Source organism: Choloepus didactylus, chromosome 2 (assembly GCF_015220235.1).
Source record: "Choloepus didactylus isolate mChoDid1 chromosome 2, mChoDid1.pri, whole genome shotgun sequence".
NCBI lineage: Eukaryota > Metazoa > Chordata > Mammalia > Pilosa > Megalonychidae > Choloepus > Choloepus didactylus.
In genome coordinates, this window is record NC_051308.1 from 204,874,989 (window position 1) to 205,018,538 (window position 143,550).

At 50.7% G+C, this 143,550-nt stretch overlaps 1 protein-coding gene and 1 long non-coding RNA gene across 8 annotated transcripts; one reads left to right on the forward strand and one right to left on the reverse strand.

The window, feature by feature from the left end:
- Positions 1–950: 950 nt before the first annotated feature.
- PTPRF (protein tyrosine phosphatase receptor type F) lies at positions 951–87,498 on the reverse strand. 7 transcript variants are annotated; one of them, XM_037827468.1, is made up of 35 exons: positions 87,320–87,498; positions 80,472–80,547; positions 73,363–73,497; positions 64,849–64,994; positions 64,529–64,670; positions 51,915–52,103; positions 42,954–43,064; positions 32,614–32,883; positions 30,471–31,052; positions 30,122–30,258; positions 29,522–29,666; positions 25,556–25,861; positions 24,713–24,906; positions 21,892–21,918; positions 20,480–20,597; positions 19,822–20,400; positions 19,028–19,125; positions 18,613–18,866; positions 18,436–18,529; positions 17,556–17,768; positions 17,030–17,184; positions 14,312–14,427; positions 10,798–10,830; positions 9,894–9,991; positions 6,781–6,904; positions 6,438–6,613; positions 5,566–5,685; positions 5,169–5,323; positions 4,802–5,087; positions 4,541–4,719; positions 4,200–4,326; positions 3,837–3,962; positions 3,421–3,575; positions 3,174–3,309; positions 951–2,680 (listed from the first exon to the last, which is right to left on the reverse strand). In XM_037827468.1, exons 3-35 carry the CDS (start codon positions 73,451–73,453, stop codon positions 2,612–2,614), a joined length of 5,751 nt encoding a protein of 1,916 aa, XP_037683396.1. In that variant the 5' UTR covers positions 73,454–73,497; positions 80,472–80,547; positions 87,320–87,498; the 3' UTR covers positions 951–2,611. The 7 variants fall into 7 exon arrangements, with proteins under 7 accessions (XP_037683396.1, XP_037683397.1, XP_037683400.1 ...); XM_037827469.1 differs by lacking the exon at positions 21,892–21,918; XM_037827472.1 differs by lacking the exon at positions 25,556–25,861 and having other exon boundaries at positions 87,320–87,497.
- Positions 86,971–97,445, forward strand: LOC119527440. The gene is made up of 3 exons (XR_005215397.1): positions 86,971–87,029; positions 94,856–94,913; positions 97,299–97,445. It is a non-coding gene; the product is annotated as an uncharacterized LOC119527440 (long non-coding RNA).
- Positions 97,446–143,550: the final 46,105 nt, after the last annotated feature.

Consider the following 143,550-nt stretch of genomic DNA (forward strand, 5'->3'; position numbering starts at 1 on the left):
TTGGTGTTTCATGCCTTTGTATGAGCTGTTCCATCCCAAATGCCTTTTCCCATCTTTAACTACTACTCACCCTATGAAACACTCAAAACCCAGCTGTGTCACCTCCTCCAGGAAGCCTTCCCTGATGTCCACATGGGGTCAGGTGCTACTTCAGTGCAACCACAACACCCCTGAGCTGGGCTCTGTCATGACACAGTTTGGTCACTGCTGATTTATTTCTCTTCACTACTTGTTCTGGGTCCCTGGGTGCAAGGACATGGTCTCATTCATCTCTGTATTTCCAGGAGTTCCATGTTTTGACAACCTGGTAGGACTTGTCTAATTACTACTGGAGAAGCCAAATGGTTCCATGAGTTGCTGCTGCTGTGTGTCCAGGGGCCAGAGGGCCACAGCATGTCTTTTGTGTCCAGTATCCACAGTGATTGCAAGAATGACAAGAGTCCTCACTGACCAATGTCCGAACCATCATAGCTTCCACTGTCACACTGGTGGGGTGGAGGGTGGGATAAAGAACCTGCCCTTTCCTAACAGCAGGGTTGGAAGGGGTGATGGGAAAGAGGGAGTGTGGCTCCTGAAGTGAGGGGTTGTGTCCCAGAATTCCCAATGTGAAGACCAAGAGCATTCTAAGAGGGAGGTGAGGCAAAGGGTATGCTCCCCAACCACGGTGCTGGGTCCCATATGGGGTTATGGGGTCCCCCAGGGGGTGCTCTTCACACATACTGGTGGCTCGGACTCAGCCCTTGGGGGCTCAGTCTTCTGAGTTTGCAAATGCTGCTTTCTGAAAGCAGGTAGCCATGCTGGGAGCCTGCCCTGTCACAAGTACTCAGGACCCCAGGCAAGGAGGGGAGAGCCTTACTCTCTTCTAAAGCGGCAGGAAATCCCCTGAACCCCAAGAACCGATTTCTAAAGCCCAGATTCTGGTTCTAGAAAGAGCTGAGACAGAGGCCCAGTTTGTAAGAAATCTGATTATTCAAATTTATTACCATCAAGAATTATGCAATGATGCTGTAGTTTTTCTTAACAAATAGAAAACAGACTGTGTACAACAGTGAACTCTACAGCACTAGCATCCACAAGGTAAAAATGAATGTTTCATCCAACATTACCAACCCTGGATTGTTGATCTTGACTGAGCCTAGCTAGTCTTGGGGATGTCTGTATCACATCCCTCGGCTACACAGCTATGCACCCTTCCCGCCCCCACTTACCTATCTAGATAGTGCTGCCCAGAGGAAGAGGCCCTCTCCCTGCCCCTCAGCAAGCCGAGATAATAAGGATCGATTATAGTACCATTAAGAGAAGTCCAGTAGTCTCGCCACATTGGTTTACGAGGGCATCTTGAAGGAGTGGAAGGAGCGATGCTCAGCAGCTTGGAAAACTGCTGCAAACCAGGGAGGGACGTCATCTGGTCCCTGCTCTGAGGACAGACATGTGCTCCCAGGCCCACTGGCCTGGACCGAAAGGCCGCCACACCCCTGACTGGCCCCGAAGTCCACGGGGCAGGGACCAACCCTGATCTGTGCCAACTGCCTTAGCCCTGGAGCCAGACCCCACAGCCTGCAAACACCATGCAGGACAGCGATGCTGGGGCCAAAAGCAAGGCACAGCAGGCCCAGAGGTCAGCCCCGCGGCTCCCTCGGGAGCCCCAGTGCACGGAGCCTCCTCCCCAAGCAGGGGGTTAAAGCACAGGCCAGGGGATTACTCTCTTTCTTCTCTCTCTCTTTTTGTTGGTTTCGTTTTTTTGTTTTTATTTTTTTAACCTTTGCGAACACGATGGTGATGAGGCACGCCCTGCCAGGCTCCCCCAGACACGGGTCTGGTTCTGGGCTGTGAATGTTAAACACACACTGGAATAGACAACTGAGGATGTGTGTTTCCTATCTCCTCCCTGCCCACCACCGTCTGTGGGGTCTAAAAAAAGGCTCCAAGGAAAAACAAAACAAAGTAAAATAAAATAAAATAAATTTTGTTTCCCTGCATTTGGGTGAAACAGCATCTTCTCTGAAGAACTGGAAAAGCAGCTGGAGCAGCGACATGTCCTGGGCCCCCGTGTGAGCCTCCGCTCGGGCCAGTGGCGCCCGCTCCACAGGAACGCAGGCAGGTGTTGGCCTTCAGCGGCAGAAGTCATACAAAAGGGACCCAACACGAACTCGAGAAAGAAAAAGAATACCCCAGCCCCACAGTGGCCCGTTCTGCAGTTAAGGATTTGCAAAAGGAAAAATCAGGGAAGAAGCTAGAATCCCTTGGTCTCCCCACTTGATGTATATAAAAAAGGGGTCTTTGCCCCCATCCCCCACCCCACGAGAAGAAGCATGAGAAACGCGGCAGCGAAACAGAGCTCGCAGCAGGCTCCGGGTGGGCCTGGTGGACAGAGACAGACCCCGATGCCAGCCTGCCCGCCGGCCCACCAGCCTGCCTGCCCACTCGCCTAGGGCTGCTTGGGCTGGCGTTTGGTGTGGCAATGTTCCTGAAACGCTGTGATCCCAGTGGGCTGTGCTCTGCCAGCAATGGCATCCATGGAGGAGGGCTGGACGATGGTGGGTATGGCTCAGAGGAGCTGGGTCCCCTCCGGAACCCCCGGCGGGGGCGGCGGAGGAGAGGGGAGCGGTAGTTACGTTGCATAGTGGTCAAAGCTACCGAGGTACTCCAGGGCCGCACGGTAGCACAGCTGGTACTGGTCCTGCAGGGACAGAGCTGGTTAGTGCAGGCAGCACCAGTGGACAACCCCAACACTGCAACGGCATCCACATCGCAGCCAGTGGCGTTAGCTTCCAGGGCAGGTGCTGACCCAGGCGGCTGCCCTAAGGCAGTGTCTGCAGGAGCCTGAAAGAGCTTCTGAAAGCTCCTCCTCTCTCTCTCCCTTCCCTCTCCCAGACCTGCCTTCCCCCTGTACCCCAATCTCAGTTATCTGATCCCAGACTGTGCACGCATGAAGATTGCTATGCCCAACCCCAGCCCAGTGCCAGGTACACCACTGGCGCCCATTACAGAGCTGCCGAACGAATGAGTACACCTCGCTCATCTCCACTCCGACACCCCAGGCAGAGCAGGAATAGTAACCGTCTGCAGTGTGAATGGATGCACGTCGTCAGGGGTCTAACTGCAGGCAGTGGCCTAGGGTGGCAGGAGGGCTACCGTGAGCGGCCCTGGCCCTGTGCAGCTGGCCCACATACCTCTGTCTGCACCATGGCGGGACGCTGTGTGCGCAGGGTCTTCACGGTCTGGAACATGTCAACCACGCCCTCATAGCGCATCCGCTCCAGGACGATGCTCAGAGTGATGAATACCCCAGTGCGGCCCACGCCAGCGCTGCTCAGGGACAGGGTAAGGTCAGGAGGCCTGCACACCACGGGCAGCACGTCCGCTGGCCCCTCCGGCCCCCACCCGGCCAGGCCCAGCCCTCCATGGGCACAGCCCCACCTGCAATGCACCGTGATGGGCCCGTCCTGCCCGAACTGCTCCTTGGTCTTGTGCACCTGCCCAATGAAGTCGATGAAGCCCTCACCCGTCTTGGGCACTCCTTGCTCTGGCCAGTCCGTGAACTGGAACTGCCGGATGGTCCTTGACTGCCCATCCTGAGACAGGCAGGCAGAGAGACGGGGTTACGGATTGCACCTGCAGCCCCACTGGGTCAGGCCAGAGTGGTGCAATGACACAGGCCTGCCACCTCAAGACCACCCTGGGAGATGTGCTCACACTCCACACACCTGCACCCACAATGCAGGGCTCCTGCAGCTCGAGCTGATGTACCAGGCAGGCAGTCCCCGCCCCATGTGAGCCCAGGCATATCACAAATATCTTGCATATAAACACACACGCTTTCTGCCAACACTTACCCGGGCATCTGTGACCTTGAACTCACGCAGGATATACTGAGGCATGTTGTACTCAGCCATCGGGTCAACAACAAAGTATTGGTAGCGGGCGGAGCGCTCCGCTGGCCAGTATTGGTGGCACTTCTCCTGTGGACAGAGGGTCCAGCCACCAGATTCAGGTTGGGGGGAAGGGTTCTCCAGGTTTCAGAAGAGCTGGGGCAGGAGGTGGTGACACTGGAGGTCTGACGCTATGCTGATAGAGGCTGGGGTGTGAAGGGACAGAGCAAAGGAAGGGGCATCTCTCCAAAGGGTAGCTGGTGTTCTCCCCAGGATGGGTGGGCCTTCCCAGGTAGCAAGGCCCTGCTGGGGAAAGAGTGGGCTCACCCTGCCCATCTCCCGAAGCTTGGTCAGCATGACGATGATGGTGGAATTGTGCTCCCACAGCATGCGCCAGAAGTCCTCGGTGCTCTCGGCCAGAGGCCCCTGTGTGGCTATGTACGCCTTCTGCTGTCTGGGGGTGGGAAAAAGACTGGACATGCCAGAGCTGCTGCCACCCCCAGGCTCTCCCCTAAGACTGCCCCATCCCTCCAGGAAATCCTCACTGCTCTCCCCAGCCCACTCTGGTCTTCTGGACTGACCCTACTCTGCTATCCCCCGGCAAGCCAGATGCAGGCCTGGGAACCTGTGGGGCACGGTGGGGCAGGGGCAGTCACAAGCATGCTGACCTATAGCCATCCAGGAAGCTAGCATTGATGTAGTCAGAGCCCTCCACCCCACGGATGGGCTGCAGACCCACACGCGTCAACTCATAAGGCATGATGTTCACCAGGCGGTTCTTGAACTTGTTGCAGGGCAGGTTGGCACTGATGAAGCGGGACGTGTGGGCCTTGGAGCTGGCCAGCAACTGGTGAGAGGGAGGGGCTGGTCAGGCCCGGCTTCCTGCGGGGACCACCCCTGTGACCCCAACCGGGCCCCTGGAGCCCCACCTTGAACTCGAGCTCCATGGCGGTAACACTCTCTCCAGGAGGCACTTGGCCCAGCTTCTGGATGTGGGCATAGAGGTTGCGCGCGGGCACCTCCGTGTGCCCACACGTGGCGGCCTCCAGCAGCGCCTCGTGGATGAACACGTACTGGTCCTCTGTCTGCACCATGTAGTTCCGCTGCGACCGCATGCACGTCACGTGGCCGTAGATGTCGACGGTCTTCTCATGCTTCATACGCTCCAGCATGGCATCGATAACTATGAAGCAGCCCGTGCGGCCCACGCCCGCGCTGCAGGACACCAGCTCGGTGTGAAGCAGGGCCTTCCCGCCTCCTGCCCCCACCCCCTTTGGTGGCACCAGGCCCTCTCACCTGCAGTGCACCACCATGGGCCCTGCATCTAGCGGGTTGCAGGCCTTGACCCGCCGTAGGAAGGCCAGGATAGGGGTCGGGTACTCAGGAACTCCATGGTCTGGCCAGGCCATGAACTGGAACTGACGCAGCTCCCGCTTCTCACTGGAGCCGCTCTGGGGAGAGAGGTGGGGAGAGACGGTATGACCAGGAGCCTGCCTGCCACAGAACCCAGGCCTGAACGATCTGCACCCTCAGGATGGCTTGGGGGAGCCTATGCCGCCTTCCCAACATTCTGCCTGAGCCACACGCTGCCCACACACCACCCTCATGCCCCCTCCACGCCGGGCTCCCACTTTCCACCCCAGCATACCACACTCACGCCTGGGCTGGGAACGCATGCAAGGCAAGACTGTACCTTGTGGAGTGCGAAGGTGCGTACGGTGTACGTGGCCAGCTCCACTGTGTCCAGCAGGGTCACCTGAATGAGGCCATAGGTCTCAGTGCCACGGGCTGGCCAGTACTGATCACACTTTACCTGTGGAGGGACAAGCAGCGCAGGGTATGAAGGTGGGGGGCGCTGATGGGGAGGGTGGAGGGTGCCCAAAGGCTCAGACCAGCATGGATTGCAGGGGCTGTAGCAGGTTGGAAGTTCTTGCTCACTGGGCTGCAAGCCCCCAACCCCAAACTCTCAGATCCACTGTTCCCCTCCCCCAGCACACCAGATGGGGTCCTCAAGTTGCGCCCCCACCCCAGCCTTGCTGGTGGAATGAGGACCGTAATTGAAAATTATTTATTCACAGCCAGATCGTACCAGACAAGTTTTCTGCCAAATTTACCCATAATGTTTATGTGCCATTTTCAAGCTCTGTAAATTTTACGTTCCAGTCAATGCTTTGCAGTGCAAAAGCGGATAGCAGCAGCTCTTTCCACCAATTAGCTTAGGAGCCGTGTTGATGCCCCAGGAACACACCAGCATCTGGGGAACATGGAACATCCCAGGAACATACCAGCAACCAGGGAACATATTAACATTCCCAGAAAATGACAGCATCTGGCAAAACACATTGACATCCTAGGAACTCATTAGCATCTGGGGAACACGCTAATATCCTTAGGTACACCTCAAGAATATCCTCATATTTGGGGAACATGCAAATACCCCAGGAAAAAACAGCATTTGGAGAACCCAAGGAACCTCTTTCCACAGGGACAGAAGGAGGTACACCAGGCCCCTGAGAGGCTGCGTACTTGCTGCCCCCACTTCCTGCAGGGCCTGCTCAGGCTCACCCGGGACTTCTCCTCCAGCCGTGTCATCATGACCACAGTGGCTGTTCGCTGCTCCCACACCATCCGCCAAAAATCGCCCATGGTCTCGGGCAGCGGTCCCTGTGTGGCGATGTAGGCGTTCTGCTTGCGGTAGCCGTCGATGTAGTTGGCATTGATGTAGTCACTCCCGGGGACACCTGTGGGCAGGGACGTGGCAGGGGAGTAGGGGGAGGGGGGCATGATTCCCTGGTCCCTAGCCCAGTCGTCTCCCTCAGGCCCCCCTGGGACTCATGGGCCTCTTCCATGGGATGTTATGTCCCCCCAGCCAGCAAGGGGATGGGAGGGGGTCCCGCCCTCAGCTTACCATCGATGGAGGTGAGGATGACCCGAGAGTGGTCGTAGGCAATGACATTTGCATAGCGATTCTTGGGCTTGTTCACCTCCAGGTTTGAATTCTCCCATGTGAACTGCTGTCCAGGGTCAATGGACTGAAGGAAAGCAAGGGGGGACGAGGTCGGAGATGAGGTCTTCTTACTTCCCCCCTAGGGGACCCAGCCTTCCAGGCAGTGCTCACCTCCTGCCTTAGCTCCTTAGAGCACAGTCGGTCCCTCTGTCCCAAGGTGCCAGTAAAGGGGGACGCCACCTCCCTTGGCCGAACAGCCCCAAGGCTGCCCCACCTAGGACACTGCCTGTGTACACTGTACCTGGACCACAGTACCAAATCCCCCTGCCCAGTGGAGTGGTCGGGGACTAGGATGGGGCAGGGCAAACATCTCTCAAGCCCTGCCCCCAGCCAATGAAACAAGAACTAAGAACAGGAAGGAAGCAATGGCAGCCACTTCTGCAGAACCGGACACTGCCAAGGGCTCTGCACACCCACGGCACTGCCTTGCCCAATGCTCCTTCCACCTCTCTGGCTGTTCCTTCTCTGTCTCCTCTCCTTCTACCTGCTGCCCTTCCAGTAGAAAGGACATAGAGCTCCTCTAGGGTTCATTTGGGGCCCTCTTCTCACTCCACAGCCTTTCCAGGGTGACCTCAGTTGCTCCCAGGATTCTCATATCCATAGGCTGGAGCTACCCAGAACCCCAGGAGCAGCCCAGAGTGCTCCCTTAAGCTCCAGATCTGAATGTCCAACAGCCACCTAGATGTCCCATAGGTGGTTTCATCTCAACCCTTTCAGAGCAGAGTTCAGCAGCTTTGCCTCCAAACCTGGCTCTCCTGCTTGGACTGCATCTTAGTGAATGGCACCAGCATCTACTTACCCAGAAGCCCAGGCCAGAACCTGCAAGTCGTGCTCAGTAACCCCCTCTGCACCCCTATCCAATCAGTCCTGATTCCACCTTCCCCTCGGCTCTCTCCAACCTACTGATGCTGCCCTGGTACAAACCAGCCAACGCAGATTCAGTACCTCCCTGCCTCTTCCCTCTTGCCCCACTCTGACCCACTCTTCATCCTGCAGCCTGAACAATCCTTCTAATGTGCAGCTCCGAATATCAATTTCCTGCTTAAATGCCTTCCATGGCTCTTTATCACCTGGGATAATAACAATAGCTGAGTCTCAGTGGGAGCTGACTGTGTACCTGGCACTGTTCTAAGCACTTTGCATTTCCCTTATCTAATCCTCCCACCAGGTAGGCTCCATTACTATCCTCATAAGACAGACGGATACAACCTGCAGTACTCAGCACAGCACCAGGGTCACTACTTCCTTGAGACCCACAGCACAACACACCCCTCAGCCTGCTTCGGCACTGTTGGCTACCTTCCCACACACCTGTCAGACTACATTATCATTGCCATATTAACATATCCAATGCTAATTATCTGCCTACATATAGATCTGTCCACTGTCTGGGCTCCCTGATGGCAGTGATGGTGGTTACACTTGTCTCCATAGCCCCAGCATAAGGACTGGCACACATTGAGTGCCTAACAAATGGGTGATGAATGAGTGCTGGAACATAAATGATAACAGAGCTATGGGAACTTGGCTGACGGCCCAGGTTGCTGGAGAAGGCTTTTGGAGGAGGAAGGTCTTGCACGGAGAGTTCAAATAGGAGGGAGAAGAGGGTAGAAGACAGAAGGGGGATTCCAAGAGTCAAAGTGAAGAGGCTGCAACAAGCCTGGGCAGCAAGGCAGTGCGGAGGCCTGCAGAGCTGGAGCAGCGCAGCTGAAGGAACGGCAGGTGTGGGAGATGGGATTGGATACATACAGGCAGAACATCATGGAAGGTTTTCCTTGTCAGAGAAAGAACTGAAAGCTGGGAGCCCATATCACAGGTTCCCTTACCCCTACAGCATGGCCTTTTGCAAAGCAAGGCCCAGTGGGTGCCCTACAGGTGGTGGCAGCATGGTTTCCTTGCAACAGATATGTTCATCAATTTGCCTGCCAAGCTCAATTTTCTCTTTGGAAGCTTCGCCCACAGCCCTAGAAACCTACCTGGCCCTCAGCTCTTGGAAAGGGAATCCTGGTACCCCATGATGGGCCCCCCAAACACAGCTAAGGGTGGACACTTGACTAGAAGGGGAGCAAATGCACAGGTTGGGCTGAGCCAACCCGTCAATCATCTGTCCATCAGTCATTTATCGAGGATGAATCCTGTGCCAGGCTTGTGATAGATGCAGGGGAAATGGCTGTGGACAAGGCAGAAAGACTTCATCTGGGCGTCTTAGAGGAGGTAGGTGTCCTTTATCATCTCCTCTCACAAAGTCCAGTCCCCGTGGGATGGTGGGGGACATTCTAAATTATCCTCTGCCCCAGCTGTGAGGTGATACGAAAGCCCACAGAGCCCAGGCCAAGGGGGCCTAGTTCTGAAGTCTCAACCCCCAGCAGACAGGAGTCAAGGTCTGAGAGAGGTGAGCATGTGGAGGGCCCTGAGCTGGCTGTTTGTGCAGCCTGAGCAGCAAGCCCCGAGCCCCCTCGTTCCCTGGACGCCTACATCTGTGCCATTCTAAGTACATATGTGAGCAATGAATGTGCAGGACCCAGTGTTAGGCAGGCCTGGGTTTGAATCCTGGTTCACTACTCAGCAGCTGTTTGACCTTGGTTGAGTTGATGCCCCTCTCTGAGCCGCGGCTTCCTCAACTATGAGAGGGAGACGATGACAGCACCCATTTCACAGGGCTGTGGAGAGCACACCAGAAGACGATGTACACAATGTCTCGCCTGGTGTGGCCTGCAGTAAGCTCCTGATGAATGCCAGCTGTTATGTGTCTGTGTGCCCGCCATCCCATGTCTGGGTCTCTGTTAGCCTATCGCATGTCTAGGTGTCCAGGCTCAGGGGCCCTCAAAGCATCTCCCACGATGACCACCAGAGGGTGCCTGCAAGGGCCTCAGCTAGGCCCAGCACTCAAGGAGCACAGACCCCTCCCCTCTGGGCTCTGGGGAAACCTGGAGCTCCCAACCAACAGCTTGGACCTGGGGTGAGGCCCAACGTAGGACAGGAACTGGCATGGGGCAGGGGTGGGGGCATCTCACCTCATACTCCTGGGAGAACTTGAGGCCATCGTTGGCTTTGAGACGCTCGATGTTGTCTGCCAGGTCAGTGATGGGGATAGGCGGGTGGTCTCGCATACCTGGGGGAGGCACACACGGGCAGTCAGCAGGAGGCCTGAGCGGGGTGGTGGAGACAGCCCCAATGCATGTATGTGCAATGTGAACATGTGTGACACAGAGCACTCGGCACTGGTGGCATGGAGACAGCAGCACATGCGACAACAGGATGACGGAGCACACGGTGACTGAAGGAGGGGAGGGGCCCCAGAGGGGCATGTGTGTGCTGTCAGCACGTGGCAAGGACTAGCGCTGGTGACATGGTGCCCAGTGGGGGCACCAGGGCCCCGCACAGCAGCTCCGCTCAGGAGGGATGAGAGCCCTCCTTCCCCCCGGCTGATGGAACCAGGGGTGCGGGCCTCTGCAGCCTGCACGCCGCCCCGTTTGAACTGCCTGTGGGGGCCCTCCTGCCCCTCACTGGCACCGTCACCATGAGAGACTCGGTGAAACCATGGTCCCAGGCACTGAGCGTGTGATGGAGTCTGCCCGACAGTGCAGAGACAAGGACGAGTGATGTAGAGGACAAGGAGAGAGAGGCAGAGCCAGAGAGACGAGGGGAGGCAAACAGAGAGGAGTCAGATTGGGACAGGAGGCAGGAAACGCAAAGAGGCAGAGACGGGCCAGCAGGAGAGAAAAAAGAACTGGAGGAAGCAGGCTGGGGAAGAGAGGAGGATGGAGAAAGAAGAAGATGAGAAGACAGTGAGAGGGGAGAGAGGAGGGGAGGAAGAATTCAAGGAAGGAGGGAGGCTATGGGTGAAAAGAAGTAGAAAAATGGGAACAGACACAGAAGCCAAAGTATCCCCCAAACACGGGAACTTTGAAAACTAACTTGAGATATTCGGGCAACTGGGGGCACTGGAACCTGCAGAGAAAAAAAAAAAAAACAGAAAACAACGGGGCAAGAGAGCCCGTCATCCCTCTCTGGTTCCAAGGCCATCAGACATGATGGTGGGTGCACAGCAGGTGGACAGGGCTCAGGATGGGCTGCAGGAAGTGGCAGAGGCAGCAGGCAGTGGGGTGAGTCCTCCCACAGGCCCCTTCTGCATCCTGAGTTTCAGATGGGTCCTCCACGTCCAGAGCTGAGTGCTCCCACCCAGGGGGCCTGGGCAGTGTTGGGCCTTTCCATGACTGAACGCTAGGTCCAAACTGACCCCTGTCCCCTCAAAACTTAGCCTTGTTCTTGACCAAAACGGGGAAAAGAAATGAAACAAAACAGTTTCAGTGGCTGAGAGATTTCAAATGGAGTCGAGAGGTCACTCTGGAGGGCATTTTTATGCATTATACAGATACCTTTTTTTAGTTTTTAGTGTATTGGAATAGCTGGAAGGAAATACCTGAAACTGTTGAACTGCAACCCCGTAGCCTTGATTCTTGAAAGCGATTGCGTAATTACATAGCTTACAAGGGGTGACACTGTGATTGTGAAAACCTTGTAGCTCACACTCCCTTTATCCAGTGTATGGACAGAAGAGTAGAAAAACAGGGACAAAAACTAAACGAATAATGGGGAGGGATGGAACGACGAGAGGGATGGACTGTTTTAGGTTTTCTTTTTTACTTATATTTTTATTCTTTTTTTTTTTTGGAGTAAGGAAAATGTTCAAAAATTGATTGTAGTGATGAATGCACAACTATATGATGGTACTGTGAACAACTGATAGTACACTGTGGATGACTGTAAGGTATGCAAATACATCTCAAAAAACTGAATTTTAAAAAAAACAAAACTTGGCCTTGACTATTTTTGGATGACTAAGCAAAAAGAAGTGTCCTTTATACAGAGATGAATCACACACAACAAGAAATTAAATGATGGCTCGAAACAAGGGATATATAGATGCTGACTGCACTACTCTTTCAAGATTTTCGTGGGTTTGAAACACTTTCAGAATAAAAATTAAATTATCAAAGAAAAAAACAGATGTTGAATTGAAAATAGGAAGGAAACCCTGGACTTGGAGAGTCCTGCCATCCCTACCTCCCCTCCTCTGTCCCTCTGGTCCCCGGTTCACTGAACATTCCTCACCCTGGGGGCCGCCTCTCCTGGCCACTGGCCTCCCAGTCCCTTGACCTCTGCACCTGCAGTGGCCCTCACTGTGCCCTTCCCGTGGCCATCACCACCAATGCAGACGTCCCATCTCTCGTCCCGCCTTCCTTTCCCTCCTTTCCGCCATCCTTTCCCACGGTGACGTCACTTCTTTCCCATCCTTCCTGAGCACCGATTTACCCACTGATCCTTCTGACTCCTTCTCCCTCCACTGTGTGCCCTCGGCGCCTCCCAAACCTGTGCTATCAGCCCAGTGTCCCTGTGGAGCTCCAGACCCACAGGCACCCCTGGCACCTCGGGGTGCACCTCAGAGCCCTGACATTACTCAGCCAGGAGCCATGGAGCCATCCTCACCTTGCCCACCTCCTCACCTCCCACGTGGAGCAGCCCCAGGCTCTTTGCCTCCCAAGTCTGCCCTTCCCTGCATCCCCACCTTGACCATCAGTGGCCGGTCTCAGCACCTTTCGCTCATTCAGTCGCCTTCTAGAGTCTCCTGGCCCCAATTTCTTCTCCTCCAACCCATTCTCCACACAGCTGCCAGAGTGACGGTTCTAAGAGACGATTCTGACAGTGCCAGTCCCCTGTGGAAAACCCTTTAAAGTCTCTGTTACCCTCAAGATAAGGCCAAACCCCTTGGCCCTCTGTGACAGCAGCTTTGCTTACCACCAGTCTTGTCTCTTGGTTCTCAAAAGCCCCCGGGCCCCCAACTCTGATGCCGCAGAAAAATGGAGTGCTTATAATCAGATGCATAACACATGCTTCCTCTGCATACGTTATTTCCACCGAGGGCACTTCCCTTCTGCCCCCCTCTGCCCAGCCAGTGACCGTGTGGCTCAGTATCAACTCACAGGGGCTTCTTGGGCCTCCAGGTCCCCACGTCCCAGGGCTGTGGCATCTCACAGATCTGGTCATGCCAGGCTGTGACTCCCTGCTAGGCCTGCCTGGCTTACTCGCTCTCAGTACCTCCGCCCTGGGAACTCAGTCCCCACACCAGGAGGAAGCTGAGGCCTTGTGTGTGTGTTCCAGCCTACACCCCAGCCAAGCTCCCGCCAACTCCAACAGCCACCACTGGGCACATGAGTGAACAAGCTTCAGAATCAAGGGGTCGGCAAATGTTCCCTGGAAAGAGCCAGATACTAAATATCTTAGGCTTTGCAGACATACTGTGTCTGTTGCATCTTCTTAATTCTGTCTTCACAGCACAAAAGTGGCCCCAGACAATCCATAAGGCAATGGGTGCGGCTGTTCCAATAAAACTTTACTTACAAAAACATGTGCTGGGCCACATGTGACCCTTGGACCGTAGTTTGCTGACCCGTTTTAAATTATTCTAGCCTCCAGCCTTCAAGTCCTCTGACTGCAGGCCCAGGCTTTCTAGAACAGAGACAAGCTATTCTGCCTGTGCTATCTGAATTCCTGAGACACAAAAACTGTGGAAGGTCACAAATTATTGTTGTTTTAAGCCACTAATTTTGCGGTAATTTAGTATGAAGCTATAACTAACTCCTGCATCTGTAGTCCTGCATGGGTGCGCTAGTTCACTCATTCCTGTAGGTGTCTGTGTTCACCTCATGGGCGTCCAATAGGAACCCACCACGTGCTGAACACAAGGGACGGGGAGATGAAACAAGACCCAGTTCCGGAGCCACATGCTCAGAGACTGCAACTGAGACAATTCCAGCTCAGCGTGAGAGGCACCACAATGGGCAGCAGAAAGGTTCCGGGAGCTGAGGAGACACCCGGCCCTGCTGGGGGGTGGGGGTAGAGCGGGAGAGGAATGACATTTCGGGAGAAAGAAAAGCCACAGCGCCCTGTGAGAGAGGCTGGGTGGGGGAAGGGCAGGCAGCAGCACCAAGCTGGGGTCCCTGTCCTGGCGCAGTGAACCTGGGGTCAGCCTCCAGGAAGGGTCAGATGCAGGCCCCCCACCCCCCTACCAGGAGCTGGGGGGACATTTCCCACTCCTAACACCCTGGCTACCTGGGGGGGTGGGGGTGGGCTCTGTGGGGGAGTGTTTAGCCCATATTCAGAGACCTCAACGGAAGACAAGGCAGGGGCCAAGAGCTGTGCCTACCCTAAAGAGTCTCATGGGCCCTGGACACCTGTCCAACAGCCAACTACAGGGGGATTCCTCAGACACCTCAGTCCGAAGGGGATGTGTACAGGGAAAAGGGCAACAAGGAGGGAACGGGACAGCAAATAGGGGCATGAGGCCCAGGTCCCTCTGTAGAGACCCAGTGGCCTGCAGAGCAGGGCCTACAGATTTCCCTGGGCTCGGGGCAAGCAGGGGCCGCCCTACCTGGGGTCTGGTAGTTGAGCCTGCGCATCTCCACGGGGTCGGAGGAGTGGGCCAGCAAGGAGTCCTTCAGCCCAATGGACTGCTCGTCCTTCGATGACGGGGAGTGGGTCCTTTTCCTAAAGAGGCAGAGGGGAGTGGGTGAGAGCCCGTGGACAGAGATGCATGGTGTGCTGGCTCACGGAACCCTGTCTGTGGTTCTGTGTGCCCCCACTGCCCATATGATCCTGGGGTCTCTGAGCACAGGGAGCTGAGGGGAGAGCAGCCTCAACATAAGAACACAGGGGAGGGATGGGAGGGACACAGGAGTGTGGATGGACAGAGGGGCAGTGCAGCCAGGGAGGGAGGAAGGGGTTGCAGAGGCCGGTGGCTCCTTCGGAGAGAAGGCAGGTCACTGCTGGGCAGTGGCTGCCACCCCCGAGGCCACCACAGCTAGGGCAGCAGGAGCTACCAGAAAGAACATGCAAATGACACATAAAATACGCAAACACCACAGGGGACTGGGCCGCTGTCTGGCTATCAGGGTGCCAAGGTAAATGCTCAGAGTAGCAGGGGAGGGACTGGGAAAGCGTCACCCCAGCCGGGCAGTCAACTCCTGCACTGGCATCAGCTCCCCTGTCTACAAGGACAGGGTCAGAGACAGACTAGAGGGTCTGGCTGCTGCTGCATATCTGGTGCCACTTCTCTGTAGACGTATGTGTGTTTGGGGAGGGAGAACTTGTATGAGTGTGTGTGAATGTATCAGGACACACTTTCCACTGTTCTGCAGAAAAAGTGCTCTTTGCACACACGCAGGACTGACTCTGTATCTTTCAGCACTTAGGTAACTTATCAGAGAACAGGGAGCCTGGTGGAAGGTTCTGGTGAGCTCAGAGTCAAGCCTGTGTTCTTGGGAAGCATGACTTCTGCATGAGGTCTATGCCTGGGAGAAGGAGCATCCGCCATGGAAGGTACTGATCAATCTGGTGAGAGAGTGACAAAGCCTGCCCCTCACTCCAGCGAGGACTCGGTCCCAACCCAGGGATCCACCAAGCTGACCAGACAGTTTGCTGCTGAAAGCCATAAGCCAGGAGGCTTCCGGTAAAAGCACCGTCCCTCCCTGCTGGGCGCGAAATGTGCACAGGAATAAGAAGTGAAGGGGAGATGTGTGAAAGGAGAAGGAATGACTCCTACCTTTCTTGTTTACTAGGTCCCGAGAGACAGGCAAGGACAGAAGAAAGGAACGGTCACTGTTACCGCCAAGCACCCAGGCCCTCTCATGACGGGGACAATGCGGGACCCACAAATGGACCCACATGACATTCATGGGGAGGGGGTTCTCCTCTCCTGACAGACACCAGGATCCAGCCGGGAGTGGAAAGGGGGCTGGGCAGGTGTGGGGGACACGCCTCAGGACCCGCCCCAGGGAAAGCCCCTCCCTGCGCCCCCCAGGAAGAGGCTAACCATTCAGGAAGGAGCCACTGGGTCCAGGTCAGGACTGGGAAGAGATGGGGCACAGAATGCAGAAACTAATATGCAAAGACGCTCAGACACACGGACCCACACGCGTTCTCCTGACAAGCAGCCTTGTGTGCTCAGCAGACTCAGGCAGGCCCAGAGATGTTTCCAACGAAGCATCACAGGGATGTGGACTATGGAGAAGGGGCAGAGGCCAGGGAAGGACTCACGGGGCATCAGCGCCTTGAACCGCGTCTTGAAGGATGAGATGGCAGTTGCCAATTGGGCAGGGGGAGGGAGGGCTGCAGCGCAAAGGAGGGCCCAGCCTGAGCCAGCCTGGGGGCTGCTGGTGGTTCAGAGGATGATGTAGGTGGGGTGGCAGGGGCTCAGCAGCCAGGGGCTTGGTGGTCAGGACTTATCTTAGAACCACCAAAAGGTTTTAAATGGAGAGTGTCAAAGCCTTTGAAATACCTTCCTGGCTGGAAGGTGGGTGGATAGGAAGGAGAGACTCTGAAAGCAGGTCTCTGCAACTACGCGAGAAAGAGGAGGCGGCTACTGTGTGCCGGGTCCCCAGCCGTGCAGTGCAAATGCGTCACCTTGGGGAGTCGAGGAGGGGCAAATCCCAGCGATCCTGAGGACACACTCCGAGAAGACTGTGTGTGAAGGGAGAGGGAGGAGGGGGAAGGTAGTCCCGGGACCTCCAGTTGGTGACTTGGTTGGATATGCCCTGTCACTGAGATAGCACAAGCGGGAGAGCAGGTGTGGAGAGAAGGGAAGGGGTTCGGTGCTAAGGATGCACAGTCTGAGGAGCCGTAGACGTTGGTCATGACAGGCACAAAATAAACATCTACTAAGTGAAACTCCATGGGCAGGTGGACCTGGAGGTGGTCTGGACCTTTCTAGGCCTAAGCAAGAGAGGTCTGGGAGGCAGTCATCTGGCAATGGTGGGAGAAGGAAGGTGCTTAAGACAGAAGAACAGGAAAAGGTGGGTCTTGAAGCTGGAGACAGACATACTCACATCCACTGAGACAGACAGACACACCCAGGGATACAGGTGGACCAGCCCTTTGTGAAGTTCACCACGCCCAGGCTAAACCACACAGAGGGTCCCCCACCTAGACGGAGGTGGTGTGCATGGGCAGGTACACAAATTCACGTGAGCGTGCACACGCACCCTGCTTCTGCTCTTCCTTGCCGCCCCCTCACTGCACGCACCACGCCCAGGCCGGGCCCGAGTGCAGAGGGCAGGTGGCTGTGCCCTGGAGCCCTGAGCATGGCGCTCACCTCTTGAACAGGAGGATGGCAATGACGATGAGGATGATGAGGATAACTGCCAGGACAGGGCCCGTCACCCACAGCATCTCAGGCTCCTCCTGCTGCTGGGCTGGTGTCACCTGGACCACGATCTCATCCGAGTATGGGCTGGAGGCGTAGCGCTTCTGCAGCCCGCGGGAGGAAGGGAGTGGGCTGTGAGCTCCAGGTGAGATCCCCCACCCTCTACCCATCAAACGGGGAGAGAGGGCCTGGGCCTGGGTTACACTGGGCTGGCCAGGCCTGCTCTCCTGGACCCTAAGAAGCTGACCTTCTCCTCGTTGGCTGGGAGCTAACATAGGTTGGGCCTCCTGGGTCCTGTGTCTTAGGATCCCAAATGCAGGTCTGGGGCTGACATAAGCCTGGGAGCTCATGGTGTTTGAGACTGGCTGAAGCTTGGGATCAGACTTGGGACCTCAAGGTCACTGGACTTGGGGTGTTGGTGTCCCTGGGGCCTGGGGATGCTGGGATGCTGAGAGCCCAGGTGGCCCAGACAGACCTGGTCCACGGGTTCTTTCAGGGAGGCAAGCACAAAGCATTGGTAGCTCAGGTCCGGAGTCAGGGGCCGGTTGTAGAAGCCCCGGTAGCTCTTCTTGTCCCCTAGGGTGAAGGTCTCGGGGAGCACGTCCACCTGAGCAGCCACATATGGCTTCAGCTGCTCTGCCTGCCGCCGCCGCCGCTCCCCGCCACCCTGCTCGATGGCCTCCAGAAGCTGACAGAGTGGAGTGCAGGGGTCAATGCAGAGCCACAGACCTCTCCACCTTGCAGGGCCCTGGTCTGGGGACACTGGCTTCCTGGGCTGAGACTAAGGCCACCTTCTGTGTCAAGGGCCCATACCTGGCTCTGCTCACCACCCTTGCAGAATAAAGCTCAATATCCAACTCTGCCACGTCACCCCTTCCAGCCAGCCAGTAAGAGAAAACCCTAGGGGTAACTTGCCCCTCATCTTAAGTAGAGAGAGTCTCTACACTGGCTGTGCAAAAAAGACAGAACTTCCGATGATCTAGGGGTCTATAGGCTGTGAGGCTCCCCTTTGTGTAGCCTCTAGATCTGAGGATCTCTCTCATGACTACCGGGCTGGGGAATCTCTACACCCGCAGAGACGTCACTGCTACTTCCCACCCCAAGGGACTCTCGGTAAACGCCTCCAGGGATTCTCTGTATGCCTTCCAGGATCTCCGAGAACTCCCAGGGGGTTCTCTGCCAATCCTTCTCCCCAGAGTGGGGCCTACAGCCCACCGGAGCAGCCAAGAGAGTGCTTTTGAGTATAGGAGTACAGGTGGGGGGAATCACAGGGGCCACGCTCAGTGCTGTGACACCACAGCCAACCACTGCAGTGAGGCTGGGTTGTCAGCACTGCCGCGTCCCCTCCTGGGCACCTCGTCCAGCTCCAGCTCCTCGGGTGTGCTCCATCGCGGTGCCAGCAGGCTCCCACCCACACGGTCGATGGGCACCACCACCACGTAGAACCACCTGGGTGGGCAGAGGGGAGTCAGGACCACCTCTGCTGGGCATGCTCCGGCCCTGCCCCTCCTCCCGGAGCCTCCCCGGCACACCTGACGAGAGAGGCGTCCTGCACGCGGGGCATTGAGAGGGTGAAGCGGCCATTCTCAATGTAGGCTGAAGCGGGCAGTGGCTTGTGCGGCAGGAGGTCGGGGGCCGTGCGGATGGACACGAGGTGCTGCAGACCCCCTGCGCTGCTGCCACGGTTCATCAGCACAAACGAGTACTCTGTGTTCGGCTGCAGGTCTGCGATCAGCTTCCGCATCGAGTGCCCGTCCACCTCCACGCTCTGCCCATTGTAGAGAATCTGCGGGGGCCAGGCCAGGTGGGGCAGTGAGATTGGGGGAGGCTCCCCACCATGGGCCACACAATCCTACCTAGGACCCTGCTTCCCAAATGCGCACACACACAGGTAGGGACTGGGATGTCAGCACACAGGAAGCCCGTGTGGAAGACAACAGGTCCCACCTTGAAAGGTACAGCAGACTTGTAGGAGTCGGGGACCTCCCAACTGAGCAACACAGATGTCTTCATTGCAGCCGCCACGCGGAAGTTCTTGGCAAACACTGTGGAGGCACAAGGAGGGAGTTGGCTCTGGCTGGGTAGCTGGGGTGGGGTGAATGGGGCCGGAAGCTTCTCTACCAGGATGAGACACTGGCCTGGGAGGGCGGGGGTGGTGGTGGTTCTGGAATGGCTACAGAATACCAGGCACCCCCATTCCCAGCCAGGTTCACACTGCATAGTTTAACTCAACAAAGTGGAGCACCAGACAGAGATGCCACTGGATCACATGGGCAGACTCTGCTGACACGCTTGGGCACAAGCTAGAGCTCAGACACCGCTCAGAGCTCTCAGAAGTTAGCGGATTACGATCAGAAGTGTGTGGGCCACATCCGAGCACAGAGGAAGTTCACTAGAGGTCAGTGGGTCAAGGCCCCCAGAAATTAGTGTCACACACCAAAGGTTAGTACGTTGCACACCCAAAATGGTGGTGCAGTAAATAGAGATCAGTGGGTCACAGTCACAAGAGATTGGAAGATCACACAGCAGAGGTCAGTAGGTCAAGAACAGCAGTCAGGGGTCACACACCCGAGACCATGGTGTCTGTCCACTAGAGGTTAGTGGGTCATGGTGAGGAGAGACTGGAGGGTCACACACCAGAGGCTGGCGGATCGGCTGCCAGAGGTCAGTGGGTCAAGGAGAGCAGAGGTCCCCAGACGCAGCCACGCGAGGGCAGGCGCTGACGAGCCCGCAGCACACACCTTGCTCCACAGGCACGGTCCGGGACTGGATGCTGGGGCTGAGCGGGCCAGCGCCTTTGCTGGTGTATGCGCGGACCTTGACGTCGTACGTGGTGTCTGGCTTCAGGCCGGAGAGCGTAAGGTGGGTGTCTGCGGTGATGCTGTACAGCTCCTGCTGGCTGTTGATGTCACGGTACACCACGGTGTAGTTGGTGATGCGCCCGTTCCTTTCTGCCAGCACCGGTGGCTCCCAGGCCAGTTCAGTGGTGGATGTGGTCAGCCCCACCACGCGCAGGCTTTGGGGGAAGCCGCTGGGCACGTCCTCGGGGGTGGTGATCTCCTTCTCGAACTCCTCGCCGAGGCCGGCCCGGTTCCTGGCAGCCAGCCGAAAGATGTAGGTGGCCCCCTTGTGCAGGCCAGTGACCGTAAAGTGTTGGTCATCCTTGCCAAAGTCTATGGTGTTGGGCCGGGCCTCGTCAGCCCGGCGGTACTGCAGCCGGTAGCCCAGCAGCTCGCCCGGCAGCTCCTTGGGTGGGTGCCATTGCAGCAGGGCGGTGTTCATGGCCGTGGTGCTGACCATCATGGCGGGCCGGCCTGGGACTGAACAACCACGCACGGGGCTCTGGCACCGCCCTCCCGACCGCCCCACCCTCTGCTCTGTCCCCAGGCCCCCACTCACCTGCCCCTGTCGTGGTGACGATTTTGGATTTGCTTCGGGCACCGTCCCCCTTGGTGGTGTAGGCGGCGACGGTAATGGAGTAGGTGGTCTCGGGGGTCAGGCCGCTGATGGTGGTTTCCTAAGGGAGAAGGGGCTGATCCCATCACAGGAGAGCAAGGCGAGACCCTGTCAGCCACCTCAAGCCCTTCATGGGTGGGGACACCCCCCAGGGCACAGACGGCTGGAGGTCCTGGGAGCCTGCAATGCCGGCCTCAGCTGGAGGCAGGGCAAGTGGGTGGGAGGTGTGTCTGGGAGGACCCAACCGTCCCAGTAGCTGCAAGCCAAGGGCAGACAGCTTGATTCTCCTTGCAAGTGAGAACAAATGGCCACTCTGCTTCCTTCACTCTGTTGTATGGGGAAGGACACCTCCAGAGGTCTGTGCACACAAGCACACAGAGGGCACAGGACCTTGCACGCACGTGCGCAGCCTGCAGCTCCTCCTGTGTGAGCTGGAGCCAGGCCACCTGCAGGTTCTCACGCACACCCAAAAAGAGGCGGGGCAGGGCGGGGCACTAACCTGGAGGACCAGGCCTGCCCCCACCCCACCCTCACTCAGGCCACTGACTCACTGACACCTCATCCCCTGCAGTGTATTTTCTCATTTGAAAAATGAGCTAGTTCACCTTCTGAGACAGGGAGAGAGAAAGGGGAGAACAAGGAAGCCTCCACACCTGGGGCACGGACTTCCCTTCCTGTTCGCAGAGATGCCAGAGAGGACAGCTAGGACGGCACGTTCTGCCTCGGCAGACCCAGCCCACATTCCTGTCTACAGCAAAGGCATCACTTTGGACATGCGGAGGACCACCACGGGGGGTCAGGCCACGCCACGCCACGCAGAGCGGAAGAGTGGGAAGAAAGGAGGGGGCTGCCGTGCAGTGGGAACAGAGCCACCAGCCCGACTGTCCCTCCAGCTCTAAGCCTCAGGTGGTGCCCCTGCAGCCACCGCCTCCTGCCCCCGCTGGAGGGTCTCCCAGGGCTGAGGCTCCAGAACACACCAACTCCAGCACCCGGCTCCCCAGACTCCCCTCTCAGCCTGGGCCTGGGAGCAGGTGATTTTTCACTCCAGGGATCAATAAGACCTAATGACCAGGATCGGATTTAACTCCATCCCCGTCTGGCCGGAGCAGGGGCCAGGTCCTGGTTGATCACGCACATTGGCCTCAAATTGCTGCTCAACAGGCAAGAAGTAAGGATTAGAGGAAATGCCAATTGCTGCTCAGCTCGGTGCTTGCATCTACACGCCAATTTTCTCTGGATGTGGCTGGTGCCCTGCGGATCTTGGCAGCTCAGGCTGGAAGGAAGGGTGGGAGAGGGGAAGTGTCCCACGAGCCCAGCCTGACCCAGGTCTTGCCGCGCTCGCACACCTTACTTACATAGTCCTCGGACTCCTCTGGCTGCCACTGACCGCGGGAGCGGGAGAGAAAGGGAGACAGGATGGTGAAGGACTTGGCTGGGACTGGGGCGGGCGGACAGAGGGCTTGGGCCTCCAAAGGGCCCATGCACACATGAACCACTCCCCATCCTAAGATCCAAACCCCTATTTCATGAGCACCATGCATGCCAGGGCAGGGCTGGAAGTACTTTGAGGGAGAGGCTGCCAGACATGGGGGGTTGGGCAGCTCAGTTGCTCCAAGGGACAAAGTAGTAGGGTGAACACGTGTCCTGGTCTGTGCTTGTCGTGGTATGACTATTCGTAGTGCCTCCTTCCACTCTGACCAGTATCCCAGTTGGGACGACAGGAGTGTCCCAGGGATAGTAAGAGCTGTATGGAGTCTGAGGTGGGCCAAGGGGCAGGCTGGCCAGCAAGATTATGGAATCCTTGAATGCCAAGATCAGAACATGGGGCTTGTCCCATAGGCCCAGGGGGCTGCTCAGACCCCCGCTCCTTCCCGGGGACTCCTGAGAATCAAGGTAGGAAAGCAGGGCTCAACGCTGGCATGCCTGCTATTTCTTTTCTCCTTTGGGCTGCTGGTGCACATGGTGTATGAGATGGGGAGGTACAGGGAGCAATATATGCCCATACTGTGGTTTCCACACTGTGGTCCCAGGGCACCATGTGGCTGACCAGTGCCGAGAGATGGCCCATGCCATCTCCAGGCCAGAGGGACCGTGGGGCCCCTCCTGTTCCCTCCTGGTCTGCTCTGTTGGGAATTTGTTGCAAGGAGCATGGAACAGAATGTGGGAGGAAGCCAAGAATAGGTCCCATTAGGGACCTACCTCTGCTCTAGCGTCCCTGCCTGGAGGGAGATACAGGATGTCTAAGCCAGGCCGAGGCATGGAGGCTCCCCTAGGTCACAGGCAGAGCCAGAGAGGAGACAAAGACAAGGACAGTGCGATAAAATGGAGGCAGAGAGAAAAGGAAGGGGTCAGAGAAGTGGTAGGGGAGGAGGGAAGATGGGAAAAGAGAAAGAGATGGATGAAAACAGAGTCAGGGAGAGAGAGAGACAGAAATAGAGGAAGGAGAAACAGACCATGAGAAAGGGACATAATAGGAGTCAGAGAAATGGAGTCAGAGACCACCAGACACAGATACACCTGAAGTGGAGACAGGACTGGTTCCACGCGTGGTTCTTCCAGAACTGATGGGGCCTGGGCTGAGCAAATGGAACAGTTAGGTGGAGAAGGACCAGATGTGGGTGTCCTTGACAGGGCAGCTCAGGATACAGCTGGGCCCTGTGCCAGGCTGGGGACTAGGCCCCACCTCTCCTACTGGCTTGGAGCAGAGTGACCCTCTCACAAAGGCCCCAAGGGCAGGCCCTCCATCTCCAGTTGGCACCCCTGGAGTGGGGCACAAGTCTACCCATCACGGGAGGACTGGGAGACCACCTGGGACCAGAAGGGGGCGCCTGCAGTAGCTTCTCTGCAACCTCCCTGACCACAGCTGCGGCTGCTCTCCCCCCTAGGACGGGAGGGGCTGGAGGGCACCCATTCCGGGAATGTTTCTGGGTGGGTGTGTCTGCTGGGACTCCACAAGGAGCCCTCAACCTGCCCCTGGAATGCAGGCGGTGCACTCGCCACCTCCTCCACCCCCTTGTTCTCAGCGTGGGGCAGCCTTGAGAGGAAGGCACCCTCTGGGCAGAAAGGCCTTTTGCTTCAGAGAGCTGAGCCCGGCAGGGATGTGAAGGCCCCTGTCTGTCTACCCCTAAGCACAGCTCCTACACACTGGGGACCTTTGCACCTTTGCTCGCAGCCCAGGTGGAGGCAAAAAGCTTGATGGGGAGGGCATATGGGTTCTGGAGGGAATCTGGCTCCTGCCCCAGGACAGGCTCAGTGCAGGCTGCTGTGGGGATCCCCAAGGCCTTGGCTCTGGATGGGGAGACCCTGAGAGGAGACCGTACCAGGGGTTAGGACTCTTCAGCAGGGTACTTTGGGAGGGGACTTTTCCAGGGTTCCAGAGATTGGCTCAGCCACTCACTTGCTGGGTGATTCTGTATCACTCCTCCAACCTCAGTACCCCAGGTTCTCCATCTGAACAGCAAACCATGGCTCAGAAAACCCCAGGTGGCCTCACCCCCAGCTCTCAGGCAGAACCGCCAACCCGAAGATGGAAGTGCACAGAGGGCTGCATGAAGCTGGTTGGCAGGTCTAGCCCTTGTAAGCAAACCCAGGAGCTGAGCCAGCCTCTCGGGGCAGGAACAGAGCAGCAGTGGTCTTGTGGGGAGCAGGCAGTCTAGAGGTGCTCTCCTTCCCTCTGCTTGGGGGAGAAGGGGGTGCCCAGCCCAGTACTGTATCAGAGGTAGACACATCTCAAAAACCCAGCCTGACCATCCCAGTCAATGTGTTACCTGCAGACCACAGAGAGAGGAAGGATGGGGTAGGGGCCTGAAGCCTGGGCAGGGGGTGGCAATGGAGGCCTGGGGTCTGTGGTGATAAATCGCACTGTTAGTACTGGTGGCTGAGCCAGCAATGACTGCCAGATTGGGACCATTATCAGGGCAGATGGGGCTGGCAGGGCCTGGGAAGGCACACTTTGGGTGGAGCCAAGGCAGAAGGAGGATTTTTCTGGAGCCCAGCCCTAACCTCCTGATCCCAGGGCCCCCCACTTTGATGCAGCAAGACCTCTCTGGCATTGCAACTAAGGAAAGACCATCCAGGAGGGCAGGCAGGGGGGGGCGGGAGAGTAAGTGGTGTGTGCTGATCTCTGCCCACCCTTCCGCCCAGCCTCCCCTCTGCCGCCACCACGCAATGGCACACCTGGGCCTCGGCCAGCATGACGTCCTGGATGACGGGTGGGCCACGGGGCTCACCATTCTCTAGGCGCACGTAGGTGACCTGGTACCCGCGGATCTGGCCATGCTGCTTGCTGGGGACGGGCAGCTTCCAGGAGACGTGCACAGCAGTGGAGTTCAGCGGCTCCACCTCCACCTTCCTTGGGGGCCCACTGGGCACTGGGGGCCGGGCAGAGAGAGAAGTCAGGCCAGGTGGCATCAATGCTGGCTCAGGCGGGCACAGCAAACCCTAGGGCCTTGCCATTGTTCCCAGTCTCCCAGGAAAGCCTGTGGATGCAGTTTCCTTACACTGCCCTGGTAAGGAAGGTGGAGGGCTCCCTCTGCCTGCCAGGGGGAGGAAGCAACACCAGCCCCCCAATACCTGCGGCCCAGACAACTTCACTCAGTATGGAGGTGGGGAACAGGTGGAGATGGGGGCCAGGCTTCAACCACCCCCAAGTCAGCATAACCTGTCTCATCTCCTCCTGGGCCCTCAGATCATGCCAACATCTCATCAAGATGGAGTCTTAATCCTTTTTGAATGTCTCCTGCACCAATCTGCCCAGTTTGGATCCCTCGAATTTTAGATGGGGCTGCTTCTTTTCTCCCCAGGATCTAGCTGCCTTGGAGACAGCTCCAAAGGCTGGGGTCTGGGCACAGGTTGTCCCACAGGCTACATTTTCCCAATGTGGGCAACTGAGCCTGCACCACAAAGATAAGCCTGCCCAAGCTCGGGCTCGGGGGAGGCGAAAGCCCTGGGTGTGAGGCGGGTGATGTCCTAGGCCCAGCGCCGCCCCTCCCCTCCCCTCCTGGCAATGCCACCGCCTACCGTCCTCGTCGGTGCGCACCAGCACCGGGGCGCTCTCTGGGCCAGGGCCCACATCTGTGTGTGCCCGCACCCACACCCGGTACTCCGTCCACTTCTCCAGGCCCACCAGGTCCCAGCTGGAGTGCTCGTGACTGATGCCATCCACCACATGCCGCCCGCGGTCCTCGCCGTCCACCGCCTCGTAGGCCACCGAGTACTGGGTGATGATGCCGTTACGGCTGTCGGCTGGCGGTGGAACCCAACTTACCCGGACTGTGGTGGAGCCCACGCTCACACACGTCACCTCCTGCGGAGGGGCGGAGGGGGCTGGGGGAAGACAAATGGGGGGGGAAGCAGGCAGATGGAGGGTGGGGATCACAGGCATGGAGACTGAGTCACGGGGGGCTGGACACTCACCCGGATGGGCTACTCCCTGAGGGCTGCGAGGGCCACCCAGGGTTCCCCTAGAGGCTGCCTCCATGGTGCCGAGATAGCCCGACTCCCCGAGAAGCAGGCTCTTCACGCACACACGGTGTGTCTCCCACGCACATATGGCGCCTCCCACTCACATACGGTGCCGCTCACACATATGGTGCTCTACACACACGAGGTCTCTCCCACACATATGCTGGCTTGCACCACACACACACATTATCACATACACACAGGCCTGGGGCTGCTCCACCCTCAGTCACACCTGTGGCTGCATTCTGAGACCTGCTTGTGCCCGCTGTGCCCACAGCAACTCCCTTCCAAGGATGGGCGGTTTTGACAGCTCTTTCAGTGTCCGGCTGCCTCGGCCTCGGCCTGCCTGAGCCACAGGTACCCTCAGGGCCCAGAGGCTGGACAAGAGGTGGCCAACAGCCCCTGGCATGGTTTGGAGAAGGCACACCAGGGATGCTCTCACTCTACAGGTCCCTTGGCGGTTAGGAGGCAGGTTTGTGCCCTCCTCATGCCCAGTGACATTTCCAGACCCTATTCCCGCTAAGGACTCTGCTGCCAATGCATGGGCTTCTTCTCCATCTCAAATTCTGCCACCACTCCCTGCCAGGTGACTCACTGACTCACTGGCCCCAGCATCCCTCACCTCCAAGGCTTTCTCTCCACTGTACCTGCTGTGGACTCTATGGGAATGGCCCTAACTTCAAGACAGACCCTCGCCTCTCGTCCCAGCTCAGTTACTCAGGGCCAGCATGGCACTCACTCTTCACCCCTTTGGGACCCTCCACCATCAACTCCCACCATCCTCACCACCCTCGACATTCAGTGCAGACTCTTTCACCAATACCCCAAACTCTCTTGCCTCTTTATTCTTCCACGCTCCGCCTGGCAAGCACCCATCCCTGAAGGAATCAGAGTCACCGTCCTCTCCAAGGACACAGTGGGGCAGTCAGAAAAAAAGGCACCTTGTGGAGCAGGCTGGCATCCTGTGGACACATCACCAGCCCTTCGTGGGGCTCCAAGCTGCCTGCCCGTCTCCGTTCTCTGCCCCATTCACTCTCCCACTTTACCTGGGATGCTTTAAACCTCCTCCACTCTCTTCAGGCCTCTAGTGTCCTTTGCCGTCCTTCCTCTCAGCTCGTCTGTCTCCCATGCTGCAGAGGAAACTGAAGGCTTCCAACAGCAGCTCCCTCCATTTCTTGCTGTCAAACCCACCAACCTACCTGCGTTTGCACCGATTCTCCCCTTTCCTCCCACGGGAAAGGAGAGGTGAGACCCCCGCTCCTGTCCAAGGCCCATCTCTCCCTCCACCAATGCTCCCCACTTGAGGAGGCTCCACCAATTATCCACCAATTTCCCCTTGTCTTTCCTACACTTGTTACTTTTCCCTTTCTACTGGCTCTTTCCCCACAGCATTTAACTAAGCTCAAGGTTTCCTATTTTAAAAGAATGTTCCCATCCTCAGCTCCTTGGCCCCTTCCACCTACAACTGGAAATGTCTGATCTCTCTCTCTTCCTCACCTCCCCTATAGACTTCGTGAAATTCCAACCTGGCTTCAGTCCCTGTCCCACTACAGCTCTTCTCCCCTGCTGACCCTGGTGGGTGTCCTGTGCTCCTCTGCTCTTTGGCCACCCATCCAAGCTCTCTTTCTTGAAACTTTCCTCTTCTTTTTCAAATTCCGAGATACTCCCTCCTCCTGCATCTCTCCCATCCCTGGTGATCTTCTCAGAGTCCTCTATCGTCTCTGCCCCCAGCCCAGGCACCCAGCCATCTCCAAGCATCACGTGGCATCTTGAACTCGTGTGTCCAAAACCAGTTGTGCCCTTCACACCTGCCTCTCCCTGTTTCCTTTTCTAGAGCACACACCACTCTCTTCCAGGTTTACACATCAGTCATCCTGATACCTCCTCTCCCTCAGCACAGCATACCCAAGCCATCATCACCAAGTCCTGTCAGGTCAGTGTCCCAGAGAGCGCTCAAGTGTCCTCACCTGAGCCACCGTCTTTTGCATAGACTGCTGCAGAGCTTCCTAACAGGTCTTCCAGGTTCCTCCCAGGCTGTCCCATCCATTCTCCACTGAGCAGCCAGTCACCCCTCCTGCCCGTCCCCTGCCCCGAAGGCCCTGACGGATGTGGTTCTGCTGGCCACTGCAGCCACTGGCCTGCTGCTTGCTCCCTGACCATGACTTAGCCCCTTCTGGCTTCTGGGCCTGGGAACCTGCTGATGCCTGTCCAAGGTCTCTACGCTCCTTGCTTCTGTTCATTTGTCCAGTTAGCTTCCCTCTCCCTTCAGGCCTCAGTTGAAGTATCACCTTCCCCAAGGAAGTCCTCTGTGACCACTCAGACCAGGTGGGGCCAGCTCTGCTCTGTGTGGGGGACCCAGCACCTGACAGGAGCACAGCAGCTGCCTGCGGAATGAGTGAACGAGCACAGGTAGCAGGAGGCCTCCTGACATCACTGGCACATTCACATACAGCCTTGTGTCACGCAGGCTGCTTCAGACACCCGTGTTCACGGTCATCACGTGTGGTCACTATCTCAGCCACACGACCATACACGGTATCTCCTGGTCACACCCGTGACCACGTTATCATACAGCACCTCACAGATGGTGCCCTGCTGTGGTTGTGAAATCACCAACAGGCCATCCAGCTTCAGCCTGTGGTCTTAAGGCCTCATCCACTCTCTCCCAGTCAATCAGAAGGCTGCAGACACACACAGACATGGCCAGATGGCCAGCCCAGAGCCCCTTGCAGACACGCAGAAACACGCTCACTGTGTCATGGGTCTGAGGACAATCTCACAATCACACATGATCACGCCAGAGACTCACTGACACATGCAGGAGCTGCAGTCAGGCGGTCAGGCACAGTCACAGAGTCTCCCAGACACGGGAACACAGTAACACAGGACACCACATGACGGCTGCACTAACAGTCCTGCAGGCAGTCCCACATGGGCATGTGGGCGCTCTTGGTCACCCAGTTCATTCTTCCAGCCCTGGCCCTGTGAGCAGTCTGCTCAGTGTGATCACACGGCTTACACATCATTCTCAGGGTGGGGGGCTCTGATGTAGGGAATATGGGAAATGGTGGGGCAGAGGATGTGCTGTGGGGATGGGGGAGGGAAGACAGCTGCCCAGGCCAGTCTGGAACACGGCGAGGAAGGGGGCCCCACCGCTGAGGGTGGCTGAGCTGAGTTGTTGTGACCAGTGCAGAAGGGGAATGGAGGAAGGGGAGTGAGTCACAGACATCAGACTTACCTGAGGAGGGTGCGGGGCGATGGGCAGGAGGGGGAGGTGGGAGGCTGGGTGGGAGCCGGGAGGGGAGCTGCCTCCTGGACACAGACTGGAGGGCACTTACCTGTCCCTCTTGGGGTCCAGACCCAAAGCCCAGACCAGCCTCTAGCCCAGGGCCCAGCAGCCTTGACCACCCGCCTGGTTGAGGGGGGAGGGAGCATGCATGCACGGGTGTGTGTGCACGTGTGTGTCCATGCACATGTGTCCCAGCCCAGCTATTACAGGCACTGGCCTCGAGGGACACTTACTGGACTGTGCTGTGCGGGCCTCAATGGCGGGAGTGAAGACGCCCACCCCCATGCTCGAGCGGGCAGCCAGCTGGAAGCGATACAGTGTGTCAGGCTTCAGGTCCTCTAGAGCGTAGGAGGAGGTGGGGTCGAAGGTCACCTTGTGCTGGAAGAGCAGGGAGCACTCACTGACTGCTCTGACCTCAAAGATCACTGGGAGGTCATTCCCCGGCAAGGGTTATGCCCTCCGGACCTACCACAGCCCCAGGACCAGCTCCAGGGCTCTGATCGCACCACATGATCATAGGAAGCACACAAGGAACTCAGGGCCCTGCTCACACCACAGGAGCCTCAGACCACAGGGGTCTCAGCAACCCCTTGGGCGCCCAGGGGACCCAAGGTTAGACACTAGGGAGTTTGCCCCTGTACAAAGATGACAAAGACTATAGCCACAGGGGCTACACAGCACTCACAGGCCGTAAGGCCCCAAAGGAAAACCCTAGGGGCTTTGCCCACCCAAGCCACAGCAATCCAAAAAGCCTTCCTAGGGGAGCCCACCAGAGGCCCTTAGGGACCTGGGGCACCCCTTCCCCATTCTCCTCTTCCTGCCCCATCCCTCACCTGCTGGCCTTCGTCCTCTGCTGCCCAGTACACCAGCTCATACTGGATGATCCGCTCCTGCGGGGGCAGTAGCCACGAGAGCTGGATCCTTGTGTCTGACTCCGCCTCAGCCTGGAAGTCCGCGGGCTGGGCAGGCACTGCAACACGCCCAGCACAGGGGCAGTCAGCTTCACCAAACCTCCTCAAGGGCAGGGAGCACCCAGGAGAGGAGGCAAAGGAAGGCAGTGCCCCATCCCACACCCTCATTCTGCATCCCAAGTGACTACGGGGCCCCCCTCCTCCTCCCAGAGCCCCCAGCTTCATGGCACAAGGGAGGGGAGAGGCGCTGCCCTGGCTCTGCCACACCCACCTCCCTGCTGTGTCTTGACCTGGATGGTGGGGCTGGGCGGGCCGTCGCCCACGGCGGTGAAGGCGAGCACACGCAGACTGTAGGTGATGCCAGGCAGCAGGCTGCCGATGGTGGTGAGGAGCCCAGCGTCTGTGTTGTGCTTGTGCCAGGCACTCAGGGGGCGGCGCGAGTCTGGGGTGTAGTAGACACGGTAGCCCCGCACCAGGCCGTTGGGCTCCTCGGGCGGCTCCCACTGCACCAGCATGGTGCTGGCGCTGAGCATGCGCGCTTGTACACGGCGTGGCGGGCTGGAGGGTGCCTGCTCGCCCGTGCGCGCCCGCACCGCCTCGCTGGGTGGCCCTCGCCCAATGCTGTTCACCGCCAGCACGCGGAAGGCGTACTCTGAGAAGGGGCTGAGGCCGCCGATGCTGTAGCGGGTGGTGGCCACTCCGTCCACCTCCTGGAAGGGGCCCTCCGTGCCCGCTGCACGGTACTGGATGCCGTAGTAGGACACAGGCTCTGAGTTCCCAGAGTCCCAGGTCAGGGTGACGCTGGTGGCTGTCGTCTCTGTCACCGCAAGGTCGATTGGAGGCTTAGGCAGAGCTGAGGGCAAAGAGGAAGGCTCAAGGCTGCCCAGGGTTGTGACCCCAGGAACCAATCCTGCCCATGGAGGTTGTTCAAGGCCAGCTGGTGTGGCCACAGAGTGTGGTGGACACCTACGGCCCACTTTGAAAAGCCTGTGTGACTTCTGAGGGTACCTGGAGGGGGGTGGTGACCAGGCCTGCTGGTGGCCATGGGTATCTCTCCAGGTCTCTTGTGGGAATGACCGGACCTTCATGTCAACCCAGGTGACCAGCAGGGACTCATCCCACAAACAGATCCGGAGTGGACGTGACCTGTCCTGGGTCCCATGCCAACAGAAAGCACACAGGGCTGGGCAGCAGACACCTGCCTCTGGAGCGCACCTGGGCTCACTGTGGCAAGTTTGGGTAATAAGGGCTCGGGATGGCGAGGACAAAGGTATTTCTGCAGGGACCAGCCCTGGCTTTTAAAAAAGGGATGGCAATGCTGGCCTACAGACCCTGTGGCTTGGCTCAAATTGAAGGTGAAGTGCCAGGGCCACAGACAGTCAACCATTCCACAAATCATTACTGAGTGCCTACTGAGGGCCAGGGATCAGGGACACAACGTCACACAGATGGTCTGGCCCCTACTCTCACGGAGTTCATATCCCAGGAGCAGAGAGAATCGATAAACGAGGCACTAACAGTCACGATTCTGATGTGTGCAAGGCCAGGAGGGAGCAGGGTGCTGTGATCGAGAAATACCCAGGGAATCTCTGTAACGGGGTGATGAGGGAAGGCCTCAGCTCTCGAGGCCTGGAGGGTGGGAAGGGCTAAGCGAGGAGCACAGTCAAACAGCCCAGAGTCGGCGGGGCTTGTGCGTGCTCAGCAAGGAGTGGCCAGCAGGGCCTAGGAGGCCCCGGTGACGCTCCCCATCTTTATCCTAAAAGCAATGGGAAGCCAGTGAGAGGGGCTAAGAGATGGAGAGACAGAACCCCGATTCACATTTTAAAAAGATCACTTAAGCTGTAGAATGGAGGGTGGATCAGAGGGAGCCAAGAGTAGAAAGAGTTGAGAGAGGGGTCTGTCGTACACGCATGTGTGTCCTCAAGGCTCCGGGCTCGAGGTGAGGGTGAGGCAGAGAGCCCACCTGCCTTCTTGGCTATTTTATCACATCCTTCTTGCTGGGGGACCATTAAACCCAAAGGATCTGGTTCTGTATAGGAGGTGGGGGGTGGGCTGTGGAATCAGACCACCCAGCGTTCAAATCCTTGCTCAAATCACTTACTTCTGTGTGACTTTAGACAAGTGGCATGGCCTCAGTGGCCCAATTGCCTCATCTGTAAAATGAGGACTGTAAGAGCACCTATCTCCCAGGGTTACGAAACAAAATCATCTCGTTAGCACATCTGCTCCCCAGGAACTAACTACGTGTTAGCTGTTACCGCTAAGGCTGTGGATAATGCAAACCCCTCCCTCCTCCACTGGGAGGCAGGAGAGCCCCAGCGCTAGGAGCCCCAAGAAAGGGGTTCCAACCCCTTAGCCTGACCCTCTGCAACAGGCAGGGCCCAGGCCATGGCAGGCACTTCCATCACACTGACCTTTCACTGTGACCTGGGCCGTCGCTTCAATCATGCCCAGCGAGGAGATGGCCACGCAGGTGTAGTTGGCGGAGCGCACGACGTTGCTGAGCTCCAGCACATTGCGGCCGACTGGCATCTCGTCCTCCTTGGTGAGTTCCTCGGCACCCAGCATCCACTTCACATAGGGCATGGGTGCGCCCACGGCGACGCACGTCAGGTTCACGCTGCCACCCGGCATCACCTCCTGGCTGCTGGGAGGGATGGAGAACCGAGGAGCCACGCGGCGCACTGCAGGAGGAGGGAGAGAGCACTCACAGGCCGGGCAGGACACACGGAGGGACGGAAGGGCAGGGGCCCCTCATCCAGAAGGCCCCTCTAATCAGAGCCAAACCCATGCTCATAGACAAGAGGGGCAGACTCTTCAGGCCCCGGTTCACCACCTCCCACCCCACTTTTGGGTTAGAAGGAGCCCCCACTCTCAGGGACTGCCTGGAACACATCTTAGTTAACCTGAGATTTCACAACCAAGCTCCTAGTCTACAGTCCAGGAAACGGAAACCCAGAAAGATCCTGTCTGCCCAGGGTCCAGTTACACAGGGACTCAGTTCATGGTCCAGGGCAGGGCAGGGTCACAACCCAGGCTCCCCTCCAGCACCCACCTCTGCCTGCCCCCGACCCCACGCCATGGGTCTCCATAGCTACTAGCTGTGCACCAGGGCGAGAAACCCAGGCACCCTATGGTGGAGGGTCCTCAGAGCATGGCTGTGGCAGAGCAGTGGGTCAGTCTGGGCACGACATGGCCACCTCCTCTGGGGTTACTGCCTCCACCTCTGGGCCAGGGCCCGAGGGGGAGAGGAGAGAAGAGAGGCGTTTCCATGCTCAAGGCACAGCCTGGGGACCCAAGAGAATGGGGTTAACCCTGAGGAGAGGGGCTGGGCAAGGGCCACGGGACAGGGCAGACTAGGGACGTGGTCCGCGGGCAGGATGGGCATGACGATGGCAGTAACATGATGAGGACGCTGAGCAGGCGGCTTCCCACGCCAATGACCAGGGGTCTCAAGGCGGAGGGTGGCTGTGCCTGGACACGACCTCCAGCCTTGGGCTTCCTGGGTCAGAAGTTGCTCTGAGCTTCTCATTCCAGGGGCACAGAATGGACCACCCCACCTCCCCAAGTTGCAAGCTTGGTACAGACATTCAGAGCATGCAGAGGGAGGGAAGGTAGGCAAAACCTGATCATGGGCAGACATGCTTGGCATACAGACGGGTCATGCAGCTGGTGGGCAGAGGCTAGGGTGTGTCCCCAGGGGCCCCCTTACAGACAGGGCCAGGGGAGGCAGGCAGTGAGGCTAAGGCACCAGATGCACTACTGAGAGTGCTGGTTTCTGGGGACCCTTGCTGGGGAGCCCGAGCATGCAAAGGACCCCCAGTGCGACATTAGGAGCACTTCCACTATATACTCTGTGACTCACACACCCGAAAATCACAGAATCGGAGCCAGAAGCAACTGCAGAGACTGCCCAGTCCAAACTCTGACTCAATGAACAGGTGACAAAACTTGAGGCCTGGAGTGGGGACACCCAACAAGTCACAAGGCCCTGTACCCTTAATTTCTCTCCAAGCCCATGGGCAACTGCCACTACCAAAATCCAAGCCACCACCATCTTTCCCTGGATTGCTGCTCTGGGTTCTTCATTTATGTTCCTGCCTTGTCATCCTCCATGCCCCTGGTTCCCTTTAACTGACCTCCCACAAACAGCTGGTACAAACCTGATCACATTGCCTTCCTGTTTAAAACTTGCATGGTTCTCCAACGCTTCAGGGAGAAGTCCAAGCTCCACAGCCCAGCCTACAAGCCCTGCCTCAACTCCTTTCACACCCTGCCTCATTTCCAGGCCTTAGAACAGAGCCAAAACCCTGACAAAGCCAGATCACCAGCGTCATGGGCTAAGTCTACTTCCCTCTGTGTCCCCAGGTGCACCCGCGGGATCAGCAAGTCTCATGGACATCTAGTGGTCTGCCATCTCCCAGAATCGGCATTCTCCTTTCCTTTAGGGGAACCACCTCTCCCCTCACTGTTCTTAGTACGTGGGGCATGTGACCCAGATTGGGATAACAAGAAACAGTCTTTGGATAAGGAAACAGGAATTATGGTAAAATATTCCTGATATGCTCACAGAAATGGTAACTGGAAGCCTCATTGGATTTTTGCTTTCTGCTTTTATTCTTGTGCATAAGGTTCCCTTTCCATAATCCTTCCATAATCTTGCTGAGTTGGATAAATTATAGGACATACACATGGTAGAACTCTTAGGCTCATCAAAGAAGTAGTTTTGGAAGATTGTTAAATAATATCAAGTGTTCAAATTATAATAAAAAGCAAATTTGAAGAAAAAAATAGCTATTGGACATTCTCAAAATCTACTGGAAAAGTGACTTTCTCCCCTCAGGCGGCTAAGCTGGGAGATAAAAGCTTTAAGTGACTGGGAACCACTCTATTGACATGCAGGAGAACCTGCTCGAGAACAAAGAAGTCCACAAAGAGGAGAGGAGAGCTACAAGACAAAGACAGAGGCCTGACCAAACTGTTTAACTATCTGGATCCAGCCTTGCCCGACACCAACCTAGCTTCTACATTTTTTAGTTTTGTAAGACAAGAGTTTCCTTGTTTTGCTTAAGCTGTAAGTGTAAGTTGGGTTTCTGTCATTTGCCCTAACGCTGGGTGATGCCGCCGAATGATGACAGCCCATCAGGGGCAGGGCAGCTCTGGGTGGCAGGTGGATCCCGGGGGCATGGCTGGCAATAGAAACCACAACAAAGATCCCCTTTGAGCACTCCCCCAAATTGGCAGAAGCGGGAAGCCAGGCGGCACAGCCAGAAATGTCGCCCAGCCGAGGCCGTGGGCGCTCCCTGGGCTCAGAAGCTGGGCCAGAGGGGTGGGTGAGGGAAGGAGAGGCCCAGGCAGGCAGGTCTGTTTGCAGATCAGGCTCAGGCCTGCAGTAAAGGGAGGGGTCCAGCACAGTGCTGGCTGAAGGAAAAAGGCTGAGCAGAGAAACCTCAGCTGACCAAGTCTCTCCTGCACCCTGGAGCCAGTGGCTGCCCTGAATCCTCTTTGTTCATGGGCATCAGAACAGATTCAGGGAAGGGAAACTACTCCTGAGCGCCTACTGTGTGCCAAAGATTTTCATGCTCTAAGTACTATCATCTCCTAATTGCAGACAAGAGAACTGATTGATGACTGACACTTTAAGTGACGTGTTCAAGTTTACACATCATGGGAGTAGGTCTGTGTGATGAAAAACTCATGCCCTTTTGAGAGACCTGACTGGCAGCTGACAAAAGAGACCCAGGAGGCTCTGGATTAACCAAGGCTGGCAGGAGAGGAGGCTCCTCCAGGGGGCATAAAGATGGGACTTGAAGAGCTGAGGTCAGGGCTGCAAGTGTGACCCTGGCCAGTGGTGGAATCTTTGAGCTTATTCAGATCCCTGCACACCAGAACAAAGAGCCCCAGAAGAAGGAAGTAGGTCTTTGGCCAATAAACCCTGAGCCTCAACCTTAACAGCCTAGAAACTTGACTGGACTTTACCCCCAAAGAGTCCCTGGAGCATAGGGTCATCAGGCCAAGAAGCACGGATCAGCCCTGGAGGTCATGCCAGTCCCCCAAAGCCTCAAACTTCAGTCACTCTCGGGAAGCTGATGCCCTTCAGGAGCTGACATGGAGAACAGTTTCCTCCCCACTCCCAGACTCAAGCGAAGGGAAGAACTCCAAAGTCTCGGGATGAATTTGGGAGGTCAGATGGACCCTTCATGTCATCCCTAGCACCAGGCGAGGGCCTCCACCCCAGAGGCTCCTGAGCACCCTTCGCTCTCGCCATTCACAAGGACAGCAGGTTTCAGTCACATCCAAGGAGGCCCGGACAGAGCACGGTTTCCTGCAGCTAAGGCCACAGAGACCCTGAGCGGGAGGTCAGGGAGTGTTTGTCTGTCTCCCCTGGGCGGGGGGGGGGGAGGGGAGGGCGGTGAGAGAGGATGGCCCCTGCATCTCTGACCTGCCTGGACAGCCACCCCCATCTCCACGCCCGGGAGTGGCTGGAGCCCCGCTGCAGCAGCCTCGCCTCAGTCTTCCCATGCCTCAGTCTTCCCACTGGCAGACACACCGCCTCCAAGAGGAGCAGGACTCGCCCTGGACTCGGTCTACTGACAGAAGCCACAGCAGGGAAGGAAAAACTGGAACTGGAAAAAATGCTTTTAGGGTCTAATCTTGGGCTCCAACAATGCCGGTCTATTACCGTTCCCCGTGCATCCTCAGTGCTGACATTTTATAGACAATTTCCAAAACAGGGCCCTGCCATTTCTGGATTATATTTCAGCTGTAACTTTTAAGTCTAATTATTTGGGCTGACAACCCCCTATAATGGGGCGGAGTGGCGCCTGGAAGCATCAGCATTCAGCGGGGTGACAGCCTAATCACAGGGGAGGCAGCCCCGCAATCTGCATTCACTTGCGGAAATTTCTGATGAAAATAACACAACATTAAGGAGGGGAAAAGGGGCAGGATCCACTGTATCAAGATAAAATAACTCTTTAATAAATAACCTTGTGGCTGCCGCAGAGCAGTAATTAAATGCCGGCGCACTCGGCACACAGTTTTAAGTAAAGCTGGAAAAATGTAAGATGTAATTATCAGCGCCAAACAAATTACCAGCCTGGCAAATCCCCCTGGAATATTTAGAAACTCATTTCTGCCTTACCGTTAAATATTTGTGTACATGCTTATTTTTGGTGGGACCACAGGGATGAAGGAGAAGGGACAAGGGGCCAGGATGGTGGGGGAAGGGGAGGCGGCTGCGGGCTGGGCTCAGTCTCTGCTGATGGCTGTTTTCTGAACACGCAGGCAAGATCCGCCCGGTCAGCAAGTGGTGTAACCGAAATACCCCAGAGCTCAAGAGTGCCTATGGCTGGATGCTTGGGGCTGACATCATCCGAGTCAAGGCTGCAGCCCTCTTCCTGACTGACTGACTGCCTCGCCCTCACAGTCACCAAGGACACTGCAGAGGGGTCCAGGGGGCCTGGCCTGCTCCCTGGACTCAGCCTGGCCCAAGTGTCTGCTCTGAACCCCTAAAACCCAGCAGACACCCAGGTGAGCCTCCTCTGACCACGCAAACCACTTGGCACAAGACTGAAGGCTAGATCCTGCTGCTGGACCCGGCGTCAGGGGTGGGGGCTGGCCCCAAGGGTGGGGCTGAGGACCAAGCCTGTACAGGACTACTTCGGAATGGGTTTGAGGGGAGTCCCCGGGAAGACATTCCCAACCTGCAGTTGGGCGGGGGCCTCTTTCTGGCTTCCTTCTTAGAGCGTGAGCCTGAGTTGCAATTGGCTGTCTATTGCCCCAGATGTGACTTTTTGGGTCTGAACACCCTGCACTCAGCTAGTTGGTGGGCCAAATAAATTCCATCCTTGGACAGATATGGGCGCTCAGGCAGAAGGGCCTGGGGCAGGTGGAAAGATGCTTTACTTGGGTCTGGCTGGAGAGGGAAGAGACAATACTCTAGGAGACTTCGTCAGCGAGCCAAGATGGCACCACCCAAACTGTGCCCCAAGCACCGTACTTCCTTCCCTGAAGCAGCCCAGGGACAGCTGCCCCGTGTAGCACTGGTGAGGGCAGAGAGGAGCTCTGGGGGCCTCTAGGACAGGGAGGACGCTGCAGGACATTTGTCCTGTGCTGTAGGACCTTGAGGGGATAGACCTCCCTAGATTTTTCCTCCATCTTTCCAGTGGTTCCAGCTGAGCTTGGCAGGGAGGCGTGTGGACGGCTCCACAGGTACACATAAAACATTACTACAGCTCTTACGTCTCCCTCTTACCACAGTTCCCCCGAACTGCACCTGAGCTCCACCTGGAACAGACAGCTGGCCTGGCCTGGGCACAAAGGTGGGGTGCAATTTCGTGCCATGCACCATGCCTGCCAGCTGCCCCAGCAGGGGAGCCCGGCTAAGGGGACATGCAGACATGTGGTGTATCAGGAATCCAAGCAGCAGACATGCGGGGCTGGGGGGAGCCTGCCCGCCCACCCTGGTCCTGCCCGCCCGCCAGCCCCACCGAGGGGGAAGGGAGCCCAATGGGTGGCAGGCGTGGCTGGGGCGAGCGGAGGGAGCTGACCAAGCCCTCTGGTCCCTATGGCAGGAGTATCCCCTCGACGGGTGGACTGCAGATGGATAAGAAGTGAAAAGGACCAACCTTCTCGCTGATCTGAGAGATGAGAGTTTGGGTTGATGGCAGAGTGCGATGAGGATGAGGAGGGAATAAAAAAAAGACAAGGAGAAACACAGAGAGAGTAAAAACAGGCCAACCTTCATCTGCCCACACAGCACGGAAACAAGACAAGACTCCTGCACCCCCACGCACACGCACGTGCACGCAGGTGCGCGCGGACCACGCCGTTCACAAAAGACTCAGGACGCATGGAGGACACGGCAGACAGGGCAGGGCCGCCGGCAGGACGGGGCTGGGAGGGGCAGAAGCGGGACGCTGGCAGGCCGCCGTGCCACTCACGCGCCCCTCGGCTCAGACAGACCCAGGGAACTGGGCCCAGGGGTGGGGGCCCACCCAGCCGACCCAGCCCACAAACCCACCACAGCACCTGAGCTGCTAGGACCCTGCCACCTTGAGGGAGGCCCACGCTGCACAGCACCAGAGTGAGAGCCTGTGAGGAGAAAGCCTGTGGAGACATCACCCCTGTCCAGCAGCAGCCGTGCCCCAGCAGCCAGGTCCCTGAAGAGAACAGGGGAGGGTGGGGGTCTTGGTGCAGGCTGGGCAGGCTCTGTAGAGGGTGTGGCCTCAGCCTGGCCCCTGGCAGCCGTGCACCCCGAGAGCTGGAGGAGAGAGATGCTGTGGATGGAAGGAGAGAGTGAGTCACTCCGGGAGGGAGTCAGATGGTGCCGGAGGAAGAGGCTGGTCTGTGCAGCATATCTGGGCCTGCTAGACTGTGGGTGGAGCTGCCAGCAACAGTGAGTGAAGTCAGGTGTAACAATGCCCCAGCTCCCCACACACGCCATCGCCACCAAGTCAGTGCTCCCTGAGTGCCCAGAAACGAGCTGGGTGCTCTATGCTGACTATTCTGTTAATGTAGCAGCCACAGGGCCTCAGAGAGGCAGGGAAGTGCTGAGAGCTCGGGGGCCGTGGAGGGATGGGAGGTAGACCCTGAAGCCAAGTCTGAGGAGTGGGACAAGGCCCAGGGGCCAATGAACGGAGGAAGAGAGTCAGAGATGGAGGTATTTGAAGCCCAGTGGGAGGCCTTCAATCCACAGCAAGGGTTCTCAACTGGGGGCCATTTACCCCCAGGGAACATTTGGCAGGGTCTAGGGTGCTACTTGCATCTATGGGCCAGGGATGCTGCTAAACATCCTATAATGCACAGGATACTCCCCATCCCTATCTGCCCCTCCCCACCCCCACCACTAAGAATTATCTTGTCTAATACATCAATGATGCTGAGGTTGCGAAACCCTGGGCTAGAGTCCACACCAACCCAGATGCTAAGGCCCAGGCTGTGGCTGAGATGGAGCCAGTGGCATCAGAGGATGACAACGCAGAGCCCCATGGGGGCCTCCGACCAGCCTGGAGGACAAGAGGAGAATGTTATGGAAGGAAGCCTTGAAGCTGCTGGGTGACGGCTGGGAGGACAGGCCAGCAGGCGGGCCGGGCATCTGGGGGTTTTTCCGTGGGCCGTCTATCCACAAGCAGGGTTCAGGTCACAGAGCTGGCAGCCAGCACCGGCCAGCAGAGGAGCCGTGGCTGTGATGGTCTGGCCAGAAATGGGGCTGCTGGGGCCTCGGCATAGCAGGGAGCAGAAGGCAGGGGTTTTGCCAGGTATGAGATGAGGAGGGGTCGAGGCACCAAAGGCAAAGGTTCCAGTTTTCAGGTGACCAGAAGTCCCATCAATAGGATCTGTCCTGGGGCTATAGGGCAGTTTGCTCTTGGCAAAGTAAGGCAGACGCAGGTTCAGATGGGGTCTGGATATGAGACAGGTCTTGGGGACAGAGGTTTAGGACCAGTCCACAGACATCAGGGCCCACAAGAATGTGTGTGTGTGTGTGTGTGTGTGTCTCTCTCTCTCTCTTTGTGTGTGTGTGTCTCTCTCTGTGTGTATATGTATGTGTGTGTGTGTGTGTGTGTGTGTGTGTGTGTGTGTGTGTGTGAATGAGAGGGACTGAGGGTTCAGGTTGGGACAGGCTGTTTAGAGTACCTGGCAAGTGGGGCTGGAACTAAAGGAATCCCCACACTCCCTGCCAAAAAGGCTTGCGGGAACAGAGCCAAGAAGGTGAATTCCGGAAGACCTGGTGGAGTAAGGGAGAGGCCATGGCAGGAGCCAGCCAAGGTCCTGCCTGAGCACATCCAGATGTGGATAACGGGGTCCCCAAAACAGGAATCCTCTAAGGGGCTAGAGGGAAACACTCCTTGGTCTGTGCCTGAGCTGCTGGCTACAGCAGCCCTGCTCAGCTCAGCTCCATAGAGTCCCACAGCCCCACCTCCAGGGTTACGGCCAGCATGACACTGACTTTGAAGAACAATGGCCGGTCAAGATGACAGTGCAGGGTCTGTGCACGTTGGGTCTGGGCTGCCCTCTGCCTCGGCATTGCCTCCTGTGGTTCTTCCCCAGGAAATGAGCCCATCCAACCACGCCACATAACCTGGCTCTGTGGGGCCTCCCTTCTCCCTGGTGCAGCCACAGGGAGCAAAGGGCCTCTTGGAGGCTCCCCCCATCCCACACTTGACCCTGCAGTCTTTTGGAAGACATGCTCAGTTGAGAGCGCACAGCATTTGGAAGGGTCTGGGTGGGAGGAGGGTCTTTGTGAGAAAGGACCCTCCTGCTGCTCCTCTCTATGCCCCTGACAGAAGCTCTGCCTGGAGCAGTGTAGGGAGAAGGCTTTGCTGCTACAACTCTACTTATTCCAGTCATTTGGGTGGATCTCAGGCCCCTGGTTCCCCTGCCCTGATGCTGTTCCGTAGGACAGGCCCTGGGTCAGCTCAGCAGAGCCTTGATGAGCAGGAGGCCAGCCAACAAGGAGGCAGTGGGGATTTCCCATCCTACGCCCCCAACTCTGATGAGGCATCATCAATTGTCTCTGAAGCACAATGTTACATTACAAACAGCTCAACTGGTCACCAAACAGGTTGGAAGCCTCCCATGGCCTCTCTGAAACACCCTGTGTATTTGACACATAGCAGCGACTCAATATATACGTTGACTGAATGCCAAGGTCCCTCTGCCCTGAAGGAACAAGTCTGCCCCAACTACCATCATGCCCACCCTGTGCTTGGCCCTGGGCAGGCAGGTGGACAGGAAGACAACACCCTCTCAGAGGCTGTACCAAGCACTTAGTGTGATGAAATCATCACTGCAAGGAAGCCGCATCCTCTTTCCTTTACAAATCCCGAGTGGAGACGGTTTAACTTTTAATGACACCCATCTGTGCAGAAGGGCTACCTGAGGGAACAGTAGGCGGCAGGACGGGCTGAGCTCTCTGTCTCCCAGGGCCCCTCCTGAGCATCAAGTATACCAGATACAGCACATCCTCCGGAAAGGGAAGGTGGCCAGCTTTGGTTGCAAGAATGGCATAAACTGGACACCCCCAAATAGTCCCAGGCCCTCTTGGCTGGGTACCTGGATTTGGAAAATGCACACAATTCACTCAGTACAGCCAGCAACATCTAGAACTCAGGAGGTGCTCACCCAAGGCCACGGGCAGTGTAGATGCTCACAGCTGCCTCAGCCTGACCCCTTACACAAGTGTCCTTGCTGGTGACAGAGCACAGCTGCCTTCTCCAAGAAGGCCCCAGGCAGGCCTGGCCACTGAGGCAGGCCTGCCTGGCTTGGTCCATTCCTCAGGCCTGACTGCCCGAAAGCTCAGGGCCAGTGTGATTTGGGAGCCTGCCTTGCTGGGAAAAGCAGGACAGACTCAAGGAAGGCCAGACCAGGCGTGCACACATTTACACACAAGCATGCATGCCTGCATGTGCACACATACACACACACACATTCACTGATAAGTCTGCTCAGAAGCCTCCAGACACCCATGGGGCTCTGAGTCCACGTGAAGGACCTACAAGAGACACAAATGCTCCCAAGAGTGGCTGCTTCCCGAGGGGCCTGTGGGGAAGGAAGCAAAGTAGTGGCAGACACGGCAGTCTGCCAATGGGAGCTGCTGCTGCTGCTGCCACTGCTACAGAAGAGGCGGGAATGAGGAGAGGCTAGGCCCGGGACAGGCCCTCGTGTCTGCGTCCAGGACTCCAGGCGCCATGCCCAGTGGGTGCGGCTGGGATCCGTGGAGACAGGGGCCAGGCCCTGCCTGAGTCCTTACCTCGTACATACAGGTTTGCAGGAGCTGAGTAGCGTGTGCCTGCCGAGTTGGTCGCCACACACTCGTACTTGCCTTGGTCCGACTCCTCGCTGCTCTCAATCTGCAAGGCACCTGAGGGGACACAAAGGCAGGGGTCAGATGTGAACCTCTGCTGAGTGAGGCCTGGAACATGTGAAGAGGTCTCAACAGCAGTTGTGACTGTGTTGACCAGGGGATGCAGCACATCCAGGCCACACACCAGCTCCAGTGCTGCTTCAGGGATGCTCTCCCTGACTAGTCCAAGGTCCCCTGGCTGGAACCAAGGGTCGGGCTCTAGAGCGCAACGCACCCTGCTCCTCAAGACAGGCTGCCAGGGGCTGGACCCCACCTCCATGGGGTGTCCACCACGTTCCAGCCAGACCTGTAGCCTGGTTGCCAATGAACCCCATTAGCGCTCCAGGCCCTGCCCACCCTGCCCTGGGATTCACCAACATGAGATGCCCTCATCGGGCAAGAGTCTAAGGATCTGCAGCCCACCAGATCCCACAGAAGGGGTTGCCCTGATGCCCAGCAACCTCTGCTCACAGCACACCCCTTCCTTCTTCCCCACCCCCACCACACCAGCCCCACCCATTCTGGCTCCTCTTTTCAGCCTGGCCCAGCTAAAGTGCTTCGACCCACCACGGCTCCTGCATAATTCAGGAGACTAATGGAAGCTGTAGCTCCCACTCGGGCCAGCGCCCTGAGGGGCTGCTCTGGCCACAGACGGACAGAAAGGAGCCAGGATTGGGTGGGGGCAGCTGAAAAGGACCCCCACAAAAGATGGAGGAAACTTGGGCCTGGGGCCAGTCCTGGCAGGTCCAGGTCGGGGAGGGGGGTCTGGAACGGCTGGACTTGGCTTCTCCTCCATCCCCAGCAATCAACACTTGAAAAAACTGCTTAAGAGAACACATTGGGCAAAGCTGTCTGTGACAGTAATACCCCCAAGGCACAGGCAACGCTCTCCTCCCCAGAACCATACGACAGACAATTACACCCACACAGGACAGTCGAACTGACAGTTAATAATTCCCACAGGACACAGTCTGACAGAAAACCGCCTCCTATAAAGCACAGCCAGAGTGACCCTAACATCTCCCACTCCTCCCAGGGCCCAGGCTGACTGACAGTCACACCCACACAGGACAGACAGAACCTGCCAGACCCCATCTGGCTGGACTGGACAGGAGCCACGGGAAGAGCTCCAAGCCACACCTTCATGGCCAGGCCCAAGGGGAGGGCCACTCTGGGTCCAAGCCCCAGGCCCTCCACTGCCTGACACCCCTCTCCCACCATCCAGACCCAGGGGGCTGGGAGCTGGACAGGGAGAAGCAGGGATGTCCGGGCTCAGCTCTGATGCAGGAGGACAAAGAGCTGACCCACCCCTGTGGTCCCGGGCCCCTGGGGACCCTCTCTGCAGGGGCTCAGACACCCAGGGCCTGGCCTCAGCCCTCCCCACTGAGGCTGTCAGGAGCATCAGAGCCCACTGAACAAGCCAAATACCCATTTTCTGCAAAAATAGCCCTGATGGGCACGCAACACATTGTGTTTATGGGATGGATGGACGCTGTTACAGAAAATGCCCATTCAAGCAGGTTGAGCCAGGCCCCTGGCCAGGGGGTGGGGGCAGGTTGGGGACCGGCACTGAAGTCAGTGCAGCTGGGAGGCGAGGGGAGACCTGGTGTCCTGTGCCACAAGCCAGGAGCCAGAAGTGGTGTCTGGGTGCAACCCCCATCCATGGGAAACAGGCCTGAGGTGAGAGCCTAGGACTGAACAGGGGACCTAACACAGACCCCTCTGGTCCATTTCCACATGGAAACCCAAAACTCTGGAACCAAAACCAGACCCAGCAGGAGGGGCAGCCGAGTAGGCTGAGCAGATGGGCCGAGGCATCCCAATGGAGGAGAGGAGAAGTAAGTCCTGTCCTTAGAGGGGGTGATGGACAAGATGTGCCACAGGGAGGTGGCTGGACCTCCCAGCCCCAATTTCTGCCCTAAGACTGCTCTGGCTCTGAACTCCGAGGGTCTTGACCTCTGACCTGCCCAAACATCCTTAAAGAGGTGGAGAGAAAATGACAGGAATAAAAGCAACCACTTTTGCTCTGCACCAGACACTGCACCAATCCTCATTCTCTCCTCTAATTCTCTCAATTCTGTGGAGTGTGTGCTCCTGGAAACAGACTTTCGAGAGATGAACTGATTTTTTGAAGGTCACACAGGTAGTAAGTCAGGCTTGAGCCCAGATCTCTGTAAGTCCAGCCTATGCTCTTAGCCTCTAGGCTGCAGGGCCCCCACCACACCGAAGCAGCCACGGGCCCTGCACAGCCTGGTGGGGACTCTAAGCTGACAGGTCAGGTGTTCTAGTCATTATGACCCTATTTCCATGTTGTCATCCCAGCACTTAAAACACTCAAGTCTGAACCGAATGTTCCTCCTGTTCTCTGCTGGGCTGAAAGGAGTTAAGGGATGATCCTCATTCTACTATTAAAGGCTATTAAAAGGGGAAGTCAAGTAATAATTGAGATCCAGCAGAAAAAGAAGGCTCTTAAGAGCTTGGCAAGGCTTGGTTGTGTTCCCCCACCTTACAGGAAGACTTGCCATCTTTGGCTAGCCGTGGGGTCCAGGGCTCAGTTTCACTGTGGGAGCCAACAGGTTCCCTTCTGTGGGGTTGGCCTAGAAGGCCTGGGCAGTGGGACTGCCATCCCCAAGGTGGGGCTCAGGGGAGCAATTCCACAATTCAGACTGGCAATGGATGAATCCACAGGAGGGAATGACTGAGAGTGGATGTGTGTGGTGGCTGGTGGTGTTGGGGGGCCAGAGCTGGAGATGAGGAGGCTGGAGAGGTCAGGATGGGCATGGGGGAGGTGACGGACGGGACGGGATGGAGTGGTGGTGACGGCAGTGGCGAGGTGTGGCGTGGCGAGATGCACGGACAGCATTCTTACCTCTGATTGGTGAACCACCTGGCGAGGTAATTTGAATGCAAATAAGATCAGAGAGAAGCATTAGTACAAAAGGAAGGAATGCCACACAAAGCCAAATCAGATCAAATAAAACACGAGAAAGGGCCTTAAATACACGGAGGAACTGAGGCCTGAGTTAGGCCAATGCAGGTGATGTGTGAGCAAGCACCAGGCTGAGCCAGGCCGAGTGCTGGTGAAGCTGTGTCCCCCAGGTCACGGGCACTGCTCTGAGGAGGGGGAAAAGGAGGTGGGGCAGGGCTGGTGGTGAAGGGAACCAGGAAAATGAGTCAGGGCTCCCACAGACCCCTAAGGCAGGGGCCAATGGAGAGGGGAAGGTGAAAAAGAGAGCTAGTGACCCCACCCAGCAGGGCCACCCAAATTCCACAGGTAGGTAAGATTTCAAAACAAGACACTTACCAAAATGAACCAGGGCACTTAAGCAAATGGAAGGAAGGATTAGAGGGAGGGCTCGCCACCAGCTACCACCAGACCAGGTCTCCAGCCAACAAACAAACCAGCCCTGGAGGGACTCAGGGTAAATTCGTAACCCAGTAGCAGATTGCCCGCAAAGCCCACTTGGCTCTGACTATTGAACGTGATCTGACTGGTGAGAGCCAGAGGACAGAGCCCACCCCTTGCCTACTCAGTGGCTCATAACCCTGGAAACCAGCAGCCGAGAGAACCAGACCCTCACCCTCCAAATGCCCGGTCCAGGGCTAATATGAGGTGTGCAGAGGGCCCCTTCCCAATGGGTGCCTCCTCCAAGGTTGTGCTCAGCCCCCCATCCAACCATTGCCTCATCCAGAGAGCTCTGTGGGCCCAGGTCCAGCTCCACCTATCCTGCCTCGTCCTCTGCCCCTGCCATTCCAGGGGGTGAGAAGCCTTCGAAGGAGCAAATGACAATCACCATCTCAGCAAACCTGACAACCACCTGCGTGCAAGGAGTTACTCATCTCTATGTACAAGTGAGGAGACAGAGGCTGAGACATTAAGTAACTTGTCCAAAGCCCAAGGGCACAAAGCTTGCAAGTGACAAGGCAGGATCTGACCAGGTGTGTCTTATGGCCCAGGGCCTTCCCACTGCACTAGGGTGTCTTCTGCAGAAGCCAAGGCTGGGGAGAAGGCAAAGGAAGGGGCTGAGGGTGTGTGTGGGGGGGTGGGGGGTGGGAGGGTGGTACACAGAGATTATCTGGGAGGAGTCATCACAGTGATTCTCTAAGATTGCTCCAGGGAACCTTGGGGGTACCCTCAGGGATTCCTCAAGGTCAGAACTATTTTCATAATAATACTAGAAATCACTCTCTTTTCTACACTCATTCTCTCACTAATATACAGTGGAGTTTTCCAGAGACTATGTGATGTGTGATATCACAACAAACTGAATACAGAAGCAAATATGAAAATCCAGCTATCTTCTATCAAGCACCAAATTAAAAGAGATTTGCTAAAGTATAAAACAATGCTGCTCTTCTTACATTTTTTTGTTTCAGAAAATATAATTATTTTTCATTAAAAATGTATTCATGTTAACATGTAACGGGTTTTAAAAATTATTCTAAAACAAATTAATAAAGTCTTCTCAGCCTTAATAGCCAATATGTTAAATACTGATAGATATAATCCACACAAACAAAAAATCTTTAAGGTCCTCCAAATTTTATAAATGTAAAGAGGTGCTGACACCAAAAAGTTGAGAACTCCTGATGTACAGTTTAGGCCTGGGGAGGGGGGAGGGTACCCCGTGTAAATAGACCAGGATACGGATCCCTGGCTTCTGGCCCCAGCTCTTCCAAAACCCAACCTGTTGTATGACAAGTCTCTGGGCCTCTTGAAACTAGTCATTTCGCCACCCAACTTAAAGAATAATTTGTCTTTTCCATTTCACCCCTCAGATAGGCATGGACAGCTGCAGGGGACTTCAGAGTCGCATCCCTGGGTTGTGCTCATTCCCCTGGGGGCGCCAGTATGGCCAGGCAGGGACCAGCGGTGGCAGAGCAGAGGGCCTGGAAGGGACTCTTCCTATCAGAGCTGGGGCCAGTCAGCAGAGTGGGGACCGCGGGCCCTCAGGCCCACCCCTGGTGACTGTGCTTCTCTTGGGGTCCCCTCTTCAGGGGCCAGTGGACCCCCACTGCAGCCTGATGCTGGAATCTATTCTTCCACAATCTCGGCTCAGGAGTGTCAGAGGATGTGGAAGGAGACCGTCTCTGGATGCGCACATTGACACAGTAAGTCTGGTTGTCCTCTACAGTGATGGGGATGATGGCTCGCACTCGGGCCACTGGGATGAGGGGACAAAGGGACCGTGGCAAGTCTCCTCAAGGCCTTGTCCAGGTATGGCAGAGCTTGAAGGCCAAGAGCTCCTCTCAGGACCCAGCAGCAACTATGAATCCCACTTGGAGGTCAGCCCCTGCTTGCTGCTCTTGTAACCCAATTTCTGTTCTCTCCGAGCTTGTCCCCATTTCTCCTGGGCCCTAGCTGGGTCCTGAGCTCAAGTTCTCCACAAGGTTCCTGGAGGAGCAGAGAATCCCATTCAGTAAGGAAAGTGCCTGTCGAGTTACCCTCCTGTCCAGCTCCTGCTTCAGCGGCCAAGCCCTGGTTAGATGTACTGAGAGGCTCAGGTCAGAGAATGTCTAAGGAGTTCTGTGTACTGGTCAGTAAGGGCCTGAAGTCTGGAGAGGATGGGACTGTGGCACTCCATAGCCCCAGCAGGGTCCGGCCACTCCTCAGGCCCTCTTGTTCAGAACATGTGAGGCTAGAAGACCCATGGTGACCTCACCCACAAGGAAGTTTCACGTCCCTGGATCTCCATGGGGGACCCCAGATGACTCCCTTAACTCAGCTGCAAACCAGGCATAATAATCACAGCCTGTCCTGTTTCACAGGCTTGCAGAAGATTAACTGCAACAGAAGCCAGGAAAGCACTTTGTAAACTGTCAGTGAGGCGTATACACCATGAAGGTCCCTACAGATGACCCAGGTGCCTGATCCCACTCCTGAAGGGCTTCCCTGTAAGATGTACATGGAAAGGCTCAGCACCCTTCTAGATAGTACTAAATGGGGACAGCACGTAGGAAGGGCTGGGGCCAAGGGTCAGGGGCCAGAGTCAGGTGGTGATGACGGAGAGAGTACTGTTGGTTATTGAGGAGGGATGACTAAGGCTCCTTGGGTGCCATCTGGCTCCACCCCAGGAGCCGGACCCTAGGCTCAGGACTCTTGTCACAGCTTCCAGGTGGCAGAAAAGGTCAAACAAGGAGGCTATCTTTGGACTCGGGAAGCAGGGGGAGGAGTGGACATTAGTCTCCAGGGACAAGGTCCAAAAAAGGGAGTGGTCATGTTCATGAAATCACTGCCTCAACGAGGGCTCAGGGACACGTGTGTCCTATGGCAATGCTTGTGCTGGTGCTGAGGGGGGACCACACAGAGGAGAGTGAGACCCAGGCCCTCCCTGTGAGGAACGCTCAACCTAAACGGAGCAGAGCTGGAACCAGGCGTGACCACACAGGAAAGTGGGGAGGCCCCGGCTGAGTCCTGAGGGAGAAGGCCTTGGGTGGGGAGGGTAGAGGCTTTCCAAGTGGAGGAACCAGAATGTGAGCAGAGGCGCAGGGGGTGGGTGAGGAAGGGGTCAGTGTGGCTCAGTGAGAGTCAGGGAGCAGCAGGAGATAAAAACAGCTCCATTCAAAGCCACTGCTACATGCCAGGCATTAAACTACAGCTTTTACTGCCATTGTCTCTCTTAATCCTTGCTATAACTCCTTTTTATAGATGAGAAACCTGAAGCACAGGTAAGTTAAATAACTTGACTGAGAATACAGAACTAGTAAGTGGTGCAGCAAGGACCCATGAGATACAGCTGGAGATGGGAGCAGGGAAAGATCAAGAAGGGTTGTGTGTGCCTTGTTCAGGAGTGTGTACTTGACTGCGCAGGCCACAAGACGCCACTGAGGTGGTCATCAGAGCATGGGAAAGACACAAGCTGTAATGGATTCCAGGAGAGAGCCTGGAAGCAGCAAGAGTGGTATTTGGTGGAGGCTCTGGAGCCGAGGCAGTGGAAGGGGAGAAGAGGAACAATTTGAGAGATATGTGGGTGATAAATGGCGAAGACTTGGTCCCTTAAGAGACAATGGGGAGAGGAAGGGGTTAGAGTGTCTCCCAGGTTTCAGGTGGGGGAGGGTGGGGGCCAGTGCTACCATTTAGCAGAAGGGTATGGTTACTTGGGAAGGAGGTCATTGATAAGGGAGACAGATTTTGAGGTCTAGAGCCCAGGCAGGATGTTTGGGCTAGAGAGAGAGAACGGGGATTTGCTGGCACGGGGATGGTAACTTGAGCCTTGGGAGTGGGTGAGCTCACCAGGGAAATACTGTGGGGTAAAGGGTTGATGGGGTGGGGCAGGGCAGGGCTCACAGCCTTCCTGACTGAAGGATCAAGCTGAGCAGAGAATGCTGCAGGAAAGACAGAGAAGGGGCCACTGGAGATGGAGGAGAGAAGCCCAGGGAAAAGAGGGAGGGGCGGCAAGGGAGGAGGGAGGCACCAAGGGCAGTGCTGGGCAGGAACCAGCCTATGGGGTGGTGAACGGGTGGCTCAGGGCCTGGCACACAGCAAGCGCTGCATAAATACTTGATGAACAAATGCGCGAGACAGCGTGCCTTCCCGGAATTGCCTCGGATGGTCAATGCCATTCCAGGGCAGAGTCTGGGCCTGCAGGGAGGACCTGCATGCTTGAGGAGGCTGCCCAAGGGACCCGTAAGGAAATGCAGAGGAGCCAGTCCAACCGTGCCAGGCACTGGACAGCACTGGGCAGTGGCGCAAACACCGCTGGACCGTTTCCTGCCTTGATTATGGCTGTTTTAATTAACCGTGTTGCAGCTGCCTCCATCTTGTTGAGTTTTAATTAAATTGAGCTAACACTTTCTGGGCTGTCTCAGGCGGCCATGGCTGGGGCTGGAATCCTGGTCCTGCTGGGAGGCTCATCTCTCCCTCCTCCCCTGATACCACAGGGGCGTCTGCCCGGCAGGAGTTGATAAGGAGGGGCTGGCACCCAGGGAGCACCTGCAGGGCTGAGAAAGGGGCAGAGCCACCTCTGCCCTCACAGTATTGACATCAGAGCTGATGGACTGCAGGGGCTCTGGCCGGCGGCCGGCCATTCCACTCAAGGCCCACCATCCACAGCTAGCAGGAGGGCTTCTGGGGCAAGCCTATTGGTCCAGCCTGAGCTGGCGGCAGATGCAGAATGCAGCCAGGCTGATTCCGAGCCTCTTTTCCCGCCTGCTCTGCTCCCACAAAAACACAATCAATTTTCCTGGCGCAAGCCTCACAGGCAGATCGATGAACGGGGCGACACCTCCTGCCTGGTCAGGACAGCATCCCTGCTCCCAGGGCTCCAAGCTGGCTCGACTGAGACACCCAAGAGGAGTCAGGTGGCTCTAGTGGCCAAGAGAGGGGGCCTCAGTCACTCTTCTTGGCAGCAAGTCTCTCTGGCTTCAGACCCCTGAGATCCAGCCCTTTGAAACTGGCGAACCAGGCCATCTATGGCCTCTTTTCCTGGCTAAGCCCTGATGTCCAGAGAAAAGAACACACGCATCAGCCAGGCCCCCTCTCAGCCAGGCTACAGAGGAAGGTGGAGGATGAACAGAGCACCTTTGCAGAGCCTAACGCTATGCTGGGCACATCACACAGGCTGCAGGGAACAGGACTGGCCCTGAGTCTGGAGTCTGACAATCCTAGGAAGTTAAAGGTGCAGCCAATGACAAGCCTGCACTGCCAAGCTCTCTTCCCTGAGCCACAGCAGCAGACGGTGTGTGGGCCTGTGGCAGGATCTTGCCCACTCTGCCGGTGGCTCTCTGCTAGCTTGGAGGGTCAGCTCCAGGCTGGGGCCTCCTATGGTTCCCTGGCACCCAGCCCCAAGAGGGAAGGCTGTGCTGGGTTCTAGCCAGACACCTTTCCTGAAGTCTGCGCTGCCCCTTGACCCCCTGCTCTCTGCTCACCTGAACGCAGCTGCTTGATGCGACCGTTGCTGGTGGCTGGGTCCACGGGGAGGAAGTCCTTGAACCAAGAGATCTCAGGGTCTGGGTTCCCTCCTGCTGCACACAGCATGGTGGCTGTGCGCGCCTTCTCCACCACCTTCAGCTGAGGCCCCATGTCGATGGAGGGGAACCCGAGGGGCAGCTGTTCTTCTGCAGACAAAGAGCAGACGTGTTAGGGCTGGCCCTCTCTGCCCGCCAGGACTGTTTTGTGAGAAGCTTCCCCCAACTCCCAGGCTGGCCGGGACCCTCGAGACTTTTCCCTTCCCTGACTTCTGAGCCTGATGCCTGCCCGGACGTAAGGAATCAAGAGTCCCAAATACCACTGCCCGGGTCTGTCCCACAGGGCCTGGGGGTGGCAGGGCACAGCCCAGCCCTGTTGGGGAGTTTCCAGGTCTGAAAAGCAATGCCTCAGACTGATGGTGTCAGCACTTATCTCTGGGCCCGAAGGAGGAGGATCGATGCTCTGCAGGCCACGGCAGAAAGCATTGCGTGGATGTTGGGGTGTGGGGAGCCCACAGGTCACACAGCATCCACAGCCATGACCCAGCCTGAAAGCCCCCATGCTGTCCAGTTCCCACCACCACCTGCACCCAGCCTTCAGCTCCGTCCCATGGCAGAGCCCCAGATCACAGCTCAGGTTAGGCCTTGATTCTGGGCTCTCCCTGCCCTGTCAATGACCTCCCACTCCACACCAGGTCCTGACCTTGACCTTCCTCCCTCCCTCAGTCCTGACCCTGGGAGCCACAGTCAGGCCTGGAACCACGTCTAAGCAGGTAGAGACCAAGGAGATAAAAAAAAACTGTATGAGCTGTGCTGCATCATAAGGAAAGAACTGAAATTGTGGAACTGTAACCCATAACAATTTTTGAAATTACCTATGTAACTGCTTGTTGAGCTATACATTGAAAGATGACACCTTTCGGTATGTATGTTATATTTTACAACAATGGAAATGGCTGAAGTTGTGGAACTAACTGTGACCCATGACACTCTTCGAGTTTTGCTCTCTTAACTACTTGAGAAATCGTACACGGAATGTTATCACTGTTTTGTATATATGTTAAAGCTCACACACACACACAAAAATTATTAAAAAAACAAAACCAAACCATATTAAGATACCAAACATCGATGACGGAAGGCAAAACTCCTCCCCGGCTGCCTTCTCCCAGCTTGCCAGGGCTCGGCAGAACAAAAAAGGGTCACTTCCAGGGAGCAGCGTGAATGGACATCAGTAGCACAACCCCTTTCCTCTGCACAGGGCCTCCCACGTCAGCCCTGAGGGGTGGGGGAGGCAAGGCTGCCCACTCCCCATCCCTAGGAAGCATGAGGTAAAGGGGTTAGGACTAGTGCAGACTGAAGTGGGACACCCATCTCCCACCATAACTAGCTTATCCTCTCCGGGTCTCCGTTTTGATGATAGGATGAGGGTTTGAGTGCCTACCTTGTAAAGTTATGGTGAAGACTACATCTGCTGGTACCCGTGAAAAGTGTCGTGGAGTGTCTGACACAGAATCCACACTCAACAAACCAGCAAGGGCTGGACACTGGGCACACAGATGATGAGACCAGAGCCTGGGGCTGCCCTTTCCCAACCGGGGCTAGCGAGAGCCCCCTTACCCCCCACCCCACCCTGCTTCCAGGAGGCCGCCTCACCACCAGGGCCAAATCACAAAGTGTTTGTGAGAGTGATAATTCAGCAGAGCCTCTCCACCAATGTGGATGCCGGGCATGCCCAATGTGGGAAGGGGAACATTTTGTCCTTTGTCAGTCCCCAGAGGGGGAGCCTGGCACCACAGACACCAGGAAGCCAGCACCACTCCATACCTCCCTCCTGCGGCCCAGCACAAGATGGGTGTGGGAGCATTTGCTAAGGTCAGACTCCTAGACCGGGGAAAAAATACAGGGCATCCTCAGAAGGGAAAAAAGGAAAGGCTAGAAGTCTCCCTAGAGACACTCAGACACCCAGAGGGAAGTCTTAGGAGGGAGGTAGAAGAAAAAGCAGGAGCACCAATAGGCAGGGGCAAGAAACCCCTCTATCTGCTGCCAGACTCCAAGGGGAGCTATGCCAAGGATCTGGCTGCCAGTGGTATACCAAAGGGACTGTGGCCCCACCAGGAGAGGGGGCCTGGGGGCTGTGGAGCAGCTGAACTCCCAGCACAGCCTCCCCTCCCCAGCTTCTCCAAGTAGCTGGTGGCATACTTTCCCAGCTGCAGCCCTATAAATTCTGGGTGTAAACCTAGCGCCTTTTTGGCTGTAAATATGATCCCACAGCGCCCTGACTTTCAGTTCTGATTTCTAAAAAGGAAAGAAAAAGGAAGCTGGAAATGAAGCAGAACTTGGGGATGTACTATCCCTTGCTTTCACAAGAAGGTTCAATCAGGGTCTGGGGCCCAGGGCTTTCCTCCTTCCCTCCCTGAATGCCCCAACCCCCAAAAGCTAGGGGACACTTGGGGCTGCCAGAGCCATCCTGGTCAACCCACACCTCAACCCCACCTGTTCAGACCCCCGATCAATGGCGGGGGTCAGCCAGGGCCTGCCAGAGCCAGGGATGATGGTCACGAGGCCTGTGCCATGTGAACTCCAGGCAGGTCCAGGAGTCAACTAGCCCCCATCTCTCCCCACAAGGAACTGATAAGGAGAAAGGAAGTCGTACAAACGTCCGCAGTCCGGGTCCCAGGAATCTACTCTGAATTCCAAACACGGGGAAGGTCTTTGGGATTTACGCCAAATTAAGGACAATTAATTTTCCTCCCTCAATTATCGCGCCCTCAATGGCTCCGTCCTTGGCTCAGATCATTCCTCAGGCACTGCTGCCAGCGCCTAAAACAAGCATGTGTGAAAAGCTATCCATAAAACAGCGGGACCCAAAAGCCAGTCCCTTGTGCCAACTAGGCTTCTGCACAGAACTCGGAAGGCTGCCGTTCCACCACCTCGGGGAAGGGAAGTGTGTCTCGCAGGAGGACTCCAGCCCCTCAGGAATGACCTGCTGCTGTCTCTTCCTTCTTTCCCGCCTGGGAATGAGCCTCCAGCTCATTCAAACGTAGCCAAAGACAGTAGTCGCTTACTGACGCCTGCTGTGTCTGGCCGAGTTGAACACTGGACATGCCGATGTAAACCAGACCCATCCACCAGACTGGCGCACGCTCCTCTGCCTACCCCCAAAAAGTACTTGCGGGAGCTGGGCCCCTGTAGCCTGAACCACTCAGGCCAAGGACCCAGGGCAAAACCCTCAGGGTGGAGTCACATGATTACCCTAAACCCACCAAAAACAAGAAAACTGAGGTCCAGATAGGAGACATAATTGGCTTTATTTACGAAACACATACTACATTCCAGGCACTGTGTTGAAATACTTCGCAAAAAGATCTGCTCTTTACCAGGAGGTATATGAACAAATGGAGGCTTAAAGGGATCTAAAAACCTGCCCAAGGTCACAGCTAGAGGGAAGGTGGGGCTGGGATGACACCAGGTGTTGAGACCCCAGACCCAATGTGAATCACTCCTGCCTGGAAGGCTCTGGGAGGGCTCAGGGTGGGAGGGGGGACGGAGGTGCGGGGCTGCCCTGGCCGGGCTGCACCACCATCCTGGGCCCGCCTTCACTCTGCCCCTCCACCAACTCCATGCCCTCAGCCGGCTTCAGAGGGCTTATCTGCTCCACCGCAAACCCCTGCACAAACACCGTGGCGTTTTCATTTACTGCAAAACGAACCCGAGTGTCCTCACACGTGGACACCCGCGGACACGCACCCACGTTCCAACACCGAAAGTACAGGTCACACCGAGTCCCTTCAAAACAAGTGCTGCGGGCAGAAGGGCTCAGGAGCAGCAGGGGAAGAAGAGCCCCTCCCTCCTCCAGGCCACCCGGTAACCACGGCAACCGCGGAGAGGCTGGAGCTGTGGCGGAAGCGCCACGCGGGAGCCCGCCGTCCGAGCCGGTCCCACCCCTCCCGGCCCCGCCTGGGCGGAGCGGCCGCACCCCCTCCCAGGACCCCCACTCCCCAACTCTGGGGGAACCCTCCTCCCGCTTAGGCTTCCCCACGGCTCCACCGATGCTCCGCGGTGGTCTCCCGTGTGCTCAGCACAGTGCTGGGAGGTCCCTACATCTGCCTCGCAGCCTCAGCAAGGGAATCCGCAGTGTCTGTCTCCGAGGCCTCGAGGCGCCTCCAGCCCATGACGAGAGATTCTCCGGGGTAGAAAGAGAAGCCCATGTGGGGGCACAGGGGAACCCTGGTCTCCATACTTGTTTGTGGATTGTCTGTATGTAGACACAGCATGCATATGGGTCTGCAGGCACAGATCTGTGTGTACCTGCAGTGGGTGCACATGTGCGTGAACGGCTCCTGCATGGAACTGCACTGGTCTTTAGACACTGCAGCAGGAGCCCCCTCCCCTCCTCTTCCCTGGAGAAGCCCTGCTGCCTCCCACCCTGGGCAGAGGAAGGCGACATGGGTAGGGGCCAGGGAGGGATGGGGGCCTAAGGCCAGAGAGGGGACAGGAACTAGGCCGAGGTCCCACAGCAGTGCTACAGTTGGATCAGTCTGACTCCACAGCTCAACTGCTATCTTGGTGGCTTCCTGGAAGAGGAGGAAGATTCAAGAGTAGGAACTTGAGCATGGGAAGCAGGGAGAGCCTTCTGGGAGGATGGAGGGGAGGGGTGGACTGCCTGAGTAAAGGCTGTGAGGAATTGGGGGACAGTGGTGAGGATGAGTCTGGCTGGAGCTGGGGCATGTGTTGGGGTCCTGATGGATAAGGCTGGGGGTGAGGGTGGAGGGGAAAGGGAATAGGCTCAGACAGAGGATCTGACCTGGGGGACGGAGGCTGCTGAGGCCCCCTACAAGGCACACACAGGTCCCTTTGTCCAGCTCAGCCTGGGACGCCTGAGGCGGAGTCTGGGCTAGGGGGAGGAGGCTGCACCAGGGAAGTGGACAGATGGAAACGCCTTGCGGGGTCTCTGGGCGGGCGCCACCGTCTGTCAGCATGACCTCTTCACCCATTTACCCAGCTTAGTGGCGTCTCTAAGCACATGCAGGCACACACCCACTCACACCCAAAGACTGGCTCCCTGGGGTGGCGCCGTCTGTAAGGCAGACCCCTCCCCATGTGTGAGTATTGAGCCTGGTTTCACCTTGTCTCTGAACACACAGACACCTAGAAACATACACAGCCAGGGGCACACAGAGACGCACATGGAGAAAGAGACAGGTGCAAAAAATAGAAACCTACATGTGCCTGGGGAGGGGCACCTGCAGTGATAAGCACCTGTGGAGACAGACTCATGCAGGCAGATCCAGGGGCGTGTGCACAATGAGACATGAAAAAACACATGTGCAGACATGCAGAGCCCAAGAAACACGTGTGCCGAGATGCGTGCACCTGGACACGCAGGCAGAGACAGAGACACAGGTAAGAGCAAAGCCGTGTCTAAGGAAACTCATGGGTGGCGGGGCGGCCCACGCCCCCAGCCTCTGTGTCTCCAGGGAAGCTGAGGCCAGCTCAGGCCCTGTCCCTGGGGCAGCTCCATCCTCAGCAGAGTCAGGACCAAACACCCCATGGCAGGTCAGAAGGCTTCCCCAGACCCGCAGGCTCCCACGCTCTCCCCAAGAGCCCAGCCCCGCCCCTGGGCTTCCAGGCAGTAAGGGGGGCCAGGGGAGCCTTGGGCCCATCTCCCTTCGCAGCTTTCAGTCTCGATTTTCAGCTGTTTTTCTAAGAGAAAACTCCCACCTCTTCCAGCACTCAGATTTCATCAAACTTGGCATCTTAAAAGCCTGTTTTGTTTTTGAATCTGAGCTGTTTGGGGCCTGTCGGCAGTGAGAGCCGAGAGCGAGGAGCAGCTGCGCCCCGCTCCTCTCATTGTGCTACCCGCCCAGGGCTTTCCTGGTGCCCCGCACAGCCCGACTCACCCTGGTTAGTGAGGCCTCCCTGCCACACCCAGCCATACACCTGTGGGTACACCCTATCCACACTGGCTTCCCGGGCCTGCCCCACACTGCAGCCTCCCCCTGGGGTTCCCCCACCTCACTCCTACTCCAGGGAGATGCTTTTGATCATTAACCCTCTGAGGCCCAGCCTGGCTTCCAGTCACTGCAGACCACGCATAGCCTCCCACTCACTCCTCGGCTCAGCCCAGCTGCCACCCCCACAGCTTCTCAACAGTGCACTCCCCAAGGTCAACAATGACTCCATGGAGCTAAGTCCAAAGGACACGTCTCAGTGCTGGGCTGGCCTGGCCGGCCTGGCCCTCGGCAGCACCCTGCCTCCTGCCCTCTGCCCCTCCCTCACAATTACTTTTCTCTTGGCCCCCAGGACCTCCCACTGTCAGGTCTCCCTCCTACCTCTTGGGCATTTCCTCACCAACTTCTTTTCCCAACATCAAGTGACGCTTTCTGGGGCTCCATCCTGGACCCTCTTTCTCTGCTCCTGGTTCTGGCTCCCAGAGATGTGTGATTTCTCAGCCTTCAAAATGCCATCTCCAGATGTCCCTCTGAAGAGCCAGGTGACTCTGTGCAAGGCATCCTCAACCCCCCCCCCAAACCTGTACTCAAATGACTCAACACATTTCTAATGAGCACACCAAGCTGCTCCCTCACACCTGGTCCTCCTCCTGTATTTGCATCTTAGAAAATGGCACCATCTCCCTGGCCCAGGAGCCACTAGCCCAGAATCTCCTGCCTCCCCCATCCCATAGGCAGCCAGCTGTCCACTGCTCTTTCTCAACAGCCTACAATCCACCCCGTTCCTCATCTACTCACTGCCAGGAGGAGCCACTGTCACCTCTTGATTGGATGGCAACAACCTCCTCACTGGCCTCGTGTGCCAGCCCCCCTCCCCCAACTCCGCAACCACAGGGACCTTTCTGAAGCATAAATTTGATCGTGACATTCCCTGATTAAAAGCCTTCGAATGCTCCTGAATGGCCCAAGGATATAACCCGTGTTCCTCAGCCTGACCATCAGGGGGTGGGAGCACCTCACCAAGGATGGAGAATGTGCACACACATGGGCATTTTTAAAACCTCCAACTTGGCCAGTGGTTAAGGGCACTGGTTCCCCAAGCCACTGGCTCCACAGTGGGCAGGAGGAGGCTGAGGAGGGGAGTAAGCCAGGAGGCCATGCCCAGAGGAGGGCCTTGTAAGTCTCTGGGAATCCAGGGGTGGGGGGACTGGGCACTGGGCAGGTGTTTGGTGTCCCGGACTGACGGAAGAAGCAGAAGCACTGTCTGCCCCTCAGGAGGGCCCATTTGCAAGGGGTCTGCTTGGGCCCTTGAAGGTGGATCAGAAAAAATGAAGGAATGCCGGATGTCAAGAAACCCAGGGTCTGACTGTCAAGGTCCTCCTGACAGTACCTACCTACCTGACATCGCTCCCAGACCCAGGCCTGGGGTCCAGAACCCTCCAGGAACTGGCTGCAGAGTCTCATGTCTGGCTGGTCCTGTGTGCTCTTGTGGTCACGGGGGGTGGAAGAACAGGTCACAGAGACCACAGCCGTTGGACCAGATGTATGTAGCTCATGCCTTGGATGCCCGGGGAAGGGCAGAGGCTGGCCTGGGTTCCAAGTCCTGGGGCCCTTTCTACACCTTCTGTGGTTACAAATCTGGGAGTGACAGGCCCAGCTCCACTAAACTGGCCTGTTACCCAGACACATATGCAGGCAATGGGAAGCGGGCACATCTTGCCACTTGGGAAGCCATCTTCTGCCTATGGTAGCCCTTAACCCAAACAACCCTCACCTCAAAGTCAGGCCTGCACCCAGGCAGGGCCAAGTCACTCCACTTTGAGAAGGCCTGGGGCAGGGAGGAAAGGAGGAGAAGGGAGAGCTGACTTCCCAGAAAAACACCCACCCATCCTGCCGACACAAGCTCCCTCATGGCTCTGCTCTAAGTCCAGCCCAGGACGCCTCAGGACAGGGTCATACCCTGTTCATCAGGCCTCATGTCCCAAAGGCACTGGGGCTGGGTGGTCTTAAGAGGTCCTTCATCATCCCATAGGTCCTCAAGCCAGCGAGGGCAGAGCCACTGCAAACACCAGGGTCCAGGCCCAGCAATGACTGCTCCCTGCCCCCCCTCCAGCACTCCACAGGCCTGACAGTCAGCCCCTCCCAGATCCTGCCCCAAAGTATGCAGAACCTGGCACTCCATGTGGGTACCTGGATTCCTATGCCCATGTGGCATGGGTGGTGGGATCCTGGTCAGTTAGCAGACATCAAGGCCAGGCAGGAACAGGTCAAAGGAAGTCAGGGTTTGGTTGGGAAGGAGAGGAGAGGGCCCCAAGGTCTGATGTGGGATCTTTATCTGGTGCACCCTCCTTTCCGGCCTGACTGCATACCTACTGCTGGAGTGCTACTGCCAGCAGTATCTGGGAACAGCCGGCCCAACCACCCTTCGTCCCACCTCCATCTCTGTCCAGCAGTCCCTGCCAACCAGCAGGGATCCTGTGGGGTCCCAGAGACGATGAGCCAGACATGGCATCTCTCATCTCCCACCAGTGCCAGACTGACACCGCACATGCAGCACAGACTGCGTGCTGCACCCACCCCCTTGCTGCACACACAGCCCATAAGGTACATACCACCTGCTGTGCATTATTGCACCACACACACACACACACACACACGTGCACTGCCTGCTACAACCCCCTGCTGCACACATAGCCTGTAAGGCTCACACCACCTGCTGAACATACCACCTGCTGTATACACCACACCATACATCACACATACTGCCTGCTGCACACCCCTCGCTGTACCTACCACACCACACGCTTTGCACACAAACTGCCTTGCACACTGCACGCACAGAACCCAGACCAAACAGAGCACATATTATCTGCTGTATCCACTGAATGAAAAGCAATCGCTGCCTCCTGCACTTAGAGCCAGGACCCTAGGACAAAGTGAGAGATGCAGCCCATTCCTGCTCCTGGGCTCACTTCTGCTCTTCCTCTTCCTTGTCCCTTCCTACCCCAAGTCACCGGGCCCTGCCCACTCCTCTGGCTGCCTGGCCTCCTCCTGGGGCTGTCCTGACATCAGTCCTGCCTGGCCTGGAACCCCCCTCTCCAGGGGAATCTGTGACCTCCAGATGGAGCTCCGAGACCCTCACCCCCTACTCCCTCCTGGAAGGAAGGGCCGAGAACCAAGGCCTGCCTCCCCTCCCCCACTACTCCCCCTCCCCCGAGAGGGAAAATGTCAGATTCCCTGTCTCAGTGGTGGCGGCAGGCAGGTTGGAGGGGGAGTGATTCAGCCACCGCCTCAAGAGTGCAGAGCGAGAAGAGCTTTTCCTGCCATTACCCGGCGAGGGAGAGGCTGGCGTGCTAATGGCTTCAATTACCACTCAGACAGGAACGCCGGATGGCGGGGCCCCGTGCTCGTCAGAGCGCCAGCCTATGCCGGGCACCCCCAGCACGTACCCAGGCCTGGCTGGGGCGGCGAGGCAGAAGGCTGGGCATTGCCGGGCAGCCGAGGGCCCACTAGGCCACATCGAATGCAGACTTGCCAGGGCCACAGGGTACAAAGGGCGAGGGGCCGGTGCAGTGAGTGTGTGCTCACAGAGGCTATGGTGGGTGAGGGAAGCAGGGCCAGGCATGGAACAAGGAAAAGGTAGAGGACACATAGGCCCTGGGCTCCCTTTTGTGCGGGCACCGATCCCTTCCCTGAGCCTCGTAGCTGCGGGCAGCCCCTCTGCGGCCTTCCCAAAGAGCCCAGTGCGTGATGAGTGTGAACATGCACAGGCACACTCTTGTATTTTGGGGGGTACATGCAGAGTATGACATGGGTAAGGGACTCCAAAACCAGCCTCATCCTCTCACCATCCCTCAGACCCTGTGGTGGCTTCCCAGGAATATCTCCCCATCCAGCCCCACCCCAGAGTTCCAGTCAAACCATCCTTTTGCCCTGTTCCTGAACCCATCCCTGGCCTTTCTGGCCTCCCTAGGAGGGTGGAGCAGGGCAGCGGTGGTGACGGTCTGGGCAGCTTCCCTCTAGCCCTGTCCCCTGGCACCCAGAAGGTCCCCCGTTCCACTCCATTCTGCCAAGCCCAAAGCTGGTCAAGGTTACACAGACAACACAGTAAGTCAGCATTTTGTCTTCCGGGTGTTAAGTTTCAGGAGTGGGAGAGGTTCATTTAGGCCCATGGTTCCACCCCCACCCTGGGAGATTGGGTAGGGCCTCACACTCTCCCATATCCTGGAAGCACAAAGCTACCCCAGAACCTTGCCAGAGAAGTCCTCATCCAAGAAGGACCCTCCAGTGGAGAGACACCCTGCAAGTCTGAATCACCCTCACCCCAGGCCCTGAAAGACCATCCTCACCGCCCTCAGTCCTTCAAAAGATAAAGCTGCCAAAGGCAGCAACAGGGGTAGGAGAGTACCAGGGGCAGAGCTGCAAGTAAGGGGCTTGGGGAGGAGTTCTCTTGTAACACTAACAAGGTGCCCTCTTTCCCCAATCCGAGAGCCTGAGAGGAATCCAGCTCTAGCCCTTCCCAAATGCCAGAGTGGGGCAGATGCCCACAGGAGGAGGGCAGGGCTAAGATACCTCCCCCTGGGTCACAAGTGGGAAAACTGAGGTCAGGGATGGTAGCAAGGACCAGAGAGCACTTGGCAATCAGTGACCTTGACCCACCGGCTGACCTTTGGCCCCAGCTCCATGGTTAAGTGCCCCTGTGGGAGTGGATGGTTGGAGCTGGACCACCCAGCGTTGCCAAGCAGCAAGGAAGCTAAGTACTGCCAGTCCACATGTCCAGACCTCAGGATGCACGGCTTCCAGCCCGACATCAGCTACCATTCCTGCTGGAATCCTGCAAAGTACTTACAAACTTCACATTTAACCCTTCAAACCAGCTTGGGTGGGGGGGGGTATACATCCCTGTTTACAGATGGAGCAAACGAGGCTCAAAGGCATAGCTACTTGCTCAAGGTCAGAGGGTGAGTGAGAAGTGGACCCATGCTTTTAACCATTGCCCTCTGCAGCCCCTCTGTCCTGGAAGGCCCAGCAAAGCGCTGCAGAACCCACAGTCTCATGCATGGGACACAGACGCAAAAGAGTGAGTGAACACGTGTGTGTGAACACATAAAGCCATAGCGTAAAAATGGCCAATGTGAAAAGATGTTCAACTGCTCTTGTAATCAAAGAAATGCAAATTAAATTGAGATGCCATTTTTTGCCTATTAACTTGGCAATGATATTTTTTTAATGATAATTCCCACTGCTGGTGAGGATGTGCCGAGAAGAGCTCCCCTTATGCCCCGCTAGCAGGAGTATAAACTAACACTGTGTTCTGGAAATAACGAAGGGCTTAAAAATGTGTGTGCTCCTTGACCCAGCAATTCCACTTCCATGAATCTAGAAGAAGGAAATAGACAGGAAGATGAGCACATTTCTCTACAGGGATATGTACAGCATCTTAGCTATAAAAGAAAAAACCTGGGAATAACGTAGATGCCCAACAATATGGGAATGGCTAAATAAATTAGGGTACTTCCATTTGAGAGTTTAGCCACAGTCATTAAAAATAAATGATGTAAAAGAATATCCAATGGCAAGAAGATATCCACTATATGTTAAGAGTGAAAAAAAAAAAGCAGGCTACAAATCATTGGGCAGGATGTGATCCCATTTTAAATGTATTTATGCACAGAACATGGACTACAAGGAAATAACCAAATGTTAATAGTAATAGGATTATAAGCAATTTTTATTTTCCCCTAGGTACTGTCCTATACTTTACAAATCTTTGACAGTGAATAGGTATCAGTATTAGGATTTTAAAAAAATAAAGCAACAATCAATGCTATTTTTTTTTTTTTTAATAAGCACAGATATATTCAGACTGATGAATCCATCAAGGCTGGGGTCTGATCATGTGTCACTCACTTGCCAAGTTCTCAGAAGTGTTCACTTCCCAGCCTGGTCCTGTGTGAGCTACCCTCCAGCCTCTGCAGGCTCATGCTGAATCGTCCTCCTCACTCCCCTCTGTGCTCTCACCGCTGCCCCCTTGCCAAACTGAACTACTCAGAGTTCCCTGAAAGCTCCATTCTCACTTGCACCCAGGCCTTGACACATGCTCCTTTGGCCTATTTGCCCTCCTTCTCACCAAATCCCACCCGTTCTCAGGACAACAGCTTCTACTCCTCTGTGCTCCCACATCCCCTGATGCAGGACTCACTGGAGATAGTGAAGGTCTTGCAGACAGGGCCCAGGTCAGATGCCCTCTGGACGTCAATGAAAGGAGGAGCGCCCAAGTGAGGGAGAGCATGAAAATCCACACAAAACCATAGGCCCCGCCAAGGGCTCTCCCTCAGAGACAACAGGGAACAGGTCTGCCTGAAGCCAACAGCCAGGCTCCACATGAAAACCCGATCCACAGCCACAGCCACAAGATCCAAGGAATACCTAGCTGCAGCACCACACCTCAAGTCAGACCCAAGACCCCATCCCAGCAATGACCCAGCTCAGCAGAATACAAAGACACCACGTACACAGGCAGCCTCAGCAAAGCCACGGAATCCAAGCCAGGTCCAGTGACCAACACTGCCACTGCTGACCACTGCTCACCCCCATGCCACATCCCTCCCTGGAACATACCTTCGAGAACTGAGAGCTTGGCGCTAGTGTTGATCTCTCCCAGACTATTGGTGGCCGTGCACTCATAGATGGCTTCATCTCGCTGCACCCGCAACGGCTGGATCCGCAGCACTGACCCTGCCCCATCGTCAAACTCGATTACCTGCCGGAGGACAGACGGGTGGTCCCAGCCTGCTCAGGCCACGGGGCCTGCTCAGGGTCAGGGATCCTCCTGCCTCCAAAGGCCCACGGGGAGGGGGACAAGGGGAGAGGAGGTAGGACCAGATCCCAGAGCAAGTGGACCCTGAGCCCTGCCTGCCCCTCCCCACCCGAGGACACACCTCGAAGCGCTGGGAGCTGACTTTCTTCCCCTTCTTCATCCATGTGATGCGTGGCTTGGGTTCCCCTGTGGCTTGGCACACGAAGGAGGCCACGCCTCCCGACAGCCCAGTCTGGTCCTCAGGGACCTTAATGAAGACAGGTTTGCCTGGAAGAGATGGAGACGTGGACATCATGGGATCCAGTCACCACGACAGGTGGTAGTCATGGGATGGGGGACAAGAGAGGCCTGTTAAAGAAGTAATACGCTTATAATGGTGCTTCACCTTTACATAGTGCTCACCATGTGCCAGGTACTATTCAAAGAGCTCAGTGACATTCATTAACTCTTTTAAGCATATGAGGTGGTTGCTGTCATTATTTCTGTTTGTAGAGAAGAAAATCAAGGTACAGAGAGGTTAAGGGATTTGCCCAACACGATATAGCTGGTAAATGGCAGAACTAAGATCTGAACTCTGGCACTCTGAGTCTGGAGTCCATGCTGTAGCTACTGAACTCTTCTCTCTCCCATCCCCCCATCAATTCTAGGCTTGAGGACAAAGGCATGCTGCAGAGCAGCCTGGAAGAGCCCCAGCATCTCTCCCAGACTTGTCCCGCCACCACTGTACTCCATCTCAGTGACAGCACTTCCATCCACCCCGTGGCTCAAGCCAGACTCCTCCTCTCCCTCGACCCCCACATACCAGCAGTACCCTAAGCCTAGACATTCCAGCTCCTGAGTCGCTCTGGACATCTTCCCAGGTGAATGCTTTCCTGTAAATCTGCCCCTCCCCACCCCTGCCTCGGCTGACTTGGGTTATTGCCTTCTGATAGCCTGGATGGCTCCCCAGGTGTCCGCAGGGAGGTGGTGGCTGAGGGAGGGAGAGAGAGGAGGGGGCTCAGACACTGCACCCACCATGCCCGCATCTCCTGGATGCACACCAGGGCCAAACAGGAGCACAATCCCTATGAATCCTGCCACCTAGGGTCCCGAGGCCAGAGAAACCCGGACTTCATTGAGATGGAGCAACACCTCATTAATCCCAACAGCAGATCCATTTCTGATTAGTCAGGCCAATGAACAGCTCCAGGAAGGGGTGATAACTGTGAGAAATGACCTTTCAGACCACTTGCTTATGGCCAGAGATCCCAGCCATGGCTCCATCCCTGGCACAGAAACATTCATGTGCAATGAAGAGAATCCTTTACCAAGTGCCTACTCCGTGCTGAGTACTGCAGGCCCATTTGGTCCTTTGTCCTTATGATCTACACTTTACAGGCTCAGAGAGATCAAGTTTCTGGCCCAGGGTCACACAGCCTGTGAGTGGCATATCTGAGATGCGAACTCAGGCCCATTTAATTACAAAGCACCTTCACAAAATAGTACACATGGAATCATTGGGAGCCTTCTCAAGAGCAGGGTCAGTGGTGTGGTGGGAGCTGAAGTCAGATCAGAGAAGGTCGAGGAGTTAGCAGGATAAGGAAGTGATGAAGAGAGTGCAAGTGACTATTAGAGGAAATTGGCTGTGACTGGGAAGTAAAGAAAAGATGGCAGCTGTAGGGGATAAGGGCTGGAAAGAGGTTTTAAATTTTTCATTTTTTTAAAAAAAAGATGTGAAAGATTTGCAATGTTTAAATGCAGATGGGTTGGAGCCTACAGAGAGGGAAAGGGTGCTGATCCAGTGGAGAGAGGACAGAGAGCAGATGGGGCACAGTCCCCTAGGAGAGGAAGGCCTAGGGGGACCACCAGGGTGGGGAGTGGCAGCTCAGGTTCAGAGACAGTAGGGAGGGCTTAGCCTTGCAGGGAGCAGAGTGGGAACTCGCCTGACCGAGCACCCCCAGGGCCCAGTGGGCTCTGGAGGTTTTATGTAATTATTAAGCAAGTCACTCATGATCTCTGAGATTCTATTTTCTCATCTGCAAAATAGGGCAAAACAGCACTGACAGTTTTTAAACTGCTTGCACAGGCACCACACATGGGAGGACTTCGATGAGTGTGGCCATTGCTGTGGTTAGCCTTATGAATCTTAAAGCACTCCTGTGAGGTAGGTGGTAGTATTATCCCCATTTTAGAGATCGGAAAAGGGAGGCTCAGAGAGGACCTAAGGTTTGATCGAGTTGTTTCAAAAGCTGTTTCAAAGCCTAAGTTCACTGAGCTGTGCCTCCGGCCTCCCTGGGGACCTAACTGGCTCTGCTCTTGGAATACCTGTGGGCGAGGGGGTAGCTAGCTCAGAGGCCATGGGATGACACACCTTCTGCTTGCCTCACCCTTCCACCAACTGCCTGCGAAGGTGGCTCTGGACTCACAGTCTGGAGTTGTCTGCAGAGGCTGTCACTGTTTGCTGGTCCTATCAGAGAGGACTCTGCCCTTTCAGTGCCCCAACAACATCTCCTGTCCCCACTGACGCCTCCTCCACACCTGAGAACCTCAGACAGCAGCTCCCCACTCTCTAGCTGCACTGCCACCACCTTCGACCTGACATTCTTTTCCCTCAAAACCCCACTGGCCTAACAAGCTGGTCTCCTCTGTTCAGTAGCCAAAGTGAACTGACAGCCTCTCTCCCCTGATCAAAATCCTCCAAAGGCCTCCCACTGCTCTCAGAACAAAACTTAAACTCCTTTCCTGTCACTCTCCAGGAGCCCTGGCTTTCTAACCCCTGAGTAAGCAATGTTCCCTGCGGCCTCAGGGCCTTTGCACAAGCTGTTCCTTCCGCAGAGAACCTCCTCACCTGCTAATTCCTATTCATTCCTCTCATCTGAATTTAAAAATATTTCCTCTGAAAACCTTCTCCAACCCCCCAACTAGCTCAGTTTCTGGACTTAAACTCTTTCGTAACTCCCTCTACCTCTCTTTAAAGCACTGCTTGCAGTTTGCAATGCATGTATATGAGGTTATTACTTTCTCCACATCTGCCTTGTTTCCTGTCCTCCCCCAGTGCTGGGCCCAGCTCCTGGCACACAGGGGTGCCCCAACAACATGTGCCGAATGAACCAAGGAACAAACTGGTGAACATGGAGACTGTGAGCCATCACACACCAGTGGGAACTCCCCAACGCAGGGAGAGGAGCCTGGGTAGAAAGTCCCCCTCCAGCTCGTGCCTCAACGTGCCTGCAGCAGAAACCAGAGGCTGGAACCTGCTGAACCGGAATGCCAGGCGGGGCGGGGGGGGGGGGGGGGGGGGGGCAGAGGGCGGGGCCTCCGCACCAAACAAAGAACAGGGAAGCTGAGGAGGAGAGCCAAGTATGGGTCAGGAGCCGGACTGCCGAGAAGGGGAAAGGCCTGACTACAATGTGGAAGCTGGATTGTGCCCAAGGCCTGGGGCCAGTGAGGAGGCAGAACCACCCTACACCCTCTCCCCTAGAGGTTGGAGAGAAGCCAGGGCCATGCCCGGCCCACCCATCCACCCAGCAGACCTGGACAAAACAGGCAGTGCCACCCAAGCCCAGGGAGCGGGATGGGCAGGCCCCTTCCCTCAAACCCACTCCCCACCCCCATCAGAGGACACCTCACACACAGCACCAAGGCCAAGCCCAGCTCAGCCCTGTCCCAAAGCCCTGCCAAGCCCTTGCTCTACGTGTTGTGTTGCTCACCAGAGGGATCTCTGTAGAGCACAAATCTGACCTGTCTCTCCCCTGCTACAGACCTTTTCCCTCCACTCCCCTCCCCAAACTTGCTCCTGCTAACCTCTCCAGGCTCATCTGTTTTTACTCTTTGAAGAGTATTTTTTGAGCACCAACTATGGGCCAACCATTGTGCCAGGGACATAGCCAGGGTCCCCATGGGCTGATCACCCACCAAGCAGACCTGTCCCGACAGGTGGCCCTTGCCCCACCTCCCTGCTTCCCAAGACACTGCAGGAGCCTGCTCTGTGTCCCCACAGTCCTTGGGTTTCCCGTCCCAGCACTGATCACATTCCATAGTGACTGGTCAGGTCCCTAGGCAGGTGGGAAGAAACAGGCTACTTTCCACTGCTGGGCTGGGTGCCTGAGCCTCAGCTGGAGTTCAGTGAGTGTGGGTCTGAGCAGAACTTCCAGAACTGGGCCAGCAGGGTGCTGTCTGACCCTACCAGGAGGAGCCTTCCACCACACATCCCTTCCTGCCAGGCCTGTATGAGGCCCACCACTGTTGCTCCACCTCCCCTCCCCGCCCACCTGCTCCAGTCCCCCCACCCGACAGGGGCCCTGGGCCGCCTAGCCTTTCAGGCAGCAGGTCCCTGTGATATGCCCTAGGACTCTGTCCTGCTGTAGGCTCAGGCCCCTAAGCCCATGCAAGGTGGGAGGAAGTGTTCCAAGAAAGGAAACAAATGGAATTGACCTAATGGGAGGTTGCTGAGTTCCAGCCCTGGGGTCAGCCAAACGGGGCCACCTCCCTGGCTCCCCCACTGGGAGACTGACGGCTATTTTGTGCCTTCCCTGAGGAGTATATACACACATGGACGCAAACAGCTCTCAGAAGCAGAGAGCAGACACGCAGAGCAAGGAACAGGAGGGCAGGGGAGGGAGCTCCCAGAGAGGTGGATTTCCCAGGTCCTGAGCAGCCTAATGAGCTGGGGACTCATTAAAGCTGGCTCCTGTGATTGTTCCTGGTGCCCCCCAGAGGGAGGCCCACTCAGGGAGGAAGTGAAGCGAGCCCTGGGTCAAGGCCTTAGATGGGGGGAGCACATCCCAGGTGCCAGGTGCCTTGTCCATGTGACCCCAGTCAACCTGTCCAGGTAGGTGTGATTATCCCCACTGTGCAATAGGAAAACAAGCCCAGCGAGAGAAAGCAACCTGCCGGAAGTCCCACAGAGGGCAGAGTCTAGACGGGCCACCTGGTCCTGCCTGCCCACAGAACGAGGGGGAAGGCACTGCAGAACCTGCGTACTGTGCTTTGCTGGGTGCTGGCTCCACACGTCCTGGGTGGGACGGGGTGGGGGTGTGGAGGAGGAACACACCAGACACACCCTCAGCTGCTCAGGTCCCCCTCACTGACCCTCCAGCCCTGGCTCTGGGCACCTATGAGTCCAAATAACTGGGCCTCAACCAGGGCCCCACTCACAGCTGTGACCCTGACTGTCCCTGCCCCATGCTGTCTGGGGACAGGAGGGGGATGGTTCTCACGTGGCTCTCCCATGCAGTTCCCCCCAACCGCACCTCCCTATGCACAACCTCATCCCCATATTAGCAAATGCCTGCTCACCCTTCAGGCCTCCCAAGCAAGCCTTCCAACCCCCCTCCTAAGATACTTAGGTCATCACCTCTGAGCTGGCCACCCCCGACATGGCACGCTCTTATAACTTCTTACGAGCCTGTGCCTCCAAATCTGGGGCTCTGAAGGCAGGCCTGCAGGGATTCTTCTCATCCTACACCTGACACGCACATTCAATCAGCAGAAACCTCCTCCCCAGCCCAGAACCACCCCTGGACCTGCAAGCCTCCTCTCTTGAGGAATCAGAGAGTCCTGTGCTGGGGAGCTGTGTTGCGTGGGGATCCAGCCCTGTATGCTAGGTCTCCGTCGGAGCTGACTTGGCATTGATGCCGGGGCCTCTGGGCTAACTCGTGGCAGCTGCTTCTCCACCCTCCTTCCCTCCACTCCCTTCAGAGGCCAGGGCCCCCATTCATTTGTCTCGTTAAGAGGCCTATAGAAACACATTTGTCCACTCTGCGCTTCACTGCTCCGGCCGTCAATTCTCTGGGGTGCCTGCCCTACCTTCTGCAGTAGCCCTGTCCCCATTTGGCCGCCTGCCCTGGCTAGAAATCTCCCGAGCCCAGCCCAGGCCTGGCCACGGTGGGGGGACTGGTCCAAAAGTGTGTGCAGCTTAAGGCAGGCCTGCAGGACAGACCCTGCCTCCTCTCGTCATGTCCTCAGGCCCAGGCCCCTGCCCCAGGGCTTTCTGCTGGGAGCAGAGCCCAAGTCACCCAAACCCACCCCCACCTCAGATGAGGCAGGGTTTCAGCTTCTTCAGCCAGTTCCTGCCTTCAAGATCCTAGTGTTTGGGCTCTGGTCCCCAAAGGACTATCAAGAGCTTCCTGGACTCTGCTTCAAAAGCTGTCCCACCCCACCCCCACCCCCCATTTCCTACTGGAGGTACAGGCCTGGCTCTCCCCTTCATTTGCTCATCAACTCGCTGGAGAGCTGTGAGCAACTGCCACAAGCCAAGCTCTGAACTGAACAATGGCTTGCACCCCCCCCCAACCCGGGACCCACAGCAGCCAGCCACAATCACACCATGTGGGGGGTGGTGTTTGGGGGGGAGACGGGGACCAGAAGAGAACAACATGACCCAGGCTGGAGATCCACTAGACTCCTGGAGGAAGTGATTGCTCCAGGGGAGTAAGAACTGATCAGAAGAAGGGAATGGGGAAAAGAGTTCCAAGCAAAGGAAATAGAAGGAACAAGGCCTGGACACAAGAGCGCATGCGAGTGACTGAAAGAAGCCAGTACGGCAGGGGTGCGGGGTGGAGGGGAAGAGTACAGGATGCGGCTGGCAGCCTGGAGAAGGTTCAGACCCCTCGACTTGATTCTGAAGGCAATGGGGGGCTGGGGATGGAGAGATCTAAACTGAGGAGTAACAGGATCAGGTTTTCATTCTGAAACATGATTCTTACTTTGGAGTGAAGAATGGCTTAGGAGGGAAGAGACTGGAGGCAGGAAACCCTCAGAAGGGTGGTGCACACAAAAGCCCAAGCAAGAGCTGAGGGTGGCTTGGATGAAGGCGGTGGAGAGACAGAAAAGTGGATGCTTTCCAAAGATATTTAGAAGGTAGAAACAAACAGAACTTGGTGATGGATTAGATGTGGGGTAGGAGAGAGGGAGGAGGCTGGGAGGAGGCCCAGGTTTCTGATTTGGCTGCCTGGGTGGGTGGTAAAGCCATTCACCAGGAGAAGGAACACAGGAAGAGGAGCAGGTTTTGGGGGGAAGGGAGTGTGTGAGTGTGCAAGTTGGGGCATGCTGGGTCTGAGGCGGGAGGGGATACGGTTACTGTCCCAGGAGGTGTCTCTTCAAACCAAGCCTGCCAGTGCCCCCCCCCCCCCCCAGCCCTTAAGCTCCTGCCTGAAGGTCCTGAGAATGGGGGAGTGGGAGCAAGACCAGTTCTTCAACGTCCAAGGGCTGCTGACTGCACCGGACCTCGGATTTGGACAGGCCTCACCCTCCCCACACCCAGAGGTCTTTTAAACCAACCTGCCCCTGCAGGCTCAAGCTCTCTCCCACCAGCCCCAACTGGGTGTGGCGATCACCCCTCACCCCCTCCTCCTGCCCCTCTTCCCCATCGGACTTCCTGGTCCTGTGTCTAGACCCCTAGCCCCCTCGCTGGGGGCACCTAAGCGCTCCCATTAACCCCCACCCCTTTGGAAGACTGTCTCCCCTCCCCACTTCCCTTCTCGCCCCGCCCAGGGCCCAGCCTCTCCAGTGGCTCTAGGATCTAGGCCTGAATAATTAATGAGCCATTAGGAAAAGAGCCTGGGTGGGGAAGGGGAGAGATCTGTGCCCAGAGACTTGGAGAGGGGGGTGGGGAGCGCCCTATGGCCTGCTGACCCCCAGGCTGACCCCAGGGTTGGTCCTTGGCCATCTCTGGGCTCCGGAAGGCTGGGAATGGCCTCTTCCCCCAGGGACCTTGGCTCCAACCTCGCCCCTCCCCTCAGCCTGCAGATTGGCTACATCTGCCCTGTGCCCCGCCTCCCACCAGTAACCAAGCAGTGGTAACCATGGCGACGGGGCGGGCTGCGGCCAGTCTTGTAGTGCCAGGCAGGGGGAAGGGCGGCAGGAAAGGGACCAAAGTTCAGAGTTGGCTGTGGGTAGGGGACAGTGCACCCCCCCGGCACCCCTCCCCACCGTGCCCCACCCCCGCCCGACGCCCCTCTCCCACCGCAGCCCCCACCCCCCATCACACGCACGAGGGGCGCTGCTGGGAGTTGCTCGGCTGCAGCTGGCCTAGCATAATCTTCCCCCATTCCCAGGGCTGACAGGCTTGGGAGGAGGGATGAGAGGCCTTTGCCTTGAAGATCCCTGGCGAAAGGGAAAAGAGGGGCTCAGTGTCCCCACAGTTGGACCCTGAGGGTCCAGCCCAGGGGAACAGCTATGGGTGACCCTGGCTTCTAAGCCCACCCTGGCATCCTACTCACATGTCCACACACATGCTCCATGTGCCGCCCCTACTCCCATGCCGAGTCCTAGGCACAGCTCACACTGTACCTTCCCCACAGACCCGCCAGGGCAGACGCAGCTCATGCTGGGGCCTGTCACACACTGACCACAAGACATGTCTCATCCCAGGCACATAAAACAGGGTCACACTTAGAAATGCCCCACCCTGTGTTGTCTGGGACATTCAGGCATTCCATGGCATGCTCCGAGGAAGCAGTGGGGCTGGGGTACTTCTTGGAGAGGGACTTTCCCAGTGGGGGTGTCTCTAAGACAGAAAAAGCTTCGGGTGGGGGTATCTGGACATTCTTTCTCTCTTAGTAGCTGATCCTGCTTCCCATTCCGGAGTCCCGCTAGAAGGAAGGCAGGCACCCTCTGGACCTGGAGAACCTGCACCTTGAAGGGTCAGACTTACTGTCGCCATGGGTGCCCACCACCAAACCAAGCACCACGAGTGCGGGCACAAGGGGCACCATCGTCCTCCCTGGGGCTGGCTCAGGGGCCATCCAGGGCTCCAGCACCACACAGCCACAGCCCAGGACAATCAGACCTGTGATGGAGAGAAGGGCAGAGCCGTTAGCTGGTATCCACCCAAAGCTCGACTGCCCACCCACGCCATCTCCTGGCCCCACCGACCACCTAGATCCTCACACTCATCCCCACTGACCACCCAGGGCCTGGTTCAACAGACCCCTCCCTCCACCTTGGAGTACGCAGCGTCTACCCAGACCTGCTGACACCTGTGACCACCCGGATTCCAATCCCCAGGGACCCACAAGGATAACCCAACAGTCAAACAGGAGGCCGTCAGGTCACTTTCTAAGCCCCATGGGGAAGTGGGGGTCTACTGAGACCAGAAGATGTACAGGGATTTCATCCCAGACCCTGATCTTCCAACTTACCCCCATAAAGGGAAATTACAGAAGAATGGGACGTGGTGACAGAGACAACAGGTGGGGACAGAGAAACTGAAGATAGCTAAGACAGTCAGAGACAGGGAGCAGTGAGTAATCAGGCAGACCCACACAGGCCAGGAACTCCAGAGTCCCTGGGGGCATCCTCCTGTCCCTCCTCTCCTCAGCAGGGAGGGAGCAGGCAGGAGGCCAGACCTGGCACGCTGAGCACAGCCCCTGAACACAGGCTTGTTAGCTGCAGATGGGATCCAGGTATCAGAGGCCTGAAGCCAAAGCCACAACTCGCCCAGGCTCGCCAGGACGCACTCTTGACAAGTTGCAGCTGCCCCGCCTGGCCACCCCTGTCCTACCCAATTCCCATGGCATCTTCCCACTCCAAAGGGAATCCACAGGTAGGCCCTACTGTCCAGGAATGGGGGTACTGGGCCCTAAGATTCAACCGCCACACCCTCTCAGCCCTGGCCACAGAGGCCCTGCATAGATCGGGGTGGGGTGAATGGAGTACAAACTTCAGGAAGCCACTCCCCTGAAACTGCTAGCATTTGGGCTAAGACAGGAACCTGTGCACCTAAGTGTGCATGGAGATGTCTACTAGTGCCCACTGGCTCTGTCCACACCTTGCTCTAGGCAGGCAGTAGCACAAAGTCCCTCATTAATGCTCTGAAAACACAGTAGGGTATAATGGAGGTTTGAGTAACAGTGGACATGCCTTGGGATTGCCCAGTGGTACCCATAGACTCTGGCAGGAGTTGTGATCAGATCCAAGTGCCAGGTGATCCACAGTGATATGAGAATTTGCAAGGAGATGACAGGGCAGGTGAAGCTGAAGGGAGCAGGCCTTCAACTGAAGGTGGCTCTGGTCTTTCCTGGAACTTGTACTCGTCTCAACTCAGACAGTCAGAGGTCATTAGGTCAGAGGGCAGTAGGCAAGCAAAGGTGCAGGACAAACCAAGTAGGACTATGAAGTGGTCCAGGGTCTGAACACAAGGGGAAAGGGGTAGGCAATGTCTCCTTTGTCCCAGGGGCCTTCCCCAAAGTCTGAAACAGAAGCTGAGCAGCTAAAGCAAGAAAGCTGGAGGAGCATGATGGGTGCCCAGCCCCCTGACACCACACCTGGGGTCCTGCTCAGTGATCATGTAGCTCAGGTGACAGACCCAGAGAGCACCAGCCCCCACAGTGATGCCCTGACAGCCACGTCGGGATGGAGACCACACATCACCCAGGCCCCACCTGGGCTAGGTGATCATGCACACAGTGCAGCCAACAAAAGAACTCAACTTCCCAGCCAACATCAGGTGGTGAATAGCCAGTCCAAGTTATCATGAGGATATGGTCCCCCCATGTAAACCTCATGATAACAGGTATCATGGGTTTACAGCTCAATGGTGTCCTAGTACAAACACCATGAGGATATCCCTAGCAGGATATCCACAGAAGTGTAACTCCAGGTTCAAATGCTACAGTGTGTAACTCACAGGGGCAGAACCACCATTACCAAGCCCCATGTCTGGCACAAGCATTGTGGCAGTTGTATCTCCCTGGTCTGGACATAAAGAGGATGAAGCTACAGAGAACAGACATTCTGGAGGCCTGATTGCACAGCACAGCCATTGTGGGGATATGATAATCATAGAGGCTTAGCTCCCTGTAGCTGCCTTGGGACAGTAATCATAGCAGTGTAACTCCCCAATGCAGACATCACTGGGCGTAGACAGAGGGTACAGACACCAAGGGGGTGTAGCTGCCTGGAATGGACATTATGGGGTGTAACTCCCTATCGTACACATCACAGGGGTGAGAGTTCCTGGTACTAACAGTAAAGGGGTGTGACTCCTCTGTACAGCCATCATGGGGTGTAACTCCCAGAACAGATGTCCATGTGGTATGATCCTATGAGATTCCAGCCATGAGTGTCAGAGAACAGTGGCGGTCCCCTCCTCTCCCAGCCCCAATGTGACACAAGTGGCCCTTACTTGGGGACTCCAGGGTCCCCCCCATGGAGCTGGCTCTGGGGGGGGGGGGGCTCTGGAAACTTTGTTCAGACCCAGAAAGTAGGACAGAGAAAGGTGAAGCTAAAAACCAAGACACTCTCTCCCCAGTAGCCCATAGACACAGGGACATGGACACCCAGAGAAGTGGGGAGGTATAGGGCACGCAAGGCACACACAAACACCGATATATTCCCCAGGAACTCTGGCAGCCACGCAGTGGCCTGACCGGGGCCTCTCCCTCACCAGCTCCTGGCGTGAGTAAGCCGTCTCCTGCCCCAAGACTCCTGGGCACAGAGCCTGCCCGGAGGGTCAGGCGGTTCAGGCCGCACCCAACTCCAGGGCCTCCCTCGCAGGAGCAGAGCAGCCCTGGTCCCTCAGGCCTGACCTCAGGTCTAGATCTTGGCCCTGCCCTACCTCCAGGGTGTTCTAAGTCATTGGTGGGGAGAGGGTGGGATAAGGGGAGGGAGATGGAGCTGGTCTTTCAACGACTGAGACAACAATAAGGCCTGGAACAGTTGGACACTCAAGCTCGCCTCTGAGTTGCACTGTGGACCAGAGATTCTACCAAACTGACACACTTGGTCAGGAAAACAATTACATAATACAATATTAAAGAATGTAATTGGATGCAATTTTTCTACATTCAAAATGGTTTTAATATATGCTTTTTCTTTGCTATGTCAGTGTAAAGCTGCCAACTGCCCTTTCTTGGGAAGAACTGTCCTTTATTCTCAAATTTTGTCCTTGGTATTAAAATGTCCTTTCTTGTATGAAAATGATGATGATAGCGGACAGCAGTTGTTTTCTTATAATGTCTTATTTGGCGAAATAAAAAACTGCAAAGCCAATATCTGGCCCCCAAATACTTTTGGAAATTGTACTGGTTTGTGAAATCTAAGAATCTGGGAATCACCACTTTGAGGGAAAAGGAAAGAGCAGGCAATACACCAAGTCACAGGATTTGCACATGAACATTATGGGAAATGCATGTTACATGGAGGTCCTGTTACCTCCAGGCAGCCAACCTTACTTACCCCTGCCAGCCCCAATGGGCGTCAGAGGGATGGTGTGATGCCACAAATGGGGAGGTTCCCCAGCTAGAGAACAGCTGGGATCATTCTTGAGACCTCCTCATGAATATGCAAAAGCAGATTGATTTGTTTCCCATGGGTATGCGTTATTATTCACAAATATTAATTAGTCTCCAAATACCACCTGTTCTTACAGCCTCCTCCTACCCTCCCTCCCCAGACCAGGACCCTGACTCCCAGGAGGCTGTGCCCAGAAACGGACATCAGCAGAAGGAAGGGGACTCAGGGCCCCACAGAGGGGACAGCCAGGGGAGAGGCCAGTGCTCCAGCTCCGAGAACTGTGAGGGCAGGGAGAGCTGGGAGCCGTTCATCTTCTAACCGGCGGGCAGCTAACCAAGCCCTTTTGTCATGTCCTGGACAGTTCACCACGTGGCACTGCAGCAGTGGCCGCGGAGGCGGAAACAGGCCTTATTACACTTGGGAAGGGAAAACCAACATGTTTCCAACTCTCACCAAACCAACCGCCGGATTATGACGGGAATAAATCACACAGTCTCAGCCACGACCCCGGCCCCAGGGAAAGAGGCGGCCGGCAGGAGGGGCCAAGGCTGCCTCCTCTACTCCAGCCTGTTTGCCCCAATCTGTGAGCACAGCCAGGAACAGCCCTCCCTTCTGCGTCTGGCATCAGGTCGCCCGCCGGCCGGACTGACCCTCCCACCTCCTTGCAGCCCTTGGCTTTTCTGTCTCCCTTGGGAGTGAAGGGGGGGATGAGAGGGACAAATCCAGGAGGAGAGTCCCAGAGGCTCTGCAAAGGGTCCAGCAGAGGCCTAGCTCCTGGGGCAGAGGATCAAAGGAGATGGGCAGAGGCACCTTCCCACAGGGGCAAGCTCTGAGCCACCAGCCCTCCAGCCTCCTTCCTGTGGGAAGTCGGGCCCCCTCTGGGTTAATGCTCACTAACTTTGCTTCCTTCAGGCCTCTGCACTTGCTGTTCTCACTGTTGGAAAGAATGCCCTTCTCTTGCCCCCAGCCACCCACTCACCCTTCAGAACTCAGCTCAAGTGGCCCATTACTGAGAAACTGTCCCTGCCTGTTCCCTCCCCAGTTCTCCAGATATGTAAAGCACAGCAAAGGCAGCAAGAAGTTACAGACCAGTGGTTCTCACCTGAGGGCAATTTTGTCCCCCATGGTGCATTAGGCAATGTCTGGAGACATTCTGATTGTTACAATGGGGGATGCGGGTAAGGGGATGCTACTAGCATCTGGTGCAAGGAAACCAAGGATGCTGCTAGACATCCTACAATGCACAGGACAGCCTCTCACAACAAAGAATTATCCGGTCCAAAATGTCAAAAGTGCTGATACTGAGAAACCCAGGTGTAGATGAAGAAATTCTTCACTGACTCAGCCTGAGCCCTGACCTAGCCCCTGCCCCAGAGCCCAGTCCCTATGAACACCCTGGGCCCCGTGTGCAAGGAGGGCCCCAGTCTGGCTTCACTCTTGAATTAGCTGGTTCCTGGGCCTCAGATCTCTGAGCATCTCTCCCTCCCACCTCCCCCACCCCCACCCCATCAGCCCCACCTCCAGAAGGTGGGCCCAGGAGCAAATCCCATCCCCACCCCTCCAGATATGCCATCAGCATGTGGCTTCCCCAGAGGACAAAGGGCTCCACTTTCAGGCACCCTTTCTGAGACTGGGTGAGAATGGGCTCCTAGGTAGGTGAGACCCATCATCTAAGGATGGACAGGTAAAGGGACACACAGTATCCATACACGGTCAACAGCCTGGTGCCCAGCAGAATCCCCACACATGCTCCCTTCCTTCCCATGCTTAGCCAGAGCCATCTCCTCACGGTCCTCTTCATTCAGCCAGCTGTCCAGATCTGGTGAGTGGGCACCTAAAACCTACCGGGTCCTTGCGTGAGGGACAAGCCAGGCATGGGCTCTGCCTTCAAGGAGCTGAACAAGGAGTGGGCAGGTGAACAAGCCCATGGAACCCATGGCTCAGGAAGGCCAAATCAGAACTCATCCTCCCCAGTCTTGCTCCTCCTCCAGAGTCCCCATCTCAGAATGACAGCACCACCATCCATCCACCTGGTCACCCAAGCCGGAGTCCTCCCTGAATTTTTCCTTTCCCTCATCCCACACATCCAACTGATCAGTAAATTTGAATCTCCCCTGCCTTCTCCCCAACCACCTCTATCTTAGACCTCATCACCTCCTCCCTCTTCAATGGTCACTGCCTCAAGTATGCAAAAATGCATACTTGACCATGCCCACCAAGTAAGCTGTGTCTGCTGCTTTATTCCATGGTAGGCACTCGGATGATGGTTCATGAAGGAATGAACGGATGGGGAAACAGACAAGATGAATATGCATGGATATTGCTCCTCTGCTTAAGAATCATCCATGGATCTATTAACACCCTCAGGAGAAACTCCTCAGGTCCTTAGCCTGACATCCAAGGCCCATCCTGATCTGACTCTAACCTCGTTCCCTGCAACTGTAGTCCAAAAGAAAGGAGAGGAACATGGACCTCAAAGAGACCAGGAGGGATGTGCCTCCAGATCCTGTAGGCACCCTGCTCCTCCTGCAACAACCTGCAGTTGGTGGGAACAGGCTCTTCTGCAGAAACGTGATGAATGGAAAGGCTGACAGATCCTGGTGTAAGTCCCAGGACACCACTTGGACCACTTCTCTCTACTTCCATATCACCATCACCCTGGTGCAGGCCCCTATCAGGTCTCAGCCACAAACACAATAGATCATATCATGCTTCTAAGGACAACCTCCCCATGGCTCTCCATTGGCTCTGGGTCAAAATCCAGCTTACTTGGTGGGCATGGTCAAGTATGCATTTTTGCATACTTGAGGCAGTGACCATTGAAGAGGGAGGAGGTGATGAGGTCTAAGATAGAGGTGGTTGGGGAGAAGGCAGGGGAGATTCAAATTTACTGATCAGTTGGATGTGTGGGATGAGGGAAAGGAAAAATTCAGGGAGGACTCCGGCTTGGGTGACCAGGTGGATGGATGGTGGTGCTGTCATTCTGAGATGGGGACTCTGGAGGAGGAGCAAGACTGGGGAGGATGAGTTCTGATTTGGCCTTCCTGAGCCATGGGTTCCATGGGCTTGTTCACCTGCCCACTCCTTGTTCAGCTCCTTGAAGGCAGAGCCCATGCCTGGCTTGTCCCTCTGTCTGACAGCTCCTATTTCACACCTACAGCAGCTGACGAGCCGTGTATCATTCCCCATCCACCCCCCACCAACCACTCCTGCCAGAAACCTGGGCACCATCCTCGACACCTCCCTTCTCTCATGCCCCACATTCAATCCTTCACCATGTCCCGTCTACTCCACTTCCCTAAATAGCTCTCAAGTCCTTCCACCACTTCTCTCTACTTCCATATCACCATCACCCTGGTGCAGGCCCCTATCAGGTCTCAGCCACAAACACAATAGATCATATCATGCTTCTAAGGACAACCTCCCCATGGCTCTCCATTGGCTCTGGGTCAAAATCCAAGCTGCTAAGCCTTATCTGCAAGCCCCCTGAGCACCCCTGCCCCGGGCCACACCTTGGGGCACACTCACCGGGTCTTTCCTCACGTCTGTCACTCTTGCTGGACAGTCAGCACCGGGGGCAGGGCACCGGGGCTTCTGCTCCTTCCTGGAGAGGGAGAAAAGAATGAGAAAACATCAAGAATTCCATCACAGCAGAGTATGTATTGACAAAGAAAGACATTCAAAATTTGCTGTTTATGCCGGGGGGAAAGAGCAGGTTATGGAACTGTTCATGCAGGACCATCCCCATTTGGTAAAACTTCATTCATTCATTCATTTGACACTCCCTGAGCAGCTACCGTGTGCCCGCATGCTTCCAGGTACCAGGCAGACAGCCGTGCAAGACACAGACCAAGTCCCTGACCTGGGCGGTAGACCCTCTGTCTGACAGCTCCGCACGACCCTCCAGGCCCAGCAGGGATGGCCTGCTCACCTCTGTAGCTCTGCCTCCCTTCTCACCATCACAAGAACTTCCTCCTCTGATCCTCAAACATGCAGGACTCTTCCAGCCTCCCAGCCTTTGCCTGCATGCCATTGCCTGAAAGGGGGCTACCCATGTGCTTCTTGCCAGCTCATCCCCCATGTCTTGGAGCCAGTGGCACTTTCTCAGGGAAGCCTTCCATGATGTTCCAGACCACGTTGTCACAACCTGGACTTCTCCTTGGAGCAGTGACCACAAATGCGATTATGTCTTCATTTATACAATTACTGAGTCAGGTCTCTCTCCCCTCACTGTAAGCTCAGGAGGGGCATAGCCATGTCTGCCCGGCTCAGCGCCATATCCCCAGCACCCAGCAGAGAGCCTGGCACACAGTAGGTGTTCAGTCGCCATATGTGGAATGAGTAGATGGATGAATGAATGAGTTCAGAGAAAACAACCCAGCCTCTTAGGATACACACTAGCATACACGCCAGTCTTCAAAGAAGCTTCGGAAGCAGTATTTATTTTTGACTTTCTGCTTCTCCATAATTTTAAAAGTGAAGGTGTGCCCCTGGGTGCCGCCTCCGCTGGCACACACACAGCGATACAGCCCGGCCCCTTCCTTCTAGAACTATTGTGAAGCGTTCCACCCCACCAGCGTGGGTGCCATCCTGGATGGGGGTAGGGGTCAGACGCGCCCACATCGTCTCATCACCATCTCCTCAAGGCTCAGCTACTTGGCACTGCTGGTGCCCACTTGACTCAGGCTGCACCTCACAGCAGGTTTCTCCTCAGCCTGATGCACCCACACACACACCAGTCCCCGCCCCACACAGCTCCGCCCTTGGCTCCCCTGGAACTGACACACAGGAATGGGGCTGAGGGAAACACAGTGGTCATGCGTCAGGGAGCAACTTCACTGACCTGTGATGGACCCTTGTCACCACCCCAAGGACCAGCTTCCCTCACCTGGGAATCATCTCCACTTGCACCTGACCCCCTTTGCCGACAGAGAGGAAGTCCTTACTGACTGAAGGTCCACCGTGACAGACCCCACGATGGGCCTGGCCAACCCAGGCCCATCCTCGCTGACCCTGCAGCTCACGACTTCTCCTGCCTCCACTGCTCTATCTGCCCCTCCTAGAACCAACAACCTTGGACCTCAGGACGGCCACACACTTCCCTCCCCCCATCCACTGAGTTGCTCATAAAGTTCCCTTTGGCTGGTGATCCCAGCACGTGGGTTGCCAGGCAGGTCTGGCCAGACAAACCAGCTTCCATGTCCCAAACTCAAAAGGCCATTTATCTGGAGATACCACTAGGGGCCTCACAGTGCCAGAGGTGAGGCTGTTGTCTCCACTGCTGCTCAGGGACCCTAGGCAGGGGCACTGAGTGTGAGCAGAGAATGGGGAGAGTCCCCCAAACCAGCTGGGCTTGGCCCCACCCAAAGCCACACCAGCAACGCCGGGCTTTGTACCTGTAGAGTGAGACAGGACCTAAACTGATCAGGAGCCACATCTGGAAAGAGGCATGTGCCCAAAATGACCCTGAGGTGGAGTCCAAGAATAGGCAAAACAGGCATGGAACTCTGCACTCAGAAAGACCCCGAGGCACAGAGAACAGCACCAGGGCAGGGTTCCAGAATGGCCTGAACCAACCCTTGGGACCAATTCAGGGTCGAACTGGTCTAGAAAGGAAATTAAAATCACCCTCAGATTTGCCAACAGTGGTCTTGAGAACTGCTCTACACACACCAGGACGGAGCCCAGAACAATCAAGACCACCAGGCACGCCCCCAGAACTGTGCCGGCACTGACACCCGGAAGACCAACTAGAAAGCTACTGGTACTGACCCAAGTTAGGGATCACACCGGCCGGCACCCTGAAGGGCCTCAGAAGGGGTGAGGCCGCAGTCACGACTGAGATCAGTCATAAAGGTCCCCAGCACCAACACAGGGCTGGCCCTGGCAGCACTGTCTGTCATCTGCCAGGCCTGAAACGTGGCCTGGCGGGGGGACCAGGAGCAAGTCGAAATCCTGAGGAGCACAGATACCAGTCGCCACTCAAGAGCAGCCCCCAGGCAGCCCCTAATGCTGCACTAGGAATAGCCACAGAAGCAGCAGCTCAACCACTGCCAAGAAGCCAAAACCAGGGTCAGACCCAGGGATCTGGAACACAGAGAGGACGGGTGAAATCCAGACCTCAGAAGCAGACGCCAGAGGAAAGATCTTCATTAGACACTCAGGGCAAGAAGAAGAGACAGGATCTGGAACCCCAGGCTCTGGCAAGGCAGGAGGGAAATGGGGAACTGAACACCCTGAGGTGGCCCCTTCTCAGAATCCTCTTCTACCCATCCCCAACACGGGGTCTCTTCCCCAGGACTTCATCCTGTAGTATCCTCATGCCAGCCCACCTGAAGGCCAAATATACACCTGAGCAACACACAGTCCCATCGACGAAGGCTGGGGAATGGGCACCTACCTCTGTTGAGCTCCTCCAACCTGCTAAGGTCAGCTCAGAATTGCAGCTGCTGGGGTTGAGCAGGTGCCCTAACCTTAACAGTGTATAGTTTTTAAAGGCAACCCCAGTTGTTTCTGATGGGGAAGGTGGGGTTGTCTTACTCCCATTGATGATGATTACAACAACCACCGCTAGCCTTTCTTTAGATAATGGTACTGAATAGATTCCAGGCCCTGTTCTAAGGGCTTTATGCACATTAACTCCTTTAATCCGCAGAACAACCCTGTGAGGCACAGAGTTTTATTATGCCCATCTGCAAATGAGGAAACTGACTCAGATGTTGAGCACTTGCTCAAGGTCAGTGCTAGAAAATGGCAAAGCCAGGAGTTGAACCCTGGCAGTTTGGAACCCAAGTTTGTGGTCTTCTCTTGATGAGCACAGCTCTATTCTCTTACAACTCCCAGACCTCTTTTCCTAGCCCCGAGTTCTCTGCCCAGCTGCAGACCCTCACATCCAGCCTTCACCTGGACAGTCTTCCACCTACTGCACCTCAAAGGCAGCATGTCTACCCCTCAAATCTGCCTCTCCTCCCCAAGTCCCCAGCTCAGGAAAGGCCCCACCCCATCACTCCCAAGAACCCAGACCCCTTCCTCTCCCCTCCCACACCCAGTAATTCATCCCGTCCTGACAAACGTTCCTCCTAAACGGCCCCATGCTACCACCCTATCCAAAACCACCTTCATCTCTCACCTGAATTACCAGCACCCTCTTCACTGGGCTCCCTGTCTGCCTTCATCCACTTCCCATAGCCAGAGAATCATCTTTCAGAAACATAAATCTCATCACAGCACACTCCACGCCCCACCCCTCACCCAAGCTTTAAACCTCCAGTGTCTCCCCTCCATGTTCTCAGGGCACTCGAGGTCTTCTGTGACCTGCTGTATCTTTGAATACCCCATGAGTGACAATACCCCTGAGTCTTTTCCCATAGTGTCTTCTCTGCCTGGGATGCCCTTCCTCCCTTCTCCAACTGGTCAACTACTACTCACCTGCAAAACCCAGTTTGGATAGCCCCTCCTTGGCCTCTCCTGGGGTTCATCTCACCCTGACCTCTAAACTCTCCCCGCTTTGTGTTGAGTTCCCCCACCCTTCCCACTGACCTCAGCAGTTCCTAAGAGGTGAGCTGCCTCTTCTACACAGCAGTTTGTTCCACCAGAAGCAAGGTGGCCGGGCTGAAAGTGCCCAGCCTGGTGTCTGGCTCACAGTCAGCAATCAATACAAGATTACTGAATTGCTCTGCGTTCCCAAGATGCAATCTGCTCCCCCAGGGACTGTTAGCTCCTAGAGGGCAGGGCCCTGGCTGTGAGCTTTGGTCAAGCTTACAGCAGTGCCAGTCACCGGGAAGCGACTGCCAGTGCTGACGAAGCACTGCCACACGGTCCCCTCTGGATTCTCACAACAGCCCTGGGATCTGGCCTGGGTTGGATTAGCTGCCCTATTTCACAGAGGGGTTAAACTGAGACTCAGGGGTGGAGGGACCTCCTAGAAGTCTCAAGCTACAAAATAGAACAGCTGCAGTGTGTCACAGCCTCTATCTCAGGAGGTCTGGGTCCCACCTCCACCCGACTGAGAGCCCTCAAAACAAGACTCCCACATTAAAGACAATGGGAGAAAAAGTGGGGGGACACAAATTACCAAGACCACTATTTTGTTGCTTATCAATACAAACACCCAAAATTTGTAGCCACTCCACTCTGGGTGTAGCCCTCCATTCCCTGCACAAAATTTGCTTCATTAGCACCTAATCCACCTCCTTTTTCTGAAGCCCACCCTCACAGTTTGCACATAGCTGGATAGAGGTGAGGTCAGTACCTGTGGAAGGAAGGAAGGAAGGAAGGAAGGAAGGAAGGAGAGAGGATGGAAGGAGAGAGGATGGAAGAAAGGAGACAGGATGGAAGGAAGAAAAGAAGGAATTAGATTAAAATAATTTCCTTGTTAAAGGAACAAAAAGTAGAGGAAGAACAAATAGAAAAGAAAACGAAACTGCATACACTTCAAATGACAAAGGGGAAACTGAACAAGCCAGAATGTGTAAAATGTGTGCACAAGAAAGCATGAGACTATGTGTGTACACACATCTTCCCCAGGATGACCACACGTGTGCTGGGAGAGTGCAAGGCAGTATACAGAAGTGGTGCATGAGGTGTGCAAGCACAGTGGATTTCTGAGCACTGCCTGGCATGTGGGCCCAAGCGTGCAAGTGAGGTCAAGAAGGCAAGTGGATGTGGAGTGTGCATAATGGTGGAGGGGGTTGAGCAGAGTGCATAAGTGAAAGTGGGAGGATGTGAGTATGTGGCCTCTGCCCCAGGCTGAGGATGTGGGGGACAGCCCTTAAGGGGTTACACTGGTCCTTCTTGAAGCCCTAGGCTCATCCACAATCAGGAAGAAACAGGGATTTTCTTGCTCCCTGAAGCAAGAGCCAAGCACAGAATTCCCTCAAATTTCCTGTCAGAAATGAGCCAGTCAGATCCTGGATGCCTCCCAAAGGATCCCTTGCCACTGAGGACCCCCCTCGAGCCCACCCCCACCCAGAGCACTGCCCTGAATTCCACGGCCAGATTGGGCACCAGGTCAGTTTGGATCCCCGCCCTCGACTCCTCAGGAGCCCACTGCCGGGTGCTGCCTGGTTGCCCCCCAAGGGAATCCCGAGGATCCCCTTGCAATGGCAGCCTCCCTCCCATTTCAGGGCTCAGGCAGGCACGGCGCTTCCCACCCCCAACCTGCTCCAACTCAGGGGCCCTGCACTGGAGCAGGGAGGCGAGTGGGGAGAGAGGCTGGCCCTCCCCCTCTCAGGAGTGGAAGAGCCAGAGGGGCAGCATTCCTGAGACACGGGGGAGGGGCCTAGCCAAGGGGGGATGCAGAGACGGGGTCAGGGGGAGACAGAAGCCAAGAAACCGTGAGAGACACAAGAGAGACAGGAGGCAAAGAGAGACTTGGGGAGGGAGACCCAGGGAGGCCAAGGGGGAGCACGGGCCCGGGGAGAGGGAACATGGAGACCCGAGGAAAGAAGAGAGAGACCCTGGGGTTGGAGGCGGGCAAGACTGAGAGGCAGTAACAGAGATACAGAGACATTTAAGGACACAGGGATAGACCGAGACACAGAGGAAACCAGAGCAAGAAGCCGACACCGGGAGAGACGTAGGCACAGCCATGGGGACGGGGCACACCGAGACGGGACGGGACGCGGGGCAGCGACTGAGTGAACTTTCCGGAGCGGGTCCGAGTGGACACGTCCTCCTGGGACAGGTCGCTCCGGAGCCTTAAGGACGTTGCGCGGGAGTGGGGGTGGGTACAGCCCCCCGGTCCCTCCCCAGCCGGCGCTCACGACTGAGAAGGGTGGGGGTGGGAGTTCTAAACTCGCGCCGGGCGCACCCCGGGACCGCACGTGCGCCGGGGCCGCGAGCGAGACGGGGGCGCGTCTGCTGCGGATCCCCCGCCGGCTGGGAGGGGGCGCCGGTGCGGCGGGGGCGCGGCCTGGACCAGCCCGGAGCTGGGGGTGGTTGGAGGTTGAGGGCCGCCCCCGGAGCGCGGGGAGGGGGCGGGGGGGAATGAAGCGGGACCGCTGTGGGGGAGCAAAAATGCAAAGGGGAAACTTTGCACCGGGGCGGGGAGGAGGAGCGGCGCTGCGGCTCAGGTGCAGCGGGGAGGTAAGGAGAGGGCGGAGAGGGGCGGCGAGGAGCTAGCCAGCCGGCGGCGGGGGGGGAGGGGTTGGGGGGGAGAGTCTGCCGCGGGGAGGAGCCGCCAGGCTGGGGGTGGCGGGGGGGCTTAGCCAAGGCTGCAGGCGCGGCAGGTGGGGGCGCGGCCCGGCCTAAGCGGCGCCCCCAACCCCCCCGGGACCTCCCCCAGCACCGCTCAGTGGACTCAAGGGGAGGACGGGGGGAGTGGGGAAGGAACGGACGCGGAGGGGACTCCGGAGGCGGAACCGAGGGTCACTCACCGTCTATCCAGGGGCCGTCGGTCCGCATGTCTTCCCCCAGGCCGCTGGGGCCGCTGGGGCCGCTGCTCCCTCTCCTCTGTCGCCGCCGCCACCTAGTCCCGCTCCCGCCACCGCCACCCAAGCTGAAGCCGGAGCCCAACCGGGAGCCGGAGCTGGAGCCGCCGCCTCTGCCGCCGCCGCCGCCACCGCTCCCGCTGCTCCCGCGCCAGCTCCAGCCGCGCGCCCCCGCTCGCGCCCGCGCCCGCGCCCCTGCCAGCCGTGCGCGCCCCCGGCGCCGCCCCTCCCCTCGTGCACTCTCACTCGTAGAGCCGCGGAGCCGCGTAGGCCCGGGGAGGCCACAACTTAACCTCGGATCTAAATCGACCGGAACCCCAAAATTGAACCCAAACCCCAGTAATGATCAGGGGCCCGCCCAAACTCCGCTATTAAGTCCGGATCTTTCTAGTAGCTCCCAAACCTAACGTGATTTGATACTGCTCTGGGACCCCATTTCCTCACCATACAGATTTGGACCTGAAACTGAGCCCAGATCTATCGCCAAACCCAAAGATTGAGCCCAGACTCCTAAATCTGCCCCCAAATTGGCACAAATAGTAATTTTGATCTGAACACTTACATATATCTGTACCAAAAATACCATTTCTGACCCTAAACTCCTTTATCACCTCTACCTACCCTAAGCTTGATAGTGACACCAGCACCAATCCTGACCCTTCAATGGACCCCAGATCCAATGTTGAGCACCGGTCCCTAGATGAACCCTAAAGTCCAATAACTGCCTTGCAATGGACTCCTGTACTTTCTCTTCTGAACCCCAAGCCTTTACATGAAACTGCAATACTGCTTTCCCATTCCCACACACTTTCTGAATTGGGGTTCCCAAATCCAGAACTGGGATTTGGTCACCAAAAAAGGAACCCTGACACAGATACTGACCTAAATCCCACCCATTCTTGGGGCCAGTTAGGACCCTATCTAACCTGACCTAACTCAAATAATAATCTTGGAAACCAAGGTTTGTGAGACTGGCTCCATGAACTCCACATAAACCCCACCCCACCCCCGCCCCATATTCCACTTCTCTAAACCTGGTATCAACCCCAACCTACAGCCAGCCAATACTCCAATATTTATACCAATTCTAACTGTGAATCTTACATTGGCCCCTGAATTTGAGACTTGAAAATGCCCCCCAAACCTGATATAAACCTTGGTATTGAATTTCTGACTCCTCATGCCAAACCCAAATGCTGACCCTTTACATGCTAAACCAATAACCTACTTGAAGATTCATTCTAAGCCCTAATGTTCATTAGGAACTTGATAAGCTCCCAACTGAGAGCCATTCCTTGACCCCAAAGCTCCATCCTCCAGACCTGCCCTCCCAGTCCTTCCTACCACCACAGAAGGGTCAGCCCAAACCATACCAGCCCTCTCCTGCCCGCCCCACTCTGCACTGGTTCTGCTCCACCGAGGATGGGGGACCTACCCTTACTACACTGAGTCGGGAGGACTGCTGTGGGGTTTCTGGTCTTCTCTGGGGTCTCCCTGCTATCCCTTTGAATTTGGGGTCAGGTGAGAAACAAACAAGGTTTGGGGATTGTAGAGACATCTGGATTCAGGGATCACAGTGATGATGTGTAGGGCAGTGGTCACGGTGGTGTCTAGGGGATCTGGGCTCAGGGGTCGAGTTTCTGCTTATCACCGAATTCGCTGCCTGCTTTTGACCTGGACTTGGACTCAGGAACAGTGCACGTGCTCCCCCTGGTGTGTGAGAAGGGGACAGGACCGGCTCCAGGATTCTGGGTGAATAATTAGGTCCGGATGACAAACAAACCAAAAATGAATATTCCTGACTCAGTCAGTGGTTTTTCACCCAATGGTAATTTTGGTGTACTGCGGGGGACATATTGCAACTTTTATGCATCTTTAAGCATTTTTGTCTGCTTTTCAGCATTTTGGGGGTTTAGTGTGGGTTTTTTGTTGTTGTCTTCTTCCAAATTCTACTTTTCAGCCAATTAAGACTATTCATTGTGAAACAGACCTTCCCCTTGGCTTCAATGACCCACACTCTCCTTTGCTGGCTACTCTTTCTCAGTCTCCCTTATCATCTCCTCTTCTGCTTGCCCCTTAAATGTCAGTCTTCCCGTACTCTGGCCTAGGCCTCCCCTTCTCCCATTCTACTCCCTCTCTGTGGGCCATTTCATCCACTACCAACCATATCTTGATCACTTGCAAATCTTGATCTCCAGCCTGGGCCTCTCTTCTGAGCCATGTATCCAAGAACCTCATCCTTCCCTGTCCTTGCATGTCCTGCAGGCAAACTGGATTCACCCTCTCTCCCATCCCAGTTCTGCTCTCCTTTGCTATTCCGCAACTGAGGCAGCGGTGTCCCCACTCACTTTGTCAGGGGCAGAAATGTGGAGACCTTCTCTTCTGCACCCTCATCCAATCAGTCACTAATCCTGCAAACCTGGAAAATTAGCAAGAGATGGGAGACCACATGGCTTCATGAGGAGAGAGAGGAAAGAGAGGGTGGAGGAGAGACAGCACAGATCATGAGAGGCAGAAAATTTCTAACTTTTGGGTTTCAGTCCACAAGAAACCAATTGGTCATAAAATCTCTTTCGTGTTGTCATAAAACACAAAAAACCTTAAGATTTGCCTTTACTCGAGTGGGTTTTGGGACCATGGAACCCACCATAACTGTTTAGAACCATCACTTCCTCCAGGAAGCCATCCTAACCCCTGGGCTGGGTGGGGGACTTACCTGTCACAGCTCTGAGCATGGACTGTCACCACTGTCTGTCTCCCCCACCTCACAGACTGTGAGTTCCTTGAGGGCAGGAAGGGCAGGTCTGTCTTTTTCACTGCCATATCTCAGTGTCCAGCACTGTGCCAGGCACTTGGTAGGTGCTCAGTACATATTTGTTAAAGGAATGGAAGGTAGACATTCCCCTTCTTTGGTCAAGAAACCAACAGACATAAATAACCAGCTGAGGAAATAGCTCCCTGGCCAAGCCTTGGAGCTTGTCCAGACCCGGGTCTTCTGTAGGCCTGGTATGGACCGGGAGAGGGGCCCGCAGTGTCTGCTGACCGGAGCATCTGCCAGCTTGGGCTTCAGTAGGTTTGAAGTTCTGTCAACCCCCTTCCCTCTTCCCAGCACTGCCTGGCCTAGTGAACTTGATATTAGAACATGGGTGGCCCAGGAACCCTACACTCTTGCCTAAAGCCCTGTGGGGGCCTGGGGGGGGGGGGTCTCAGAATCTTGACCCATTGGTGTCTAGCCCCCTGCTCACCCACCTTTCAGTGCCATATGGGCAAGTGTTTGCCAAGGCAGAGCACAAGAATGCCTGTGAGCAGCCTGTCCAGAGCCCAACCCCAGGTCATCAGGTTCAGCATGCCCCGTACCTGGAAGTAGACACAAAGCAGAGGGACCAAGCCAGAGGCCCAGGCCCCTGGGCTACATGGGCAAGTACCTCAGGTTCAGGGCCTAGAACAGCATGACAGCTGAGGAAGGAGAGGCGCCAAGGCCATGTCCAGATTGCCAAACTCTGAATACAGCGTCCATGTGGGACTGACCTTCTGCCCTGCTCCTGGGCCTGGCAGGGAGGGACGTCCTTGCGCTCATCTGTGAAGGCCGAATGGCACCACGTGGTAGCCCTGTGTCTGCTGTGCTCCAGCCCCAGGGTGCAGGGTGAGGGGAGAGCCAGATGTCAGCTCCCACTCAGTGTTCACCCTTTGTACAGGTCCTGGGCCCACTGGACACTCTCCTCAAACTCATGATGTAAATATGGTCACTTCTTTTAATTGGTCTAAATCAAATTAAATTCAGCTTGAGTCCCTACCCATCAGATTAGCAAGAAATCCATACCACTCATGGCTTCCCATCACCTCCCTTCAAACCCACAAGAACTTTAAGGGGTTGTAAAGCCCCAAAGGTGGTCAGTCTGTGCTCCACAGTGACTTGAGCATTGCAGGAGAAGACTGAAGTCTTTTTCAGGCCACTGCTGCTACTGTGGATATCACCTGCCACTGCTGGGCAGCACCCACCATTTGCCCCCCTGTCTGTAGGACCTCACTTGCCCAGCTTCTAGCTCAAGCCAGCTGTCCCAGGCTCTTACACGGGGGCCTCTCCCCTAAATCTGCATGGACACAGCCCTTGGTCCTTGGCACCTTCAGTACTCCGCACAGCTTCTTCCCTGGATGTCAGGGCAGGACCTGGAATGCCTGCAGTCCTGCCCCTTTCATCCAAGCTGCAGAACCAACACACTACGACACAGCTCTGCCCTCCCTTCTAGCCCATCAGAAAGGGGTCAGACATCAGAACTACAAAACGGCCAGTTTACTTTCTCAGGTGGAAGTGGGAGAAGAAAGGCCCAGGCCTTAGAACACAAATGCCTGGCATGTCATTCCTTCTTTTTGAGTCAATATCAGGGGGAAAATAAGATATGAGTTAGTTTCTCAATAGAATGTTCTGCTGATGACCTCATCTCAAGCTCCTCTGAGAAAACAGAAGCCATCAGAGGACTCCCGCATTTCCCCACTGTCAAATCCACAGGCCCACCCACATCTATTCCTTCCTTTCTGTGTCACTCCTAGTACCAAGGAGACCATGTCCTGCCGTCTAGCGAGAGCTGACCCCCACCTATGCTCAGGATATCACTCCTGCTTTGGCTCCTCCAGGACTTTGCTTCTCTACCCCCTCACCCCACCCCTTCTCCCACGACTTTACTGCATCATTCCCATCTGCTCTCAGCCGTGCTCAAGTCCCTTCCGTCTGAAAAAAGTTCCCTTCCTTGCTCTCGAGTGGGAGAAACTTGAGCAGCTCTCTGCTCTCCTTCACAGCAAAACCAAGAGCTGTTTATCCATGATGCCTCTACCTCTCCACCTCCTGCTTATGCCTCAGCCCACCTCAATCCAGCATCAGGACCAACCACTTCACTGAAATGGCTTTTAACGTAATTACTGCTCACCTCCATTTTGCCAAATCCAAAGGTTGTGCCTGTGTTCTCAACTTACTGAACTTCTCAATGGCCCTTGCCGCTTCCTGCCATCAGCCTGGCTTAGCTCAGTATCCGTGCAGACAGACCAGCTCCTTGACCTCCTCCTTACCAGTGACCATCACCCATTCTTACCATCATACACTGGGCCTTGTCCTCACCCCAAAATGCATGAGCTCTGCTCCTGCCTTGCTCTGCTGCCTCATGATGATTGTTCAGTCTTTGCAGACCTCTTTTTTGTTGACCTCTTTATATTCTCCTAAATTTATCAGCTCTCTCCTTTCCTTACTTTTCTCCTTGTCCAGCTTAGATGCCAAGGCCCAGCATTTTAATAACACTCGTGTCAATACCCCAAGCCCCTTTACCTCTTTGCCTTTTCATCATCTGTCTGGAAAAACCCCAGTTCCAGAGGGACCCTCCTATCTGCCTTCTCCATGCCCAGGCTCCAGCAGTCAAGTGACTCCACAGATCAGATTGATGTTCCCATAAATCATGGCCACTGACTACATCTGGACCCTCAACACATTCCTCCAGGCAGTTTGGAATCCAACTCTCTGCAACGGCTATTTCTAACCTTCCTCATTCTCCTTAAGCCGCCAACCAGCCCATCTCCCCTTCCCTGTCATATCTGATGTGACCTTGCCTCCTTTACAGAGAGGATTAAAGCTACCAGTCAGGAGCTCCCCCATCTTCCTGCTAGCACATTCACACATCTGCCTACATCTGCTCCACAGCCTCTCTTTTCCTCTCTCTTGTTGTATTAGAGAACGTATCACTCCTATCTCAGGTCAATGCTTTTGCCAAGCCTTGATTCCCAACCTGCTTCTTAGGAACCTCACCCTATTCATGATCCCCTCGCTCTCCTGAACACAATCCCACTCTCTTAACCTGATCCTTCCCATCAACATTCTCCCTGCATCCTTAACTCCAGTTGCCTCTCCCCTGCCATCATCTATCTTTCTCCTTCCTTTCTCCGTCAACTTTCTTAAGAGTTCTGTTCTCCATTATGTCAAATCTGGCTTTCATTCCCACAACTCTCCTGAAACATGATGTTTGAAATATGACCTTCATGTCTCAAAATTTCATGGTCATTTTTTCAGTATTCATCTTATTAGACCTCTTGATTACTGTATTCATGAAACACCTATCTTCTTTGGCTTCCTTGATATTATTTTCTCCTGGTTTGTCTCTTAACTTCTTGGTCTCCTTCTCAGTCTTGTTTGCATGGTCCTCCTCTTCTACTCAGCCATTAAATGATCACATTCCTTAAGACCCAGTACTAGGCCTTTTTCCTTCTCACTGTGGACTCTGTCCCTACTCATCTCATCCATGCTTACAGCTTCAATTACCATCCATCTGTTGATGATTCACACCTTTGTGTCTCCAGCCTGGAGACTCCTGACCAACTCCTTTCCAACTCCTGACCAGTGGGAAACTAGCCAACTGCTTAGTCAACATGTTAACCTCTATGTCTAAAAGGTACCTCAACCCCAAATGCCCAAGACTTACCTCATGATCTTCATTCTCCACACCTTTTCAATGCTCTCTGGCTCAGTGAATGGTACCACTGTTCATCCAGCAGGCAAGCCGGAATCCTAGAACCGTCTCCAGATCTGCCAATTTTGCCTCCAAAGCATCTTTCTAATTGCCCCCTTCTCTTCATTTCTGCTGATACCTCACTGGTCCAATCCTCTGAACTGGACTCCTGTGGTGGCTTCTAACCAGTCTGGTTGCATCTGCTCTCCCTTCTACAATCTTATGTCCATGTTGCAGCCACAAACGGGGGTCATGTCACTCCCCTGATTAAAACCCTCTGATGGATTAAAACCTTTCTGATGGCTTCTCATTGCCCGTGGAACAGTCAAATCCTTACAAAATGTCCTCCCCTTGCATATCTCCCAGGCTCATCCCCCTACTCAGTACCCTTCAGCTGCACTGGCTTCCTTTCAATTTCTCAAACACACTATGCCCCACCCTCCTCAATCATGCCTTTGCAGACTCTTTTTAGAAGATTTGCCTACCCCCACCCCCTTTACCTTTTAGCCTCCCACTCATTCTTCACTTTTGGTTTAAGTATTACTTCCTTGGTTTAAGTATTACTTCCTTGGGGCAGCCTTCCCTGATCATCTAGATTTGTTAGCTGCTCTTATGGAGCCCTGTTTCTTTCTGCCAAAACATTCTTTTTCGTTTTTAATGATAATTTGATTAATATCTGTCTTCCAACATCATTCATTCAACAAATACTTGTTAAATCCTATAAGGTGTCTAGAATGATGCCCAGTAAGTGTCAGCTATTGTTATCCTCAATATCTGGAGACCAGATAAAGGCACAGGAGCCCACTAGGGAGACAAAAAGAGAGGTGACCAGTAAGAAATGAAGAAAACCAGGAGGAGTTATTCTTTTACTTATATTCCTACCTGTGTTTTTGGCCTTCCCTCAGACTTCTGTCTTTAACTCTTTCTGTTGCACGTAGAGCTCCTCTCCCAGATAATTGCATGACTGGCTCTTTCTCATTTTTCATGTCTGTCGTAGGTCATGATTCCCAGAAGAAGATCCTGAGATAAGGATTCACGTGAAAATGATTTGTTAAGTGAGTGCTCCCAGGGGAAACTGGGAAGGGGGTAGGGAAAGCAGAATAGGGCCTGGGAGGAAGTCAAGCTAGGGTGTGATCTTAGGCAAAGTCCCCCAGAGGGTAGCTTCAGCCCAATTCCCTGGGGGACTCTGGTGTGTGTGTGTGTGTGTGTGTGTGTGTGTGTGTGTGTGTGTGTGTGTGTGTGTATAAGTTATGCCTCAGGCTTGTCCACCCCACCCCCCAACCTCAGGCAACGGAGTTGGGGCTTTCATACTTCTTAACCTGTTGATTATTTTTAAGGGCTGGGATGGAGTGAAAGGATGATGAATAAACCAGGATTTTCTGGCTTGCACGTGGACAAAGCACACTCCAGTAGGTCAAGGGCAGTCATCCAAAAAAAGAGCCACAGTGCCAGCTGCTAAAAGTTAAAGCAGGCTGAAGATGGTGGGGGGACAACCCCTTACTCTGTCACCCCTTCACCAAAAATGGTGAAAAGGGATCTAAAGGGTCTCCAGTATCTCAGCTGAAAAAAAGCATCACCCTCTAGGAGAAGCCTTTGCTGACCACTGTATCTAAAAAATCCTCCATAACTCCGTAACCACACCCTTTTTATTTCCTTCATAGAATTTATCACAGTCTGTAATTATTTTGATTCCATTTTTATTTTTTTGATTAATAACTGTTTCTCCTGCTAGACTGTAAGCTCCATGAGGGCAGGAATCATGTCTATCTCATTCTCCACCTTATCCTCAGCACCTAGCACAGTACTTGCCTCAGAGTAGCTCATCAATAGATCTCTTTTGAGTGAATGAATTAGTGATTAAGAGCATGCACAGAGCCCCAGGTCAGGAGGAAGAAAACTCCAGATATCCAAATGAGAGGTTAGCCTTGTCCACTTATCCAGACTGTGGCCCACACCTGGGTTTCTTGTACAGATGGGCTCATGAAAGGGGTAGGGACCAGCTCTCCTCTGAGATCACAAATTTCATCCTGAGACTGAATATCTCTCTGGGACCCCAGCCCTGTGTGAGGTCCATGGAGGGTTCCAGGAAATGTGGGCAGTGGGATTTGGAAGTGAAGTAGGGGCTTCCAGTCAGTGGCTTGGAGCTGCATAGGTGTATATCATGGATACCTCCAGGTCCTCAAGGACTCTCCAACAGGCTGCCAACACCACCCAATACCTTGGGCCAGACTGACTTCAGTTTGCAGGCCAGGCTGCTGGGAGACAACCTGGCATTTGGAGACATGCAGACCTGGGCCTGGATAACACCTATGGCACTTACTAGCTGTGAGGTCTTGGACAGATTAAGTCCCCTCTCTAAGCCTCCATTTCCTCTTTTGTAAAAAGGGAAAGAATACCTCATTTGCAGGATTAAAAGAGTTACATGGAATTGCATTTGTAAAGAGCTTCACCAGAGCCTGGCACATCATAGGTTATTTACTTTTTTAGACTTTTAATTTTGAAATAACTTCAAACTTACAGGAAATTTGCAAAAATATTCAAAAGCAATACATAGAACTTCAATATACCCCCTACCCAAATACCCAGATTTACCAACTTTTAACATATCATTCTATCATCTATATCATTCTATCATCTATCTATCTACCTAGCTATCTAATCATATATCTGTTTCCTAAACATTTGAGAGTAGATCTCAAAATACATCATGCTCCTTAAATACTTCCACGAATATTTCTTAAGAACAAGGATATTTGCTTATGTAACCACATCAAGTACAGTTATCAAGTTCAAGAAATTTAACGTCAATACAAAGCTTACAGATTATAGTCTGATATTTTTCAATTGTCCCAGTAATGTCCTTTTGGGCATTTTCTCTGCCATTATTAGATCCAGTTCAGCATCTTGTATTGCATTTAATTGTCCTTGTCTCTTTAGCCTCTCTTCTTTTTTCCTTAAATTGTGATAGAATATATACAATATAGAATTTCCCATCTCAACCACTCCCAAGCATCAAATTCAGTGGCATTAATCACATTCATAATGTTGTGCTACTATCACCACCATCCATTACCAAAACTTTTCCCTCACCTCAAACAGAAAACTTGCCTCATTTCCCCTCCCCACTGCCCCTGGTAACCTATCCTCTACTTTCTGTCTTTACGAATTATTTATTCTAGTTATTTCAAAAAAGTGGAATCCTACAATATCTGTACTTCTGTTTCTGACTTATCTCATTCAACATGATGTCTTCAAGGTTCACCCATGTTGTAGCATACATCAGAACTTCATTCCTCTTTACAGCTGAAGAATATTTCATTGTGTGTTGAGGTGGATTGAATTGTGTTCCCCAGTTTGAACACGTTATTGGTCTTGGTCTGCATTCTTATGGATGTGGACCATTATAAGTAAGATCTCTTCAAATGTTCCTTCAATTTAAGGGTCAACTTAGGTTGGATTAGTGGGTCCCTTTATGAGCAGAATGAAAGTCAGAGAGAGAAGAAATGGGGAATAGCCAGAAGCCAGAAGTCAACAGAACCTGGTAGAGAAAGGAGAAGACACCGCTGTATGCATTGCCATGTGACAGAAAAGCCATCCAGAAGACACTGACCCTGGGAGAAAGCAAGTCTTTTAGCCTCTGAAACCATGAATCAATAAATTCCTGTTGTTAAGCCAACCTATTGTACGGTATTTGTTTTAGCGGCCAGGCAACTAAAACATATACATACCCCACATTTTGTTTATCCATTCTTCTACTGATGGACACTTGAGTTGCTTCCACTTTTGGCTGTTTTGAATAATGCTGCTATGAACGCTGGTGTACAAATATCTGTCTGAGGCCCTGCTTCCAATTCTTTTGGGGATAGACCTAGAAGTGGAATTGCTGGGTCGTATGGTAATTCAATGTTTAACTTTCTGAAGAACTGCCAAACTGTTTTCCACAGTGGCTGCAGCAATTTACTTTCCCACCAACAATTTACTGCATTGTTCCTATTTCTCTGCACATCATAGGTTCTTGAAAAAAGAAGCAATTTGATGATTATCAGAATTAGCATAATCAAGCCTCTAATAGCACCAGTTTGGAGAAGCATTTAAAAGTGAGTCCCCCCACTCCATATTCTGGTAATCCTCAACTATTGTCTGAATAAGAGCCCATTTCATAACCCACCCTGTCCTTTAAACTCAGCCTTCTTCTGCTCTTCCACTCCCCTGAACCAACTTCCCACTGCTCCTTCCTCAATCTTCTCCTGTAGACTTCCCCCAACCCTCAGCCCCTTCAGAGGTCCTTCAGAGGTCCTCTCTTTAATTCCCGTCTAACTGAGGACACAACCACCGTCTCTAGGGGAGGCTGTCATTTTCACAACACAGAGTAGGGAGGCAGGGACACTACCTTCCTCACTCCCAAAAGCCACACTCAAGTCAGTATTCCTTTAGACTTGTAGAAAAATCTCTGCTCATTTACAGCTCATGACATCAGGCTCTTGCAATTCATTTATCAACCAAGTTCATTGAGTGCTTTTCCCTCTCTCTTTCTCTATCATCCTTCTTTCAGAAGGGATTTAGGTGACTTATAAGAAACGTGGTATAAGATGCCTGGTGCATAGTAGGACTCTATAAATATTTGTGAATAAGTGAACACATTTTAATATGTCACAGAGATGTTTCTCTCTCCCCAATCCCTCCTTTAGAGAGGGTTTTCATCTAACATAAGCAGGGGAATAGAAGGTTCAGTCTTAAATCTCTCTTAAGTTGTTCCATTGGGAACTGGCCCATTTTAAATGTCCTAAGCTCCACAGTGATTATGTCTCATTACAATGCTTGCCACCATCTGGAGCTTGGGGTGCAGTTGCCTCAAAAGATACTGCTCCCTCCCCATGGGCGCACCCCACCAACACAAAGAGGTGAGGAGTGGAGCAGTCTCCCTGCCCCTTAACGACCACACCCCTTTACTCTCCCAAGACCATCACATCATGCTGATTGCCATAGGTGACTTCCTTTAATGAAGGGAAGAGCAACTTAGAAGAGGAATTACGATGCAGAAAGAGAATATTATAGCTATGTAATAGCTAGGATTTCCCCATACATAAAAGAGAAAGTACCCCAAATATCAAACATAACTTCACTCTTCTGTCCTCCATTTTATAGCATTGCTCTGGATTGCTTCCCTCATTGAATCCCGCTTGCAACCTGCTTTCAGAAAATCCCTTCCTTACTCATCAGGTTGGAGTTTATCTCCCTGGATCACTTGCTGTTATGGATTGAATTATGTCCCCCCAAAAGGCATTTCAAGTGTTGTGAACCTACTTGAAAATAGGGTGGTAATAGATGGAATTAGTTTAGTTAAAATGAGACCAAACTGGGTTGCGGTGGGGCCTCATCCGATATGGCTGGTGTCCTAAGCAGAGGGAAATTTAGACACACACAGAGAAGACAGCCGTGTGAAGACAGAGGCGGAGATGAGGGTTATGCTGCCACAAGCCAAGGAGCCCCAGGGATTGCTAGCCCTGCCAGGTGCCAGGTGCCGGCATGCAGCAGATCCTTCTCTAGAGACTTCGGTGGGAGATGGTCCTGCAACACCTTGATTTTAGACTTCTAGCCTCCAGAACCGCGTGCTGATAAATTTCTATTGCTTCAAGCCACATGGTTTGTAGTATTTTGTTAAGGCATCCCGAGGAACCGAGTACACTTCCCTTTCCTTATTCAGTCCCCAAATTGAGATAACACTTCTGGAGACGTGTCTTCAGACTTCATCAAGTTGGTCAGTAATGCTTGATTTGGCACCCCCTCCCCAAAGATCATTCTTATAGGGAAGGGATGGGACACCCTTGGAGAGCCTTCCAAGCAGAGCTTCCTGTTCAGTATTCAGTATTCCTACTGGTTTCTTTAAATATTGAACCTATTAAATAAAACACATGCACACCCTTATCCGAAGGACAGACATTACTTCTTAAGTCTAGCACATTTTAAAACCATATTGAGATATGAAATAATTCCTTAACTACCTCATAATTAGCATTGTGTCTTCCCCTTTCTCTGGGAATCAGTAAATCCAATTATTGTGGCAAGAATAGTTGTCTGCTCCTTTCCTGATCCCCTCTGGGATTTGTTTGAATAAGAACATGGACACAGTTCCTTTAATGACTTCTCCCTGATTTTCACGAGAGAGGTTTTGACAGTTTGAATTTAGGAAGCCTCAATTATATTCTTGCTAAGAGCTAATTTCAATTTGGGGAAAGAGAAAGGGGATGACCTATTCTTCCAGTTAAACAAAATTAAAGATAAGTGTATGAAGAAACGGAGAATAAAAGAAAACAAGAACAGTAATAAAGACAGTGTAGTCAATCCTGGCATGAGGATAGACATACAAATCAATGGAACAGATTTGAGAGTCCAGGAATAAACCCTTATATTTATGGTCAATTGATTTTTGACAAAGGTGCCAAGGTAATTCAATAGGCAAAGGGTAGTCTTTTCAACAAATGGTTCTAGGAAATTGGATATCACATGCAAAAGATGAATTTAGACTCACCTCGAACCATACATAAAAATTAAACTCAAAAAGGGGTCACATACCTAAATGTCCGAGTTAGAACTACAAAAAAAAAACTCTTAGAAAAAAATACAAGAATAAACCTTCATGTCTTTGAGTTAGGCAGAGTTCTTAGATATGACATCAAAAGCACAAGTAATAAAGGCAAAAATTGGGCTGCAATGATAAATTGGACTTAAAAAATTAAAAACTTTTCAATGCAAAAGACACCATTAAGCAAAAATATAAGCCATAGACTGAGAGAAATATTTATAAATCATATATCCGATAAAAGGACTTGTATCCAGGATATATAAAGAAATCTTGTAACTCAATAAAGAAATCTTTATTGGTTATAACCCAATTAAAAAGTGGTTAAATGATTTGAACAGACATTTCACCAAAGAAAACATTTGTATGGCCAATAAGCACATGAAAAGATGCCGAACATCGTTAGACATTGGGGAAATTAAAACCACAATGAGATACCACTACAACCCAGTAGAATGGCTATAATAAAAAAGATAGGCAATAACAAGTGTTGATGAGGACGTGGGGAAACTGAAACCTTCATATGTTGCTTATGGGAGTATGAAATTGTGCAGCCACTTTGGAAAACAGTTAGGCAGTTTCTTAACATCAATTTACCATGTTACTAAGCACTTTTACTTCTAGGTAGGTGCCCAAGAGAAATGAAAACATACGCCTACATAAGTTCAGAAGAATGTGTATGTGAATATTCATAGCAGTGTTATTCATAATAGCCCCAAAGCAGAAACACCCAGATGTCTATCAACTGGTGAATAGATAAATAAAATTAGTATATCCATATAGCAGAATGCTCTTAGGCAATAAAACAAAACAAAGTAATGACAAATGCTATAGATGAACCAAAAAAAAATTATGCATAGTGAAAGAAGCCAGGCATAAGAGATCACATATTGTATGATTCCACTTATTTAAATGTCCAGAAAAGGCAAATCTGTAGAGGCAAAGGGGAATGAATGACTGGAAATGAGAATGAGGGTTCTTTTGCGGGTGTTCCGGTTTCTAATGCTGCCATTATGCAAAATACCAGAAATGGATTGGCTTTTATAAAGAGGATTTTTTGGGTTACAAATTTACAGTTCTAAGGCCATAAAGCTGTCCAAACTAAGGCATCAAGAAGAGGATATCTTCAATGAAGAAAGATATGTGGCTTCCAGAGCACTTCTATCAGCTGGGAAGGCACATGGCTGGCGTCTACTGGTCCTTTGCTCCCAGATTGGTTTCAAAATGGCTTTCTCCAAAATGTCTCTGGGCTTCTGTCTCTCTTAGCTTCTCTCTCTCTCAGCACCTTGCTTGATCTCCCAGGGCATTTTTCTCTAAGCGTCTGGGGGTCCTGTCTTAGCTTCTCCAGGGCAAACTCTGGGCTTCATTCTTAGCTTAGCATCTCCAAACATCCTTCTGTCTGCGTCTCCCAGTGTCTCCAAGCATGTGTATATGTGTCAGCTCTTAGCTTCTCCTGGGGGGCAAACTCTGGATTATGTATCTTAGCGTCTCTCTGAAATGGCTCTCTCAGCTTCTCTGAGCTTCTCCTCTCCGTGAGCTCTCTTAAAGTACTCCAGTGATCTAATTAAGACTCACAGAAATGGGCAGGGTCACACCTCCATGGAAATAATTTAATCAAAAGGTCTCACCTACAGTTGGGTGGGTCACCTCTCCATGGAAAAAAACCTAATCAAACATCCCACCCTGAACAAAAGACTAATAAGTCTGCCCCCACAAGATTGCATTAAAGAACATGGCTTTTTTTTTTTGGGGGGGGTACATAATAGATTCAAACCAGCACAGAGGGTAATGAAAATATTTTAAAATTAGATTGTGGTGATAGTTGCAGTACTCTATAAATTTACTAAAAATCATTGAACTGTATGGTAGAAAAAAGACAACAATGTAGGAAAGAGATAAATGGTACTAAGGATGATATTAGTGTTCAAGGGTACACTTTGGCTGAATTTCCTGGTAGCCAAAGGAAAAAAGGAAACACAATTGATTATGCAATTCATAGTTGTCCTTAAGATTAAAAACAAAAACAAAACTAAACTAACTAGTTCAGGAGCAGCCTTGCCTTTTCAGGTCCTTAGACTTGAAAAAATTTTTCCTAGTGAGAGGACACTATATAAACTAGTAAACATATGAACGTATGAACATACTGGACACAGTCAATATAATTTTGAGGTTTTTGTGAAAGTTTCTTACAATGGCTCTTGTTACCATTGGTGGAATTAGGCTAGAGTTGTGAGACCCAATATAGTAGCCACTTGCAACATGTGGCTATTTAAATTTCAATTAATTAAAAATTAAATAAAATTATTTAGTTCCGCAGTCATCCTAGCCACATTTCAAGGGCTCACTGGCTGCACATGGCTAGTGATTATGATATTGGGCAATGCAAATATAGAACATTTCTATCATTGTGGAACACTCTATTGGACAGTGCTAGGATAGAGGGTAGCTTACTTAAAACAAATAAAAATCTGGAGTTGGGAATGTTGGGGAAAGAGTGATGCTGTCCCAACCTTGGTAGGGGCAGAGCTTTTAAATCTGCCTTCACTACTTTATACATGGAGAACAAGGACAGAAAGATGAGTTTTTAATTTTAATTTAAAAAGCAGAAGAAAGTTTAATACCGATGTATTTCAGCTTTTTCCAACTTTTGTACATTGAGTGGCGGGATAAACAGAGGCCCACCAGGGCATACTCTAGAAGCAGTATTTGGTTAGCCTAGCTGTTTAGCCAGTGACTGGGCTTCTGTTTTGCAAAGTACTGTTTGGCTGAATTCTCTTAGCAGTGAACTGACAGGATTTAAAAAAAAAAAAAAAATACAGTTTTATTGAGATATATTCACATACCCTACAATCATCCACAGTGTACAACTATTCACAGTACCATCATATAGTTGTGCATTCATCACCAGAATCAACTTTTGAACATTTTTCTTACTCCAAAAAATAAATAATTAAAAATAAAAATAAAAGTAAAAAAGAAAACATCACACACACCCCTCAACTCACCCTATTTTTCATTTAGTTTTAGTCCCCATTTTTCTACTCATCCATCCATGCACTGGACAAAGGGAGTGTGAGCCACAAGGTTTTCACAATCACACAGTCATACCATGTAAGCTATATGGTTATGCAATCCTCTTCAAGAATCAAGGCTACTGGGTTGCAGTTCAACAGTTTCAGGTATTTCCTTCTAGCTATTCCAATATACTAAAAACTAAAAAGGGTTGTCTACATAACGCATAAGAATGCCCTCCAGAGTGACCTCCTGACTCCATTTGAAATCTCTCAGCCACTGAAACTTTGTTTTGTTTCATTTCACTTCCCTCTTTTGGTCAAGAAGTTTTTCTTAATTCCTTAATGAGGCTGGCAGGATTTTGATATTCAAAACAGAGGAGAGCCAGAGCCAGCCTGGCAGGGAGAGGCTGGGAAGCAGATGGATGGATGGAAGGAGGAGGATGTGGCCAGTGCTTTGAGGAGAGGTACTGAAAGAGCATGGATTTTGCGATAGATTCTCAGGGGATTCTGCTGGGCAAAGAGTCATATAACCTTTTCCTCCAGTTCTCCAAGAAACCTTTGGTCACTTTGGGAATGGGGTTGTATTTGGGAAGATTTCATGGTTTGTAGAGGCTGACTTCAAGGCAGAAGCAGTGGCTCAAGGAGATTCAGTTAATAAGTGAGTTAAAGTTTGAGCCTTGTCTGGGATTTTTGACCTAATGCATGGCATATACAACTGCATCTTGGATTAAATCATTCTTCTAAAACCCCAGAGCACAACCTCACTGTGACTGCCAAGTTTTAACAAAGAAATGAAGATTGACCTGGCCTGAGACGTGATGGAATTTGGAATACCATCTTAAAGTCAGGGAGAAATTGTGGAAACCAGACTGAGATAGAAAGTACAACCGTGGTGGTGCAAGACCCCCCCTAAGCCCACCTTCTGGAAGCATGGGGCATAGAAAGCCAGGGTGACAAGGGGGCCTATGGCCATGTGACTCCTGACCAAAGAGACAATGGCTCTTTCAGCATAACAGCACACAGGCCATGTGCCAAGATGATACAGATTATCGGTAGTATGAGAAGTCTTATTTTCTTATAGCTATTCTATCAATAGCCCCCATCCCAATTCCCCAACCCTCCTCATCCAGAGTGAAGCCTGATGGAAATGAACAACTGACAGCTTACACCACAGTCAAGGAGGCAAAGAAGCACATTCCTGTAGGAGAGAAGGAAAGGGATTATGGGAAATAAGCAGGTGGGCCAGAGGGGAGAGCCAGAGGGTGGGAACAGGAGGTATTCTTTTTTCCTGACCTTGAGAAGGTGGTCATTTGGATGTGGTAAGAACCTAAATGAAAAGGCTATAGTTCAGCTGAAGAAAATGAAAGAACCATTCCTAAAAACAGAGAGCAAATGCCTAGTGTAAACTACGGATTTTAATATTATGATTATAATAATACTCATTCATCAGCTATAACAAATATACCACAATAATGCAAAATGTTAATAATAGGGAAAACTATGTATTACATTTGGGGGGTACTCTATATATAGGCTAAAAGAAAAACTCGAGTCAGAAATCAATGATGGGGAAGGATTATGGGAAGAAACTCCTGAAATCAATCCCTCCACTAGAACAACTATTAGCTAGCAGGAATGGTCTGAGTCAACTATTTTGAAACTTGGGAATCTAGTAGAACACTATTTGGCATCTAGGTAAGAGCAGGAGGAAGAGGTTTGTAAATTGTGGCAAATATCCAGTGAATTTCACCCTTCCTGCAGTGAGTACCATCTCTTATCCCCCAACTACATGGCAGGCAGCAGTGGAGACTGCAACCTGAGATCCTTGTGTGACTTGCTGGTGCTAGGATGGGCTATAAGGACCTAGTCTCCAAGATTGGAGGGGTTGGAAATATGGTCTGTTTGTTAATCACTGTATTTGATCAGCTTCTTCAGCTCACCTGGGGCCAGCCCTGAGTGCAGTTACAGTGCCCCTTGGGCAAAACAGGCAGAGGATTCTATTTTTTTTCTTCCTCTTTTCTCTTTTCATTCCCCATATGGGAGCAAACATAGTTTGGAAAGTCACAGATTGATGGCTCCAGCCCTCAACAACAACAACAAAAAAAACCACAAAAATATCTAGCAATCCCAGAGGAATAGGAGAACTAGATTTCCAGAGTTATAACAACATAGTACTCAGAATGTCTAGTTTCAACAAAAAATTACAAAACACACAAAGAAACAGGAAAGTATGGCCCATTGACAAGAAAAAAATTTGCCAGAAACCATCCCTGAGGAAGCTCATACACTGGAAAGTCAAAGACTTTAAATCAGCTGTCTTAAATATGTTAAATGAGCTTAAGGGATCCAATACAAAAAACTAGAAGAAATAGGAAAACATTGGATAAAATAAAGAGAAGGAAATTATAAAAAGGGACTAAACAGAAATTTTGGTGCTGCAAAGTACAGTAATTGAAATGAAAAACTCATTAAATAGATTCAACAACAGATTTGAACAGGCAGAAGAAAGGATCAGCAAACTTGAAGACAAGACCATTGAAATTATCCAGTATGAGGAGCAGAAAGAAAAAACTAATGAAGAAAAATGAACAGAACTTGAAGGACCTGTGGGACATCCCCAAGCTTACCAACATATGCATCATTGGTGTCCCAGAAGGACAGAAAAAGCATTTGAAGAAATAATGCCTGAAATCCCCAAATCTGATGTAAGACATGAAAATACACACCCAGAGCTCTAAGCAGGAAAGACTCCAAGAGGTCTATACCAAGACACATTAGAGCAAAATTGTCAAAATTCAAAGACAGAGAGAGGATTTTGAAAGCAGTAAGAGAGAAGCAACTCGTCACATACAACGGATCCCTAATAAGTTTAACAGCAGATTTCTCATCAGATACCATGGAGGCCAGAAGATGGTGAGATGACATATGTAAAGTCCTTAAAGAAAACAAAACAAAACAAAACAAAAAACAAACAACCAAGAATTCTAAATCCAGCAAAATCACCTTTCAAAATAAAGGAGAAATTATGACACTTGCAGATAAACAAAAGCTGTAAGATTCATGACCATAGGACCTGCTTTATAAGAAATGTTAAAGGGAGCCCTTCAGGCTGAAATAAAGGGACTTTAGGCAATAACTTGAAGCCATAAAAGAAATAAAGAACATTAGTAAAGATAACTACATAGGTAAATATAAGATCCTGTATTATTGAACGTTTGATTTGCAACTGCTTTTTCCTGCCTTATGTGACTTAACAAGCAAATGTATAAAATAACATTTTAATTCTATTAATGGGCATATAATGTATAAAGATTAAATCTGAGCCAATAACAATATAAAGGGGAGGATGGAGATATATAAGAGTAGAGAGTTTCTATACTACTGTAACTAGGTTGCTACTAGTTGAACTAAGTTGTTATTAACTTAAGATAATGTATCTGTTAAAGGTTTAATATCCAGAATATATAAAGAATTCCCACAACTCAACAACAAAAAGACAAACAACCCAATTAAAAATTGGGCCAAAGATTTCAATACACATTTCTCCAAAGAAGATATTCAAGTGGCAAAAAAGTTCATGAAAACATGCTCAAAATCATGCCATTAAAGAAATGGAAATTAAAACTATGATAACACTGCACACCCACTAGAGTGGCTATTATTTAAAAAAAACTGAAAATAACAAGTTGGTGAGGATGTGGAGAGAGAAGAACTTTCATACATTGTTGGTGGGAAAATTAAATGGAACAACTACTATGGAAAACAGCTTGACAGTTCCTCAGACAGTTAAACATAGAAATACTATATGACCCAGCAATTCCACTCCCAGGTATATACCCAAAAGAACTGAAAGCGGGGGCTATACAGATATTTGTACACTACTGTTCATCACAGCATTATTCACAATAGTCAAAATGTAGACACAACTCAAATATCCATCAACAGATGAATGGATAAACAAAAAATAGTATATCCATACAATGGGAAATTATTCAGCCATAAAACATGAAGTATTGGTACATGCTACAGCATGGATGAAGCTTGAAGACATCATGTTGAGTGAAATAAGCCAGATACAAAAGGACAAATATTTTATGATTTCTCTTATATGAAATACTTAGACTAAGCAACTTCATTAAGACAGAAAGCAGAGTAGTGTTTACCAGGGGTAGGGGGCAGGGAGGGAGAAATGGGGAGTTAATGCTAAATGTGTAGGGTTTGGGATGATAAAAATAGTTTGGAAATAGATAGTGGTGAAAGTTACACAGTATTGTCAATGTACTTAATGTCAAAGAATTGTCCAGTTAAAATGGTTTTTGTGTTGTATATATTTTGCCACAATTAAAAAAAATAAATAATAAAAAGGGAAATTAATCGTGATTTTCTATGTTTTTGTACACTTCATATATTTTGATTTGTGCATGTCAGGTGTGTTTTCTTCTGGCTAATAGTGAGGCTGTTTACAATAAACTGTGCTCTTCCTTCTCTTCCTCAATGAGATGTGGTATTGGAGTGATAACCACCCAGAGGTGTTGAGCAAAGCCTGTGTTGGCTGTAATTATACCACATCATACCTCTGAACTGAGCCAGCATGCTCCACCATGGCATTTGATGAGCGGTAAGGAACATTCTGAAGAGCAAAATGGAACTCGGGGGACTTGGGCAAGATGGCGGCATAGAGAGGAGTGGAAGCTAAGTAGTCCCCCTGGAACAACTACAAAAAAACAGAAACAACTAGTAAATAATCCAGAAAAACTGCGGGGGGACAAACAAGACCATCCATTCATCATACACCAACCTGAATTGGGAGGAATGCCCGAGAACACAGCATAAAATCTGTAAGTAAAACCTGCGGAACCAGGTCGGGAGACCCCCTCCCCCATAGCCCGAGCTGCAGAGCCGCGTGGTGCCACAGAGAAGCTCTCTCCCACCAAGCGAATACAGCTCAGCTGAGCTCCAACTGGGGTTTTAAGTAGCGAGTGTGAACTGCTCACTACAGGTACGCAGCCCCAAAAAACAGACAGAGGCTTTGGGTGACGACTGACCTGGGAGAGCCGGAGGGTCGCCTTGACTGGGTCTGAAGGGGACTATCTGTTTCTTTTTTGGCTCAGTGGAGAAAGCCCCAGTCGTTTTCAGTTTCCAGGGCTGTGACTCAGGGAAGGGCAGAGACAGCACAAGCAGAGAGCAAGACCATTGAAATGCTAATAACCTCCACCTGGGGGGTCTGTCTTCTCTAGGAGGAAAGGGGTGGGGCCCTTTCCATTCAGAACCAGACCCCAGAGCCTGGGGGAACACGGCCATACCTCCTCACACCAGTCAAGAATTATAGGCTAACAGGCGTCACCTGCTGGGCAGAAAAGCACAGTGACCCGAGGCATCAAAGGGTGGAGCAATTTTCTAAGACACACCCTCAGGGAAACAGATACTGAATATTTCTTCCCTCTGGGACCTGAGCCTGTTCTGGTCTGGGAAAACCTGATTTGGATAACCAAGGAAACCATGCCTAGACAACAGAAAATTACAACCTACACTAAGAAAAACAAAGTTATGGCCCAGTCAAAGGAACAAACGTACACTTCAACTGAGGTACAGGAATTTAAACAACTAATGCTAAATCAATTCAAAAAGTTTAGAGAAGATATCGCAAAAGAGATAGAGGCTGTAAAGGAAGCACTGGACATGTATACGGCAGAAATCAAAAGTTCAAAAAACCTACTAGTAGAATCTATGGAAATGAAAGGCACAATGCAAGAGATGAAAGACACAATGGAAACACACAACAGCAAATCTCAAGACGCAGAAGAAAACACCCAGGAACTGGAGAACAAAACACCTGAAAGCCTACACGCAAAGGAGCAGATGGAGAAAAGAATGAAAAAATATGAGCAACGTCTCCGGGAACTCAAGGATGAAACAAAGTACAGTAATGTACGTATCATTGGTGTCTCAGAAGGAGAAGAGAAGGGGAAGGGGGCAGAAGCAATAATAGAGGAAATAATCAATGAAAATTTCCCATCTCTTATGAAAGGCATAAAATTGCAGATCCAAGAAGCGCAGCGTACTCCAAACAGAAGAGATATGAATAGGCCTACGCCAAGACACTTAATAATCAGATTATCAAACGTCAAAGACAAAGAGAGAATCCTGAAAGCAGCAAGAGAAAAGCAATCCATTACATACAAAGGAAGCTTCATAAGACTATGTGCGGATCTCTCAGCAGAAACCATGGAGGCAAGAAGGAAGTGGTGTGATATATTTAAGATACTGAAAGAGAAAAACCACCAACCAAGAATCCTGTATCCAGCAAAGCTGTCCTTCAAATATGAGGGAGAGCTCAAAATATTTTCTGACAAACAGACAATGAGAGACTTTGTGAACAAGACACCCGCCCTACAGGAAATACTAAAGGGAGCACTACAGGGTGATAGAAGACAGGAGTGCGTGGTTTGGAACACAATTTTGGGAGATGGTAGCAATGTAAGTACACTGAACAAAGGTAACTATGAATACGGTTGGGAGAGAAAGATGGGGAGCATGTGAGACACCACAAGAAAGGAGGAAAGATAACGACTGGGACTGTGTAACTTGGTGAAATCTAGAGTATTCAACAATTGTGATAAAATGTACAGATATGTTCTTTTACGAGGGAGAACAAGCAAATGTCAACCTTGCAAGGTGTTAAAAATGGGGAGGCATTGGGGGAGGGATGCAATCAGCATAAACTAGAGACTGTAACTAATAGAATCATTGTATTATGCTTCCTTTAATGTAACAAAGGTGATATACCAAGGTGAATGCAGATAAGAGGGGGGGATAGGAGAGGCATGTTAGACACTTGAGATTGGTGGTATTGTCTGATTCTTTATTCTACTTTGATTTAAGGTTATTTTTCCTTTTGCTGCTTCCTAGCTGTCATTTTTTTTTGTTTGTTTCCTCTTCCTTTTGCCTCTCTACCTTCTTTGACTCTCCCTCCTGCCTTGTGGAAGAAATGTAGATGCTCTTGCTTAATATGAGCCGAATGTTCAATTAGGATGAACTTAAATGTTTGGAAATGAACAGGGGTGTTGGCAGCAAGATGTGAGAATAACTAACAGTGCCGAATGGTGTGTGAATGAGGTAGAAAGGGGAAGCTCAGAGTTATATATGTCACCAGAAGGAAAGTTGGAGGTCAAAAGATGGAAATGTATGTATAAAACTGAATCCTATGGTGGGCAATGTCCATGATCAACTGTACAAATACTAGAAATCACTTCGTGAACCAGAACAAATGTATGACAATACAATTAGAAGTTAATAATAGAGGGGCATATAGGGAAGAAGTCTATACCTATTACAAACTATATACTACAGTTAGTAGTATTTCAACATTTTTTCATAAACAGTAACAAACGTACTGTATCAATACTAGGAGTCAACAATTCAGGGGGGTTGGTTAGGGATAGAGGAGGTTTAGAGTTTCCTTTTCTTTTTTTCTTTTTTCATCTTTCACTTTATTTCTTGTCTGGAGTAATGAAAAGTTTCTAAAAATTGAACAAAAATTAAGTGTGGTGATGGATGCACAGCTGTATGAGGGTACCCAGGGGCAAGTGATTGTACACTTTGGATCTTTGGATAATTGTATGGTATCTGAACAATCTCAATAAAAATGAAAAAAAAAAATGGAACTCGGCATGAGAAGGAACGAGAAGAGGGTTGTGGTGGAGGCTGTGGTCACCCTGCTGCTGGAGCTGCTGGAGGGGTGCAATTGCTGAGAACGGATAGTTCAACCCAGGCAGCCAGAAACAATGTTGAGGGGAGGCAGCTTGTGGAGGGAACTGTGGACAAGTATGATCTGACCAAATCCTGAGCAACAGCTGCACATGGGTCTCCACTTAAAGAAGCTTATGATGATCCACCACCATTCCCCAAGGGCCATCCTTCTTTGGCATGGCCAAATTGGAGAATTAGTTGATATCTCTACTCCTGTATATTTCAAGTCACTGGTGTTTTCACTAACATCTGTAATTACCCCAGAGATGTAGTATAGCTTTTGTTTCGTTTGGATAGGGAAGGAGAATCCAGGGGCTCATGCCAGGTCCTTCCTATGAAAAAGCTCTTAATCCATACAGGTTCAGGATCAGGTGTGAGGATTCTGTGAGCTGCTGATGCTATGTATTCCAGCGACACCTTCAGGAGTTAGAAGAAGGATTACAAGATAGGGTTGGACCCGGGGCCTTCTGTGAGATAAACTTGGGCTATGATCTCCATTTATTCCTGATCCTGTCCTCTCCACTCTAATCAGTGGTCGTCCACAGAGGCATTCTGGATCTCCAGGAATCAGTGTTAGCGCAGAGCCAGCGTCCAAGAATCTCTGCAACGTCTGGGGTAGCCACAGGCCCTGAAAGAACCCCAGGGATCAGCAAGTCCATGCTCAAGAACTGACTCTGATGACCTACCAAGCCCTTGCCTCCCTCGCCACTCCCCGTTGGAAGGTGTATTAGTCAGGATTCTTTCTGTTCCACATGGCTGGAGAAGGACAATGTATTGGTTTATGTAACTAAGAAGTCCAGGGTGTAGAAGAGGAAGTTTAAATTTGGCATTGTGCTATTAATGTGAGTCTGCTATAATTGGTATTTGCAAGGAGGAAAAAGCTTACAAACACTGTTTCCTAATGCCGTGAAACCATACCCTTCTTATAATGCTGGTTGAGTTAAATAAAAACAAGAACAATGAAGTCATACTCAGTGGATTAAATATTACACAGTTGATGGAAAGTTCAATTTCCTCTGACTAACATACAATGGGTAAATACAATTTTCTACAATAAACAAGCTTCATAGTCTCAAGGTTAAGGGTTATAAAACAACAAACCATTGTAGTTAGAGTAGAATATTGTGGGAGAGCTTCTTGCATACAAACTACACAATATCATGAGGAAAAGATACAAAATAAGAATAAATTTAATTTGACATAAACTCTTAACTCCGTATGGCTAATATGCTCCCTTTCTCTCTCCCTCCCTCCGTCTCTCTCTCTCTCTCTTTCCCTCTCTCCTTCTCCCTGCCTCTCCCTCTCCCTCCGTCTCTGTATCTATCTCTATCTCTATCATCTCTATCTCTATCTCTATCTCTGTTATCTCTATCTCTGCCTCTGTGTGTGTGTTCTTTGTATGTTTCAACTCATTCCTAATATTTGCCACACAAAAAAATTATGCCTATCCTAATGCTCTACATTCTCAAAAGCCTTTATATGGATAACTTCTCATTCTCACTAAGTTCTTTATATATTGCTAATGAAACCTCTGGTTTCAACTATAATTGTAACTAAAGATGAAATAGGGGATGAGGGGGTCTTATTTTATTTTCTCAAAGGGTAGATATTTTTTAAATGGCTTGGTCCAGGGGCTCAAATAATTATCAAGTTTCTTTCTGCCCCCACCCCACCCCCCACCCTCTTCCAGGTCTTGTCTCTGCTATTCTCTGGTTCACATTGCTTGTTGGCCTCATTCTCTCCTACTATAGAATTATTCTTCCATGTGACAGTGAAAATGGCTACAGACAACTCCAGCTTGCAATCCCTCTGGATGAAAGAGCATTTTCTGGTATAAAACTCCTAGGGTCATTTGCCCACCCTCAGCCAATCACTATGGCTAGAAACATGGAATAGTCTGATTTGCAGGACTGTGTCACATACCCACCTTTGGACCCTGGTAATGGGGACTGAGTGGGGATCAGCCCCCCTAAACTACCTGAAATAAGGGAGAGTTGGATCCCTAAAGAAAGGGATACCAGACAGACAAACAACCTTGGTTTAGGAAGAAAGAATGGACAGTGGTGTTATATTGGGTCAATGGAGAAAATAAAATTGTGACATTTGCTGATCAAAGCCCATCTGGAGTGAGCCCTAATATCCCATTAAAAAAAACTAGAGTTTTTAATGCTGATGTGGGTTATCAAGAATACAGTTGAGAAATATGACTCTGGAGCACCCTTTTGGGTGTGGGCTGCTATTTCTCTCACTTAAATTCTTACCAGCCCTGAATTGGGTATTATGAAGCTGGCTGGGTGGAAGCTCTGAAGGTGCAGGTGTTATGCTACAGAGATCACATCCTTGGGTCACCGAGACCATCTTTAATGAGGATGTGTAGTCCATTTGGAACGGCAAGGAGCCTGGAAAGGAGGCCTGGCTGACAGCCTGGGGCAATCCTCAGAAATTGTACCTACAACCTTGAGTTACATAACCCAAATCTACCTCCTTGCCCCCAGATGGAGGTGAGGAATTGGTCAAGAGCTTTATTAGCAAGGTGTTGTGCTCTGGTTGGTAGTGAAGGGGAAGAAGTGGGCGGGAGGCAGAGAGGGTACAAAGCTCGTCTTGTGGCATGAATGCTCTGCCCTAGGAATGACGGACATCGCCGCTGATCATTGGATTCTGTGTGCCTCATAAATGGACTGTGGAAGCAGTTGGTACTGTTTCAAAAAGACTTCCCAGTGGCACTGAGGTCCATGCTTGATGATTTCAGGCCTTGGGGAGGGAACAGATGCTGAGGCTAATTAGGGCATGGTTCCTCTGGCCCAGGATGGCAGAGGACATCCAAAATAAAATGTGACACCTGCGCCCAGTGCATGACGTGGAAAACAATGCTTGCCAACCTGCCTATCTGGAGATGACTCAGAGCAACACTGTCTTGGAAATGATGTGCCTTGATTGTTGCCTTCTGAAACCGGACAGTTAAGAGCTGGATGGCACAGTTCCTCCTCATGTGTGGGCATATCCCACCGGGGATCAGGAAGCATCCTCTGCAGCAGGGGTGCTGTGGGAGAAGTTCTTCTCGGTTTGTGGTTTTCTTGTTTGTGTGCAATAATCATTTTATCAGGCAGACCTTTGAAGGCTAGGACCACTCACCAAAGGGGGTCTCCAACTCAAGGGGTTTAAGAGAACTTTATTAAATTTGCTTAGATTGCTCTATCCAGATCAGAAAGGAGAGTGGGGCTGGAATGCAGATGCTCTAATCCCTGGGAACGATGCTGCTGACTGCACCCTTTCTACGAGAGCTGGGCTGCAGCCAGGGTCACTTATTGATCTCTGGTTTGGGGCTTGACAACAAAGGGACACACAGGGACAGGCTCACTCAGTATGCCACCAGCTTGACAGATAATCTCCGGGTGGCTTATGGGTTGGTCACCATGTAACACCACACAGAAAACAAGATTGGAGGGTCTAAGCAGACATCTATTGTGCTGGCCTGCTCAGAAGCCATTTATCCTTCTTCTGGTGACCACTTTCCAATTTTCACCTGGGGAACCACGTGTCAGCCACTCTTAGTTTATGTAATTTAGGGGTAAGGGGTGAGGGGAATTGGCAACAACCTTCAAGCAAGAGATTAAGGTAGATTGCTGATGGTATTGTTTAAGCCAGGGGTTGGCAAACTTTTTCTATAAAAAACCCTACAACACATATTTCTAGCTTTGTCAGCTGTGCAGTCTCAGTCACAGCTACCCAACCTCTGCCTTATAGAAAAAAAGCAGCCACAGATAGTATGTAAATGAATGAGCCTGATTGTGTTCCAATAAAGTACTATATACAAAACAGGTGGCAGGCTAAATTTGACCAGCAGGCTGTAGTTTACCAACCCCTTGTTTAAACACCTGGATCCAGCTGAGCCTGAAGCTGCTCTTGTGACTTTTCAATTAATGAACCAACACATTCCCCTTTTTACTTAGAGTAGTCTGAGCTGGTGTTCTTGTCATCCCAACCAAGAGTTTCTTGCTAATATGGTGAGATGTGACCTGCACTATTCCCAGGTACAGAGGCAGAGTTGCAGACTGGAGATTGGGTTTCGCAATGGATTTGGTGGCTCCAGTTAGGCAGAAGATAAAGGAAATCCCATATCTGATAGGAGAGTGGTCAGGATTCCTGAGAGTTTTAAACACAGCCAGAGGCTGGGGTTGTTGAGGTGTTGCATCCAAACAACCTTCCATACAAGGGAGACCATGAGGGATGAGAATTCACCTGCCTGGGGACACTGACAATAACTCCCGTGACCAGCTGAATGGGAAATGCCCCAGGTGAGGACAAGGAGAAGTCGCCCTCTCCCCTGGTGAGGTGTGGGTGGGAGGTGGATAGTGAGGAGGAAGATGGGGGTTGACTGGTGACCCTTTTGAATGGGAGCCCAGTAACCCCTTGACCCCAGGTCAGGGTGAGACACCAGACCCCTCTGTGGGAACATGGCCAGCTCCCTCCTCATGGCTTAATCTAGAAATAACAGAGTTGCAATCTCTGGCTTCCAGATATGCCCGTCCGTGCGCCCTCAGGCCCATTCCCTGATCTTCCCCTGCTCGGCTCTGCTTCTCTGGAGCTGACCCTTTAGATGATCCTTCCAAACCTCCCTGTCAAACTGGTTTCCAGGTGGCTTTTGTCAGTAGGAGGCACTGGTAGAATATTGAGGACCAGAGGAGGGAGAAGCCAGGATTTTCTCCCCTTCTCTCTGCATGGAGCAGGACTCCGGCAGTGGCCATGTCTCCTACATGGCTCCAGCATCCCCTGGGCACCACTCCAGGCGGCTGTGGCTCCCATCCTCCTGAACAGCCTCCTGACCCTTTGTCCCTCCAGCCTTGGAAGTGGCAGAGGCTTCCTGCTCTTGCTGATCTCTGAGTGGCCTCATTTTCCCTTGTTTGCTCTTTCGCCTCTTCCAGAACCTTCTAAAACCTTTATAACATTCCCTGGCATGGGTTCTGCTTTCCCGACTGGATCCTGATAAATTGGGAGATGCACCAGGAGACTAGGAGGAGGAAAAGAGCATCCTGGAGGGAGGGTTGCCTCCTGAGGGGGTGGTGGGTGGAGATTTTGGGTGCTGAAGCAGAGGGGCAAGTTTCAGCACACCAAGGGGGCACGGGCAAACCCGCTAGTCACTCGGTTGAAGGATTATGGGATGGTTCTACCCCGGACAGACACCCCACCTGTCTAGAGTCTCCCTGCTTTGTGGGGCATGTGTGCCCCAGGACCTGCTACCTTCATGCAGAAGGGATTTGTATCTCCTTTTGTGAGGAAAAAGGAAACCCCAGACTCAACTGAGTTACAATTTGTTATGGGGGTTGAAGTCTTTCCTGGAAGGAAAAGGAATTGGGAGCAGATATACCTGGACTGGTTTGGGGCCCAGTCCTACTTCTGTGTTGATTGATCAGATGCCAGGGGACAAGCTATGGAGCAAGCAGGGACTCTGCTCCCAGGCTGGGAAATGACTTAAGAGCTATGGTTAGAAGGTGCCAGCAAAGTGTGGTAGAGTGGAGGCCTCAGATACTAAGAATTTTCGTTAAGAAATAATTATGGAGAGAGTCAGTAGCAGAGGCTGTCAGTACTCTACTCATATTTCCTTGCAGCAATTTTGCCCACCAGCTCCCTGAGTGCTTTCCCTCCCCAAAACCTGTATTCACATCTCTTTGTCCAAGACTGAGCTCAGGCTCCTGGAACCCACTTGAAGTAAGTGCTCAGAAGGTGCAAGTAGGGTGGGGGCAGCCTTAAGAATGACTGGGGACTGCAGGGATATAAATGCTACAGCCCCCCTGCCCCCAGTCAGGGCCATCGTGAGATGTGACCTGCACCATTCTCAAGGCTCCCCTGTGGGATTGAGCCAAAGACACTTCTGTGGGAATCTGTTCAATATCCCAGCCGTACTGGGTTCCCTTTCTTTCCTGGACCCCTTCCCCACTCTCCTACTCGTTTATCTTGGGAACACTTCTTAGATCACCTGTGTGCAAATCCTCCTTTCAGGGTTTGTTTCCAGGGAACCAGCCCAAGTCAGAGACCCAGTTGCCAAAGCCATTGTCTGCTGAGACAAAGTATAGACCAAGGAGGCCAGGGCCCAGGTTCCTGCCTTGAGTTTGTAACCCCAGATCACCAGGACCCCCGCCACCCCAGAGATGGTGCACATTTGTGTGGGCTCCAGAAACAGTCAGAGAGAACCATTTGATGAGAACAGGAGTGCAGCTTCGAGAATCTGGATTGGCTGGAGCCAGTGGGTACGGGAACAATTTAGCCAGGTTTTCCTGAAAGATCTTAGACCCTCCAGAATCTGCATGGGCCACCTGCACTCCAGCTCTTAGTAAAGGGAGGAAGAAGAGAAGACAACTATGGTCATCCCAAATCAGGGTAGGGGAGACAGACGTAGGGAGGTAGGGGGTGACAGGCAAGGCCCAGGGGAAGGGGGAAATAGGTCCCTTATCCAAGGGCCTCTCAGGCAGCCCCTGGCCCTGGCCAGATACCACTCCTTAGTTTATTTCTGTGGTGGCATGTTTGGTCCATTGGGATTGGTGGGTCTCCTGGTACCCCGTAAGTGCCAACAAGGTCAGTGAGCCTTGGGGACAACCCAGAACGGCTCAAGACTTTGTGGCATGAATTCCTGCATCCTCTCCTGTCCTATATGGATTATGGCAAGGAAGACTGCACCTCTGGGAGAAGAGCTTGGGGGTGGGCATGGAGGTAGGGAGGGACCAGAGTTGGCAATGTGGTCACCCCAGGCTTCTCCTTTTAGGGTGAGAGAGTCAGAGACATGGAATAATAGGCCTGGATGAAGGCGCATTGGGAGCCCAGGCCGAGGGTTCAGCTCGCTGGCCCAGCTCCTGTGAATCTTTGCCTCCCCGGCAGTCAGATATCCCTTAGCCTTGGGGTGCCACCAAAGGCTTTGTCATCCACTGAGGGTCCCCTGTGGGCTGGGCTAGTTAGGGGAGAGGCCCTGGAGGAAACAGAAGATGAAGAGCCAGGCCGGATCTGGCAAAAGCATGTGTAAGCAAAACCTCAGAGAGGAAGGCAAGGATGGGGCAGGAGGGAAGAAGGTGCAATGGGGGTTCTGCTTGAGCTCAAAGAGGCTCCTGGGCACAAATAAACAGCACATCTACTTATTTCCTCAATAGAAGTGGGTGGTGAGATGAGTCAAGGCCTGCCAAGGCCTCTGTCTGGCTAAGAATGACGGGATTTTACATGCTCATTTTGAGAGAGTGTCACGGAGTGGACGCTGGAGCTACCATGCAAAGAGAAGGTGAGGAAAAAAGGTTGCAGAGAGAGGAGGCGGGTGGGAGAGGAACTCTGGGGAAGGAGCTTATAATGTGCATTACAGCTCCTCTGTCTTCTCACAAAACCTTTAGTAAAATCCACATTACCCATCACTGCTTTTGGAGTTAGAGCTCTGTTTCTTTGGGGTGCAGTGACCGGCAGACTGGCCTTGAGGCTGTCAGAGGGGGAGCAGGAGCAGCCCGGCATGGCCCACTCAAAAGCAGGTGACGTGGAGTTCAGAGAAAGCTCGAGTGGGGACCTTCTCTGTGAGAAGACACCCCCTATGTGGAGAACACAAATGTTTCTGCTTTTCTGTTTTCCAGGACAAATATGATTTCATACAGACTAAGAAAGGACAGTTAGTGAGAGGGCGGGCTCTGTTGTTTGCAAGATCATCTCCAGCTGACCAGGGCCCAGCTATGGCCCAGGGCTGGGATCAGACCTGCCTGGGCCTGGGGGATGTTTCAGGGAACATACACTTGGGGAAAAAAGACATTAGGGAGCCCACAGTGCTTGTCTTTAATTTGATTTTAGGCCCATGAAACGTGAGCCCTTCAGACCTAGAGAAGGGCTTTAAGAAAAAAAAGAATTGAGGGTCTCAGTGAGGCCCTGGGAAAAGCAGAAGTCTTGGGCAAGTGAAAAAGGACATTATTGAGTGGAGGGAAGGCCTTCTGGCCAAGACAGTGTGTCTATCACTGCCAGGACTCTCCATCTCCAGAGTTGGCCATGTGGGGAGCAGTAATGTCTAGATGTGACACTTATGGGGGGAGCAGGTGGAGAAATCAGAATTAAAGCTGCTTTTGGCACCCCAGTATTATCAAAGGTTCAGACACCTAGAGAGAGGCAGGTTATAAACTTTTACTATGGGTCTCCTAGTAAGTAAGTAAGATAGTATAAGTAAGATAGTTCTGAACAGGAAAATATTTCTTCTTGTGGCTGACATCTGCCAAGCTCTTAAACCTGTGTTCTCAACTCGATCACACCTAATATTCCCTTCTTATAACAAATATTTTGTAAGTTCCCTCTACTATTCTGAAATAACGCATAGATACTATTACCTACTGTATACATAGTTTCAAATATCCAAAATGTTCAAATGTCCAAAATGTCCAAGTAAGGCCCTACAAAGGAGAAATAAAGGGAAAGGGATATAAGAGAATATTTCTGTGTATTGGTATATAAACACCCAGACACGACTGCACTGAAGATATGAGAAAGGGTCAGATGCTTGTACATGAATGTAGAATTGCTAGGCATACCACAGCGATAAGTGCAGACTGAGATGCTGTGATGTGCTGTCACACAAATCCCTCCAGGGGTTTGGTGGTCAGTGGTTTTCCAAAATGGTGAACAACTATTGGAAAAGTTCTAAGCAAAACAAAGGTCAACCATCTCTTGATTTACACCGTGTTGCATTCCTGCAGGGGTTGTCCATGAGGGCAGTGAAGTCACTCAGGATACTGGCAGAACTTGGGGGTGGGGGGAGCAGTAAGCCTGGGTTCAAAGTCTTTAAAAGATGAGAAACAGTGTGTAGAAAAGCCCCCAGTAGGCTCAGAATATTTGTCACAATGATTAAGGGGTGTTACTGGCATTTAGTGGGTGGGGGCCAGGGATGCTGGGTGCTCTGCAAACTCAAGACAGTCTTGCAGAGCAAAGAATTGTCCTGCGTCCTGCCTATCTCGGGACTGTCCCATTGGATTTTCATGCAAATGAGTAGCCTGTTTAAAACTATCTGAACCTAGATCCTAGCTCTGTTTTACATGAAAACAAAGTGTGCAGTGCCCTCCAAACAAACAGCATGGTCCTGGGAATTGTAGACTCTAAATTGATGCAGCAATGCTGAGGACACTGCACATACACACACACACACACACACACACACACACACACACACACACACAAAGAGGCATTTCAGCCTGTGCTGGACCCTTGAACACCATCGGGAGCTGGACATCTGGGCAGCCCCACTTTAGATGCATAGCTAACTCCTCCACACACATTGGACTGGGGGTTCTACCCACCAACCTGAACTTTGAGTCCTGATCAGAGAAGGACAAAATGAACCTTTGGGGCAGAGTTCCTCAAAGTATGAAAAGGCCACCTGTGGCCCCCATCCTCAAAAGTTAGCTTGGTGTACAAAGGGCATGAGATTTTCTGGATTCTTCCATTGCCCACCCTCACTATGAGGACAGCATCTCTGGGAAACAGCACAAGGAGATGAGAAAGGACAGGCTGAAATAAAGAGATGCAAACAACACTAGCTGCGCAAAGGAGAGAATGCAAGAAAACCAGTCATGCAATAATGGGGCAGTTATTGCATTTGGCTGTATAGCACGTCTTTCTTCCTGTTGTTAGCACAGTTATTCCTTTGGGGAGTACCAACCCGGTGTGAAGATCGATTGCAATGCTGTGCCCACCTGACTTCCTCAGAGCCCCCAGGGAGTGGAGGGCCAGCAGGCTGGCCAATCACAATGCCCCATTCTCTTAGACACAGTGAAAGGATCAGGGGAAGCATGTGACCTAAGCTGGACCAATCAGGATCCTTCCCTGGGCTCAGCATAGGATGCTGAGAGAAAGAAACGCTTTTATCCCTGGTGTTGCTAGGCTGAGAATATGAATATATGAAATTGGAACTGTCAGTACCCATTCCCTTAGCAACATGGAGGAAATCTATCTAGAGAGGAGAAGCTAAGATCTGAACACATAGAGGAAAGTAGAGGGAGCCCTGTTGGCTCTGAGCAAGACACTGGGTCAGCTTTATGTGATGTAGAGATGCTCGTGGACTTCCCAGTTAAGTGAGCTGATAATTCAACCCCCCTCCTGTTTTTGCTTTAGCTAATTTGAGATGGATTACAACTAAAAGAGTCCCACAAATAGCATTACCTCATTCATGAAACATTTATCACATGTCTGTTAAATATCAGGCATTGTCTTACATTCTAGAGTAAATGTGATGGTTAGGTTTATGAGCCAAATTGACTAGGTTACAGTGTCCAGTTGTTTGGTCAAGTGAGCACTGGTCTGATTGTTACTGTGAGGGTATTTTGTGGACTTAAATCATCTGTCAGTTGATTGCATCTATGGTTGATTACATCTACTGTCAACAAAGGATAATGCCTTCAGCAATGAGAGAAGTCTTATCCAATCAGTTGAAGGCCTTAAAGGGAGAACTGATGATTTTTGCAATCAGAAAGAAGAATTTCTATTTCTACTTCAGCCAGCCAGTCCTCCTGGGGAATTTATTAAAAACTTCATCAGAGTTCCCAACTTGCAGCCTACCCATGGAATTTGGACTTGTCAAGTCCCACATTCACCTGAGCCAATTCCTATAACAAATCTCTTAATATTTACATATATATATACTGTTGAATCTGTTTCTCTGGCAGAACCTGACTAATGCAGTAAACAAATGGATTTGATTCCTGCCCTCATAGAGCTTACCATTTTGTGGGGAAGACAGACTAAGACTGATTCCACAATCAACCAGTTTAAATAATAACTCTAAGAAGTGCTATGAAGGAACACCTCTAGAATTAAGCTCCGTGGGGGCAGGGGTCTTGTCTCTTATGCTCACTGATATATCCCCAGTACTTAGAACAGTGGAACAGTGCCTGGCTCATAGTAGACACTCAATAAATTATTGATTGAAAAAAAATGAACAAAAGACAAAGTTCAGGACCCCTATTATGTCTTAATATATATCACAAGACATAGCAGAGGGTCCTGAGGAAGCAACATTTAAGCTGAGAGCTAAAGAATTGAGAGGAGTTGGCCAGGCCATGAAGGAAGTGGAGCAGAAAGTGTGAAGGTGTCAAGAAGGCAGGAGAGCACATGCCTCTAATGGAATAAGGCGGGAGCACAGGGAGCAAGGGGAAGGGTAGTGGGAGATGAGGCTGGTGGGGTGGGGGACACTCACCAAAGGCCATGATGACCACACTAAGGATTTTGGATCATACTCTGAGAGTTGTGGGAAGCTAGAGTTCACAGTGGTGAACAAAGCAGTGGGGGTCCTTGCTCTCATGGGTCATAAATGGAGGTAGAGAATAAAAAGGGAATGAAAAAGGAGAGAGGGGCCAAGCGAAAGCAGAGAGACCAGTTTAAAGGCTGTTGTGTTCACCCTGGTGGGAGATGATGGGAAGGAGAGGTATAGCCAGGAGACACAATCACGACGGCTAAATGAACAGAAATAACATGTAAATACTCAATAGAAAATGATTTCCTGAGCTGACAAATGAGAGAGTAAATAAATCAATGAGATCCAGGGAAAATTAATAAGGAAGTATATACCAGGACATAGCTTGCCAATTAAAATTTTTTTCTAAGATGAAGGGAAAATGTTACATGGACCCATACATTAAATTGGGTTATAAGGGGGAAATTTTAGGCTGGTCTTAGGCTTTGCGCTGACATTTTTAAATGCCAGAAGACAGGGAGCAATGGCTATAAAGTTTTGGTGAAAAAGATGATGGCATAAGAATTCGGTACCCAGCAAGTTGTCATTCACGTGCAAAAACAACAGAAATATATCCCAGATTTACAGGGAAGGATGTAGAAAATATACCACTCATGTTCTTTCTAAGTAAACAATTTGAAGACATACTTAAGCTGCTTAAGAGATGAATTAAAATTAAGAGCTTGGAAATTGGAACATTATAATATAAAAACAGGTTGTAAGCATTAAAACCAACTAAATACAGCATAAGAATTGAACAAAAAAATTGAGTCTTGATAAAGATGTATATAATTGAAATCAAGTTGGATTTATAAATTCACAGTAACTTTAAAAGGACTGGAAAACGGGTGATAAGAGGGCTAGGCAGGTAAAGGTACTCTAAAATCTTCATTTGACATAAAGGAGTTAGAAGCGATTGATTGCTCTTAACTTTCATAATTAGAAAGAGGTTTAAGAAAGTATTTGGTAAATACAAAAGTCAATCACTAGTAAAATTAAAAACAGTATTACTACCTTTTAAATCATAGGAGATGAAACAAAACTGAACATTCTATATAGCAAAAAGCAAAAAATAAAGGGTTCTTAAGTAATAGCAATGCAATATGAAAAACGATTAAAATAAAGCAATCTGGTACTAAGATTTCAAGTGACTTAAATAAAACAAGGGAAATGAGAAATGAGGAATGGAGTTCATGTGTATTAACGATCTTATTTTGTTTGACGGGAGGTTATGAATTGATTTGATTCTTGACATTGATAGAAAAGCTTAAGTTTCAATATTTGAAAAAATATGTGAGGACACCACCAGAAGCATAGAAACAGAATGCAGAACTTTTGAACCACAAAGGAAAGAAAGAAATGTTATCAAGCCTCAAAAGGCAGGCAGGAAAAAAGAAACCAGGAAGCATTGTCAATAGACAATAAAGAATAGAACTAGTAGACCAAAGTCCAAATATATCAGTAATCACAAACTCTTGTTTGCAAATGATATGGAAAGAAATGATAATCAACTGTAAAACTATTAAAATCAAGAAAAATATTCAGGAAGGATGCCAGAAATAAGTCCAACATACAAAGTCAATAGCTTTTTGATTTGTCCATAGTAATCAATTAACAACAACTTCAAAATACCTAGGAATAAGCCTGAAACATTATGTGCAAGATACGGAAATGATAAACTATCCAATAGAAAAATAAGCAAAGGTTATGAACAGTCAGTTATAGAAAGAAAAAATGGCCATTATCAAAAATGAAAAATGAGTCTTAATATTCAGTGATGTTGATGGAGTGGGGAAACAGACATTCTCTTACGACTAAAAATTGGTAAAGCATTTTTGTAGGGCAGTCTGGAAATGTTTTAAGTTTAAATGCATATGTCTGTCGACCCAGCAATTCTGCTTTCAATAATCTATTCTGCAAAAATATCCAAACTTATGCCAAGATATTCATTATGAATTATTTATAATAATAAAAAGATGGGAAAGAAATATTCAAAAATGGAGGAATGATTAATTAAATTACAGTAAATCCATATGTAAGGTAGTGCCAAGAAGCTGCTGAGACAGATTTAATATTTCACCTTGAAACAGACCTCCTCCATTCAGGGGGGGATAACTTTAGTTGTATCCATTATGTAGGTCAGTGTACATTGATGGGCATCCCTTGCCCTGGGAGAATGGTGAAATGGAGCCTTTTATAGCTACATAAAAGCACAATTCTTTATATGCATCTGCCCTTGGTACGGAGGGTTGGTCTTTGAGGAGAAACTGATTTGTATCAGAAGCCCAGAACCTCTGAGCAGGAAAGGATGGTGATCTTAGCTCCTCCTCTCTGAGATATGACGTCTGGGAGACCTGATCAGGTGGAGCAGTGAAGTACTGACTTAGGTCTGTTGGCTGGAAGAACAAGACTTCAGTGGAGAACTCACCATGAGGGAAGGTGGAGTCTGGGCTGAACACAAGTATTCAAGAGATCATAGGGAAAGCCATGTCTTTAGACCCAAGTACCTCAGCTGCTGTTGTGTCTTGGGAAACAATAGCTGAGCAGCAGCTCCACCATAACCAAAGAAAGACCAAGGCCAACAAGGGCAGAAAAGCATGCAATGGAATGCAGGGACCAGTATTCAACAGGAATTGATTCCATGTGGAATCAATTGAAGATAAAATACCAATGGCCAAAGGAGGTCAAAGAGACTCACTTCCATGGAATGCCATGTAGAGCTGGATAACTATACTGGCCTGCAAGTCTCAGTGTTAACTGGCTTTTGACCCCATCCCTACTTCTGGCCCCTCATTCAGTCTGTTCAGACACATCAAGCCCTTTGTTGCTCCCCAAACATGACAGGCATGTTCCTGCCCATCCTTTGCTCTTACTCTTTCCATTACCCGGAAAGTTCTTTAATCATATTGCCTCACCTCCTTCAAGTCTGTACAAACATTGCCTTTTCAGTCAGCTCTTCCTTGTTCACATTTTTAAATTACGCAAACCTCTTCCCTTCCCAGGTGGCTAGCACTGTCTATTGCTTTTCCCACTTTATTTTTCTGCATAGCACATAATACTTTACTTATTTATTTTATTTATTGTCTATTTTCCATCTAACCCCTACCGCTTGCACTGGAATATAAGCTACATGAAGACAGGTTATCTGTAAGTTTGGTTTACTTCTTTATCCCCAGGACCTAGAACTGTGCCTGACATATGGCAAGTACACTGTGCACATTTTTTGAAAGAACATGTACCCATAGAAAGACTAAAAACCTTAAGTGGGAAAAAAAAAACAGGTTACCAAATAATATGTACAGTATCTTACCATTCATGTAAAAATAATAAATGTTTGTATTTGTGTGTGCATGTAAGGATAAATACCAAACTATTATGGAAAGGCGAGTGAGATGGGGGTAATTAGTGATTAATTTTTAATTATGTAAAATTGAGTTCTCCTTTTATTCTTATGTATCATTTGGCAATTTTAAATATATGAGTATTAGTTTTCTATTAAAATAGATAATAAATTAACACTTTTTAACAACAAATATTAAAAGAGTGCAGTTTTGGAACAAGGTCCTGACTTTGGTATTAGAAGAGCAGCTTGTAAGTCTAGTTCTCTTACAGACAAAAATTATAAACTCTGGCAAAACTATAAAAAACAATTGTATGAAGCTACTTGAGCATGACAAAAAGCAGATAGAAAGTTGAGGGGATTTGACTCTTAAAAGAAGAAATTATGCCCACAGAACCCCTTGGCAAAGTCTTGGCAGATTTATTGGCTGCAGTTGTTTAAGGAAATCTGTGTTCAATTATTGACTGACCACTTAGCTAAATGAGTAGAAACCTTGGTTGCCACACATGGCAAAGAATACAGACTTTACAGAATGAGTTCAGAAATGCCACTAAGTAAACAAACAACTACTACAAGCAGCAGCAACAACAAGTTTGGGGGTGGGGGGGATCTGATTTCCAGTGTCACCAAATTATAATATTTAAAATATACACTTTTCAACAAAAAATTATGATATGCAAACAGCAATCAATAGAAACTGTTCCTGAGGAAGCCCAGACACTGAACATATATCAACTATTTAAAATATGTTTAAAGACTTTAAGGAAACCATGCCTAAAGAATTAAAGAAAAATATAAGAATGATTTCTTGCCAAATAGAAAATATCAATAAAGAGATAGACATTATAAAAAAGAACCAAATAGAAATTATGGAGTTGAAAAGTACAATGACTAAAATGAAAATTTCTCCAGAGGGGTTTAATAGCAGATTTAAGTTAGCAAAAGAAATAATGAACATGAAGATAGGTCCAAAATACACAAGCAAAAACTTGCAACTAGACAGAAGATCAGGGAAATAAAAGAACTGAACAAAAATATAAAACAACTCAGGCTAACAGATATCTATAGAACACTCCACTAAGCACAGCAGAATGCACATTCACCTCAAGTGCACATGGAATATTCCCCAGGATAGACCATACGTTAGGCCATAAAACAAGTTAATAAATTTAAAAGTATTGAATTCATACAATGTATGTTATCTGGCACAATAGAATGGAATTAGAAATCAATAACTGAAGGAAATATGGGAAGTCACAAATATCTGGAAAATTGACAACACACTACTAAATAACAAATGGGTCAAAGAAGAAATCAGAAGGGAAATGTGAAACTACTTTGAGATGAAAGAAAATGAACACACAATATACCAAAACTTATGGGAGGCAATGAAAGCAGAGCTCAGAGGGAAAAGTAGAGCTGTAAACACCTACATTAAAAAAGAAGAAAGAGTGCAAATCAATAATCTAACTTCCACTTTAAAAACTAGAAAAAAGAAGAACAAACTAAACCTGAGCAAGCAGAAGGAAGGAAATATTAAACATTACAGTGTAAATTAGTGAAGTAGAGAATAAGAAAACATAGAAATAATCAATGAAACTAAAAGCTGGTTCTTTGAAAAGGTGAATAAAATTGACAAAACTTTAGCTAGTTTGAGCAAGAAAAAAAGAAAAAGACTCAAATTACTAGATTCAGAAATGAAAGAGGGGACATTACTACTGATCTTACAGAAATAAAAAAGGTCTATACGGGAATACTATGAAAAACTGTACTCCAATAAATTAGATAATGTACATGAAATGGACAAATTTGAAGAAAGACACAATCTACTGAAACTGGCTCATGAAGAATAGAAGCAATCTGGATGAGCCTTTAACAAAGTGAAGAGACTGGAATTAGCAAGATAAACAAGCAAAACAAAACAAAACAAAAACTACCCACATAGAAAAGCCCAGGCTGAGATGGCTTCACCACTGAATTCTACCAAATATTTTTTTTTTAATCTTCATTTTATTGAGATATATTCACATACCACGCAGTCATACAAAACAAATCGTACTTTCGATTGTTTACAGTACCATTACATAGTAGTACATTCATCACCCAAATCAATCCCTGACACCTTCATTAGCACACACATAAAAATAACAAGAATAATAATTAGAGTGAAAAAGAGCAATTGAAGTAAAAAAGAACACTGGGTACCTTTGTCTGTTTGTTTCCTTCCCCTATTTTTCTACTCATCCATCCATAAACTAGACAAAGTGGAGTGCGGTCCTTATGGCTTTCCCAATCCCATTGTCACCCCTCATAAGCTACATTTTTATACAACTGTCTTCGAGATTCATGGGTTCTGGGTTGTAGTTTGATAGTTTCAGGTATCCACCACCAGCTACCCCAATTCTTTGGAACCTAAAAAGGGTTGTCTAAAGTGTGCGTAAGAGTGCCCACCAGAGTGACCTCTCGGCTCCTTTTGGAATCTCTCTGCCACTGAAGCTTATTTCATTTCCTTTCACATCCCCCTTTTGGTCAAGAAGATGTTCTCCGTCCCACGATGCCAGGTCTACATTCCTCCCCGGGAGTCATATTCCACGTTGCCAGGGAGATTCACTCCCCTGGGTGTCTGATCCCACGTAGGGGGGAGAGCAGTGATTTCACCTTTCAAGTTGGCTTAGCTAGAGAGACAGGGCCACATCTGAGCAACAAAGAGGCATTCGGGAGGAGGCTCTTAGGCACAACCATAGGGAGGCCTAGCCTCTCCTTTGCAGCAACCGTCTTCCCAAGGGTAAAACCTGTGGTAGAGGGCTCAACCCATCAAACCACCAGTCCCCTATGTCTGTGGTCATGTTAGCAACCATGGAGGTGGGGTAGGCCAATACCCCTGCATTCTCCACAGGCTCCTCAAGGGGGCACTACATCTTTTTTTTCCCCTTGTTTTCCTTTTTTTTTTTTTTTTTTTAACTTTCCCTTCTTTTTTAAATCAACTGTATGAAGAAAAAGTTAAAAAGAAAACAAACATACAATAAAAGAACATTTCAAAGAGACCATAACAAGGGAGTAAGAAAAAGACAACTAACCTAAGATAACTGCTTTACTTCCAACATGTTCCTACTTTACCCCAAGAAAGTTACATAATATAGCAACATTTCTGTGAACTTGTTCCTACTATATCCATCAGAAATCAACAGACCATTGTAATTCCTGGGCATCCCCAGAACGTTAAATAGCTTATCTGTTCTTCTTGGATTATTGTTCCCCCTTCCTTAATTGCTCTCTACTGCTAGTTCCCCTACATTCTACATTATAAACCATTTGTTTTACATTTTTCAAAGTTCACATTAGTGGTAGCATATAATATTTCTCTTTCTGTGCCTGGCTTATTTCGCTCAGCATTATGTCTTCAAGGTTCATCCATGTTGTCATATGTTTCACGAGGTCGTTCCTTCTTACTACCGCGTAGTATTCCATCGTGTGTATATACCACATTTTATTTCTCCACTCATCTTTTGAAGGACATTTGGGTTGTTTCCATCTCTTGGCAATTGTGAATAATGCTGCTATGAACATTGGCGTGCAGATATCTGCTCGTGTCACTGCTTTCCGATCTTCCGGGTATATACCGAGAAGTGCAATCGCTGGATCGAATGGTAGCTCTATATCTAGTTTTCTAAGGAACTGCCAGACTGACTTCCAGAGTGGCTGAACCATTATACAGTCCCACCAACAATGAATAAGAGTTCCAATTTCTCCACATCCCCTCCAGCATTTGTAGTTTCCTGTTTGTTTAATGGCAGCCATTCTAACCGGTGTTAGATGGTATCTCATTGTGGTCTTAATTTGCATCTCTTTAATAGCTAGTGAAGCTGAACATTTTTTCATGTGTTTCTTGGCCATTTGTATTTCCTCTTCAGAGAACTGTCTTTTCATATCTTTTGCGCATTTTATAATTGGGCCAACTGTACTATTGTCATTGAGTTGTAGGATTTCTTTATATATGCAAGATATCAGTCTTTTGTCAGATACATGGTTTCCAAAAATTTTTTCCCATTGAGTTGGCTGCCTCTTTACCTTTTTGAGAAATTCCTTTGAGGTGCAGAAACTTCTAAGCTTGAGGAGTTCCCATTTATCTATTTTCTCTTTTGTTGCTTGTGCTTTGGGTGTAAAGTCTAGGAAGTGGCCGCCTAATACAAGGTCTTGAAGATGTTTTCCTACATTATCTTCTAGGAGTTTTATGGTACTTTCTTTTATATTGAGATCTTTGGTCCATTTTGAGTTAATTTTTGTGTAGGGGGTGAGGTAGGGGTCCTCTTTCATTCTTTTGGATATGGATATCCAACTCTCCCAGCCCCATTTGTTGAAAAGACCATTATGACTCAGTTCAGTGACTTTGGGGGCCTTATCAAAGATCAGTTGGCCATAGATCTCAGGGTCTATCTCCGAATTCTCAATTCGATTCCATTGATCTATATGTCTGTCTTTGTGCCAGTACCATGCTGTTTTGGCAACTGTGGCTTTATAATAAGCTTCAAAGTCAGGGAGTGTAAGTCCTCCCACTTCGTTTTTCTTTTTTAGAGTGTCTTTAGCAATTCGAGGTATCTTCCCTTTCCAAATAAATTTGATAACTAGCTTTTCCAAGTCTGCAAAGTAGGTTGTTGGAATTTTGATTGGGATTGCATTGAATCTGTAGATGAGTTTGGGTAGAATTGACATCTTAATGACATTTAGTCTTCCTATCCATGAACATGGAATATTTTTCCATCTTTTAAGGTCCCCTTCTATTTCTTTTAGTAGAGTTATGTAGTTTTCTTTGTACAGGTCTTTTACATCTTTGGTTAAGTTTATTCCTAGGTACTTGATTTTTTTAGTTGCTATTGAAAATGGTATCTTTTTCTTGAGTGTCTCTTCAGTTTGTTCATATAGAAACATTACTGACTTATGTGCATTAATCTTGTATCCCGCTACTTTGCTAAATTTGTTTATTAGCTCTAGTAGCTGTATCGTCGATTTCTCAGGGTTTTCCAGATATAAGATCATATCATCTGCAAACAATGACAGTTTTACTTCTTCTTTTCCAATTTGGATGCCTTTTATTTCTTTGTCTTGCCGGATTGCCCTGGCTAGCACTTCCAGCACAATGTTGAATAACAGTGGTGACAGCGGGCATCCTTGTCTTGTTCCTGATCTTAGAGGGAAGGCTTTCAGTCTCTCACCATTGAGTACTATGCTGGCTGTGGGTTTTTCATATATGCTCTTTATCATGTTGAGGAAGTTTCCTTCAATTCCTACCTTTTGAAGTGTTTTTATCAAAAACGGATGCTGGATTTTGTCAAATGCTTTTTCAGCATCTATTGAGATGATCAATTGAGTTTTCCCTTTTGACTTGTTAATGTGTTGTAATACATTGCTTGATTTTCTTATGTTGAACCATCCTTGCATGCCTGGAATGAACCCCACTTGGTCATGGTGTATGATTTTTTTAATGTGTCTTTGGATTCGATTTGCAAGTATTTTGTTGAGGATTTTTGCATCTATATTCATTAGGGAGATTGGCCGGTAGTTTTCCTTTTTTGTAGCATCTTTGCCTGGTTTTGGTATTAGATTGATGTTAGCTTCATAAAATGAGTTAGGTAGTGTTCCATTTTCTTCAATATTTTGAAAGAGTTTGAGTAAGATTGGTGTCAGTTCTTTCTGGAAAGTTTGGTAGAATTCCCCTGTGAAGCCATCTGGCCCTGGGCATTTATTTGTGGGAAGATTTTTGATCACTGATTGGATCTCTTTGCTTGTGATGGGTTGGTTGAGGTCTGCTATTTCTTCTTTGGTCAGTCTAGGTTGTTCATATGTTTCCAGGAAATTGTCCATTTCTTCTACATTATCCAGTTTGTTGCCATACAGTTGTTCATAATATCCTCTTATAATTTTTTTAATTTCTTCAGGATCTGCAGTTATGTCACCTGTTTCATTCATTATTTTGTTTATATGGGTCTTCTCTCTTTTTGATTTTGTCAGTCTAGCTAGGGGCTTGTCGATCTTGTTGATCTTCTCAAAGAACCAACTTTTGGTGATATTTATCCTCTCTATTGTTTTTTTGTTCTCTATGTCATTTATTTCTGCTTTAATCCTTGTTATTTCTTTTATTCTACTTGGTTTAGGATTGGTTTGCTGTTCATTTTCTAGCTTCTTCAGTTGATCCATTAGTTCTTTGATTTTGGCTCTTTCTTCCTTTTTAATATATGCGTTTAGTGCTATAAATTTCCCCCTTAGCACTGCTTTTGCTGCATCCCATAGGTTTTGGTATGTTGTGTTCTCATTTTCATTCGTCTCTATATATGTAGCAATTTCTCTTGCTATTTCTTCTTTAACCCACTGATTGTTTAGGAGTGTGTTGTTTAACCTCCAGGTATTTGTGAATTTTCTAAGTCTCTGATGGTTATTGACTTCTAATTGTATTCCATTGTGGTCAGAGAATGTGCTTTGAATAATTTCAATCTTTAAATTTACTGAGGCTTGTTTTATGTCCCAGCATATGATCTATTCTGGAGAAAGTTCCGTGAGCACTGGAAAAGTATGTGTATCCTGGTGATTTGGGATGTAATGTCCTGTAGATGTCTGTTAAATCTAATTCATTTATCAGATTGTTTAGGTTTTCAATTTCCTTATTGGTCTTCTGTCTGGTTGATCTATCTATAGGAGAGAGTGATGTGTTGAAGTCTCCCACAATTATTGTGGAAACATCAATTGCTTCCTTTAGTTTTGCCAGTGTTTCTCTCATGTATTTTGTGGCACCTTGATTGGGTGCATAGACATTTACGATTGTTATTCCTTCTTGCAGAATTGCTCCTTTTATTAGTATGTAGTGGCCTTTTTTGTCTCTCAAAACATCTCTGCATTTGAAGTCTATTTTATCTGAGATTAATATTGCTACACCTGCTTTCTTTTGGCTGTAGCTTGCATGAAATATTTTTTTCCATCCTTCCACTTTCAGTTTCTTTGTGTCCCTGTGTCTAAGATGAGTCTCTTGTATGCAACATATTGATGGTTCATTTTTTTTGATCCATTCTGTGAATCTATATCTTTTAATTGGGGAGTTTAATCCATTTACATTCAACGTTATAACCGTGAAGGCATTTCTTGAATCAGCCATCTTATCCTTTGGTTTATGTTTGTCATATTTTTCCCCTCTCTCTATTAATATCCTTTATTGTACCCATACCGAATCTCTTTAGTACTGAACCTTTCTCCAAGTCTCTCTGTCCTGTCTTTGTTTCTCTGTCTGTAGGGCTCCCTTGAGTATCTCCAGTAGGGCAGGTCTCTTGTTAGCAAATTCTCTCAGCATTTGTTTGTCTGTGAAAAAGTTAAGCTCTCCCTCAAATTTGAAGGAGATCTTTGCTGGATAAAGTATTCTTGGCTGGAAATTTTTCTCACTCAGAATTTTAAATATATCATGCCACTGCCTTCTTGCCTCCATGGTGGCTGCTGAGTAGTCACTACTTAGTCTTATGCTGTTTCCTTTGTATGTGGTGAATTGCTTTTCTCTTGCTGCTTTCAGAACTTGCTCCTTCTCTTCTGTGTTTGACAGTGTGATCAGTATATGTCTCGGAGTGGGTTTATTTGGATTTATTCTATTTGGAGTTCGCTGAGCATTTATGATTTGTGCATTTATGGTGTTTGGAAGATTTGGGAAGTTTTCCCCAACAATTTCTTTGAATACTCTTCCTAGACCTTTACCCTTTTCTTCCCCTTCTGGGACACCAATGAGTCTTATATTCGGACATTTCATATTATCTATCATATCCCTGAGGTCCATTTCGATTTTTTCAATTTTTTTCCCTTCTTTCTTTTATGCTTTCATTTTCCATTCTGTCATCTTCGAGGTCACTGATTCGTTGTTCAACTTCCTCTAGTCTTGTACTATGAGTGTCCAGAATCTTTTTAATTTGGTCAACAGTTTCTTTAATTTCCATAAGATCATCCATTTTTTTATTTAGTCTTGCAATGTCTTCTTTATGCTCTTCTAGGGTCTTCTTGATTTCCTTTGTCTCCCGTACTATGGTCTCATTGTTCATCTTTAGTTCTTTGAGTAGCTGCTCTAGGTGCTGTGTCTCTTCTGATCTTTTGATTTGGGTGCTTGGGCTTGGGTTATCCATATCGTCTGGTTTTTTCATGTGCTTTATAGTTTTCTGTTGTTTTTGGCCTTGTGGCATTTGCTGAACTTGATAGGGTTCTTTTAGGATTTGTAGACCGATTGAAGTCCTTATCTCTAATTTATCAGATCTACAGCTTCGTGGAGTACACTTTCTCTAACTAACCAGCAGGTGGCGTCCACGAGCCACCTGTTCTCCACAAGCCAGTTCTCCCCTGCTTAGCCTTTTTGGTGAGTGGGGGAGTGAGTCTTGTGGGGTCCAATTGGTGTACCAAGCTTGCATATGTAGTTGGTGTTACCTGCCCTGTATATGGGGCGTGTTTCTGGGCAGTCAGGGAGGGGGGGTGGCCCTAACAATCAAATCTCCCTGGTGATCCTAGAGTTTTAAAGCTGCTGCAATAGTCTAATCCTTCAGTTCAGTCCTGCCACAGTTTGTCTCTGCCACTGACCCACAAGTCCTTGGTATTGGCGTATGGCTCCTGAGACTTGCAAGTGGGCCCCTCTTCCAGGCTGTGCACCCCGGGTCCTCTGTTGAGGGATGACTGTGCTATGTCACAGGTGAGTGCCATCCCCCCAGGGCAGTTCTGGGCTGCTGGGCTGTGTAGGGAGGCTCCCAGTCTGCTGAAATGATGGCTGAATGGGGCTTTGTTAATTCACACTGCTCCACCTTCCCAACTCTGGGACAATCAGCTGAGGTTGCAGGGAAGGCTAATGTCCACGCCCAGTTTTGTGGTGTGTGCCTGTTATTTGAAGCACTTCCGTCACACTGGGTTGTCTGGGGCAGCTCTGGGCTGTGGGGCTGGCGATGGGCAGGAGTGTTTCCTGTCCACCAGGATGATGGCTGTGAGCGGACACCCCCCTTTTCTTGGGAAGTTGTGGTGTTTAGTGAATTTTCTCAGCCACTGGATTATTGCCTTTTGTCTCAGAGCTCTCCTAGTTCTGCTCTTGACTTGACCTGCCCAAATTGCAAGTCTTTGAAGCTTTCTGTATTGGGCTTCTTAGAGTAATTGTTTTAGAAAAAGAAAAAAGGATTAAAAAAAAAAAAAAAAAGGCCCTCCTCAGAGATCTAATGGGTTATTGAAATGCTAAGAGACAAAGCAACCAGGGCCATTAAGGAAAGGTCCACAGGGCAGAGAGATCAGCTTTTCTTCGGGATTTGCATATGCGCCTCAGGGCCTGAGCTCCTCCCTTCCCCTTTCTATGTTCACCAGAACTCCAAAAATCCTCCGCTTTTATTTTGGAGTTTCTCGTGTTGTTTTTTTTTCTATGCCTGTCTCCTCTCTGCTGAGCCGGCTGCTCTCAGATTCTCTGGTGTCTGGTCTCAGTCTATCTATGGTTGGAGTTTGGATCTGTAGAATGAGTTTCCAATAAGGGCTGCCACTGCAGTTCTCCCTTCTCCTTCTCGGAGCTGACAGCCCCTCCTCCCACAGGATTGAGCCTGGCAGGGAGGGGCACGGGTCCCCTGGCCACAAAAACTTACAGATTTCGCTGATCTCAGCAGTTCCACATTTTTATGAGTGTTGTATGAAGTATGCCCAAAGTCAGATTGCTCTGTGGTGTCCAGTCCACGCAGTTCCTGGCTTTCTACTTACTTTCCTGGAGGAGTAACTAAAACATACAGCTCACGAGTCCGCCATCTTGCCCCGCCTCCTGATTAATCTTTTTGATTAGGATGTGACCTCTTGATTGGATGTTTACATGGAGATGTGACCCACCCAATTGTGGGTAAATAGCTTTCTGTGAAGATGTGGCCCCACCCATTCAGCATGGGTCTTGATTTAATTACTGGAGTACCTTATAAAGAGCCACACAGCCCCAGACGCTTGCTAGAGCATCAGATAGGGATATTTTGGAGCTGCAGCCAAGAGAAACATTTTGAAGATGGCCATTGAAAGTAGACTTTTGCTACTCCAGAGTTTGCCTGGGAGAAACTAAGAGAATATCCCCAGATGTCTAGAGAGAAACATCCTGGGAGAAAACCATTTTGAAACACAACCTGGGAGCAAAGGAAGAAGACACCAGCCATGTTCCTTCCCAGACAACAGAGGTGTTCCAGATGCCATTGGCCATTCATCTGTGACAGTACCATGTTGTTGATGCCTTAGCTTGGATACTTTTGTGGCCTTAAGAAGGTAACTTTGTAACCAAATAAACCCCTTTTATAAAAGTCAATCCATTTCTGGTGTTTTGCATAATGGCAGCATTAGCAAACTAGTACAAGACTGTACCCAGAGATGTTGTAAACTGTCAAATGCCAAGGACGAGTAGTGAGTTCTGAAAGCTGTGAGAGAAAAGCAACATGTTAGGTACAAGGGAGAACCAATAAAATTAAGTGCTGATTTCTCATCAGAAACCATGGAGGCAAGAAGGCTGTAGGAGGAAATATTTAAAGAGCTGAAAGAAAACAATTGCCAAGCAATAATTGTATATATGGTGACACTGTCTTTCAAAAATGAGGGAGAGAGTAAGACATTCCCAGATTGACAAAAGCTGAGGAAGTGTGTCATAGCTAGACCTGCCCTAAAAGCAATGTAAAGGGAGTTCTTCAGACTAAAAGGAAAAGACAGTAGACAGTGGATCAAAGAGGCAAAAATAAATAAAGACTTCTGTTAAGGGTAACCATATGGGTAATTAGAAATGCCAATATGCTTGTATTGTATCTTTTAGTTACTTTTTACTTTTACAGGGACTAAAATGCAAATGCATAAAAAATAATGATAAATCTATGCTTTTGGACACATGACGTATAAAGATAAAATTTGTAACAAGTACAACAAAATATGGAGGGGGGAATAGGAGCAGTGTACATGTATGATACTGAAGTTAGCTGGTATCAACTCAAATGTGACTAGTATTATGGATTTAGGATGTTAAATTTAAGCCCCATGGTGACTACAAAGAAAAATTTGAAAAATATATACAGAAATAAATGAGAAGGGATTCAAAATGGTACACTACAAAAAAATGAAATAAATATGAAAGTAGGCTTTAATGGAAAAATTGAGAGACATATAGATCAATGGAAAAGCTGAGAAATAAACCTTCACACACGTGGCCAAATGATCTTTGACAAGGGTGTCAAGTCTATTTAATGGGGAAAGAATAGTCTCTTCAACAAATGGTGCTAGGAAAACTGGTTATCCATATACAAAATGGATGTACAAAAATTAACTCAAAATGGATCAAAGACCTAAATATAAGAACCCTAAAACTGTAAAACTGCTAGAAGAAAACACAGGGAAGCATCTCAGGACCTTGTTTTAGGCAAGGGTTTATTAGACTTTACATAAAAAGCATGAACAACACAAGAAAAAAAAATAGGGACCTCATCAAAATTAAAAACTTTTGCACATCAAAGGACTTCATTATCAATGTAAAAAGACAACTTATGGAATGGGATAAAATATTTGGAAACCACATATTAGATAAGGATTAATAACCAGAATATATGAAGAAATCCTACAACTCAACAATAAAAAGATAAACACCCTCATTTAAAAATGGGCAAAAACTTGAATAGACATGTCTCCAAAGTAGATATACAAATGACCAGAAATAACATGAAAAGATGCTCAACATCATTAGCCATTAGGGAAATACAAATCAAAACCCTAATGGGTTACCATTTCATACCCTCCAGAATGGCTACTATTAAAAAAAGGAAAATAACAAGTGTTGGAGAGGATGTGGAGAAACAGGAACACTCTTTCATTGTTGGTGGAAATGCAAAATGGTGCAGGTGCTATGAAAAACTGTTTGGCAGTTCCTCAGAAAGTTAAGTATAGAATTATCATATGTCCTGGCAATCCCACTTCTAGGGATTTACCCAAAAGAGTAGAAAGTATGGACTTTCTAACCTGGAATATACAGAGCAAAAAGGTTGAATAAAACATGCACATCAATGGCATGTGGGATAGCATTGAGAGGTAATAACCATATACATTACACCATATACAAAAATTAACTCAAAATGGATCAAAGACCTAAAGGTGGAAGCTAAAATTATGGAACTCTTAGAAGAAAACATATTGATAAGCCTTCATGTCCTTGAGTTTGGCAAAGGATTCTTAGATATCACACAAAAGTACAAGCAACAAAGGGAAAAGTAGAAAAGTGGACTTCGTAAAAATTTAAAAACACATCAAGAAAGTAAAAAAACAACCCACCAAATTGGATGAAATATATCTGATAAGGAACTCATATCTAGAATATATACAGAATATTTACAATTCAACAATGCAAAAGACAAATAACACAATTAAAAATGGTGAAAGGATCTGAATACACATTTCTCCAAGAAAGATATGCAAATGGTCAATAACACATGAAAGATGCATGATATCATTAGTCATCAGGGAAATGCAGATCAAAGACCACAAAGAGATACCAATTCACCTCCACTAGGATGGCATAAAAAGTTTTTAATGACAATGGCTAGTGTGGGCAAGGATGTCGAGAAATTGGAGCCCTATACCTTACACCATATAGAAAAATGTATATTGCTGGTGGGAATGTATAATGGTGCAGCTTCCGTGGAAAAACAGTTTGAAAGTTCCTGAAAAAGTCACACATGGAGTTACCTTATTATCTAGCAATTACCTTCTTAGTTATGCACCAAGAGAAATAAAAACATTCGTCCACACAAAAACTTGTACGTTCATAGCAGCATTATTCATAATAGCCCCAAAGTGGAAACAACCAAAATGTCCGTCAATTAATGAATGGATAAGCAAAATGTGTCATATCCATGCAATGGAATATTATTCAGCCATAAAAAGAAATGAAATATTGATTTATGTTACAATATGGATGAATGTTAAAATATTATGCTTTGTAAAAAAATCAGACACAAAATGCCACATATTATATGATCCCTTATATATGAAATGTCAAAAATGGGCAAATCCATAGAAACAGTCTATTAGTGTTTTCCCAGGGATGAGAGTAGGGAGGAATAGGAAGTGATTGCTAATGGGTACAGGGTTTCTTTGCAGGAGGATGAAGAAAATGTTCTGGTATTAGACAGCAATGTCTATTGCGCAACCTTGAGAATATACTAAAAACCACTGAATCATACATTTTTAAAGCATGAATTTCATGGTATGGATTATATCTCAATTAACTAAAGAAGATTGGATACAACAGAACTTGAAGACATGTCACTGGAAATAATCCACCTGAAATATGTAGAGCAAAAGGATTGAATAAAACATGAACATCAGTGGCATGTGGGATAGCATCAAGAGGTAACACCCATATAAATGGAGTCCCATAAGGAGAAGAGAAATAGAATCAGGCAGAAAATATGTTTGAAGTCCATTCAGAGAAGTTTTCTCTGAATTTTTTCTATATTTGACCTAAAAGAGTATAGCAACCTCAGGTCCAGGAAGCTCAGATATCCTCAAGCTGGATAAATACAAAGAAAATCACACCTATGCACACCTATGCACTTCATAGTTGTTTTTTTTTTTGCATTTTTTGTGTTTTTAATGCAACTTTATTGAGATATAATCACATAACATAGTCATTCAAAGTGTACAATCAGTTGTTCACAGTATCATCATATAGTTGTGCTTTCATCACCACAATCCTTGAACATTTTCATTACTCCAAAAAATAAAGTAAAAATTAAAATAAAAAGAACACCCAAAACATCCCATTCCCCTCCTCCCCCCTCCATTGTTCATTTACTTTTTTTTAAATACAATTTTGCTGAGATATATTCACACATCCTACAGTCATCCACAGTGTACAATCGATTATTCACAGCACCATCATACATCTGTGCATTCATCACCAGAATCAATTTTTGACCCTTTTTCTTACTCCAAAAATAAAAATAAAAGCAAAAAAGAACACCTAAGTCCTTCCATCCCCTGCATCCCACCCTATGTTTCATCTAATTTTTGTCCCCCTTTTTCTACTCATCTGTCCATACACTGGAAAAAGGGAGTGTGAGCCACAAGGTCTTCACAGTCTCACAGTCACACTGTGCAAGCTACATACTTTAACTTTTGAAAACCAAAGATAAAGACAAAAAATCTTAAGAGCAGCTAGAGAAAAAGGACACATTGTGTCCAAGAGAATAATAATGACTTCTCTCATCAGAAACAGTGGAGTCCAGAAGACAATGGAATGACATTTTAAAGTGTTGACAGAAAAAGGTTGTCAACCTAGAATTCTATATCAAATGAAAAAAATATTTTAAAATGAAGGTGAAATAGATTCATTTTCAGATAAACAAAAGCTGAGAGAATTCATTACCCACAAACTGTACTACAGCACCTACTAAAGGAAGTTCTTCAGGTAGAAGGGAAATGTTACCAAATGGAAAATCGATCTATCAGGAGAAATGAAGAGTACTGGAAAGGGTATATATACATTTAAGTATAAAAGAGCCACTTTTCTTAAATTCTTTGGAAGTTGATTGCTTACTTAAAACAAACATAATAACAATATACAGTGGGGTTTATAAATGTGTAGAGGTAAAATATATGATAACAATAGCCAAAGGATAAGATGGGGTGTAATTGGAAGTATACCATGGTATATTATCTGATATTATGCATGATGTGGTATAATACTAATTCAGGGTAGACTGTGGTAATTAAGGATGAATATTGTAATCACTAGAGCAACCACTAAAAAATAATAGAAAGAGGTATGTTTGAAAAGTTAATAAAGTCCAAAAAACATATACCAATGGCCAATAAGCATGGAAAAAAATGCTCAGCATCACTAGCCATCAGGGAATGTAAATCAAAGCCACAATGAGATATCACTTCATATCCACCGTATGCCTATAATAAAAAAGACATATATTAACATATGTTAGTGAGGATGTGGGAAATTGGAACATTCAGACCTTGCTGGTGGGAATGTAAATGTTGCAGCTGCATTGGAAAAGAGTCTGGAAGTTCCTCAGAAGGTTAAACATAGAATCACCCTATGACCCGGAAATTCCACCCTAAGGTATATACCTCAGAGAAGAGAAATGAAAATATGTGCTTATACAAAAACCTGTTTATGGATGTTTATAGCAGTGTTATTCATAATAGCCAAAAAGTGGAAACAACCCAAATGTCCATCAGTGGATGAGTGTAAAAATAAAATATGGTATACTATGAATAATGGAATATTATTCAGCAATAAAAGATGAAGTACTGATTCGTCTTACAACATGGATGAACCTTGGAAACATTATGATAAGTGAAAGAAGCCAGAAATAAAAGGCCACATATTGTCTGATTCCATTTACAGGAAATATCCAGAATAGGCAAATCTATAGAGATGGAAAGTAGGTTAGTGGTTTCCTAGGGCTGGGAGTGGGGGAAAGGGGAATGACTGTTAATGGGTATGGTTTTTTGGGGGGAGTGATGAAAATGTTCTAAAATTGATTGTGGTGATAGTTGCAAAACATTGTGACTATGCGAAAACCATTGAATTGCACACTTTAAATAGGTGAATTGTATGGCGTGTGAATTATATTTCAATAAAGCTGTTATTTTTTAAATGTCAATACAGAAGATAAAATGGAATATTAAAATATTTGATTAACCAAAAAGGAGGCAGAAAAGGAAGACTAAAGGAGCAAAGAACATGGGGAATAAATAGAAACCAAACAGCAGGATGGTCAACTTGAACTCAACCATATGCATAATTATATTGCATATGAATAGACTTAATACCCCCTATTAAAAGACAGAAATGGATAGACTAGTTAAAAAAGCAAGACCCTTGAATTCTTTTGAGCTTTTTTCTGGGATGCAGTTAACTTACTTGTAAACAGTTTGATCCCTTCAGGTCTTGCTCTTTTGTTTTGTTAGGTGACTCTGCAACAATGCTAAAGCCAACTATTTCCCCCTACTGAACAAGTCTATGCAATTCCTGAGTGCTCCACCAAATGCCTAGTGAATTTAGAGCCTTCCAGTGTGGTTAGTGGGAACAAACACTGTTCCCAGCCTTGTGTGAGCGCCAGACACTGTTCCTGGGATGGTTCCCCCCGGGAAGTTTTCCTGGCACGCAGGGCTGACCAGTGCTCTGTTGAACACAGGAGGCAGATCCTCGGTAAGTCTCCACGGCTCTCTCCGGGGGCAGCTCTTTCCTGTCTTGTTTTCTGTCCTATACACTCTTTATGTCCTGGTGAGTCCAGACTCTCAGCTTCATATCCGCAACTCAGGGAGTCTCCGGGCTCTGCCTTAGTTCCTCATACCTCTGCCATGAACTAGAAACTCTCTCAAGGCAGGAAGCTAGGGAACACAGGACCCACCTCCTTTTTTTTCCGTCTCAAGGATCACTGTTCTTTTGTGTCCCACGTCCAGTATCTTAAACACAGTGGTTTCACGTATTTTATCTGTTTTTGTTTTGGTGGACAGGTAAATCTGATACCTGTTACTCCATCTTGTCTGGAAGTATAAGAAAACTGGTGTGGCCATCTTAATATTAGACAAAGTAGACCTTAAGACAAGGATTATTACTGGAAATAAAAATGTCATTTCATAATGATAAAGGGACCAGTTGGTTAGGGGACAGAATGGTGAAATCCCCAGTGATTTGTGGATTTGACTAGTTCTTCCCTTGGTTCTGTCAATTTTTGCTTTATGTATTTTGAAACTCTGTCACTAGGTGCCTACATGTTTAGAATTGTTATGTCTTCTCAGCAACTGATAAAACAAGTGTACTAGAAATAGTAAGATTATAAAAGTTTTGAACAATACTATCAACCAGTCGGACTTAATTTATAGAATTCTACCTCCGACAACTTCAGAATACACTTTCCTTACAAGTGCACAAGGAACCAAGATAGATCATATGCTGGTCAATAAAGCAAGCCTCAATAAATTTCAAAGGATTGAAATCATACAGAGTTTGTTCAGGATGTTACCTGATCACAGTGGAATTAAATTAGAAAAAAAGAAAACTTTTTAACATTAAAATTAAAATTAAAAAAAATAGAGAATCCCCAAATATTTGTATATAATAGCACACTACTAAGTAGCCTGTGGGTCATCTAGGAAATCATAAGGGATTTTAGAACTGAATGATATTTGAAATGGTAATGATAATGAAATTATTACATATCAAAATTTGGGTGATGTAGCTTCTTTATTAGAAAAGAAGAAAGTTTTAAAATCAGTATTTAAGTGTCCATCTTAAGAGGCTAGAAAAAGAACAAATTACACTCAAATTTAGCAGGATAAAGGAAATAATAAAGATAATACCAAACAAATGAAAGAGAAAGATAAACAATAGGGAAAAATCAACAACACCAAATCAATAGCATGGATTGAATATTAAAAGCATGTTGAGTGAAAGAGATTTAGTGAAAGGAAGGAGTAGCAACAAACAAGATAAGCTTGAACTAAGGTCTATGAATACTGAAACTTCGTATAATTATATTTATATATTTTTTAGATGCTGGGGTGTTGGAATGGCTGCAAGGAGGTAAATGACATGGTGGAACTGTAGCCTATAGCATCCCTTGACCCTTATTCTATAGCTCCTCGTTGAATTGTGCCTTGAAGGTCTTGACCTTTTTGTATATACCTTGTATTGCATAAGGAAAGAACTGAAATTGTGGAACTGTAACCCATAATAATTTTTGAAATTACCTATATGACTGCTTGTTGAGCTGTACATTGA

Coding starts and splice junctions, on each gene's coding strand:
- PTPRF (XM_037827468.1), bottom strand. CDS start 73,453: ATGGCCCCTGAGCCAGCCCCAGGGAGGACGATGGTGCCCCTTGTGCCC. Junction 4,720..4,801: donor CCATGGAGCTCGAGTTCAAG/GTGGGGCTCCAG, acceptor CCCTCTCACCAG/TTGCTGGCCAGCTCCAAGGC. Junction 4,327..4,540: donor AGCTTCCTGGATGGCTATAG/GTCAGCATGCTT, acceptor TCCCACCCCCAG/ACAGCAGAAGGCGTACATAG.